This window comes from Plecotus auritus, assembly GCF_963455305.1.
Source record: "Plecotus auritus genome assembly, chromosome: 1".
NCBI lineage: Eukaryota > Metazoa > Chordata > Mammalia > Chiroptera > Vespertilionidae > Plecotus > Plecotus auritus.
In genome coordinates, this window is record NC_137770.1 from 141,062,162 (window position 1) to 141,187,913 (window position 125,752).

The following is a 125,752-nucleotide window of genomic DNA, read 5'->3' on the forward strand; positions in this document are numbered from 1 at the left end:
GTGACATTCCTATGAATGAGTGACAGTGCTGTCCACAGTGTCCTGTCCTCAACAGCCCTGCTCAGCTCCTGTAGACACATGCCTCTGGCTTCTTTTATAGAGTCAGTCCATCTCATATTTGGTCTTTCTCATTTCCTGTTGCATTCTGTGTTCCACAGCATTATTGTCTTTTCCAAAGAACCGGGCATTCTCATGATGTACTCGAAGTAGGTAGGATAACTTCGGTTTGGACATTTTGGCCTCCAGCAATGTTGCAAACCTAATTTGCTCTAGAACCCACATATTTGTCTTTCTGGTGGTTCAGGGTATCACTAGAGCTCTCCTACAACATATTTCAAATGAATCAATACTTTTCCTATATCAGCTTTCTTCACTGTCCAACTTTTGCATCCATACAAAGTAATTGGGAATACAACGGTTGGATGATCTTAGTCTTGTCTCTAATGACATCTCTCTGCTCTTGGTGACATTTTCTCATTCTTCCAGTAATCTCTCTTAACACAACTCTACTCATTTACATCTTTCTTTCTGTGCAAACTGTACCCCCCTTGCCTGAGTTCTTCTCTTTCATAGTATCTTGCTAAGAACAACAGAGAACAGCCAATCCACCACAATATTTGGAGTTTTTCCAAGCAATTCCCCCCACACAGGTGTAAACAGGAATGTGGTGGGGTGGGTTTTTTTTGTTTGTTTGTTTGTTTTTGGTAACAGTACAAGTGACAATTTTATCAAATATATTGCCATGGAATAACAAGGGTCAATGGCTTTCCAGACTGCCCAAGAATCTTTGCTATCATCTATATGCCACCCTATTCAATGACTATTAAGAGAAATTGGATCTTTCCAAGGCCCACAGAGCCTGTTAAGTCTTACCTTTCATAGGATTCTGTTCCAACGGTGTGGCTAGCGTATCATCTAAGTAAACATAAGAACCAGAGGTTGCTATTACATGCACAAGGCCCCCTATTCACCAATAGGGTTAATCAAGACCAAGTTAACTATCCAATCAAAAGTTTCTTCTAAGCAAGCAACGCAATGAAACTGAGGGGCCCAGCAGCTGTCTACTTTCCTGGCCTTTCTGAGGCCAACACAGAGGACAAACCCTCATCTTGTGCAATTCCCACACATGAGCTCTGCTGTTTTGGACTAACACAAGTTCCTTTTATCTTTATTGGCTTTCAGGAGACAGTAGAATTTTCTTCTGGATAAGCTCTTTCTACAGTTCAGCACAGCCAGCAGGCTTAGGCTTCAGGCCCGGAGCACCCTGGAGGCCATATGTGGTTTCATCTGGACAAACACTTTAAAACAAATTCCCTGGCTTTTCCACAGAATTATTGAGATGACAGGCAGCTGCCACCCACGTAGTAAGATGATGACTAGCAGTAACATGAGAGCCATATAGGGTATGGGTGATATAAACAGTGAGATTGGCAAGTAAGGCTTCAAACTGTAACGTTATCTTAGAATTTGGGTCACCATCTTTCCATAGCATTAATCTGCTATTAGTTCTTTTGTAATGCACCCAAAGCTTCTTCTTAAAAAAAAAAAATCCCTTTGACACACCCTAAAAGACACACAGTAATAAAACCTAAAAGACTTGTTTCTTCTAAATATATTTTATAAACATAAAAAGTAAAATAAAGAATGTGCCAAGATCCTAAGTTTTCACATTTTTAATTATTTCAGCATAAGCCGAACAAGTTGATGACAACTGACCCTTACGTTGTTTAAAATTAAATATAATGGAAATTTCTCAAAAAGGAAAAATATAAACCAGAGCCTTAACCAGAATAATCCTCCTTATGAAAGATGCATTATTCTATCATTGTTATAGTACTATCTCATAAGTTTATTTTATGTAATTATCTGGTATTAATTCATCATATGGTATTTGGGTGTGTTTTTTAAGAACTCAGGTATTTTTCATGGAAATTGAATGACATTATAGTGATTGTTCAGGTTGATATTATTATAAACAGTTAATAAACATATTGAGACTAATGTTCTTAAAATAGATTTTTAAACTACTTAAAACTTTTAGATTCTTTTTAATAGTTCCATCAGAATTCACATGTTCTATGTTGCTTATTCAAGTGTTTAAGAGAAACTAATTTAAAAAATTATTATGTTTGCTAACCAATATTTTTCTGGGTATCTTACCTAGTATGATTCTTGCCTATATTGAACTTCTGCTTTTCTATTAAATGTTCTTGAGATCATATTCATCTTATCTTTCTCACATACCCATATATCATTAAATCTAAGATGCCATCATAGTAAGATGTATCACTATCTCATGTACCACTAAGGAGGAAATAAAACAAACAAATTGTCATAGTGCTCTCTTATCACTAATAATTTTTATTTTAGATTTCTTTTTGACTTAGATATAAACTTCTCATGTATTCCTATGTGATGTAAAAAGATGAAGGTTAAGGTAATCCTAAAATGTCTTTACATTCAGAGCTGGACTCATCTTTATCACTTTTCTATGCAGAATCATCACTGTCCATATCTTACCATTTTCTGGACCATCAGGAGTGTGGGTGATACATTAGACACAGAGATCTCCAAAATTGTCTCTGAGATTTTATTCCCAGTTACTGACTCCTCTTCTGCATATTTTGATGATATTGGTCTTTCATCCAATGACAACCACTTCCTTCAACTAATATACTATCAAACTGGCCACTCTGTTTCCATACTTTTCTGTATATACAAAAACTTTAATTTCAGTAATTAATGGGGGTAGAATATTTTATAAGACATTTTAAATGTCTATTAAACTCAACATATGCAGAGCCAACAATGTACAAAACTCAGTTAAAGTGACAATGACCACGTTTGCTCACATGTGTATCATGTCACATCACAACTGCCACCTGGTTGATAGCCTCATTTTGGAGCTGTTCAAATGTGAAAAATGTACATCTTAAGATAGATGAAATATGGTAGTAGCTCTTCTACCAAAATATCCCTCATATTCCTTTATGCTACCTTGTCTTTTAAAACCTGGCTCAAATCCAGCTCACGTGGAAGCCCCCACGATTACTGAACCACTTGACATACCTACTATGCACCTATGCAGTGGTATGTAACTTTTGTTTTGTTCAGGTCTTTTTCAGAATAAATTCTTATGAACTAGGTTGAAAAAATCCACTCTAATACTGCTTAGCTCAGAGCTGGGGTGGTGCTCTATTGAGAAATTAGAGCAGAATAAAAAGCAGTGTGCATCAAAGTATCCAGTTTGATGGGTTATTTAAAGCAAACTTACAGTTTGATTGTTGGATATGCAAACATTTTCTCTTATATTATGGCTCTTATCCTCCCCCTCTAATACCTGCCTATTAAATCCACAGTCTACTGGATTTGATTCCCATCCGATGCTTAATTTGTGTAGCTTAGATGTTTGTGTGGCAATTTACTACTGTGATTACCCTTCCATCTAATGGGGAGAAAGTTTTGTTTCTATGGTAACTGTTTTAAAACAGTGCATACTTACTATACTTCTAAAATATGCAACCCATCCTTATGGGAGTACACATCATCTTGAAAGGATTTTTCCTCTTTCAATAAACATTCATTTTTTTCTTTTCACCTAATTTCAGAATAAAATAAAACTTTGTGAGACTTGCTAAGGAAGAGCTTCAGGAAATGAGAACCACGGATGGGCCTGGCCCCTTGCAGCTGTCATGGGAGAGCAGCAACATGGTCCTCAAGTGGCTGCTGAGAGCACACACGTGACCAGTTTCTCATGGCTGTCTTTCTCTCAGACGCTCCATTTTCCATGCCTCCTCCTCATGTTTGGTGTGTTTGGGATGTTGCTATGCAAAAAAATAATAAAACAATGGTTTTTTCCTAAGGCACTCAAGCTTAACAAATGCTATTTTAGAACGATGCAAAAAAATTCTTAGAAAAATTTTAGAATTCCTCAGGGAATGATCTATGAATGTTCATGATAAGAAATGGTAAATGTCAATAATGGCCTGAAATGTTACCACATGATAAAATTCATCCATTCCAAGGGTTTGGTGACTAGTGATATCACATAAACTGCAGTTTTAAAAAATGCTCTCATTTGCATTTTTGCAAATGAAAAGTTTTCTCCATCTTTTTCTTCAAATTCATTGACCTCTATGAGTTTTTTCTCTTTAAAAATTATATAACAATCTTATTAAAGCAAATAAATACACCAATACTACAAACTTTAGTGTTTGTTAGAAAAAGATCTATGGACTCTGTAGTTCTGTGATAGACATGCAGAAGAAGAGTTATGACACATGTTCATAATATCTTAAGCTCATAACTCCCATCCTCAGCAAACATGACATATAGACTCTAAAATGATGACTTTTCATATCTAAAAGGGCATCATGGACTTCCTTAAGAATTGAAAACACCAGTTTTGCTACTTAAAGAGAAACTGAAATGCAAGGGTTGGGAGAGTAGAGTGAGTGGTCAGACCTGATTCCATTTTTATGCCTCTGCAAGCAGCAGTCCCTGTGTACCAATGAGCCCTGAGTATGACACAGCCTTCCTATGTGATATTATGGGTCTCTAAACATCCTGCCTACCACCATCAACTTGCTACAGTGTCTGAAAAGCCACCATCAAGTCTTCTCAGGTACTACTGAGTTAGATTACCCAAATAGGTTGAAGGGCCCCAACTGAAGGAGTCAGAAGGCACATGAGGGAGTAGTGGCAGCATATGAGACTGAACAAAAGTCTTGTATGTGCAATGATACCATTCAAGGTTGATCTGGCTACAGCACCACTGTGAGACCTTGAATAACAAAGGCTATTATAAAGGACATTAGCTGCTTGAGGAGCAAGGGGGTATCAGCATCAGGAGCAAGGAGGAGGTTGGTAAAGGACATAGAAGGCTTTTCCTGTTTTCTACATTTACCTTGTTGGCTCTGCAAGGCAACTTAGTGCCATTCCAGACCTGATGGGCAGAACGCCTCAGGATGGCTAGGCTTACACTTTGTTTTCCTTGATCATCAGCTCTGGAAAAGGATTCTTTCTGGGGCAAAAAGAGAACAGTTCTTCTTCCTCTTGAGCCTGGGGAAACCCCACTCCCTATATCAGGATGAGGAGGGAGAAGGAATGGTGTAGCCCAACATCTTACTTCTTGTCTGAGTGAGGATATAGCTGATGGCCAGAAATACTGGAAGCCTGGTCTATGGTCATCTATTAAAATCATTTTTCTAAAAAGTGTGTATTGCTTTTTTTATACATGTCCTATATACATGTGAGTCATTACTATCCAAGCAAGGGGAAAAAAAGAGGGCCAGGATCATGGTGAGACTGTTAAAAAGTGTCTTATAAAATTTTTGCTCAAGGATCTAAATATAGAATTAAGCAAAGAGTAATGCAATGAAAACTACTAGGGCTTAACAGAAAGAAGAAAAAAAGAATTCATGACCTTTCACCGTAAGGATTCAGCTCATGTGGAGGGATATTCTCATTTGTAAGAGCCAAAAACTTTCATCATTTCTGAGCATGGCATCCATTAAAGGCAGACCAGGTGGTAGCAGCTGCATATAATGAAAGAAATCACATGGTTTCATTATGTAGAATAATGACACAAGAATGGGCAGTCCCAGCCAGCTGGTTCCATCTCCAGCACTTTTTCAGCATATGTGTGTGTGTGTGCACGCACTCCAGAAAAAGGACTCAGAATATCTGAATTTGTGGAGGCAGAAATTGAACCTGGTACCCTTAAAATCTAAAACCTTCTTGATCTGTTATGATGAGCAGAGCAGTGGGACTTGCTCACAGTGGAGAGTAAATCTGTTTATTAAATTAGGTTTAAAAAAACCACTTAAATTATTATATGACTTTTCAAAGCCATGAATAGCCAATAAAATGAGAAACATAGACATTGCCAATTTTCTTCTCTGTAATACTAATAATAGCACACATATATATCAGTTCTAGGCTCTATATTGTTCTACATGCTTAACTTAAACTCACTTATCCTCATAATAATTTAAAGATATAAGTATGATTATCATTCTCTTTTAGCAATAGGGAAACTGAAGCACAGAGAGGTTAGGCAATGGTCCAAGATCTCACCATTTATGATTGGTAGTGGAAGTGTTGATGTCAGGGTACTTATGCCCATAAACAAAGGCACATACTTAGGCACCTGAAGGGTAACTGCGTACACCTCAAGATTTCACTTAATTTCTAACATCTTTCTTGTACCATATTCCATCCACTTGAATGCCGGTGTATGTGGAATGGCCCATTCTAACAGAAAGCGATTGCACAGTGGAAAGGGGGCCTGGGGAACTGGGCTGGCAGCACAGGCTGCTCAGTTAATTCTGAAAAGTGTCTCAGTGGAAAGTGTTTCTGGTGTTCAGAAAAAGCCCACGGCACGGGGAGAAAGGATGGAAGGATACCAGGAGGTGTTACCATCTAATAGAAAGTCCACACTGCATTTTAAAGTTAATGGGAACATTGCACATACCACATGTAATGGGATCTCTCCTTTATTAGCCACTTTAGTATTATGACCTTTGCACATATTTCATTTTTCTTCTCTAATTACAAAGGTGGCATAGAGGCCCATATGAAATTACATGAGTCATGTTTAAAGTTTCTTTTGTTATTTTCTGGGCATATCATGGAGGTTCCAGTTCATACTCCCCTGGAGTGTGTTTGACACATTCTTCTGGAAGAAGACCGTGAATTCTTACAGGCATTCTCTATGAAGTCAGTATTAGAATACTATTGCAGACAAAACCAAGTATCACAGCCCAGCCGGCATGGCTCAGTGGTTGAGCATCCACCTATGAACCAGGAGGTCATAGTTCAATTCCTGGTCAGGGCACTCCATCCCCAGTGTGGGGCATGCAGGAGGCAACAGATCAATGATTCTCTCTCATCATTGATGTTTCTATGCACAGTGGCTCGCTCAGCCTAGCAGGAATGGCTCTGTAGAGAAGACAAGCCTAAGAAGGGACACTCACTTCCCAATCCTGCCTTAAACCCCATGAATTTAAAATAGCACTGCTCTGGGCAGGCTTAGTACATTGCTCAGTCTCATCTGAGACTCGCCTTCCTTTATATGAAATGGAAATAATATTAATAAGTCTTAGAGATCTATTAATATTATAAACTCAAATTCCTATTTTGAAGGACTAGGAGAAAATAGAAAAAAATCCAATGAGTTCATATGAAAAAGAAAGTGCGGAAACCAAATTTTGGGTTTGCTTTTGACCTAAACTTTGATATATATTTCTCTATGTTTGAAACATAACCAATATTTTTGTATGTTTGATTACGTTTCGCTATTCCAGGAAGCAGGAAAGAAAGAAAACCCACAAACTCTTCTCACATCAGTGCCTAGCCAAGGAGGCTATAGATTTACTCTCTATGGGTCTTTTAGCTCCTGGACAAACGTTTTCCTTTCTGTCTTCAAAACAGAGTAGGAAACAATTGAGGCCAGCATCAGAGCTGTTATTCTAGGAAAGTGATTCTTAACTGGGGGTGATTTTGTACCCCTCCCCCATAGGGGACATTTGGCACTTTCTGGGGATATTTTGATGACTGAATCTGGGAGTGCTACTGACTTCTAATGAATAGAAGTTAGGGATGCTGCTAAACATTGTATGCACAAAACAGCCCCACAACACTTAGCCCCAAATGTTGGTACTACTCAGGTTGAGAAACCCTGGTCTAAGACCACTTAAAATGCACAGGAGCTTGCATACTACTGGCAAAACCTTCTAAACCCCCAAACCTAGAGAATTTCAGCATGGTATTGGTGCCTAGAGATTTTCACTGAGGGACAGGGACATTTTCCCTGCATCCTCCATTAATTTTCACAAGTTCATAGTATGGGCTGCGTGAAATGGGGGATGTTTTTTAGATAATTATTTCTGCCACCTTCTTTCTCTATTTTTCTCATTGCTCAAAGCAAACTGACTTTGGAGAATTATTGCTTGTCTGCCATTTTATATCATTTTCCTGGTTTGCTTTTAAGACTAGAGTTTTTCCTTTTCATTATTATTTTACAAGAAGAAGATTTGGAAAAAAAATCTTTTTAAAATGTCTAATCTCACTAAAAATAAAAATAAAAAGCATTGGCAACCTATGTTTCAGGTTTTCTGAATTAACACAAAGAGGTTTCTGAACAACTACCAAATGACAGCTTTAGTAATCAGTCTCAATATGTATCACTTTTTAAAGTTGTCTATTTTTTAAATTTTAAACCAGTTGATTAGACAACTGCATTGAACTCAGGAAGTATGCCTAACACAAGAACTTAGAAACACAAACTAGTTTTAGGACCTAGAAAAAAAAAGTTGAAAATTAATGCAGAAAGGTCACAGGTAACCCAAATAGCCATAATGTAAAAGGTAATATAACTTGACTATCAAGGTGAAAAGGTAATGAGTACAAAGTCCAGGTATGACATTTATAATCTCAAAGACAGTCTGTCTATATCACTTAAACCTTGGCAAAATCCCCAGACCCACAGAGAAGCTTGAGTCACCCATCTCTCATTCCTTTTTGCTCTGTAAAAGGTGACCTGGATATAAATTCTGTGACTGACTGTGCTGAACCTGCTGAGAAATTTGAGAATAAAAAGGCAATAACATCAATCCTAAAGTCCAAAAGAAATAATTCCTTGGTCTTACCATACAAACTAGGTTTTTCTGGTCTCTTATTCCTTTGGATGGCCTTAATTTAAAGGTGTCTTGAAATTTCTCACCTGACTTTGTAGAATTGTTTGCTATTTCTGCTTGGTATGAAACAAAGAGAACCCAAAGGTTATTTCTCAAGCCAAGAGACAAAGTCACATAATGACAATGTTGGCCTGAGCTTCGAGTTCAGAAGCATCACGATAGTTTTGCTGAGCTAAGAAATTATGGAGAATTTGAGGTAAAGTGAGTACTAAAGAAAAAGAATTCCACTAACCACAGTAACCAAATAGCATCTAAAACGACCTATGGAAACAGAATACTGCTTCACCCAAATACCCAACATAATGCATGCAGGGACAACTTTTCACTCCAAGGCTCTCCCTGAGAGCTACTTAGAGAAACACTTAGAAAAATGTTGTGTTTTCTATTTGATCCATTTGTACTTGTTCCTTAGGTTTAAACTGTAAATATGGAGATTTTTGATGCACTTATGTTTGATATAAGTTTATTTGAAGTATATTCATTAATTTTGAAGTAAACTTTTATTGTTTTCCTTCATATTTCAAATGTTAAAAGCATTAATCAAGCTAATTTTTTTCTTTCTAGTATAAAATTAAAAAATATAAAACAATAAATTAAAAAAATAGACCTCTTAATTCAGAATTCATCACTGTTTTTACTGACAGGGACTTTTCTTATAACTTACTTTTGTTTTACTCACACACACACAGACACACATGATATAGAGAACAGGTTTTTAACACAATGAATATAATTTCATGGAAAATGATAGCTCATTTACATGAAGAAACTTGTATAAATTGTAGGTTTATTTCTTTGAAACTCTCCAACTGATCTGTTTATTAGTGCAGAAATTCTAACTGAATTCTGAATACTAAATTCCATTTTAAATTATTCTAATAACTGATAAAATGTATTGGGCACTCCTAGGTACTCAGTACTCTGAATACATGATTTTATTTAAGTCCCAGAGTAACCCTAAGAAAAAGGAACTAACATTCTCTTCATTAAACAGATGTTATAAAATAACGCAAAGAAGTTGAGAAAGTTGCCCAAGGCCAGGTGGTAGGTGGTGAAGTCTGAGTTTAAAGCCGAGTCTGCCTGACTTGGAGCCAAAAGCCTGACACAGAGCACCATAAACTTTTCATTAGTCTAGGTATTGCTTTATGGACTACCACAATAAAAGCACATTGTGTAAAGTAGTCTACAGTTAAGAATTAATCACAAATTCAAACTGACTTTCCTTATTAGTTCTAATTACCCAGCTTTTAACATATGTTAACTAATACTCTTCTCCCTCAAACCTAAAAGTGTTTTTGCAATAAAATATTATCCATGTTCAGTTAAAAATCCCATAAGAATTACTATAATTTTCCAAGAACACAGACATTATTATTGTAAGCTAAATTTAGCAATACATATATATCAAGAGTCTTAAAATATTTACACCCTCTTAGAAATTTCATTTCTGGAGAATTTATCCTCCAAAATTGTTAAAATGCATATAAATGTCTTATTACAAACATATTTATTTAGATATATTTATATAATCAAAATTTGGAAGTAATAAAAATACATTGGGGAATGATTAAATAAATAATGGCATTACCATTTAAGGTAATATTTATTTAGAGTTTATTATAAGTTGGAAAAACACTTGTGTTGTATGTTTATTTTACTTAGAGTATGAAGCAGAGAATCAAGGTATAGAAATATAGAACAAGCATTTAGGCAGAACTATGTAAGATGAACTTTCATTAATAACAAAACTGGAAGACACCAAAATAAGTTTAAAATGCCTTTAGCCCTATCTGGTTTGGCTCAGTGGGTAGAGTGTCAGTCTAGGGACCGAAGGGTCCCAGGTTCCATTCCAGTCAAGGGCATATGTCCAGGCTCGATCCCCAGTAGGGTGCGTGCCAGAGGCAGCTGAGCAATGAATCTCTCTCATCATTGATGTTTCTATATCTCTGTCCCTCTCTCTTCCTCTCTGAAATCAATAAAAATATTTAATAAAATAAAATAAATAAAATGCCTTTATGTTTTACTTCTCTTTTTCTATATTTTCCAATTTAAAAAGCAAAAACAAGTGGGACTACATCAATTAAAAAGCCGTGAACATCAAAAGAAACAATCAACAAAATGAAAAGGCAATCTATAGAATAGAAAAAAAATATTTGCAAATTATTTATTAAATAAGGGGTTAATATCCAAAGTATATAAGTAACTCAATAGCACAAAACAAATAACTCAATTAAAAAAAATGGGCAAAGAACCTGAATAGACATTTTTCCAAAGAATACATAGAAATGGCCAGTAGACGTATGAAAAGATGCTCAACATTACTAATTATCAGGGAAATGCAAATCAAAATCACAATGAGATATCACCTTATATATGTTAGCATGACTGGTATAAAAAGAGAGAGAGAGAGATAAATGTCAAAGATGTGAAGAAAAGGGAATCATTGTATACTGTTGGTGAGAATGTAAATTGATTCAGTCATCACAATAAAACAGTATGAAGTATCCTCAAAACATTAAAAGTAGAACTAATATATGATCCAGCAATTCCATTTTTGGGTAGATATTAAAGTAAACAAAATCATATTAATAAATATGTTTTAGTGTATAGATTTCAGATTTATTATAAAATAAACTAGAGGCCCAGTGCACGTGGTGGGGTCTCTCAGCCTGGCCTGCAGGGATTGGGCCGAAACAGGCTCTCTGACATCCCCTAAGAAGTCCCGGATTGCGAGAGGGCAGTTCTCAGGTGACATATCGCTGAATCAGGCTCCCTCCTCTCTGGTTCCAGGTGCATCACCCGAGACCCGCAGCTGCCAAGTCACCAGAGCTCTGCAGCTCCTGCCTTGAGCATCTGGCTCCTGGTGGTCATTGCACATCATAGCAGATCGGATGGTTAAATGGTTGGACAGTCGCTTAGGCTTTTATATATACAGATAAGTTCTGAGTTATTAGCACTGTGTAAGCAATGACCTACAACCAAGACTACTTTACTTAGCAATGTGGTCATTTAAAATTGAAGGAGAAATAGAAACCTTCCCAGACAAGAAAAAGCTAAAGGATGTATTACCAACAAACCAGTATTACAAGAAATGTTAAAGGGTCTTCTTTAAGGAAAAGAAAAAAACAGAGGAACATAGTTATAAAGAATAAAATGGTGATAAATATGTACCTATCAATAATACCTTTAAATGTAAATGGCTTAAATGCCCTAATCAAAACACATAGGGTAGCTGAATGGATAAGAAAACATGACCTACATATTTGCTATCTACAAGATGACTACCTCAGGACAAAGAAAGATACACACAGACTAAAAGTAAAAAGATGGAAAAGGATAGTTTATGCCGAAACCAGTTTGTCTCAGTGGATAGAGCGTCGGCCTGCGGACTGAAGGGTCCCAGGTTCGATTCTGGTCAAGGGCACGTACCTTGGTTGCAGGCACATCCCCAGTAGGAGGTGTGCAGGAGGCAGCTGATCGATGTTTCTCTCTCATCGATGTTTCTAACTCTCTATCCCTCTCCCTTCCTCTCTGTAAAATATCAATAAAATATATTTTAAAAAAAAGAAAGAAAAGGATAGTTTATGCAAATTGAAATTTAAAAAAAAAAGCTGGGGTAGAAATACTTATATCAGACAAAATAGACTTTAAAATAAAGGCTATACTAAGAGACAAGGAATGACACTACATAATGATACAGGGAGCAAACCAACAAGAGAATATGACCCTTGTAAACATTTATGCACCCAACATATGAGCATCTAAATATATAAAGCAAATCTTGATGGAGATAAAGGGAGAGAGCAATAGTAATGCAGTCATAATAGGGGATTTTAACAGCCCTTTGACATCAATAGATGAATAGTCTTGACAGAAAATCAACAAGGAAACCACAGTTAAGAGACACACTAGATCACATAGATTTAGTTGATATCTTCAGAGCATTTCACCCCAAAGCACCAGAATATACATTCTTTACAAGTGCTGGTAGTGGGAATGCAGATTGGTAGAGACACCATGGAATCCTCCAAAAAAATTAAAACAAAACTGCCATATGACACAGGGATTCCACTTCTGGGAATATATCCAAAGAAATGTGACACTAATTCAAAAGAATATATGCTATGATCATGGCAGTGTTGCTTACAATAGCCAAGATCTGGAAGCAGCCCAAGTGCCCTTCAGCAGATGAGTGGATAAAAAAGCTGTGGTATATTTACACAATGGAATACTATTCAGCTGTACAAAAGAAGGAAATCTTATCTTTTGCGACTGCATGGATGGACCTGGAGAGTATTATGATAAGTGAAATAAGCCAGTCATAGAAAGACAAATACCATATGATTTCACTTATATGTGGAATCTAATGAACAAAATAAACAAAATAAAAAGAGACTCATACATAGAGAAAACAAACAGCTGTCAGTGGGGTAGTAGTTGGGGGGCTGGATGAAAAAGGTGAAGGGATTAAGAAAAAAAAAAAGAGCTCATAGACACAGATAACGGTATGGTGATTACCAGAGGGAAAGGGGTTTGGGGAGAGTTAGAAGAGGGTAAGGTGGGGATAAATGGTGACAGAAGATTGACTTTGAGTAGTGAGCACACAATACAATATACGGATGATGTATTATAGAATTGTTAACTAATGTCACACAAATAAATTCAATAAAATTTTGGGGAAAAAATTTTCTGAGGGAGTAGATCTTAAGTGTTCTCATACACACACACACACACACACACACACACACACACACAAAGATAACTGTGTGATACCTATGTGGGTATGTTAATTAGCACAACTGACAATTATTTCATAATGTATAACTATATAAAGTTATGTTATACACCTTAAATATGTACAATTTTATCTATCAGTTATATATCAATAAAAGTTATAAACTGAATTGCTAAAACTTATAAAATTTGATCCTCTGTAAGGTAGGCTTGATTTCTATGAATCCTGAAGGGACAACTAAGGTAATGAGCATAGTTAAAAAGATCCCTAGTTAGAAAATGTAAAGAACTCAGATCCTTCCAGAACAAAACACAGGATTGTTAATGTGGGTGCTGCAATAGATTCCTATTGACCTGTAAGTGATAAGAGAGCTCCTTAAAAATAATCAGGAGGCCAGTGTGCCCATGCCATTGTATGGCTAGCTATACAACATCCCATCTTTGCTTCCTTCATGGGAATATTCTACATGCTGGCAGCATCCAAAAACGATTGCCTTGTCCCCTCTGATGTGGCTCAGTTTGTTGGGGCATCATCCCCTGTAACAGAGGTCATGGGTTTGATTCCTGGGTTGCGGGTTTGATCCCCAGTCAGGGTGTGCACAGGAGGCAACCAATCAATGTCTCTCATATTCATGTTTTTCTCTCTCACTTTTCTCGATCTCCCTTTCTCCCTCTCTAAAATCAATTTAAAAAAAGTAAAAAATAAATGAAAATAAAAACAATTGTGTTGGGAGCACCACACTATCATTGAGAAGGACAAAGGGAAATTGGCACAATGAGATGGCTTTCATCTATTTCTCTTGCTACCCAGAAGGCTGATTTGGTTCCTACCTGAAGAAGGAGAAAGTACAAATGGAGGTGGGTGGGAATAAGTTTCTTGTCTTCTAAGACAATATAAAGTTTCCCATCAACTTGAAGAATGGCACAAATTACAAAGTCAGGGCCTTTCAGAGGTAGAATAAGGCCTTAGCCATGTCCATTAAGTTCTTATTGCATATTTTGGAAAAGACATCAATGCACAATTTGAAAATAACGTTATATTTTAAATAGTCTTTTCAAGTGTATTTTTAAGACCATTAAAATCCCTTAATTTGAGATAACACCAAAGGTATAAATTTTAATATTTCACAATAATGCAATTTTTAAAAACCTTTGTAAACACCTCCTAAAAAGGTTTCAATGATCAAAAACGTTTGGGAAACAGTGCACTTTGCCAGTCTTCCTGAATACTGATAGTGCACATTGGCATATTAAAGGCTTCTAGAAGTTCTACAACCATGTGTGTGTGTTTAACTTATCTCGTTGTTTCTCAAACTTAATGAATCACAACATCTTCTTCAAATATAAACAAAAGTGAATCAAAACACATTTTGGGAAGTGTTGTTCTTGGTAAATTAGTGTCTAATCTCTTTTTCTTCCTTAGTCTCTTTCCCCATGTGAGAAAACTCTAGACCTCAAGACACATTTCCCCAACCTCTTTCCCAAGCTCCCCCAACCTCAACTCTAAAATAAGCCAAGAGCATGGCAATAACTCGATCAGTTTCTGGGATATTGTACATCAACTCTGATCTGAAAAGAATTCATGTACCGCTAATAAACAGCTCACTTCCCATTCCCATTGGTCTTTAGTCTCCCCCACAACACCAGCCAAAGTCCTTATCAACTAAGGAGGACCCTTGGATTTTGTTGTTATTGTTGTTGGGGTTTTTTGGTGATGTTTTGTTCTTTTGGGGTTTTTTTTTTTGTGTGTGTGTGTGTGTGTGTGTGTGTGTGTGTGTGTGTGTGTATTAAGTGGACATCTTTCCATTAGAAACTCAGCACTGGCTGAGGCTCCAATTAATTTTGCATAAGCTGCCACAGCACCATTAGATGCTAATCCGTTCATCCATAACCACAAGGTATTGTGTTAGGGTCACGTACATGACTTGTGCCTCCAGCCCTGAGGATTTATTTAGTGCTAGTTCCTGCAGCTGTGTCCCTTCAATGACTGCTTTATGGTGGCCAAGAGAGTTGAGGTTGGCTTCCAGGACTCTGAGATCTGGAGAAACACATGCACACATTATTCTTTTGCTCTGAAGCTATCCAATTCCTTTTCTGGTCAGATGGGGAGATAGTAGGATATTTCTGAAACAGCCCAGCACTCACTGTGGGTGATATTACTCACGCCTGACATTATTGCAAAAGAATAGGCTTAAATCTACCCCACAGTGCATTCTTTGGTGGAAGGTTAAATTCTAATGAAAGTGTAGTAATACAAAATATGATTCTGAATGTAGCTCCTGGCTTTATTTGTAAGAACTACTATGGAGCCATTTTTTCTTTACTCTAAAACTACACATTGGATTCAATCTGCTTCAAATAAGAGGCCAGGAAAGAGGGCTTACTATACTAATTGAATACTAATGAGGCTTTTGCTTAAGTTGCTCTGTATTACAATTATTTGCAACTAGAGTTCTTCTGTATTTAGGAGGAAAAATACCTCAAAGGTAGCAAGATTCTTACTTAGCCTGAACAATGGAAGAAAGTGTCTTCCACTTTTTCTTTTGTACTTGTAACATTTGTAAAGAGTTTTGTTCAGCACTAAAGAAAAGCAAAATATCATCATCATTATGACTGGCCTTTGTCCACAGTGGATCTCATCCAGCCTAACCAGTGATTCTGTGGCTAACAATCTGAGTCACTAAGTTTCATATGTTTATGTATTTCAACACAATTCTCAGGCTGAGAGGTTTCTTTTCTTTTAAATTTACTTTCATGTTTCAGGACTCAGAAAGAATGAAATGCCCTTCTGTATTTGGAATCTAGTGTCAGTAAGTGACTAACTCTGATCAAATAAGTGCATAGATTGAATTATGCCTTTAGTATTGGCTGAAGTCAAGGAATTACCAAACTGTCAAAAGATTAGTATATACTTCCAGGACAAACGTCTTTAGCCTGGGGGAGAATTCTGGTAAATATAAATATTTGTGTTTTCACCATGGTACTGGCACAAGATAACTTCAGAATTTAAAATGCTGGGAACTAACAACTAAAAAGGGGATAAAGAGAATGACAGAAAAATGCAATTACATTTACTTGTAAACATGTATGTCTTTATTCTTACAGCTTCTTCAAAGGAATATCAGAAGATGGCTGAGCTAAAATATCTTATGTTATGGAAAATTCCATTTATTTTAGTAATTTTCTTATTTCACTGTATCCATTCTCTTACTAGCCTCAGCTTGTCCCTGATTGGTCACCCTACACCCATCTTTAAAAGGCAATTGCTGTCATTTTCTCATCAAATGACTTTACAAACATTTGGTCAGACATTTTCACAGCATCTCAGATTAATAACACCTTACAGTTTTATAGCATTTTTGAAAGAATTCTCTTGCATGTTATCTCATGTTAATCTCATCATCATATACAATAAAACAGAAATGTATTGCCCCCTCATACAGATGAGAACATTGAGGTATATTATATTAATGTAATTGGCTTAGCCTCATTGGCTAAGGTCATATATGGATTATTACTAGAAAAATTGGAATCCTACGGAAGTTATTCCACTAGACATGTAACAACAATTTGAGATTTAAAAAGAATTTTGCCTTGATGAAAAAACCAAGATGGTGGCATAGGTAAACACCTGAACTTGCTGCCTCTCACAACCACTTCAAAACTACAACTAAAAGATAAAAAGAATTTTGCCTTGCCCGACAGGTGTGGCTCAGTGATTGAGCATCCACCTATGAACCAAGAGGTCATGGTTCGATTCCTGGGTTGTGGGCTCGATCCCCAGTAGGAAGTATGCAGGAAGCAGCCATCAATGATTCTCTCTCATCATTGATGTTTCTGTCTCTCTCCCTCTCCCTTCCTCTCTGAAAACAACAAAAATATATATTTTTTAAAAAGAATAAATCCTGAACAAATGAGTTATTATCCTTGAAAATATTATTTGTGACATCAAGTATTAATATTATTATAGTAATGCTGTTCAGCAAAATAGATACAGAGGCAAAGAAGCATTGAACAGACTGTCAAACTACAGCGGGACGGCAGGGGAGGTTGGCAGGAGGGCTGTAAGAGATCAACCGAAGGACTTGTACGCATGCATATAAGCATAACCAATGGATACAAGACACTGGGGGGGGGGCAGGTAAAGGCATGTACTGGGGGGTAGGGGAGGCCGGGGGGGAAGGTCAATGGGGAAAAAAAAAAAAGGAGACATATGTACTACTATTTGTAATACTTCAAACAATAAAAAAAACAAAGTAGGTAAGTTTAGAATTATCTTTATTCTACAGATAAGAAAGCAAAGGTTCAGAGTGACTTAGTTACTGTCCAAAGTCACACAAAAAGGTAAAGGGATTAAGCAAAAAAACAAGCAAGCAAGCAAGCAAACAAATAAACAAAACCTCTATGACAGACTATAGTATGGTGATTACCAGAGCAATGGGTGGAAGGATGAGGCGGGGTTAAAGGTGGGAGGAGAGGGTAAAGGGGGGATAAATGGTGATGGAAGGAGACTTGACTTGGGGTGATGATCACACAATACAATGCACAGATGATATGTTGTAGAACTGTACCCCTGAAAACTATATAAATTTATTAACCAATATTACCCCCAATAAATTCAATTTTTAAAAAAACAAAGTATAGAAGTGTAATTAAATTACAAAATGTTATCAACATATAAAAATATAATAAAATGAATTCAAATTTTAAAAACAATTTGTTCATTCTGTAGTCTTCATAGGAATTCCTATATGGGTCTCTATAGGACGTTCTTGAGTGTGCATTCATAAGATTCCTGTTGTCATCAAAGCAAGTTACATATTTTTCATTGTGAACCTATTGGGTTTTACATTAATTAATGGTCTTTCTAAGGAAAGAAAATTCATTCACCATTCCCCTTACATCTTCCACAGTGCCTGGACTGGACACACAGTTGTTGCTATTTGACTTCTGGAGAGCAGCTACATCTGTAACTTATTTTAAAGCCCCATGCCCCTAATCTGGCCCAATCACTCACACCAGCCTCTTATGGGCAAGTTTGATTTTGCAGGAATAAGATGCTATGAAGGCATGGCTTGTCAACCACCTGAATCACACTCACCTGAGTGTCTCAGCAATTACAGACTCCTGAATCCCACTAGCAGGTGCAGGTAGGGAGCTGGCCCGCTGAGTCTTATGAACCCTAAAGTCTGGTCATCAGAACAGTGACAGCACTTTTCATTTCTGGAAGTTTTACCACATTGGCTGTAAAGCCGGTTCCTCAGCTTGGTCTTTGCCAATGAACATAGAAGATGGTCCTTTGCCTTTGGGAAAAGAGGTGAAGGGAAAACTAAAGTGGCCCCAAACAAGGACCTCTGACAATTCTTAAAGAAAATGTTTACCTGTGCACAGTTTACCAGTTTAATGGGCGCCGGTGGACCAGCATGGTGTCTAATCGGAGCCATCCAAGGAGCTGTCTTCCTTCCACTGCGCAGGCCTTTAGGAGAGACTAAGACCAAAGGATGCTGAGCATTGCCAGGGACCACGTCTGAAGGACTATTTTTCCAACCTAGAGCGACATTAGCTGATTGATAACAATTTGCCCTCAAACCAGGCAAAATCACCATTCCTCCCTCTGCCGTGTGCCAGAACCCCAAGATAAACAAAACTGTCTTTTAGAGAGGTGGGAGTCAGAAAGCTGTATTCAGCCCAGGGCTTCACACCCATAGCAGCGCGATAAAGGGCGGGGCAGGATAGCACAGACCGGAGAATGAATACATATATAACCGGGAAAGCAGGGCTTTTGAGAAATGAACAAAGACCCTGAACATTCGGGGAAGGCTGCGGTTAGGAGTTGAATCAACGAAGATTCCTAAGAGGATTTCTCACCTGAGGAGAGTGATTGCTTTAAACTGCAACTTGAAACAATCAAAATCTAACCCTATGTTTTTACAAAAAAAAAAAAAAAAAAAAAAGGCAAAGCAGATAATTTGTAAAAATCTCTTCCTTCTCCCCCCGTCTCTCCCCTCTCCCCCGCCCTTGCTGAATGATGTAAAGGAGAGGTCCTGTTTCAAAGTCCACACCTTAACCGCGGTGCGGTCCAAGGTACAAGTAATCGCGTGGCTCTTTCAAACTTCTGGCTTGGCGGTTCGAGGATGTAGAAAACATTTCCGGAGAGTTTCCTGCACAGCCCTACTTCGATTACGTCCTAGAGCGCAGGCTCCTTCGTGTATTTATTTGGGATAAAAAGCGCATAAAACTAGCAAGGACATTGTTAGCCCGGAGCTGGGACGACAGACTTAAGGACAAGGAACCACTTTCTCTTCCTGTAAAAATCGAGCCGCTGGCAGCCTCAGCCTCGATCTCCCGAGTCTCAGAGGGGCGCGGACCAGGCGGGGTCCCGGGCTCGCAGCCCCGCGGCGACAGCGGCAGCTGCATCCAGGGACCGCCCGGGGGCCTGCGCTCCACTGGAGCGAGTGCTGCTCCGCGGCTGCTCCCCGCGCCCCACCCCGCGCTCTGGGCTCCGCACCTCCGCCCCGCCGACTCGTCTAGGGAGGAGATCGGGGAGGGGGCGCCGAGGCAGAGACGCTGGAGCCCGGCCAGGCCGCGGGTCCGCGCGCGCGCTCCGTTCCGCCAGCTGTCCCGTGCCGGGGCGGGGCGACCCCAGCCCCCACCTCCAGCGCCCACCCTGACCCCTCCCAGACCTTCCGCGCACTTCCTCCCCGCTTTTCCCGGGAGAAACATGGCCGGGAGCAGTGAAGCGGCGCCAGACCACGGGCGAGGCGTAGTGGTAAAGGCAAACTCCCGATTGATTTCGGGGCCGAGTCGCGCGCTCCTCTCCCCTCCCTTCTTGGCACCCTCCTCTTAGATTCAAGGCTTGAAGTGCGTTCGGGTAAGCTCGGGCCACGGCTTTGTTCTTCTCTCGCGGCGGGGATCGCTTCCATCCCTAAACCCGGCCCTCCACTCCCGGCTCCGGCTCCGGCTCCGGCTCCGGCTCCGGCTCCGGCTCCGGCTCCGGCTCCGGCTCCGGCTCCGGCTCCCGGCGCGCAATCTGACCAAACACTCAACATCCCGTTACCCGGTGTTCTGTGTCTCCCCGCTGTCCCCCACCCCTGGTCCCGGCCCGGAATCCGCTACTCCAGCGGTAAGCCTGTGTCGCCCCAGGTCCCCACTCCTGCCAGCCGCCAGGAGTCACCCCTGGGAGCGGGGCGTCTGTGAAGACCACCGCCGGCCACCCTTGGGGGCCTCCTTCCTTTTGTGCTTCCTCCTGAGCTCTCCAGCCCGGCCCTCTCATTTTGTTTTCCAAAAGGATACTGAGGATTCTCCAGGGCAGCTAGGAGATAAAGTAGATCAGGTGAAGTTTGAGCTTTGCAACCTGCGCTGGGACTCTCGCTGTGGGGTCTCTGCCCAAGCTCCAGGCAAGCTAGTGCCTCTGGAGCTTCAGTTACCTCCTCTGCAAAAGAGAGCCCCAGTGAGTGATCTGGAGAGTTTCTATGTGGTACTGTGCCCTGAGAAGAGGACGTGGGATGATAGGTTCCCAGACCAGAGCTTCTGTATCCCTGACAATCCCTCCAGGAGTCAACCAGAGGGCACCCCTCTTGTCAGTGTCCTAAATCAAATGAGTTCTGCCCTGTGGCCACTGGCGTCCGCCCGCGCCTCCCATGGAGAATGATTTCTGTAGGAGGCGGTGTGAGGTTTAATGTAAAACGTGGTGAGGGTGGCCGGTGGAGCCAATGTACCACATTAAGATTCTTTTTTTTTAGGAGATCACCCTGTAATTCACAAATAATCGGTGATTATGAATGGATTGCGTGAGTGAGTGGGTTGGGGAAGGAAACACCTCACGGTCAAATAGAACTAACGATTCAGGTTGAAATGTGTTGCTCCGTTTTTAATTTAACAGGAGGGTCTTACCTCTTAAAAGAGTTGCAGTTCGTTTATTTAGGCATCCACATATGTTCACTGTCCTGCTGGGTTCCAGGTGGAGTTCTAGGCTAGGGATACAGGAGAGAACACGACCAAGCCCTGTCTTCATGGAGCTTACATTCTAGAGAAAGGACACAGGCAGGCAGTATGAAAGCAAATAAATAAAGGAGATAGTTTCAGTTAGTGCAATGAGAAGGAAAGAGGAGAACAAACAGATGGTGATTGGAGGAGGCTGGGGAGCGCTGTTTTTGCTCGGGTGGTCAGGGAGGCCTCTTTTCCCTTGGCATTTGAGCCACCAAATGAAGTGTAAGCAAGAGGCAGCCATGGGAAGACTCTGAAGCAGAGTACTCAAGACAGCACATAGCAAGTGCTAAGAAATCATTACATCCTGAGAAGAAATTTTACACCCAATTTATGTTTTTAAAAATGTCACTCTGGCCCGGGTGGTGTGGCTCCGTGGTTGAGCGTCAATCCATGAACCAAAAGGTTGTGGGTTCAATTCCTGGTCAGGGCACATGCTCCGTGGTTTTGGGCTCCATCTCCTTCTCCCTTCCTCTTTCTAAAAACAAACAAACAAAAAACACATAAAAATGTCACTGTGGAAGGAGACTTGACTTGGGGTGGTGAACACACAGTACAATATACAGATGATGTAGTATAAAATTATACACCTGAAATCTATACAATTTTATTAACCAATGTCACCCCAATAAATTCAGTGAAAATTGAATTTAAATAAAGCCACCCCAGTTGCCATGGAGAAGATGGTCAGGCCTGGGGTTGGGGTGAGTGAGATGAAAATATGAAGGAGAAATAAGTTCAGTTCTGGACAGATCAAGTCTGTAGTGACTGACCATAGGGCCTACAGAGCAGGATGCATTGTAAGCAATTTTAAATTCATATTTAGAATTCAGGAGAGTGATTGAATATATTTAAAAATCATCAGCAAGTAGAAAGAGATCTGATGCTTGGAGGTGGATAGGGATGCCCAGTGAAAATAGAGAAAATTTAAAAATTACTATTACGGGTAGAAACCTGTAAGAGGCAGAGTGTCCAGGAGAAGCCAGATCAAGAGACTAAGAATGAGGAGCAAAGTAGGAGAGAACAGTAAGGGAGGTAGGTGCCCAGGGAACAGAGTTTGGAGGGGAGGGGGCAAAGAGGTCATTAAGAGTGTCAGAAAGCCAGTAGGATTAAGATGGAAAAGTGCCCATTGTAAAACCATTAGTAAAAAAGCTATTCCATCCATAGAATGGTTAAATATAGCACTACTATTTAATAATAGATACTCTTAAAAGAGAACGAGGTAAATCTGTATGACTAATAGGAAAGGTAGGTTGTTAAACTCTAAAAAGCAATGATGGAATCGTGTAAACAGCCCCATCTATTTGTGTCAAAAGAAGCCCTCTCAAAAGCAAGGTAATTTTGTGGAAGATGTAGGGAGGCAGTGAGAGGGCCTGCCTTGGTTAGAAATAATCAATGTATAATAGAGACAGTTCCTGCATGTATGTCCTTTTCTCCAGTAGAATTCAGGATAATTAGATTAACCTAAATTGGCAGGAAAGGCAAACTCAGAATAAGTTCAAGGTGCTGATGTTGGTGTGTGGGATTCTTGGAAACAGAGCTGAGGGGTTAGACCCCCTTCCTCTTTGATGGTGGAGGGGTAGCCCTGAGCCTGAAGTTGGCAGCAGCCATGGTCACTGCCTGAAGGAGAGAGTGGGTCACAAAGTGAGGGACTTAGCAGCAGAGAAGAGCAGAGATTCACTTTTTATATGTGTTTCCAAACTATTTTTCTCCCTGGGGGAAACCACTTGAAAAATAAAACAAGAAACATTCTAAGCAAAAATATATATATTAATGACTTAGAAAGAAGGTTTCCAATATACTGTATCATTAAGTGAGAAAAAGAGATTTGGATTGAGTTCTGGGGTTTGATGTTGTATAAAATGGCTCAGTTAATGTGTTTGTCACTTCCCCAGCTTGTCCGTATTTTGCATCTTCAAACAGAGAAAGACTGTGCTGAATAAACTTAGAGCATATTATCTGTGATACTGAAGCTATTTAAAGACTTCTTGTCTTGATATTTTAAAAAGCAGATTAATAACATAATTATCTGCAGTTTCCACTCCCCCAGATTTTGGACTTAACTTACAATGCCATTTGCGTGCCATATCAAGGATAACAAAGTAGATCCTTTACCTCTAGTTGTCATTTATCTCAACAATGACAACTCACTATTCTATTGGAAATAGGGCCAGTTTGGATTATAGAATAGTTTTTGAAAAATACATTTCTTCTGCTTTTACATTTACAGCTTTAACTAGGGTAATGAGAGTTCAGCAAGTAGGTTTGCGGCACTTCTTTAAGTTAAAGAAGTTGTAAGCAAACTATTGATGTTTCAGTACATCTAAGCAGTTAATATTTATTACATAAGTACGATAGACTAGATATGGATATGAGTTTTATATCCATTGTCTGTCTTATTTACTCCTCACAGTAACCACGTGAGGCAGGCATTGACTCCACTTTCCAGATGAATACACTGGGACGCAGAGGTTAAAATGCCCAAGGTCTCATTGTCTCCAGGTGTATTGTACTTGTAAGTGTATGCTCTTAACCAGTACTCCATCTGCCTCTGAGCTACGGATTACCATTACAGTTTTTATCTATAAGTTGGTTTAATTTGTCATTTTCTTATTTGGGGAGGGGGTGTCATTTATTAAGCATTTATTATACATCAGGAAATGTACTAAGACCTCTAAGAACATTATCTTTTCTATGTCTTAATCCTCACAATTACCCTGTCTATAGGTTTTATGTGTCTTATTTACAGGAAAGGAAAACTGAATCTCAGAGAAGGTAGTAATTTCTCTAACATCACAGCTTGCAAATGCTAGAGCTGAGCTCTAGAACATGAAGTGGAGAATTGTCTCTGAAATTTAGAGAGGGCAGTAAAGGATTTGCATGATGGAAAGAATGGGTTCAGATGGCTGTTAGTTAATGATGTCATCACCTGGCTCTGGGAAGTAGAGTGGTTAGTATGTGTGGTCTGGAAGAGGAGCCAGAAAGAACTATTCACGTGGATGATCTCCCTGATGCTGGTCAGGGTTCCCATCTCTCTTGACCTTGGCCTGCTAGCGGGTCTTCTGAAAGCTGCTCATGTACAGCTGGTGGTTCAGGCTCTGCCCAGCCATGATGGTGTCAATGGTTACAGCAGGCCCGAGGAGTTCTCAGGGTTGGAAGGCAGAGTTGCTCTGTGAAAATTCAGTAGTGCACCCAGCCAGTTTGCAGGTAGAGGCAGAGCAAATGTGATACTCTTCGAATATACAGATGACATACACCGTTGGCTAGGAGTCTGCCCATGGTGGATATGAATCTTCAGAGCCTTGAACAGCAGTGCTCTTTATCACAAGGAGACAACTGAAGGTTGAGGCCCGAGTTCAGGTAGTATTGGGTAATCCGTAAATGGAGACTATGTCCTTCACTCATTTAACATTTTTTAGCAGCTGCCATATTCCACATCAGTGTCCTGGGCCCTGGGAAGTCAACCATTAATAAGACAAAGTCTCTACCAGAAGCTAATATTCCAGTGGGAGGAGACAAGACAAAACACACACACACACACACACACACACGTCACATCCAGTAGGAATACATGTTATGAAGGAAAGTAAAGCTGGGTAGGAAGCAGACAAGGATGAGTGGGTAGGAGGTGGCTGCTATTTTATTTGGGTGGTCAGGGAAGGCCTGTCTGTAGAGGTGACATCTGAATGGAGACTTGAAGGAAGTGAAGGAAAAGCCATGTGGATATCTGGGGGAAGAAAAGAAAATGTCAAGTGCAAGACCCTTGAGGCGGAAACATGCTTGGCACATTCAGGGATCAGCAAGGAGGACAGTGCCTAAAGCAGTGAGGGAGGAAGAGAGGGCTTGAAGACAAGTCAGAGAGGGAAGCCATGGTGAGGACTCTGCATTGTACTCAGAGAAATGGGAAGCCTTTGAAAACAACCGCAGAAGACTGCTATGACATCATGTACATTTTTAAAGGAGCACTCCAGCTGCCATGTGGGTGGGAGTATGCGTGACAAGGTGGACGCAGAGAGGTGAGTTTGGCAGCTATGGCAATAATCCCAGGAGACATAATGGTGACACAGACAGAGGGGTAGTCCTGGTTACATTTTGAAGGAATCAATGATAAGATTGATAACTGGGTTGTATGAAGGGGATGTAAGAATGAAATTGACAACAATTCTGAGGTTTTTATCTGAGCAACTGGAAAAAGGAGTTGTCCTTTCCAGAGAGAGAAGGATAAATTTGGGGGGAACTATTACAAGTTTGGTATGGGAGCAGGTGGAGGCTGGACCATAAGTTGCCCTTCCAAAACCTGAGCAAAAGGGAATTGGTTTTAAGTCCGGAGTGAGGAGGAGAATGAAAAGCAGGAGGATGTCCCAGTATTAAATGAGGCTCAAGTGGGTTCTAAAACAGCAAAATCCAAACCAGGTGCTGGAAGGAACAGCAGTTTTCTCAAGGAGACTGAAAGGGCTCCTCTAGACAGTGGTCGGCAAACTCATTAGTCAACAGAGCCAAATATCAACAGTACAACGATTGAAATTTCTTTTAAGAGCCACTTTTTTAAACTTAAACTTCTTCTAACGCCACTTCTTCAAAATAAACTCTCCCAGGCCATGGTATTTTGTGGAAGAGCCACACTCAAGGGGCCAAAGAGCCGCATGTGGCTCGCGAGCCGCAGTTTGCCGACCACTGCTCTAGGAGAACAGATAGCTGTGAGGGGTACCGGGAGTTTGAGAAAGAAGATCAGAGGACGGGAGCAGGCATCAAGGCTTCCAGAAAGAAGGGGGTACTGACCCAAGCTTCCCCGGGAAGCTGAGCTTGGAATACAGAGACAGAGAAGAAAGACCGGGTGAAGATGTAGATGCAAGACAGACAGCTGAACAGAAGAACACAGAGCTGGGAAGGAAAACAACTCGACTGAAGACCAACCTGAGGACAGGAAGGAGATAGTTTAGGGAACTGGGCTGGAAAATTCGGAAAGGTCTGCATTATGAAAGGCCTGGAAAGCTTAAAGCTGGACAGAGAAGTCTGATGGAAGTGGGTGGGAGGAATTAGAGAACCAGAACCGGCAATGCAACCATAGTACAGTTTGAATGCATCCCAACTTTTGTGTTGCATCCTTTCCTAAAGATCTGAGAGTAAAAGTACACCTTCACCTTCATTTTCTCTCTCACCTCTTTATTGTTTTAACCATAAAACTTGCACATCCCATCCTAAGCAAGAGGAAGACTTGCTTGCAGTCTTCCCAGTGCCTGAATGGGCCAGTTTTCTGGAGCAACTGTTTCCCAATAAGACTGACTTTAGTTTCCACCATAGTACGTCCTGTAGAAATCTTTACAAGAAGAATTAGATGACTCAGAAGTTTGGGTCTACACCAGGGGTGGGCAAACTTTTTGACTCGAGGGCCACAATGGGTTCTTAAACTGGACTGGAGGGCCGGAACAAAAGCATGGATGGAGTGTTTGTGTGAACTAATATAAATTCAAAGTAAAGGAGCGGAGGGGAGAGCAAGAGAACCCTCCGCTCTTTCGGCTCTGCGGGCCAGATAGAACAGCCGAACGGGCCGGATCCGGCCCGTGGGCCGTAGTTTGCCCACGGCTGGTCTACACTAATCCCCGGAGACATGTATTTTTAATAGCTAATCTTTCTCAGGCAAATGAGGCTTATACAATGCATGGAAATGTAATAGTATATATAATACTATAGTAATATATGATATAGTGTATATATTAATATGATTACAAATATAATGTTATAGATACACATGCTATAGTCATATTGATATTTATAATTAAGGCATAAATTAAGGTATTTTATACGTGTACTCTGCGTACTTCAGTACTAGGTCTTTTATCAAGTTGAGTGAAACATTACCTTGTCTCATTGAACTTTTCATAGGTTCACAGAATATAATTTAATGCCATATTGATCATAGGACTACTTTCTGTTTTTGGTATTACTTTGTTTTTCAAATGACACTTTTTTGCTTATTTATGGTTTTAAAATAAATTTCCAATGAAAAAAAATGCCATAACCAAAATCATTTGATTTGCAGATTATGGATGATTGGCCAGGGTATGACTTGAATTTATTTACATACTCACAGCACTATTATGGAGATTTGGAACATGGCATCATTGTAGACCGGTGAGTATTACTTCCTGTGTCGGGCTTAGCCCTGTGCTGGGTGGGCTGTCTCTTGAGTGAATCATGCATACAATTTAAGACCCTGTTTCTGGATCTCTTTTATGCAGTGATAGACAGCACTTTTCAGGGCAGAGAATTTGAAATATAAACAATCTGTGCTTTACCTGAACAGTTTACCTGGACATTTGTTCAGAGGAAATACTACCCATACATAAAGTATCTATACTAATAAAAGGGTAATATGCAAATTGGTCATGACACCCTCACAGTAACGCCCAAACCGCAGGCTGTGTGGGGTGACCAGGCCATCAGGGGGGAGCAGTTAGGGGTGACCAGGCCAGCAGGGGGGCAATTGGGGGAGACCAGGCTGGCGGGGGGGGGCAGTTGGGGGCAACCAGGCCGGCAGGAGGGGGGGCAGTTGGAGGTGACCAGGATGGCAGGGGGACAGTGAGGGGTGATCAGGCAGGCAGGCAGGTGAGCGGTTAGGAGTTAGCGGTCCCAGATTGTAAGAGGGATGTCCCCGGGATTGGGCCTAAACTGGCAGTTGGACATCCCCCAACGGGTCTTAGATTGGAGAGGGTGCAGGGTGGGTACCCCTCCCATGCACGAATTTTGTGCACTGGGCCTCTAGTTACATTATAAGTAACAGTCTCAAGATAACAATGTCCTAGACCAGTGGTTGGCAAATTCATTAGTCAACAGAGCCAAATATCAGCAGTACAACGATTGAAATTTCTTTTGAGAGCCACATTTTTTAAACTTAAACTTCTTCTAACACCACTTCTTCAAAATAGACTCGCCCAGGCCATGGTATTTTATGGAAGAGCCACACTCAAGGGGCCAAAGAGCCGCATGTGGCTCGTGAGCCGCAGTTTGCCGACCACGGTCCTAGACAAACTGATGAAAATGGAACTTGGGAAAGCATTGCTTCTCACCCAGATACCCTTGCCTCACATTTATTAGGCTCTCGAGTTAACCAGGGAGAGTTAAGAGGTGATCTTTGCCTTCATAGGACATGCCCCTAAAGCCCTGGCTTTTCCTGAGAACTTGTATTTATTTTGGAGAAAATAATGTATCAGAGGTCAACCAGTCTGTGCACAATTTTATTTTTCAGCCCGTGGTAATGTTTTCGGAATAGGTATATTTGCAGCTTAAAAAGATCTGCACAGAATTCTCTCTGGAATACTATTTCTAGTTCTTTCTTATTTGTCTACATAGATATCCTCTGACTCCTTCCTAGCTGACTGGCTTTCCTAAAGTCAACATTTTCTCTCTGTTCTAAGCCCCTAAGTCACCCCTGGTTGGCCCTTGGCTTCAGAGAGACCCCTACAGTTCAGCCCACCACAAATGCCAGGATTTATGTATTGCCAGGCCCCTTTCACAAAGTGGTCTTCATGCCCAGACTGTTACATCTCCATGTACCTCTGATTTCTAAATTCATAAGCCTTCACATTTATATGGAGAGCAAGCTTCGTGGATTTACAGTGCATTCCCAGGAATCACAGATTCTTCCCAGACCCAGAAATCAGGGTGGGGAGGCACAGGGAAGGAGGAGCAAATGGAGGCTTTGGGCTCCCACTCTACCTCTTCTTAAACCATAAACTTAAACTTCTGCCCCCTCCTTTTTCATGTGTCATATTCTTCTGAGTTAAAATTTAACTTTATGAAATAGGTCCTTGGCCAAAGGAACGTTTGCAATAGTCTAGGTCTGTGGTCGGCAAACTGAGGCTCGCAAGCCACATGCGGCTCTTTGGCCCCTTGAGTGTGGCTCTCTTCCACAAAATACCACGGCCTGGGCAAGTCTATTTTGAAGAAGTGGCGTTAGAAGAAGTTTAAGTTTAAAAAATTTGGCTCTCCAAAAATATTTCAATCATTGCACTGTTGATATTTGGCTCTTTTGACTAATGAGTTTGCCGACCACTGGTCAAGGTGATAACTATTACCAGGATGTTATCTCTCTATCAACTTCTGTCTATAAGGAAACATCATTCTTTCACTCAAATTCTAAAGTTTTCCATTGGATAAGACTTGGATATTGTGTGTTTTCTCTCAAACTATAGCATATTATTTAAAAAAGGTCTAGTTTGGGGTTTCTCATGCCTAATATAGCTTTCTATGAAATTCAAGTTCTGATCTTCAGAAGGAAAAAAAGGTTTTGTGATCAAATAAACTTGGGAAATTTGCATCTCCCAAATTGCTAAATCTCCCTTTGACAATTTATATTTAAACTAGAGCCCCAGTGCACGAAATTTGTGCACTGGGGGGTGTCCCTCAGCCCAGCCTGCACCCTCTCCAATATGGGATCCCTCTCATAATCCGGAACTGCTGGTTCCCAACCGCTCTCATGCCTACCAGCCTGATCACCCCCTAACTACTCCCCTGCCAGCCTGAACAATGCCTAACTTCTCCCCTGCCAGCCCGATTGCCCCCAACTGCCCTCCCCTGCCGGCCTGGTCACCCCTTACTGCCCTCCCCTGCTGGCCTGATCACCCACAACTACCCTGCCATGCTCACCATCTTGTGGTGGCCATCTTTGACCACATGGGGGCGGCCATCTTGTGCGAGGGTATAAAGGTCAATTTGCATATTACCTCTTTATTATATAGGATATATGGAAATTATGGGCGGGGGGTAGAACCTCCTTGACTTTAACAATTAAACCAACTTTTGTTGTACTGTGGGCATCTTTATAGTTGGTCACCTCTTAATAAATCTCAGAAGAATTTGGTTGGAAATCCCGTGGTTTAAACAAATTCCTACTTTTATAACCTGAATTTTATGACTTAAATTAATTGCAACCTGATCTAGTACATGATTGAGCCCTGGTAAGGTTATCCAAAGCCATATCCCTGTACAGGAGAATCACCCAGTGAATTTTTAAAAATGTATATTTTTAAGCTTTATGTCCAGAAATTCTGGTTCACAGGTCTGGGGTGGGGCCCAAGATTGCCCATCCCCACCTTTAAAATGAATTAATTAAGATATAATTTACATACCACAGAATTTACCCACTGTGGGTAAATGATTTAATGATTTTTTAAAGCGAATTTTTAGCATTGGGCAACCATCACTAGCATCATTTTACAGTATTTTTATTTTTTTTTCAATATATTTTTATTGATTTCAGAGAGGAAGGGAAAGGAAGAGAGATAAGAGCATCAATGAGAGAGAATCATTTATCGGCTGCCTCCTGCACACCCCCTACTGGATATCAAGCCCACAATGTGGGCATGTGCCCTTGACCGGAATCAAACCCAGGACCCCTCAATCTGCAGGCCGATGCTCTACCCACTGAGCTAAACTGGCTAGGGCAATATTTCTATTATTTCAAAAAGTTTGTTTGCTCAATCTCTGCTCCTACCCTCAGCATTAGACAATCACCTAATCTGATTTCTTTCTCTCTGTATATTTGTCTTGTCTGGGCATTTCTTATAAATTAAACTATACAATATTTAATTTTGTTTCACCAGTTGATAGACATTTGGATTTCTAATTTTTTGCTATTATGAATAATGCTTCTATGAACATTCTTTGTGTGGAAATATCTTGTCATTGCTCTTGGATGGATTCCTTGGAGTAGAATTCTGAGTTTTATGGTAAATTTGAGAAACTGCCAATTATTTTCCAAATTGGATGTACCATTTTACATTTCTACCAGCAATGATGAGTTTTCCAGTTTCTCCACACACTTGCCAACATTTAGTATTGTCAGTTGTTTTAATTATAGCCAGTCTAGTGGATATATAAGGGTATCTCACTGTGGTTTTAATTTGCATTTTCCTAATGATTAGTGTGCTTGTTAGCTATTACATGTCTTCTTTGGAAAAATGTCAAAGTCTTTTGCCAACTTTTAACTTGGGTTGTTTGTCATCTTATTGAGTTAGTTGTAAAGTTCCTTATATTTTCTAGATATATTTATCAGATACTAGGAGCCCAGTGCACACATTCGTGCACCTTGAAAGGAACTGTGGGCCTCAAGGCTGCAGGGGCGGGTCATGGCCCATCCTCTGTGCCCCCACGCGGCCCCTCCTGCTGCGGCCCCCAGTCCCCTGTCTGCCGACAGCCCCACTCCCACGCGCTGACGGCACCGGCCCCACTCACACCCACTGACAGCGCGGAGCAATTGGAGCCGGCACCAGCAACGGGTACAAGTGGCAGCTGCTGCTCCAATCGCCCCTCCGGAGCAGGGGGAGGTGGAGAAGCCCTCAGGGGTGATCTGGACTGGCGGCAGCACTGCTCACACCCAATGATGGCGCTGAGTGATCGGGACCGGCACCGGGAGCCGGCAGTGGGTACTAGTGCCTGGCAGGACAGCGGTGAGCGGGAGCAAAGAATTTTCAGTAACCACCAGAGAGACTCGCCCCCATGACAGCCTTGGTCTGGTGCCCCCGCCGTGGCTGACACCCACCATGTTCCGCATGTGCCCCCGGTGGTCAGCGCACATCATAGCAACCGGTTGTTTGGTTGTTCAGTTGTTCGGTTGTTTCCCCGTTCGGTTTATTTGCATATTAGGGTTTTATATATATAGATATGATTTGCAAGTACTTTCCCTCAGTTTGTGGCTTGTCTTTTCATTTTCTTATTGACATCTTTTGAGAAGAAAGTTAGATGGAGAATTCTATAAATGTCAATTAGACCCAGTTGGTTTATGGTATTGTTCAGTTCAGCTATATCCATACTTGTTTTGTGCTTGCTGGATCTGTCGGTTACTGAGAGAGGGGTTTTTAAAGTCTCCAACTGCAATAGTGCTTCACCTATTTCTCCTTGCAGTTCTCTCAGTGTCTTAATACTGCTGTTATGATTGTTATGTCTTCTTGGAGAATTGACCTCTCTATTGTGTAATGCTCCTCTTTATTCCTGATCATTTCCTTGCTCTGAAGTCTGCTTTGCCTGAAATTAATATAACAACTCCAGCTTCCTTTTGATTAATGTTAGCATGGTATGTCTTTATCCTTTTAGTCTGTCTGTGTCTTTATGTTTTAAGTGTGTTTCTTGCAGATAACATATATTAGTGCTCGGCTTTTTATCCACTCTAACAGTCTTTGCTTTTTAATTGTTGTATATAGACCACTGACAATTAAAGTGATTATTGTTATAGTTTAATATTGATCATATATTCATATATATAACTATTTCCTATTTATTGCTTGTTCTTCTTCTCTCCCCCCCCCCCTTTTTTTTGGTCTTTCACTCTGTGAAATATATGTCCCCCACACTTTGGTCTTTGATGATGGGCAGTTCATTTTTCTTGTTTTTAAGTCTCATTTACTAGGGTTCACCCCTCTGTCTGAATAGCTTAGCCTTCAGCCTTAAATTAGTTAGCAATTGTACATAAACAGCTTGAGCCAGTAAGGCTTCCACTCTCTGCTGATGAATGTGTGTAGGGGTTGGCAAACACATTCAGATTTCCAGCCTTTTTCAAGTCTTCTTGCCTTTTACATTCCCCTGGGCTTCCTTAGGTTTCCTCTGAACATGCTTACAGGCTCCATCATCCTGGGACGTGTGGGAAGCTTAGGCCCACTCTAGACTCTGCTGTGCATACACATAGCTCTGGTCAGTTTGGGATATGCCAAGAGTTTATTGTGTAGCTCTCTCCTACAACTTCAATCTCATGGAATTCCCTATCAAATCCCAAACTGGTCTAATCAGTTAGTTGCTCAAACAGGACTGTAAATACTGGAAAATGGAGTCATTGGTCCTCCCTGTTCACATGTCAGGTAAGCTCCCTCTGTCAGTGCCCCACCCTGGTTGAACTACCTGGCTGAGCAGCAGAGTTGATGGGGAGCTAGGGAACACAATGGGGGCATTCTTGGGCAAGAATCCATAGACTTGCTCTGTTTCTACCCAGTGTTCAATGTTTTCATGAATAAATAATTCTCAGTTTGTTGTATGCCTTTGGTTGATTTCCAGAGTGAAGTGGTTGTACCAGCTTTATAGTTGCTGTTTGTGGAAAGGATATGTTGACCTCCTCATTCCATCATGCTGGAAACAAATGTCCTTTTTTAGAATATCTGGCATGCTGATGTACATTTTTTGGTTACCATATTTTGAACCTGAAACCATGGCTGACATCATATATATATATATCTGGGTGTGTGTACACACACTATATAAAACATTTATAATGGGGTAAAAAAAGATGACAGGATTAAGAAGTAAAAATTGCCAGTTATAAGAACAGTCACCGAGATATAAAAGACAACATTGGGAACATAGTCAATAATATTGTAATAACATATGTATGATGTCAGATGGATACTAGACTTATGGGGGTGATCACCTTGTAAGTTATATAAATGTCTAATCACTATGTTGTATATCTGAAAGTAATACAATATTGTATGTCAACTGTAATTTTAAAATTTTTTAATTAAAAGAATTTTTAAAAATAAAAGAGGGATAAAAATGTATATAATATATAAAATATATTATGTAATTATATATTTCAATCATTCATAATATAATGTTTTATATACATTCAGATCATTCAGCTTATTTGTTTTAAAACTAATTCTATTTGAGGTGTCAGTAGAGATGTACCTTAGATCCTGCCTCTATTCAAGGTTTTAATGTTGTATGGGTGCATGAACAATGGACTTCTAGACATGAAACAATTAGAAAAAAATACAATGAAAGTTCCAAATTAGTTATTGGGTACCAACCCAAGGTTGCATCATTGCATAAGTCCACGAGGCGTCATTCACATTGCATTCCATGGAAATGGTGCCTACTGGAATTGTACTCCGGGGCACCTTTCACATAGGTAATGTGTTATCTTTGTGAAATATAAGGCAAATGTTATTCTTTTGGTAGTTACTAAGGGTTTTTTCCTCCTGTCTCCTCTAATGTTGCAAGATGGGTGAGTCATTCTCCATTTCCTTTCTCCATGCCATAAAGTGAGCATGCTATCAGCAAATGCCATCACAGCCTCTGTGGTGATAAAATAACAACATCTATGACCTTTGACTTTATAGCTTACACCTTAATCATTTTTGTGACACAGAGGAGTAACAATGTGCTATTGATGGTGTAATTATCAGAAATATGTTTTGAACACTCTCTTTGTCAAACTTGAACAAAGCTGCTTTATCTGCAGGCTTCTGTCTCCCAAGCTCTTCTCCACATTTTCCTGCGTAATCTAATATGTATAGTACATCATGCATTTTTCTAAAAGGAACAAAAATATTCAGAAATAGTTATGATTTACATATCTTTTCATTCCTTCTTTCAGAATTGAGCGGCTGGCTAAGGATATTATTGAAGATGTAGGATGCTGTGACCTTATGATCCTGTGTGTGCTTAAAGGAGGTTACAATTTTTGTGCGGATCTTATAGAGCACCTTAAGAACATCAGTCAAAGTTCAGATAGATACGTCTCTACGAAGGTTGATTTCATCAGACTAAAAAGTTACAGGGTAAGTTATTTGTTCTATTTTCATTATATGACCTTTCGAATGAACAACTTTATAGAATAAAAGAACTAATAATGTTATGAAAATTAAGATTGTAATTCTTTTAAATTTGCAAGATACTGTAACCTGTAATTCAAATAGTATTCTTTAGGGTGGGGTGGGACTCCTGCTATCTATTTTAACCTATATGGAAAAATGCTTCAGGAATGATTCATGTTTCTTTTGTGGTTATAAAGTTGAGTGGTTATTTCCTGGTGTCCAGCTTAACAAGTGAGTGTGTTAAGAATAAGTGTTAAGAAAGTCCAGTGAACTCTGCCTTGGTTGTTACTGTTGGCCCTGGAGACTTGTGTGAGAGTGTTCAGCCCAGAGAGGAGTGTTAATACTTGAATGATTGCAGTCATGGCCTTGATGGAGAGAAGCGAAGGCTGTGGGATCAGTGAGTTACTATGTACAATGAGACAAGACCAGGGGGCCCCTTCACTAGCCTATGCTGGGCTCTCTTGGCCACCACTGAACAGAATTGAGGGATTATTCTCCGGAGATGCCATCCCCTTAGCCTTCACCTCTTCTCTCTATGATGCTACCTTTTGTGATGCTTTTCCACTCAATGCAGGTCATTAAAACTGCCTTACTATTGGGTGAAGAACTATTGGAGTCACAACCATGAGAGTATTCACATTGATTAAACTAGCTTGCACATTTTAATTCACTCTTTGAATTGGTTTTCTACTGCTATATGACAAAATCACCATGAGCCTAGTGGCTTAAAGCAACATTTATCATGTTGTTATTAGAAGTCAGGGCATTGGTTCTCTGCTCAGTCTTCCCAAAGGAAATTAGGTGTTATTCGGGGCTTTGATCTGATCTGAGGTTTGGGGTCCTTTTCCAAGATCACTGGTTTTTGGCATAATTCAGATCCTGTTTCCCCCTGACTCTTAGCTAGAGACCTCTCAGCTTCCAGAGGTCTTTACCTCTCCAAAAGCCGTGCACCGCACTGCATGAGACTCTCCTTTAAAGGGTAATCTTATTAGGGCAGGTTCACCAGGATAAACTTCCTTTTGATGAACTCAAAGTCAATTGACTAGTCCCCTAATCATGGGAGTGAACTTCCATGATATTTACAAGTCTCACCCACACTCAAGTGGAAGAGATTATATTGGGTGTGTACCGCAGGGGACCCGAATGGGGTGTGTGCATTTTAGAGTTCTGCCTACCACTCTCTGTGTCTCAGTTGCCTCAGCTATAGAGCAGCTGGAAAATTATTTCTATTTCTTAAGATACTCTGTATTTTCTTGATGACTTCTCAGGCCAGGATGAAGCTGTCTTTTGCACGCAACTTAACCCTAATTTATTAGTGTCATCTTTTTTGAAAACCTTTTCTCTCTTTGGGTTCCTTCCATCCTGAATTAAGTAGTTGTGCTTCTTTCTTATATATTTTTTTCTCATTTACTTGGCTCTGATCCTTATTATATCTTTTTCCAAGCGAACAGCTTTCTAAAAATCTTCTTAAAAATTAAAGTCGGGCTTATTGAGGTATAATTTTCATGCAAGAAAAGTCATCTCTTTTAACTTATAGTTCTGAGTTTTGTTTCGTTTTGTTTTTTAAATTCTTTATTGTTGAAAGTATCACTTATGTCTCTTTTCCCCCATCGACCTCTCCCAGTTTGACAATAGCATGGGATCATGTAAATTACCACAATCAAGATATAGAATAGTTTCTCACCACACAAAAAAATATACCCTTGTGTTCTTTGAAGTCAACCCCTTCCCTAACTCCCAGGCCCTGGCAACCACTGATATGTTTTCTGTCCCTAGAGTTTTGCTCTTTCCAGAATGTCATATAATGTAATTATATGCCATGTAGCCTTAGAAAATCTAAATCTTGGCAGAAGTCATTTGAGATTCATTCATAGTTACCTGTACCGGTAGTTCACTTCTTATTGTCAAGTGGGATTTTATTATACAGATACTAGAGGCCCAGTGCACAAAAATCCTTCCTGCACCCTCTTGCAGTCTGGGAGCCCTGACATCAGTTGGACATCCTTAGCACTGCTGTGGAGGTGGGAGAGGCTCTCACCACTGCTGCTGTGCTCTCCAGCCATGAGCCCTGCTTTTGGTTGAGCAGCACTCCCCCTGTGGGAGCACTCCTGCATTGAGCGTCTGCCCCCTGGTGGTCAGTGTGCGTCATAGTGACCGGCCGTTCCGCAATTCAGTCGATTTGCATATTATCCTTTTATGATATAGGACTAGAGGCCTGTTGCAGGAAGATTCCTGCAATAGGGCTTCCTGTGGCAGTCTGCTTCCCTCCCTTCTCCCCCGCCCCGCCTGCTTCCCTCCCTTCTCCCCTGCCCCGCCTGCTTCCCTCCCTTCTCCGCAGCCCCACTTGCTTGCTTCTCCTCACCTTCGCTCGCTCCCTTCTGCAACGCTTGGCTTCCTTCTACACTGTCTTCACTCTTCAGTCTACTCCTGGATATGCAAATTAACCACCATCTTGGTTGGGTTAATTTGCGTACTCGCTCCTGATTGGCTGGTGGGCGTGGCTTGTGGGTGTAGTGGAGGTATGGTCAATTTGCATATTACTCTTTTATTAGATAGGATACCATAGCTTTTAAATCCAGTCATCAGCTAAAGTATATTTAGTTTATTTTCTTTTCAGGATCATTATGAATAAAGCAGCTATAAATATTCACACACAGGTTTTTGTGTGCACTTATGTCTTAGATTCTCTTGAGATTGCTAGGTCATACAGTTAGTGTATAAATAAATTGCCAAACGCTTTTCAGAGATTGAATAATTTTGTATTCCCACCTGCAGTATATGAGATTTCCAGTTCTTCCACATTTCAGCAGCACTTGGTATGGCCAGTTTTTCTTTATTTTCTTTTATCTTACCCATTCCAATATGTGATGGTTCCTCATATGACTTCACATGGTGATTTACATGACCTCATACGATATGTGGTGATTTATATAACCTCATCCTATTTGCCTATTTGATATTCATATAGCTCCTTTAATGAAGTGTTTATTCAAATATCTTGCTCATTTTAAAATTTGGGTTTCTTTCTTATTGTTGAATTTTGACATATATATATATATATATATATATATATATATATATATATATATATATCCACAGATCCTTTATTAGATAAAGGAATATAATTTTAAATTATTTTGAATAATTTTTCCAGGCAGTGGATGGATTTTTAATTTTTCTAACAGGGCTTTTTATTCAAAGATCATACTTTAAACTTTTTTATAAACTCCAGTTACCAGTTATCGATTTTTTCTCTTGTGGATCATGCTTTTTTGTACCTAAGTAACTTTTGCCTAATTCAAAGATGTTCTCTGTTGTCTTTGAGAAGCTTCATACTCTTAGATTTAAAACTATGTGTATGGTTCATATTGTGTTAATTAGTATGATACAGGTCAAAGTTCTTATTTATTTTTTTACAAGTGAATATCCAGTTATTCCAGAATCATTTGACAATCAATTGACTGTATATATGTAAGTCTATTTCTGACCAATCTATCCAGTTCCATTCATATATGTGCTTATCCTAGATTACTGTAGCTGTATAATATGTCTGAAAATCAGGTAGCATATATCCTCCCAACCTTATTCTTTCTCATAACTGTTTTAGTTATTCTGCTTCTTTGCTTTTTCTATGTAAAATTTCAAATCATGTTGTTCATTTCTACAAAATAACCTGTATTTGGACCTATAGATTAATTTGGAGAGAATTAAAATCTTAACACTATTTAGTTTTCCAATCCATGGACAGGGTATATTTTCTAACTTATTAAAGTCTTATTTAATATCAGTTGTTTTTTAGTTTTCCAGACTCAGATCTCAGACATATTTCTTTCTTTTTTTTTTTTTAAATATATTTTATTGATATTTCCCAGAGAGGAAGGGAGAGGGACAGAGAGCCAGAAACATCGATGAGAGAGAAACATCGATCAGCTGCCTCCTGCACACCCTCCACTGAGGATGTGCCCGCAACCAAGGTACATGCCCTTGACCAGAATCGAACCCTGGACCTTTCAGTCCACAGGCCGACGCTCTATCCACTGAGCCGAACCGGTTTCGGCTCAGACATATTTCTTAAGCTTACAACTAAATATCTAATGTTTTTGCTTCTATTATATTTGGTAAGTTTTTCTTTGAATTTTAATTCCCCAGTGTTTATTACTAGTATATTAGAAATACTATTGATTTTGCATATTAAAAATTGACTTTTCAAAACTCTTATTAGTTCTAATAGGTTCTTTTTATATATTATTTTGAATTTTCTGTAAAGACAATAATTTCTCTTCTCTGAATAGAGTTGATTTTATTTTTCTTTTCCAATTTTTTAAATTTATTTTTTATTGAATTTTTTGGGATAACATTGGTTAATAAGATTATATAAGTTTCAGGTATACAATTCTACAATACATCATCTATATATTGTATTGTGTTCACCACCCAAAATCAAGTCACCTCTGTCACCATTCTTCCCCACTTTATCCTCTTCTAACTTCCCCTCTTCCCTCTGGTAATCACTATACTGTTGTCTGTGTCCATGAGTCTTTCTTTTTTTCTTTTCTCAATTCCTTCACCCTTCTCACTCGGCCCATAACCCCTACCCCTCTGACAGCTGTCATTCTGTTCTCTGTATCCATGAGTCTGTCTCCTCCACTTTGTTACTTTATTTTGTTCATTAGATTCCACATATAAGTGAAACCATATGGTGCTTGTCTTTCTCTGACTGGTTTATCACTTAGCATAATACTCTTCAGGTTCATCCATGCTGTCACAAAAGGTAAGATTTCCTTCTTTTTTATGTCTGGTAGTATTCCATTGTGTAAATATACAACAGCTTTTTTATTCACTTATCTACTGATGGGCATTTGGGCTGCTTCCAAATCTTGGCTATTGTAAATAACACTGCAATGAACATAAGGGTACATGTATCTTTCCAATCAGTGTTTTCAGTTTCTTCAGAAGTGGAATTGCTGGATATTAAAACATCCATTTTTAATTTTTTGAGGTAACTCCATACTGCTTTCCACAGTGGCTGCACCAATTTGCATTCACACCAACAGTGCACTAGGGTTCCCTTTTCTCCGTATCCTTGAAATCACTTGTTTGTTGATTTATTGATGATAGCCATTCTGACAGGTGTGAGGTGATAGCTCTTTGTGGTTTTAATTTGCATTTTCCTGATTAGTGATGGTTTGTACCATATTGTTTTGATTATGATGGCTTTGTAGTATAGTTTGATATCAGGTAGCATGATTCCTCCAACTTTGTTCTTCTTTCTCAAGATTGCTGTGGCTATTCAGGGTCTTTTGTGGTTCCACATAAATTTTTGAAGTATTTGTTTAGTTCTCTGGTATACGCCATTGGTATCTTGATAACAATTGTGTTGAATCTATAGATTGCTTTGGATAGTATGGACATTTTAATGATGTTAATTCTTTCTATCCATGAACATGGTATATGCTTCCATTATTTGTATCTTCTTCAATTTTTTTCCTCAGTGTCTTATAATTTTCCAACAGATCTTTTACATCCTTGGTTAAATTTATTTCTAGGTATTTTTGAAGCAATTTTAAATGGGATTGCATTCTTAGTGTTCCTTTCTGATAGTTTATTATTGTTGTATAAAAATGCAACTGATTTCTGGATATTTAGTTTGTATCCTGCTACTTTACTGAATTCATTTATCACCTCTAGTAGTTTTTTTGTGGAGTCTTTAGGATACTCTATATACAATATCATATCATCTGCAAATAATGACAGTTTTACTTCTTCCTTTCCAATTTGAATGCCTTTTATATCTTCTTCTTGTCTGATTGCTGTGGCTAGAACTTCCAGTATTATGTTGAATAAGAGGGGTGAAAGCATCATACATCCCTGTCTTATTCTCAATCTTAAGGGGAAGATTGCTTTTAGTTTTGCCCATTAAGTATGATGTTGGCTGTGGGTTTGCCATATATGGCCTTTATTATGTTGAGGTATGTTCCCTCTATTCCCACTATGCTGAGAGTTTTTTTTTTTTTTATCATAAATGGGTGCTAGATTTTATCAAATGCTTTTACTGCATCTATTAATATGTTCATGTGGTTTTTATCCTTCATTTCGTGTCTGTGGTTTATCATATTTATTGATTTCAGATGTTGTACCAACCTTGCATTCCTAAAATAAATCCCACTTGGTCATGGTGATGATCTTTTTAATGTATTGCTGGATGTGGTTTGCTAATATTTTGTTAATAATTTTAGCATCTATGTTCATCAATGATATTGACCTATAATTTTATTTATTTGTCATGTCTTTATCTGGTTTTGTAATTAGGATAATGCTAGCCTCATAAAATGAGCTTGGGAGTCTTCCCTCCTCTTGAATTTTTGGAATAGTTTGAGAAGGATAGGTATTAGTTCTTTTTTGAATGTTTAGAAAAATTCACCTGTGAAGGCATCAAGTCCAGGACTTTTGTTAGTTGGAGTTTTGGGGGTGTTTTTTTTTTGTTGTTGTTACTGTTTCAGTTTTTCTAGTTGTAATCTGTCTATTCAGATTCTCTGATTTTTCCTGATTTCGTTTTGGAAGATTGTATATTTCTAGGAATTTATCCATTTCTTCAGATTGTCCAATTTCTTGGCATATATTTATTCATAATATTTTCTTTTATATATATATATATATATATATATATATATATATATATATATATATTTTATTGATTTTTTTACAGAGAGGAAGGGAGAGGGATAGAGAGTTAGAAACATCGATGAGAGAGAAACATCGATCAGCTGCCTCCTGCACACCTCCTACTGGGGATGTGCCCGCAACCAAGGTACATGCCCTTGACCGAATCAAACCTGGGACTCTTCAGTCCGCAGGCCAATGCTTTATCCACTGAGCCAAACCGGTTAGGGCTCATAATATTTTCTTACAATCCTTTGTATTTCTTTGCTATCAGTTATTACTTATTTTTCATTTTAATCTACATTAATAAAAGAGAAATGTGCAAATTGACCATCACTTTGCAATGCCCACCAGCCAATCAGGAGTGAGTATGCAAATTAACCCAACAAAGATGGCAGCGGCCCCGCCCCCCAGCTGCTCTCGGCCTCTGGGCAGCGCATGCATGCAGGCGCAGAGCGGCCGGGCGGGGCAGGACGCCTGCTATGAGGGGGCGGGGAGGCGGAGGGAGCTACAGGAGCCGTGCTCCTGCTGGAACGAAGACTTAAGGCTCTGGCCAGAGTGAAGACAGAGGCAGCGGCCAGAGTGAAGGCCTGGGTCCCGGGTGCCGGAGGAAAACCAGTGCTGGCAGCCAGGGGAAGGAAAGCCTATTGCACAAATCTTCGTGCAACAGGCCTCTAGTTTTATATAGTTGAGTCTTCTCTCTTTTTTTTTTTTTTTTGACAAATGTGGTTAAAGGTTTGTCAATCTGGTTTATCATTTCAAAGAACTAGCTCTTGGTTTCATTGGTCTTTTGTATTGTTTATTTTATACTTTATTTCATTTATTTATGCTCTGATCTTTATTATTTCCTTCCTTATACTCACTTTGGGCTTTGTTTGTTGTTCTTTTTCAATTTCTTTTAAGTGTAAACTTAGATTGTTTATTTGATATTTTTCTTGTTTTTTGAGGTAGTCATTTTAGGACTGCTTTAACTGTGCCCATAAATTTTGAGGTTGTTGTGTTCTTATTTTCATTTCTTTCAAGGTATCTTTTGCTTTCTTCCTAAATCTCATTATTAATCCACTCATTCTTTAGTAACATGTTATTTAGCTTACATGTCTTTGTGTGTTTTTTAGGTTTTTTTTCTTCTGATTGATTTCTGCTTTCATACCATTATGGGCAGAAAAGATGCTTGATATGTTTCAGTCTTCTTACATTTATTGAGAGGTTTTGTGTCCTAACATGTGGTCTATACCAGGAACTATTCCACATGCACTTGAAAAGAATGTATATTATGCTGCTTTGGAGTGAAGTACTGTGAAGATATATCAATTAAATCCATCTGATCTAGTGTGTCATTTAAGACCAACATTTTTTTGTTGACTTTCTGTCCATTGTTTGTCAATAATGTCTTAAAATACCCAACTATGATTGTGTTACTTTCAATCTCTCTCTTTATGTCATCAAGATTTGCTTTACATATTCAGGTGCTCCTACGTTGGTGTATAAATATTCACAAGGGTTATATTCTCTTCTTGGATTGTTCCCTATATCATTATGTGGTGTCCTTCTTTGCCTCTTATTATAGCTTTGTTTTAAAGTCTATTTTGTCAGATATAAGTATTGCTAACCTAGCAACAAGACCCAATACGTACTGTCTACAAGAGACCCAATTCAGAATGAAAGATACATGCAGACAAAAAGCAAAGGGATGGAAAAAGATCTTTCATGAAAATAAACATCACCAAATAAGGGGAACAGGATTAGGTTATTTTCTTCTGAGGGTGCTTGGTGCTCCTGCATACCTCCAAACCTATTCATAGGGAGCAGACATCTCAGCAGAAAAAATGGCCACTAAAATGTCTTTTTCTTCCTTCAGAAATTCTGAAGGGCAATCAGGCCTCTGGGTAGTGTTATGGGTTCTGGTCAAAAGCATTGGGTAGTTTTATTCTCTCCTACCCTTCTGCTTTATGATTCTTTCTAAATTTATTTTTTGAGGAAAAGAAAGATGAAAGTTCAGTTTACTCAGAAGCAAAGTTTCTCTTGTTGCAGCCATCAGCATTACAAGCTCTTTCCCCAGGACGGTCTCATTGTTTGATGCCCTTCACTGTTTACTAAAGGACCTTACTGAGGGATGGATGGCTCCAAACATCTCAGGGCTTTAGGTCATTTGACTTGTCTTTTTGTCAAATTTCCCATAAAGCATGACTTGAATTTGCATGAATGATAGCAATCTAGACGAAGATTATTTAGAAATTAGCATTAGGCTAAATCACTGGAGAACGTGGCCAACTTACTCCTGATCCTTAATGAAATGAAGGCACTGGCAACCTGAGCTACTTAACATTTTGAGTTTCATCCCTTTTCCTTTTTTTCCTTCTGTCTTTCCACTAATGTCTATTCAGCACTTGCTAGATGAATTTAGTATCTCATATAATCCTGACTGCAAGCCTTGCATGGTATCTCTCATCTCTTCTTTTATTGATGAAGAAAAGGAGACTCAGAGGGGATAATTAGCTCACCTAATGTCACACAGCAGTAAGTAGTAGAGGTGGCATCAGAGCCTACCCATCAGTCTCTCAAGCTTGTGCCCTTTGCAGCACATCAGTATTTCCCACAGGATTTTCTAAGGTTTCTCCACAAAATGTTACTGTTTCATAAGATATTAATATGTTTATAAATGGAGGATTTAATATTTAAACCAAAGGTCAACTCCAGAACCCAAGACTGAGGCCACTAACAGAGATGTGTGGATCTGTCGAGATGTAGTAGGCTAAAAGGATGAGAATTTCACCAAATAAATCAGCATCATTTTTTCCTGAGCTTCATTTTGATATTTACTGTACTCAGTTAAGCCAGTTCCCATAATTTCTGGAAGAATGGCAATATCTGTAAATAGACAATTAACTGCTCATTTTTCTGAAATTTTATATGTTGTATTAGTAAACTGTGAGGAATTACCTTCCAAGAAAATAAATAACAAATATTGACAAATATTCCTGTAAGTTATGCAAAACTAGTACTTTCTCTTCATCTTTCTCCTCTACACCATGGAAGTTTTCTAAAGATATGAATCCTGATGACACTTGCTGCCCCTCTGGATTCACTTCAAGCTTCCCCTCTTAGGAAGACAAATCCAGAAGAATTGCACAGGAACCTTGAAGCCAAGCTCTTCACCAATGCCTGAGGATCTAAAAACCTGAATCAAAAAGAAATAGGTATTCAACTGCCCTTTGAGCTCTCCACTTTAGTGTGTTTTTAGAAAGCTCTATCAGGAAAGGGGTGGGAGGCCTTTTGGAATATCTATTCTAAGGGGCTTTGGAGCAGAGAGCGAAGAGGGTTTGAGAAGTTGGTGGGGAGTAGGTATCAGCACGTGAATTTTCAGCCAACTTTTTGTATGTGGATGTATTATTTGCCAACTTTTTTCCCTTTATTTTTTTATGATTTGTTCTCATATTTATTCTGGATATGGATTTGTCTTTTTTTTATTATTTAATAGATCTTTATTGTTCATATTATTACAATTGTTCCTCTTTTTTCCCCCATGGCTCCCCTCCACCCGGTTCCCACCCCACCCTCTGCCCTTACCCCCCCACACTGTCCTCATCCATAGGTGTACAATTGTTGTCCAGTCTCTTCCCGCACCCCCCACACCCCTTTCCCCCCAAGAATTGTCAGTCCACTCCCTTTCTATGCCACTGATTCTATTATATTCACCAGTTTATTCTGTTCATCAGATTTTTTATTCACTTGATTTTTAAATTCACTTGTTGATAAATATGTATTTGTTGTTCATAATTTTTATCTTTACTTTTTCTTCTTCCTCTTCTTAAAGAATACCTTTCAACATTTCATATAATACTGGTTTGGTGGTGATGAACCTCTTTAGCTTTTTCTTATCTGTGAAGCTCTTTATCTGACCTTCAATTCTGAATGATAGCTTTGCTGGGTAGAGTAATCTTGGTTGTAGGTTCTTGCTATTTATCACTTTGAATATTTCTTGCCACTCCCTTCTGGCCTGCATAGTTTCTGTTGAGAAATCAGCTGACAGTCGTATGGGTGCTCCCTTGTAGGTAACTAACTGTTTTTCTCTTGCTGCTTTTAATATTCTCTCTTTGTCTTTTGCTCTTGGCATTTTAATTATGATGTGTCTTGGTGTGGTCCTCTTTGGATTCCTTTTGTTTGGGGTTCTGTGTGCTTCCTGGACTTGTAAGTCTATTTCTTTCACCGGGTGGGGGAAGTTTTCTGTCATTATTTCTTCAAACAGGTTTTCAGTATCTTGCTCTCTCTCTTCTTCTGGCACCCCCATAATTCTGATGTTGGTACGCTTGAAGTTGTCCCAGAGGCTCCTTACACTATCTTCATTTTTTGGATTCTTTTTTCTTTTTGCTTTTCTGGTTGAATGGTTTTTGCTTCTTTATATTTCAAATCTTTGACTTGATTCTTGAGGTCCTCTAGTCTGCTATTAGATCTCTGTATAATATTTTTTATTTCAGTCAGTGTATGCTTAATTTGTAGTTGGTCCTTTTTCATATCCTCGAGGGTCTCGCTAAATTTATCGGCCTTTTCTAGAAAATTCTTGAAAAACCTTATAACCGTGGTTTTGAACTCTATATCCAGTCGTTTGCTTTCCTCCGTTTCTTTCATTTGTGATCTGTTTCTTTGTCTCCACATTTTGGCTGCTTCCCTGAGTTGATAGAGTGGCTTTGTGTGCTAGGTGTCCTATATGGCCCAGTGGCTCAGCCTCCCCAGTTACCTGAGGTGGACACTCTTGGTGCACCCCTTTGTGGGCTGTGTGCACAGCCTTGTTGTAGTTAAGCCTTGATTGTTGTTGGTATCACTGGGAGGAATTGACCTCCAGGCCAATTGGCTGTGAGGATCAGCTATGTCTACGCTGGGAGAACTTCTGTGCTGGAGACACCCTTATGGGAGAAGACTTGCAAAAGCCTCTGTGCTCAGCTTGGATGGGGCAGAGTCTCAGGGTGGAGCAGACAGCATTGGTTTCCCGTCAGCCCTGCCCTTATAGGCCCCTGTGTCTCAGTGTCCCATGGTAATCGCTGCAAGCACCTCTGAGAGAAAGCCGCCCTCGAGTTCCGCCCACTGCCAGACAGTCCAGTTTCTCCCCAAGTGAATCTGGGTCCCCAGAGTCTCGCCCAGAACTGGAGTTCAGTGCAGTCAGGAGCTTTTGTCTCCCTCCCGATTGAGAAAGCCAGCCACGTACTCAGTTGCCAGTCCTCTCCGCGCGCGTGCGTCTCAGTACCTCTGTCTCCTGCAGCTCCTCTGAGTCTCAGTGTGCTTTTCTCTTTCCTTCTAGTTGTAGAATTTCCACTCAGCCAGCCTTCCTGTGGTTCTGGATGATGTCTGTTTTGTCTTTTAGTTGTAGTTTTGAAATTGTTGTGCAAGGCAGCAGTTTAGGTGTTTACCTATGCTGCCATCTTGGTTTCTCTCTCCCTTTATTTCCTTTTAAATGTCACCATAAATTAAAGGTTTATTACATACAATGCAATGTGAGGATAAAGTGCAATTCAGGGGGGCAGTACTCAGATTTCTTTGTTTTTTACCAATTTTGCTGTGAGCAAGGTAAAGTCTTCATCAAATTTGGAGGCTTTCAAAACTGAAGAGGAATTTTATTTTAAGCAGGCTGCAATGGCCTTAGATCCCTCCCCTCTGCTCTTTGAACATGCACTGCTTCGTATTAATATTTCCTGCGTGTTGGCAGCACTGAGAGAATGCTTCTGGAAATAAAATACAATCCAAAATGTGGCTGCAGTAGACTGAGACTTGCCATGCTGGGGATGTGGGCCACTAGGGAAGCTGGCATCTTCATTAAAAAGGCTCATTAGAGCTAAGGGTTGGCCACAAAACTAATCCCTGGAGGGAAGAGAAAAGCTAACACACTTTCTCTCATTTCCACAGTTCAGAACAAAGGGTCCAAGTCAGTCCTCAATGATCTGTGCTCGCGAGGAATGGGGACAGGATAGATAAGCCAGACCCAGCATCCTTAGTTCCAGTGAGTAGTTTTCACTTTGCCCTATGACAGGCCTCTCACTAAACTTCTTTCATGTAGTAAAGGGCCCCCTTTACTTTTTTGAGAGAGGAAGTCCACCGTTAGCAGAATACCAGCTTGGGCATAGGATGAGGAAAAGGACTCCAATTTAAATCTTTGGAAAGGGGCAGGTGGAAAAGAGAGGTTCCCTGTTATTTGGAGTGCTGGATGGGTCCAAGGCAAGTATATATTTGTTATATGTATATAAAATATCTATGCATTTTATTAATGTACATTTTGTACTCATATTTCGTTGTCTATAAAGATGCTTATTGAAGGGTTTTGTCTTTCTTTATGAAAAGCAAAGTAAGAGAATAATGCAGAAGTAATTATTAAATTATAGAGGCAATCAGATTTTCAGAGATCACTTGAAGGTAGAGCTGTGCTTAACTCAGTAATTGCCATGAGCTAGGCTTGAGTTTGGGGTAAGGAACATGACCCAGCCTGGAGAGAGGCATATTGAGGAATGCACTCTGTGGCAGGTGTAGCAGGTACCTGAGAGATGGGGTGAAACACCACAGCCTTTAGAGCTCCAAAAACTAGGCTGGTAGTATCAGCAAGCTTGTGTTCTACCATTGGTTCAACTGCTAATAAAATATAATATCCACTGAGTGCTTATGTTATGGCCAACTATTATCTTATATGCTCTTTATGTATCAACTCATTATACTTTCCCAAGACTCTTATGAAGTTGGTGCTACTTAATACCCCTTTTCACGGGTGCGGACATAAAGGCCAGAGAGGTTAGTTGGAGCCTCAAGAACACATGGCTGGGAAGTGGAGAGGTCAGTTACACGCCCAAACTAGAGCTTTTAACCACAACACCATGGCTGCCTGTTGGAGCTATGGATAAGAAAATGGACCTCAATGCATAGGAGGTGGACAAGCAGGAGGAAGGAGCTTCATAATTTTTTAGGAGTGCTGGGTGAGTTTTCAGGAAGGGGCGTGGGCATAGAAGACAGGACAAGGCATAAACCCAGCCCACACGAAGGGCTGTGGATCTTGAAAACAAGGCAGAATGCCAAAGCCAACAGGAGAGGCAAATACAGTCATGAGGCATTCGGCTCCATTGCCTGCCCAACAACCAGTTCCGAGTTCTAGTCGCATCTAACATTGGGCTTGTTCTGAGAGATTCACTGAGATTGAGCTAGTAGATGAGGTGGGGGCTGGGGTCAAGTGACTTTGCTAGAAGGCTACAGAACCTGGAAGTAGGCAGGACCTGCCCACCAGAAAGTGTGTGTAGAGGAGTACTGATTCCATCAAATGCCTCAGGGTTTCAGTTGTACCTCATGTCCCTGCTTGCCCCATTTATCTTTCCGTGCATGCTCTGGACCCCTGGAACCGAAGCATGCTGCCTATATATAATAAGAATGCTCTTAGTCATTTTCCTTTATTTGTACCTGTCCTTTTCCAAAAAGGATATAATGTGGTGTTTTATTAATTGTGTCCATATAATTTCTAATTTTCAGCACAAAAATAATTGCAGGCAGCAAAAATCCTTGCCCTTACTTCACATTAGTATATTTTTAATCAACATTTTGTAACTGATATAGAATATAAAACCTAGCATCAGGGCCATAAAACACATGGACTTTATCATTTGGATTTGGAGAGGAAAAAATAGTAGGATGTAATAAAATGACTTGGGGAAAGTATTTATGGGAAATTAATCTTTTATGATGGTCATTGTGCTATAATACAGTTCAAATTTAATGTTTTTATTCTTATATTATAGTATGGGTTATTTTATGGCATGAGTTTTCCATTGTTAAATGTAATATTACTATTAACAATTTAGGTAATGTCAATATATATTAAAATGTTTGAGACTCATAACTTTCAAAGACAAGAATTACTTAACTTTCTGTTTATTAAATTGGTATTCATTTGGGAGAAATTTTGAAAATCTTTCTTTTTTTATTTGCCTAGTGTTATTTTCTCCTCAAGAACAGAAATGGAATCCAAACAGACATTGAAAAATTAGAGAATAGTACCATGAAAACAGGATGACTCTTGGTGAGAAAAAGGACACAATAATACATAAAGGGCCCCAAAGCTCACACCACAAGAGAAATGACTGGACAGAAACGCCTCAGGAAAAGGCTGGGCCGTCACAGTAGACCTGTAGTCTGATGAATCAGCAATGCCTTTGCAAAACATGTTCATCTAATACAAGACTGGGAAGTACTGGTAGGCGCGTGATATGTAGAAGCCCAGAATTACTTTTTCCTCTCTAAGTCCCTGCTGAAAGTACTGACATAAACTTTGGTGTCCTGCTAACCTCTGCATGTTGTTTTCATTGTAGACACTCTTCAAATGAGGAAAGGCACTAAATTGGAAGGGACACGCAGAAGCTGCTCCAGCTAGAATTCTGGGATGGGAGTACTTCTGATGTCCCTCAGGGCCTGTGCTTAAGAGAGCTAAGAGGTGAAATGTATTATGTTAGCTCTCCTCCTCCTATTAAGATAATTTTTAAGATAGAAATAGGTTTTTCCCTTATTCTGCTGCTTTCTGAACCGAAGTCACTCAGGAAGATACTAATTATACCTCTGTTGTTCAGTTCTTTAAATTACTTTTAACTCTTGTTGAATTGTAGGAAGGGAAATACTTAACTATAAAAGAAACATATCCTAGCCAAAACCGGTTTGGCTCAGTGGATAGAGCGTCGGCCTGCGGACTGAAGGGTCCCAGGTTCGGTTCCGGTCAGGGGCATGTAGCTTGGTTGCGGGCACATCCCCAGTGGGAGGTGTGCAGGAGGCAGCTGGTCGATGTTTCTCTCTCATCGATGTTTCTGACTATCTATCACTCTTCCTTCCTCTCTGTAAAAAATCAATAAAATATATAAAAAAAGAAACATATTCTAGCTTTATTTCTTTATTTAAAGCAAAATCCGCTCACTTTTAATGCAAATCAATTTGGACCAACAATCAGGATAAAATTTTAGATGTTTTTAGGTAGTGCTTTTTTTTTTTAGTCTTTTATTATTATTATTGATTTTTTACAGAGAGGAAGGGAGAGGGACAGAGAATTAGAAACATCAATGAGAGAGAAACAATTTTCAGCTGCCCCCTGCACACCTCCTACTGGGTACATGCCCTTGACTGAAATCGAGCCTGGGACCCTTCAGTCCGCAGGCCGACGCTCTCTCCACTGAGCCAAACTGATCAGGGCTAGGTAGTGTTTTTATAAGAATTAGAATTGTTAGTAATGTTAAATGAATGAGTATATTTTTATTTGAAAACCATTATGTAATTCAGTTTGTTTCTTTTATTGGATAAACTTAAACACATTTCAAATTGATTGATGATTTTTCTGCCAGCCTCATTGTTAGGCTAATATCTACATACAGAACACATATACTAGAATAAATTATCCCTAATATTGCTTGCACACATTCTTAAATTAAGATCTCTTTTTACTATAATAGTACTATGCATGTTTTTTTGTTACATTAGATTTATTCATATAATATAATATGATTTATAATATGAATGAATAATAGTATTCATTTATCAATTACTCTGTGAAAATGCTTTTTTAAGTGTTTTGCAAATACCAATGCCAACCACAGCCTGATGACTTAGGTAATGATAATTATCCCCATTTTACCTATAAGAAGAGTGAGCCATAGAGATTTTAAAGAGCTGTTCCAAGATTATAGAACAGGTTGAGACTGGGGCTGACATGCAAAAACGAGGCAGCCTAGGTCAAGAGCATGAAGGCCTGACAGTGTCTCCACAATGCCTCCCAGAAGAAGGGCCCTATTACTGCAGTTCACTTGGGCAAGGAACTCATTTTTCTGGGCTTTCCTTTCTTCTTTTGTAAAATGACGAATCAGCTTTCAAAATCAGTAGGGTCCCTGACATATTTGAATTTATATTACCTTTAAAATTCTGGAATATCTATATAAAAATGACAGATTGATAGCACATATTTGATTTGCATTCTCCACTAAAATGGTATTTCATATATATGTGTGAAACCTCAAATGACAAACTGAACAGGAGAGGAAATAACAGTGCCAGAGGCATGGAGGTGAGCAGGATCCAAGTGCCTGCCTGCAGTCAGAGACACCAAGGGCAAGTGAAGCAGGGCCTTGAGAGACACAGCAGATAGTGGGCTGATGTCTGGACAGACCATTGGACTTCTGGCCCCCTGACCCCACCTCCTTTGTTCGAAGATAGCTGACTGTTCTCCTCCCCTCTCAACTAGCCCTCATCCCCATCTTCCACTGTTGCAGGAAATTGAACATTTATTTTTCAGAAAAACTTAACCTAAGAGGTGCCAAAAGTGTCTATACCAAGTACAGCAGAGGCCTGGGAGAATTGAGTGAAACTTTCTATGTAAGATTCTGGGAGTATCACCCCTTCCTTAGCAGCCCAGGTTAATCCCCACCCATGAGGTTTGAGAGTGAATGTTCTTCTTTGAAGAAACTGAATGGTCCTGAAGAAAAGTCCTCCACATATGATTGCCTTTGGGAATGCCTCACTGAAAAGGACAGCACTCCCAGGGAAACCTCTAGCAAATCCATCTGTCATCACTCTCTGCCCTCAGTGGATGACACATAATTCGTTCCAATTAGCTTTCTGTCTTTTAAATAGAAAAGGACAACCAAGAAAGACAGTCTCTCACATGAATGAGATAGACCACACAAAACAGAACAAAATAAAAACAAAAACCAGTTAAAGTGAACTCCAAGAAAATTGAGATAAAGCAGGGAGCAGAAGAAAACTTCACAACATTTTGTTTAATAATATTAAACATAAGGGACAAAATAGATATTATATCTCTAAAGCAAGAGTAAGACTTTATAACAAAAAAAATGAGTGAGAGGAGAAGGAAATTTCTTGGAAGTCAAAAATATGTGCACTGTCTGAGATGGTCTTGCCTGCTTATTTAACAATCATCTCTACTCCTGACCATAGCTTTTCTGCCTCCCATTGCAGAGGCTGCTGATGCCAACAACTCAATTTCCCAGCCTCCCTTGTACTTAAGATCTGGGCATTTGACACAGTACAGGGAAGTCCACTGTGCTATCTTCCCAGAGGGAATGGGAAGAAATCTCTCTTGTTTTAGCAAGATGTTGTTTTGTTGTAAAATTACCTGTGGAACTGTGGCAATTTGGGGACCATGAGAAGGCAAGTACGAGGACTCAAGTAGTTACTGAGGATGGCAGAGAGGAAAAGGAATAGGTCCTGGTCCTCGCTGGCACCACTGAGCTCAGGAGCTTACTCTAATTTATGGAGCAATGGGGAGATGTGAATATATAGCAGTCAGACCATAAAGAAAGGTCTACTATACGCAGAAAACTACAAGACACTGAAAAAAGAGGTAGAGGAAGACATAAACAGTTGGAAGAACATACCGTGTTCATGGATTGGCAGAATCAACATCATTAAAATGCCCATACTACCCAAAGCAATCTATAGATTCAATGCACTCCCCATTAAAATACCAACAACATATTTAGTGGACCTAGGATGAACTTTCCAAAAATTCATCTGGAATAAAAAAAGACCCCGAATAGCTGCAGCAGTCCTGAGAAAGAAGAACAAAGTAGGTGGGATCTCAATACCAGATATCAAGCTGTATTACAAAACCACTGTTCTCAAAACAGCCGGGTACTTGCACAAGAACAGACATATAGATCAATGGAATAGAATAGAGAACCCAGAAATTGACCCAAGCCACTATGCTCAATTAATATTCAACAAAGGAGGCATGAACATACAATGGAGTCAAGACAGTCTCTTCAATAAATGGTGCTGGGAAAATTGGACAGATACATGCAAAAAAATGAAACTAGACCACCAACTTACACCATATACAAAAATAAACTCAAAATGGATAAAGGACTTAAACATAAGACGGGAAACCATAAAAATACTAAAGGAATCCACAGGCAGCAAAATCTCAGACATATGCCAAAGGAATTTCTTCACTGATACTGCTCCTAGGGCAGTAGAAAATAAAGAGAAAATAAACAAATGGGACTACATCAAAATAAAAAGCTTTTTCACAGCAAAAGAAACCATCAACAAAACAACAAGAAAGCCCACTGCATGGGAGAACATATTTGCCAATGTTATCTCCAATAAGGATTTAATCTCCAACATTTACAGGGAATTCATACAACTTAACAAAAGGAAGATAAACAACCCAATCAAAAAATGGGCAACGGACCTAAATAGATACTTTTTGAAAGAAGACAGAAGGAAGGCCAAGAGGCATATGAAAACATGCTCAAAGTCACTAATCATCCAAGAGATGCAAATCCAAACGACAATGAGGTACCATCTCACACCTGTCAGAATGGCTATCATCAACAAATCAACAAATGACAAGAGCTGGCGAGGATGCGGAGAAAAAGGAACCCTGGTGCACTGCTGGTGGGAATGCAGACTGGTGCAGCCACTGTGGAGAACAGTATGGAGTTTCCTCAAAAAACTAAAAATGGAACTCCCATTTGACCCAGTAATACCACTTCTAGGAATATATCCCAAGAAGCTAGAAACATTAATCAGAAAGGATATATGCACCCCTATGTTCATAGCAGCACAATTTACAATAGCTAAGATTTGGAAACGGCCTAAGTGCCCATCAGCAGATGAGTGGATTAAAAAAACTGTGGTACATCTACACAATGGAATACTACGCTGCGGTAAAAAAGGAGTTCTTACCATTTGCAACAGCATGGATGGAACTAGAGAGCATTATGCTAAGTGAAATAAGCCAGTCAGAGAAAGACAAATATCACATGATCTCACTCATTTATGGAATATAATGAACAACATAAACTGATGAACAAAAATAGATCCAGAGACAGAGAAACATCGATCAGACCATTATACCTCAGAGGGAATATAGCGGAGGGTGGGGGTAAGGAGGAGAGATCAACAAAAGGACTTGTATGCATGCATATAAGCCTAACCAGTGGACACAGACAACAGGGGATGAGGGCATGAGTGGTGGTGTGGGGGGGTGGGGGTAATGGGGGAATAAGGACACACATGTAACACCTTAATCAATAAAGAAATTTTTTTTAAAAAGAAAGGTCTAAAGTTTAGGTGGAGGAGACATGAAGACTTTTCAGGAAATAGGAGATGATGATATTGGGCGTTCTATGAGCACAAATTGCCATCGTGCTGTCATTTCAACAGTTATACTATGGGTCAGGCTCTGATCTAGGTGCTAGTGAGACAGCAGTGAACAAAACAAATTCCTTGCCATTCTGGAGCTTACATTCTAGATAACACAGACAGGAAATTTAAAATAAAACAAAAACAAGAAATATGAAATGTGTTGAATAATGAAAAATAGTGTAGAGAAAAATAAAGTTAGGTCAAAGAGATAAGGTAGGCTAAAGGGGGTTGTAGGTACAGTGGTCAGGGAAGGTGGTATCTAATTGGGAGTTGTTTGAAGCAGAGATTTGAAAGTGACAGAGGAGAAAACCATGGAGACAAGGAAAGTGAGTTCCAGGCAGAGGAAACAGTAAGTACAGTGGCCTTTAAGTGAGAATGTGCTTGGTACACCTGAAGATAAGCAAATCAGGCCAGAGAAGAGTAAATGAGGGGAGATTAACAGCAGATATAGTCAGAGCAGTAATAGAAAATGGAACCATGTTAAACCTGGAAGGCAATTGTGTGGACTTTGCCTTTTACTCTGAAGAAGTGGGAAGACTTTGTTGGGCTTTGTAGAGAGTGACACGATCTTGCTAAAGTTTAAAAAAACAAGTCTGTCTGCTATGTTGAGAATGGAATGAACAGGGTAAAGGTTGCAGGAGGGTCATTTGGAAGGTCATAGCTGTAATCACAGTAGGAGATAATAGCTTGAGCCAGGACAGTTACAGAGCAGGTGGTGAGAAGTATTTGGATTCTGTATGTGTATTAGAGCAAAGCCAGAACCATTAGCCAGATTTGCTAATACATTTGATGTCAAGAATGACTCCAAGGCTTTGAGCCTGAGCAAAAAAGTAGGAACTGAGTTGCCATTTACTGAAATGAGGAAGAGTGCGAAAAGAGGAGGTTTGGAAGGGGAAACCAGAGTGTATATTTAACTTTATAAGAAACTTTATATAAGTTTGGTTTTACAGTATATTTCCTCTTGAACATCCAAGATGAACAGGCAGTTGCATAGACAAATCTGGAGTTCAAGGAAAAGGTTAAGGATGGAGATATTACAGCAGATCCTCAAATAACATCACTTTGTTATAATGTTAATGAGATAAGAAAAAAAAGAACCTATTTCTGGCCAGAGCCACTGTCTGTGTGGAATTTCCAAGTTCTCTCCATGTCTGTGTGGATTTTCTCCTTGTTCTCCGTTTCCTCCCACATCCCAGAGATGTGCAGTTAGGTGAATTGTCGTGTATAAATTATCCCAGTCTGAGTGAGTGTGTGTGTGTGTGTGTGTGTGCGCGTGTGTGCGCGCGTGCCCTGTGATGGAAGGGTGTCCTGTCCAGAGTTAGGGCAGCACCCTGAGCTGCCAGGATAGATTCTGGCCACCTGTGACCTGAATGGGAATAAGATGATTGGAAAATAATTAGCTTACTTGTTTTTATTAATCTTTCTTAAATGTATGTAGAGCTCACATTTATTTCAATGTTAAATATTAGAAGTGTTTGGGGTTTTTATTGATTTTTGCGACAAAAATAATGCCATGGGAATTTAACTATAGCTTATATCAATTAGTCTATGGTAAAACTGGTATACATAATTTTGCGTAAAATTGCCATTTCCAAGAACCTATCAAGGATGTTAAGTGATAGAAAGTGGAGTGCAACATTGAAAATGACTCCTTGCTGGGAATGCAGACAGTATTGAGTTACCTCAAAAAGTAAAAATTGAACTGCCTTATGACCCAACAATTCCACTTCTGGGAATTTATCTGAAAAGAAACAAACACCAAAACACGAATTCAAAAGAATATATGCTGCTCTACGTTCATTGAAGCATTATTTACAATTGCCAAGCTTTGGAAACAGCCCAAGTGCCCATCAGTAGATGAGTGCTACAATTTCACAAAGGAATACTATTCAGCCATAAAAAAAGGAAATCTTACCTTTTGCGACAGCATGGGTGGACCTGGAGAATATTATGCTAAGGGAAATAAGCCAACCAGAGAAAGACAAATACCATATGATTTTACTTATATCTGGAATTTAAGCTAACAAAACAAAACAAAACAAAAATTGAAACATACTCATAGCTGTCAGAGGGGAGAGAGTAGAGGTATTGGGCGAAAAAGGTGAAGGGATTAAGCAAAATAAATAAATAAATAACACCTAAGAGACAGACAACAATATGGTCATTACCAGAGGGAAATGGGGGTGGGAGAGCCAGGAGAGGGTAAAGGGGAGATAAATGATGTTGGAAAGAGACATGACTTGGGGTAGGGAACACACAATACAATATACATGATGTGTTATAGAATTGTACACCTGAAACCTATATAATTTTATTAACCAATGAAACCCCAATAAATTCAATAAAGAAAATGACTCCTTGCCCGGGAGGTATGTTCAATTCTAACAGTGCCTATGGAAGCCAAATGTGGGATGGGGTCATTAAAAGGAAAATGAGAAGCTCTGGTTATACCATTTCAGTTGAATGGGTATGTTCTTCGCAGCTGGCATTTATTTGGAAGCATGATAAAGGAACTCTGTGATCCATTTCCCTGTCCAAGTTTCAGAGGTCTTTGAAAAGGCAACATAATAAAAAAAAATTTGGAAGCCATAAGCACAAACTTTACATCAGGTACAAATTCCAACATTATATACTAATTTTGATACTAAGTAAATGAACCGTTTTAAATCTTAATGTTTTCCTCTGTAATATAAGGCTAAGCATGCCTATCTCATGAGAAGATTTTATGAGTCATAAATTAGAAGACATATGGAAGGCCCCTAGTACAGAACTATGTAAATAGATGATCAGTAAATACACTGAGTGGCCAGATTATTATGATCTCTGCACGCATAATAACCTGGCCACTCAGTGTAAATCCTATATAATAAAAGGCTAATATGTAAATTGTCTCCTCGACCAGGAGTTTGACCAGCAGGCAGGCCAGCCAACCACCCATGTCCCCTCCCCCTGGCCAGGCTGGCCGGACCCCACCCATGCATGAATTCATGCACTGGGCCTCTAACATAGAGGCCCAGTGCATGAAATTTGTGCACGGGAGGTCGGGGGGTCCTCTCAGCCCAGCCTGCACCCTCTCCAATCCGGGACCCCTCGCAGGATGTCCGACTGCCGGTTCAGGCCCCCCTGCCAGCCTGGTCGCCCGCAACTGCCCCCCCCCCCCCCGCTGGCCTGGTTGCCCCTAACTGCCCCCCCCACCCCCCGGCCAACCTGGTCGCCCCACCCAGCCTACTGTTCGGTCGTCCATCTGGTTGTTTAGGTCATGACAGCCCTTGGCTTTTTATATATTAGGATATACACTGAATGGCCAGATTATTATGCGTTCAGAGATCATAATAATCTGACCACTCAGTATATAACTACTACTATTATCATTATTATTAGATCCTTGTTAGGCCTGAGGTAGAGGACACTCACTGTGATGTGGCAAAGATGAAATATTTCTTGACAAGAACAAAATCTTTAAAAGGCATTTATTATGGCCTCGACCTTATAAGAAGCAGAGCAGGGCTCAAGACCTTTTTCCTTGATATATTCCAAAACAAATTTCACTGACTTCTCTTCAACTCTGCTCTTAAACCAGATCATAGCATGTGTAAGGCTAAGATAATACCACCCCCCTCAGATGCTGAGTGCAGAGAAGAGAACACCTTGCTGCCTAAGAATGCTGCCAGGACAAGAAGTTCACCTTGGTGAGGCACTGCATGGCCCTCAGCTCTTCTCATCCTGTGTTTTTGTTCCAACCCTTATGTATTTTTACTTTAGAACGCTATGTATACAAGGGTGTTGGTTTTGTTCTCACTGGCTCACAAAATAGAAAGCAGATAGCAAATGCCTAAGGAATAATTTTTGGAAAGCACACCATGACTTTCTTTTTATTTTCACAGTAACTCAGACCACTATTTCCATTGGAATATTTCTAATGGAAATAGTCACATTCTTCACACTTGAATAAATTATTTGGAAATTTGGCAAATGGGTTCTATGTCCTAAAACAATGTTTACTTGTAGCTATTATGAACTTTATTTTCTTATTTGAATATATAATTTTGAGTCCTGGGTCTGTGATTTATTTTTTCTAGCTGACCTGACTATGAAACTTTAGGCATGAAGCACTTTAACCAAGAGATTTATAAGCCAATGTTAATTTTGGATTTCATTATGTATTACAGTTTGTGGTCATTCAGTTTATCAACATGAAAAAAAATTCCAACAAAATGGATATTCCCATAAGTCAAGTAATTGCCCCAGAGGGAAAATAAAATTGTATTAGCTCCCAAATTTAAAAAATCCCCTGACCCTATTTAAAAATAACCATGGACATACTCTTGCTTCACATGTAACTCAAAGGTTGGTTTGTGCGTCTCGAATGCACAGTTGCCATGTTTCCTGACCCTCACTTATCTGCATTCTACTTCCTGTATTGGAGGTAAGTAGAGTCTGAAAATTGCTTTAAAAACATTGCCCTCGTGGCCTTACCCTTATTAGCATCTAACTATAATCTGAATGAAAACACATCCTAAGAGGAGCATTGAAAATCATTTAGGGTCACTTCTGCCAGAAATAATAGTTCCTAAACCCTCAAAGTAGATGTATTAGCCTGTCGAATCTAACCTCTCTTTGTTATGAAGATTGTACCAGAATTTTACTTAACCAATTCTCTGAGCATAAAGAATTGTCAGTTTGGGCCTGAAATATGTTAACATATTTGGAGACATGAGAATAAGCATGTCATTGATACCACCCAACAGAGAACTTTATGACCATTAAAAACTGCATAATGAATAGTCTCATAAACCTAACATGTACACATGATTTACTTAAAGGGTCAAGCAAAAAGGAACAGGAAGATTGGCATTATTCCCTGACAGCATTACATCCCCATCTCTTTGCTAATCTACTTTTGAACCAATAAAAGGAAGCCAGCCATAGTGTTACCCCTTTTCAGCTTAGAGTTTACCTGGTGGCTCTGCCATGGAAGCTGAGCAGCCCTGGAAAAGTTGTGTTTTCTCCATAAAATGGCTGAAATTTAATACCAAATGGTATTAGAACTCCTAGATGCCATACTTGAAATGTTTATATTTGATTTAGTAAAAATATTTTATACTGAATTATAAAATCTGAGTTCAAAATATGTAAATGGCATTTTCTCTGTTTTTACTATTACTGTCTATAGTTTTTTATTTAGTAAAAGGAAGCCTTTTGAAGATATTGAGTAGAAAAGTGACATCTGATTTATGGTTTAAGAGGATCGCTTAGGATGCTGTGTTTGGAACAGAATGGAGGGGCAGGGGCAGAACCGTGGAGACCAGTTCAGAGGTCACTGTAGTAACTCCAGTGAGAGGGAATGGAGCAGTGTGGCAGTTGTGGAGGTGTTGAGGAGTGTCAGATTCTGAGTACATTTTAAGGCAGAATCAGAGTATCAGGAGGAAAATGTGAATGGAAACAGAATGAGAATTGGGACTTAGCCACCAATTCAAAAAAAATCTTTGTAAAACACATACATATACTAAAGATCTTGTATTTAGGCATAAAGAATTCTTATAACCCATTAATAAGTTATTCATAATAACTCAAACTAGAAATGATCCAAATGTCTATGAAATGGTGAAGGGATAATCAAACTGGGATACATCCATGAAAATACTACTCAGCAATAAAAATGAATAAATTACTTATAAGGAATAATACAACAACATGGATGAATTTCAAATGCATTATGCTAAGTAAGAGCCAAGCTCGAAAAAGTTCATACTATATAATTCCACATAACTGAAATTCTAGAAAAAAAACAAAGCTATCATAACAGAAAACAGATCAATGTTTGTTAGAAGCTATAGGCAGAGGGGAAGGTGTTAGAAGTATTCTATATCATGATTGTAGAGATGGATACATGACTGTCTATATTTGTCAAAATTCATTGAACTATCAGGTCAAAATATCTATAATAATAAAAGCGTAAAATGCTAATTAGATCAGACGTCCTTCCAGACAACCTTCTGGATGAAGCTGCGATGGCAGGGGCCGAGGCAGAGGCGGCAGCTGCCGCAGTGGGGGCCAAGCCCCTTGCATGAATTTCGTGCATTGGGCCTCTAGTGTATATATAAATTAAAACTCAAAAGAGCTGAGTGTTTGAAAAGTGGTTTTAAATATTACTGCTTTTTTTTTTGAGGATATAACAATAAATGCACAACTATACAGCGCATAAGAAATCCTGAAGAAAAAAACACTTAACCCTCCAGGCATATCCATAGTTCTTTAGTAATTTTTAATATCTGAAAAGTCAGGTCTAATAACTCTTTTTGTAAATTGTATTGAATCTTAATTGTCTCAGTTCAGTTTTTATTTAATGGAAGCCAATGGTGATTCATTTTGTAAAGTGTTCTTTTCCAGTGAAATAAATGGGATTGAATTATTTTGTAGTATTGTATTCTTGAATACAATTTTTTTAAAGCTGGATGTACCTATAATTACATATTACTGAGGGGAGAAAAATGGTTGTTCTCATACTGACAACCAGAAATTCTAGGTTTTTATTTAATTCACATCTACCAAGCATTTATTATGGTATTTACTGTGATCATACATTGTATTTTTATGTACGTTATCTTAATCTTCCACAGCCTTTGAAATAGGTATTATTATACACAGAATGAGAGAAAAATCTTTGAGTTGTCAAATGACTTCCTTATCGTCTCCTAGCTTGTAACTGGTAAAACCAGAATTAAATCTTAGGTATTCTGGCTTTATGCTCTTTCCTCAACCACAGCTGCCTTATTCCCCTGGTAAGCTGTGAAGATAATAGTTGTCCTTAGTTTGCTAAATCCCCAGCTCTACCATTGTTCAGCTCATTGGACAAATGTATGCATTTTATTGGAGTACTAGAGGCCCAGTGCACGAAATTTGTGCATGACGGGCAGGGTCCCCTCAGCCCAGCTTGCACCCTCTCTAATTGGGAACCCTCGAGGGATGTCCGACTGCCGATTTAGGCCCAATTCCGGGAATCGGGCCTAAACCAGCAGTCGGACATCCCTCTCACAATCCGGGACTGCTGGCTCCTAACGGCTCACCAGCCTGCCTGCCTGTCCCTAACTGTCCCCTTCCCAGCCTGGTCACCCCTAACTGCCCCCTCTGCCAGCCTGATTGCCCCCCCTGCCAGCCTGATCACCCCTAACTGCCTCTGCCTGCCAGCCTGATTGCCCCAACTGCCTCACTCCCACCAGCCTGGTCGCCCCTTACTGCTGCCCCCTTCCAGCCTGGTCGCCCCCAACTGCCCCCCCTGCCGACTTGGTTGCCCCTGACTGCCTCCCGCTGCCAGCCTGGTTGCCCCTCACTGTCCCCCCTGCTGGCCTGGTTGCCCCCAACTGCCTTCCTCTGCTGGCCTGGTCACCCCCAACTGCCCCTGTCTGCTGGCCTGGTCGCCCCTCACTGCCCCCCCTGCTGACCTGGTTGCCCCCAACTGCCTCCCCACCAGCCCGGTTGCCCCTAATTGCCCCCCCAACCAGTCTGGTTGCCCCCAACTGCCCCCCTCTGCTGGCCTGGTCACCCCTCACTGCCCCCCTCTGCTGGCCTGGTCACCCCTCACTGCTCCCCCCCCCACCAGCCTGGTCACCCCCACTGCCCTCCCCGCCAGTCTGATCACCCCTCACTGTCCCCCCTGCTATCCTGGTCACCCCCAACTGCCTCCCCAACTTGCCCGGTTGCCCCTAACTGGCCCCCTCCTGCTGGCCCGGTCACCCCTTACTGCTCCCCTTGCCAGCCTGGTCACCCATAACTGCACCCCCTGCCGGCCTGGTCAGCCCCCGCAGCCTGCTGTTCAGTCATTTGGTCATCCCTCACTAACCCCTGCCAGCCTGGTCACCCCACACAGCCTGCTTTTCATTCATTTGGTCATCCCTCACTAACCCCCCTGCCATCCTGGTTGCCCCATGCAGCCTGCTGTTTGGTCGTCTGTCTGGTTGTTTTGGTTGTGACGGTCCATGGCTTTTTATATATTAGGATGTCTGCATGGAAACCCAGCATGTTAATAAGGTCTGGCCATGGGCACTGGGGAAGGCCCTTGCACTGCTAAGTTAGCCCCCAGTCAGATTTCATGGAGGTACTAAGGGCTGCATGGACTTTCAGTAGGAGACAAGATGAAACTGGGTAGCATTTTTTAATAATGAAGGTAAAATACAGAATGAAAGTACAATAGGTCCTCGAGTTACATCAGAGATCCATTCCTATGGCGCAACATAATGCAATTTTCACTGTAAGTCGGAACCCACCCACCTATGTCACTCACATGGAGCACATACACAGCAGTAATGAAGTGAAACAGAAAAAAAATTTAAAAGAAAGATAACAATTCCTAACCTTTACTTGTGGTAAATAAATAATAAAAAACATAAAGCACATATGTACATACATCGAAATGACGGAATTTTTTTTTTTTTAATAAATAAATGGGAGATGGCGACAACCACGAAATGATGTACGTCAAGTCCGGTGTAACCTGTGGACTGCCTATATTTGAAATCTAAATTTAGTGTCAGATATAGCCTATTAGCCTTTCACTATTAGGAAAAAAATGATAGTTTTTCTTCTACAAAACTATAAACATTAAGAATAAATACATGTAATATTTTAAATCTATCCATTCCATTGATACTTGCAGATAATCCTGCTAGACCCTGTGAATTCGGGAAAACATAAACCATACACAACCCCTGTCTGTAAAGGGCCTGTAGCTGAGTAAGGGAAACAGATGTGCAAACAAATGAATGCTGAACAGTGAGATAATGGGTAATGGATATCCTATATAATAAAGAGGTAATATGCAAATTGACCCTCACACCCTCGCACAAGATGGCTGCCCCTCCCACGTGGTCAAAGATGGCCACCACAAGATGGCCAGCAGGGGAGGGTAGTTTTGGGTGATCAGGCCAGCAAGGGAGGGCAGTTGGGGGGACCAGGCCTGCAGGGAAGGGAGGGCAGTTGGGGGGCACCAGGCCTGCAAGGGAGGGCAGTTGGGGGAAGACTAGGCCTACAGGAGAGGGCAGTTGGGGGGGGGGGGGCAGGCCTGCAGGGGAGGGCAGTTGGGGGTACCAGGCCTTCAGGGGAGGGCAGTTGGGAGGGGACCAGGCCTGCAGGAGAGGGCAGTTGGGGGCAACCAGGCCAGCAAGGGAGGGCAGTTAGGGGTGACCAGGCCAGCAGGGGAAGGCAGTTGGGGACAATCAGGCCAGCAGGGGAGCAGTTAGGCATCGATCAGGCTGGCAGGGGAGTGGTTAGGGGGTGATCAGGCTGGCAGATAGGCAAGCGGTTGGGAGCCAGCAATTCCGGATTGTTAGAGGGATGTCCCAATTTGGAGAGGGTGCAGGCTGGGCTGAGGGACACCCACCCAGTGCACGAATTTCATGCACCAGGCCTCTAGCTTTTATAATAAAGACAGCTTGCATCCCAACTACTTATTAAAGGTTCTGCAATATTATAGATATTCTTAAGGTAGGTATTCTTATCTCCATTTAAAAAATGAGATGAGCCAGGCTGATGTGGTTCAGTTGTTGAGCATCAACCTATGAACTAAGAGGTCATGGTTCAATTCCAGTCAGGGCACATGCCCAGGTTGGCTCAATCCCCAATGGAGGGAGTGCAAGAAGCAACTGATCAATGATTCTCTCTCATCATTGTTTCTATCTCTCTCTCCCTCTCCCTTCTTCTCTGAAATCAATCTATATATCTATATATCTATATATATAAAAGCGTAATATGCAAATCAACCAGATGGTGGAACAACCAGTTGGCTATGACACACAATGACCACCATGGGGCAGATGCTCAACGCAGGAGCCACCCTCAGCCCGGAGGCCCTGATCGCCCAGTCAGGGCCTGCCAGCCAATCTCTTGGTCCCTCCCTCGGGCCAGCATGCTCTGATCGCCTGATGGGGAATGGGGACCTGGGGGTGGGTGGCAGCAGCTGCGGGCAGTGCCAGGGCCCCGATCGCCCCACCAGTCACCCCACACACACAGGGCGACTGGTGGCTGTGGGGGGTGGGGCCAGCAAGCAGGTGGGAATGGCCAACCTCTCTGTCCCTCCCCTCAGCCAGCAGACTTCAATCGACCAATGGGGAACTGGGAACCAGGGGTGGGTGGCAGTGGACACAGGCGGCGCTGAGGCCCCAATTGCCCCATCAGTTGCCCCACCCACAGAGGGCAAACGGCAGCAGCGGGAGGCGGGGCCAGCTGCTGGCAGCTGGGGAAGATCAGCCCTGATCAGAGGCCAGGCCTAGGGACCCTACCCGTGCACGAATTTCATGTGCTGGGCTTCTAGTGTGTGTGTGTGTGTCTGTGTGTGTGTGTATGTGTGTGTGTGTGTGTGTGTGTGTGTGTGTGTGTGTGTGTGTGTGTGTGTGTTTTAATGAGATGACCGATGCTCAGGAAGATTAGATGCCCTATTTAAGGTTGATCATCCCAGGATGGGAATTTATGTTTAAAACAGGGACCTGTTTGCAAACTCATCCAAACCAGCGATCTTGTGTTTTTCTCAAAGTAGCTGGGATTGAAGGGGCTGTTAGGAAGAGACCTCACTCCAAGTGCTCATCTTTACCTCTGCACTCCACTTCTGTTATCAGAACCAGAGTGGAAATAGATGCAGTGAGGTACACAGCAGCACATGGAAAGTTCTAGCACTCAACCCCTCTCCAGCCTCTTCAAGCCCTGGCTATGCCAGCAGTCCTGAGGGGAAACCCAGATGCTGTATCACTTGATTGCATATTTCTTTCTGCCTGAGATTGTGAAAAACAACAAAATATGTAAAGAAACGTTGTTTAGATGTTTAAAATGTTGCCTTGAAATACACTGTGGTGGTCTTTCAACTCTTTATTCAATAAACAGTAGAAGACAAATTCAAGTAAATGCAGTTCAACAAAAAATGTATTGAGGGTCTGCTGCACCACAGTGGTGGGGATTTAGCCCTCCATGCCCTGGGCCTCTGGGGATGCTATTGTGGATGGAGCAAGTCAGTGAAACTTCATTCTAAAAGGCCCTATTCAACATTCACTCTCAATGTCTTGGATCCAATCCTAGAAAGCAGTGTTGCCCTCAAGTAAAAATTTCCCACATTTTGTGTTCAAAACACTTGGTTGCTAGAAAACCCTATTAAGAAATTTTACTGAAAATCAAACTCTCAGGGCAAAGGTCATGACATTTTGTTGCCTTTTTCCAAAATGAAATAGTCTTTTATTCTGTGTTCTCTATTTATCTGAGTCTGACTACTTTACTTTGAAATGTATTTGGTTGTAGTTTTAAAATGAAAAAGGACAGAAAGAAAACAGTCATTCCAAAGATTTATTTTTATGTTAGACATTACATTTGAAAGAATCTAACTTCTTTCATGATGTTGGTGAAGTTGCCCCAGATTTTCAGAACTCAAGTGAAATGATGTAATAACTCCAAAAATGGCCATGTTGCTCTTTTCATAGAAATGATTGTTTTCTTTGAAGAATTTGCCTTGAAAGGACTAAGTCAAATGCTTTGATCCTGTGGAAATTTTAACTCATGCAACTTTCTCAGTCTCCATTTCCTGGGTAACTTTCCATTTTTATACTTATCTACACTATTCTATTTTCTGTAATGTGTTCATGTGACATTTTTACTCAGGAAAGTAAGACATAGGATGCTTTTTAACCTAGGTGGATATAACTATAACATAACATATTCCAAAGAAATCCATCTAAGGACAGATAAATGAGCAGCAAAGCCTGGAAGAGTGCCAAGATCTGAAATCTTGCCGTTTCTCCGCTCCTTTGGCCTCATGCCTTTCAAAACCAGAGCCTGCGATGCTCAAATAGGAGCAGGCAGCTAGTAGCTCTCCAGGGCACTAAGGAAACTTACATGTGAGCTTCATAGTCCAGTTGCTCCCATGAAATGAGGTCTTGTAGCAATCTCACTTTTATTTCCTTGATAAATAAAAATGTTCCAGTTCACTGGTTTCTTAGCAGAAACGCCAAGGATATCAAATCACAAAAGACAGTCTTTTGTGTTCCTTCTGTGTGGTCTATATTCTGTCCACTTACCAGGGAGATATGATTTTCTTTGTTCCACATGGCAAGACATGTTCATTCATTTATACAAGTCATTTGCATCTGGAGTGTGTGTGTGTGTGTGTGTTATGTATTTAAATTATAACATATGTTGTGATTCTTATATTTCTTCATATTCAATATATCAGGATCCTCATAAGATGGGTGGCCCAGGCTTTTTATGACTTCAGAGAGGACCTGGCAGTCACAATCAGAACTGTAAGGAGGCATATATAAAAGTGTGGGAGCAGAAAGGGGGTCAGGAAGGCTTCCTCAGCTGAGGGCTCTCCATGGATATGAGAGGAGATGGAGAGTTTGAGGCTGATAACGCAGCATTTACAGCTGCAAGGAGCAGGAGGAAACCTGATTTGGGATGGATGGACAACCATGTGCATGGGATATGATAGGACGCAGATCTGCAGAGATGAGTCTGGTATGCCTCTGAGGCGCGTGCCCTGACACTCTGGGTCAGGAGGATGGGAAACCATGAAAGAACTGCAAACAAGGAATTGATATAATCAGCTGTGTCATCGAAAGTCATTCTGAGGGTGGTACAGACCATTATGGGCAGAAGAGACAAGGAATGGGGAGGCCAGTTAGGAGTCTATTATAATAATCCAGGCATGACATGAAGAGGATATAATAACTCTAACTTTGAAGAATTATAATCAAAATGACGTGAGATAATGACCACCACCAGTGAGCCCTCCCTCCCTCCACTCCTCATGCCAGTCATACTGAACTCCTTGTATTTCCTTAAATACACCTGTGCATTCACACTCAAGGCCACTGCACCCACTGCTCCCCAGCTTGGATGCTTGCACGCTCATTCCTTCAGACTCTTTGTAAGGATAATCTTATCAGAGATGTTATTTCTGATCACCTTATCTAAAATAGTATTCCCCATCTATTGTCCCCCTTATCCTGCTTTATTATCTGATAGAATTTATCAATTTATTTATGTATGTATTCTCTGTCTCTCTTCGTTAAAATATAAGGTCCATAAGAGTAGATACTTTGTTTTGTTCACTACAGTATCCTCAGAACTTATAAGAGTGACTAGCAATAGTAGTTGTGATATTGTGATTTATAAGAAAAAGGTATATTTATATGGTTTTTGTCCAGTATCTTGCACAGGGCTCCTAAAACCTTCGTAGTTTCCTGAAGGGTGTCTCCTGTTAACGAGGGGACTTTTGGAAAGCACATAAGGATGATGGCTGGTTATCAGTGGAGCCAACCATAGAATGATTGTTGGAACTTTCAGTCTCCTTCCACTCCCCCCACCCCAGATTTCCTGGAATGGGAAAGGCACTGGAGATTGAGTTCAATCACCAATATCCAGTAATTCAATCACCCATGCCTATGTAATGAAGCTACCATAAAAACCCAAAGGACAGGTTTCCAGAACTTCCAGGTGGTGAACCAGAATGCATCCACATCCCACCTGGCTTGGCCCAAAACTCCCACGTTCTTGTGTTCAGAACCTCATCGTATGCATCACTTCATCTTGTAACTGAACAAGTGGGTTCGGCTGCCTGCAGCAGTCAAAGCCAAACCTGTGAGACAGGTGCTTCTGAAAAGGAAAGAGGTTTTTATTCAGGTGACATGACCTGGGAGAATGGTGGACCCCTGTCTCAAAAACCATCTTCTCTTCCTGCTCAAGCTGAAGTTCTTACAGGAATCGGGAGGGGAAGGCTTTTTTTTTTTTTTCTGTCCTATTATCGTGCTAGCTTTTGGCATGCTCAGGCCCTATCCATTCATCTTTCTAGCCTTTGGCTCGCTCTGTGTAAAAATCTCAGCTTGCACCATTTAGGCTGATGGGGGAGACTCCCTGGTGCTCCCTGACTATCTATAGTATCAGGGTCATCAAGACCTGCCATCAGGAAGCCTGGAAATGCTGCATCCCTCAGTCCACCTACCGATGCTGGACATAGCACACCCCTGCCCCCACACATTCAGGGAAGCTGGTTGGTGTCCACAGGACACCCCTTGATCCTGATGTGCCTGCATCCTCTGCACAGCCCCCGTGTAGTCTGCCCCTCCAACTGACTGTCTGCAGTGCAGTCTGGCTATTGATTAATATCCTTCACTACGGCATACTTCAAAATAAACCAGTAATCTAGTGAGTAAACTGGGTTCCTGAGTTCTGTGAGCTGCTCTAGCAAATTTAATCAAGTCCATAGAGGGAGAGTGGGAACCTCTGATCTTCAGCTATAAGCACAACCTGAACTTTTGATTGGCATCTGAAGTAAGGACAGTCTTGTGGAACTGAGCCTTTAATCTGTGGAATTTGATGCTATCTCTAGGTAGCTAGTGTCAGAGTTGAGTTGAATTGTGGGACACCCTGATGGTGTCAGAGAATTGTGTGGTGTGGGGAAAGAACCCACACATAGTAATTGGTATCAGAATATTAGTGTAGTACACTATATTTTATAATGGATGACTAATGAATGTAAAGTGCCAGATATCTGAAACTTTCTTCCTTCCTTCTTTCCTTCCTTCCTTCCTTCCTTCCTTCCTTCCTTCCTTCCTCTCTCTCTCTCTCTCTCTCTCTCTCTTCCTCTCTCTCTCTCTTTCTTTCTTTCTTCCACCCACCCCATCCATCAATCCATATAGCCATTTTTTGTATCTATCCATCTATCTGTCCATGCATCTATCTATTCATTTTTATCCATCCATTTGATCAAAGCAGCTATAGTAGTAGTGATAATACTATTAGGACTGAGAATAGTAATTCATTGAATATTTACTATTCATTAAGTTATTTACATGGTCTTTCATAATATTATGAAATAGGTAATCAATAACTACTAATTCCTCTAGGTTATTAATAGGTAACTGATTGAATATAGTTGATAAAAGGAAGAGAAGAGAATTTAGGTCTCTGATGGATAATGTATCGTTACCAAGATACAGAAAGAAGAAACCATTCAGCAGGAAAGATGGCAGGGACTTTTGTACAAACTGACTTTGAAGGGCCCATGGGACACCCGTGTGGGGATTTCCAGTAGGCCATTAGGAATATGAACCTTGACATTGTAAAGATATCTTAGCAAGAGGTAAAAATAAAGCAGGGTGTTGTTAGCATACAGGTAGGAATCGTACTATGAAAGAGATTGCCTAGAGAATATGAACTTGGGTTGAAAGTGGATGATAAGATCTTGGATAATACCTACATAAGAAGTGGGCTGAGGAAGAGGGATCCACACTAGAAAGGATCAGTAGTGTAGGCAAAGACCAACTAAGGTATGGTTCTGGGGTAGGTCCCTAGAAGTTTAGATGTATTTTTAGGGTTTTTAGAAAAAAAGGCTCTAGAATATTAAGTCAGAGAGAGGGGATCCAAGAAGTGTCATAGAACATGACGAGAGCCATGGGCCTGAGTTGTTCTAAGCCTTTCATGCAGCTTACTGGCATGCCTTCACAGTTACCAGCATGCCCACCTCAAAGTCTTGCAGAAGCCCTTTGGTACCACTCACTGTTGATGTAGAGTCATGCTTGGTTGTACAGACTTCTTTGTGGAGAGATATCACAATGAAGATATATAATAGTGTGACCTGTTTTCAAAGTCGGGTAATTCACACATTCTAGTTTTTGTCAACTTCAGAAATGAAAGGAGAATCTCAGATTTGCAAATGTAGAAAAAGAAACATTTCAGATGAAAGAGAATCTCAGTGGTATATGTTTGCAGTTGAGGTATAGAGGAAACCCACTTTGTCCCCATCAGATACATTTCTTTGAAGTGAGGTACCTCTATTAAATTTCAGAATTTTCCATTTAGTAAATCAAAAGAAAGATCAAACTTTTCAATTACAGTTTAGAAAGACTAGAATAAGGCCAAGAAGAAATAAAATGGTACATTTTTCTCAGCGACCTCTTTGAAGGTGGCCCTTAGAAGAGAATGATATACTGAGAAAGAGTGGAAGAACAGTGTGGAAAGAGTATCAACCAGGAAACCATATGCTATTCCTGTCTGCCAAAACCAGCCATGTAACTTTCTAGGGTTTAGTGCTCCCCTTTGAAAAATGAAAGAGGGGGCTCCTTTTCTTATCAATATCATGAATGATTATGTTAAAATATAAGCCCCTTGAGGATTGAAATTGTGTCTATTAATTGCTTTCTATTATTTGTAACTTTTAAAAACTTTTTGTTGAAGTGTAACTACATTCAGAGAAGTGCTCAAATTGTAAGTGCACAGTTCAATGAATTTTTTACCAAGTGAATATAAATATAGTGTGTAATCATTATCAGTTAACATCAAATGGAACATTACCAACTGTTTGCTTTATCAGTTTTCAACTTATAGGGGATGCTCAATAAATAAGTTCACTTAAACTATTAAGATGATCCAATAATCTCTTCTCACAACACTCTCTATACCATGTTATTCAATTAATAGCGGAGAATTTATGCTGAAAAATCCTATATAATAAAGAGGTAATATGCAAATTAACCCTCACACCCTCACAAGATGGCTGCCTACGACCAGGCCGGCAGGGGGGTTAGTGAGGGACAACCAAACAACTGAACAAGCAGGCTGCGTGGGATGACCAGGCTGGCAGGGGGAGCAGTAAGAGGCGACCAGGCTGGCAGGGGGTCAGTTAGGGTGACCAGGCCGGGGCGGGGGGTGCAGTTGGGGGCAACCAGGCCAGCAGGAGGGGCAGTTGGGGGTGATTAGGCTGGAAGGGGGTCAGTGAGGAACAACTAGGCCGATGAAGGAGGGGAGTTGGGGGCATCCAGGCCAGCAGGCAGGTGAGCGATTGGGAGACAGTGGTCCAGGATTGTGAGAGGGATTTCTGACTGCCAGTTTAGGCCTGATTCCCAGGGATCGGGCATAAACTGGCAGTCGGACATCCCCTGAGGTGTCCCAGATTGGAGAGGGTGCAGGCTGGGCTGAGGAGACCACCCCCCATGCACAAATTTCATGCACCAGGCCTCTAGTCTTTTATAATCCACTAGAGGCCCAGTGCATGAGAATTCATGCACTGGAGGGGGGTCCCTCAGCCCGACCTGCCCCCTCTCACAGTCCGGGAGCCCTCAGGGATGGGAGGCAACCTGGCGATCGGGGAAGGTACACCCCATCACACCTCTGCTGCTGCCATTGCCGGGAGCGCGAGCCTCAGCCGGCCCTGGTTACCTGAGCATCGGGTGGCCCTGGGCGGCTGGGCAGCTGCCATCTGAGGCTTGCCTATGCCTCGGGCTGGCTCTGGGCGGCTGGGCAGCCACCATCTGAGGCTTGACTGCACCTCGGGCCGGCCCTGGGCAGCTGGGGGACTGAGGGGACTGGAGGACTCTGGAGGCAGGCACGCAGAGTGGCCAGGCCCGCCCCCAGGCCTTGCCATGTGCCTGCCGCCCCAGGACTGAGGGGACTGGGCGCCACCATCTTTGAGGGCGGGGCAGTCAATTAGCATATTCCTTCCTTATTGGCTGTGGGTGCCGCCATCTTTGAGGGCGGTGCAGTCAATTAGCATATTCCCTCTTTATTGGCTGTGGGTGCCTCCATCTTTGCGACGGCATGAGGGTCAATTAGCATATTCCCTCTTTATTAGATAGGATTATCTTTTATAGTCTTAGGAAATCAGCAGATACTTGTTTTTATTTTTTCTGTTACTATTTATCCCTTTTATGCCTTTACCCATCTCCCCCCACCTCCTTCCCCCAACTCCCCGCAATCACCACACTGTTATAGCAGATATTGTCAAAAGAATACATGAATGACTACCTAAGCCAACTATTATGGTTGAGTACCAAGACAATGAGGAAGAAAGAAATCTAACTAATCTTGCTAGACTACATTTTACTGACTTTCACTCACAATATCTATTTCCTATTACCGTGGCACTATGTGGTGAGAGAAGAAAGCTCTCTAAGTTCCAGTGTCACTCTCTCTGCTCCAAAGTGTAAAGAAAAATGTAAAAGGCTTCTATGAAGAGTCTCCTTTCTTAAGAGAGGTAGTTTGCTCAAGATTAGATTCATGAGTTCTAGATTCTAGTCCTGGTTCTGATGTGACCGCTTGAATTACTAGGTCATAGACATAAGCTGACTGGATCTGTCATCTGTGAAAGGACAGAACTGGACAGTTGCCAGGATTCACTCCTGCTCCAACATTCCAACAACACACACTTTTTCACAGTTATTGGCTACATCTAAGGATGTAGTCTGTGGCCATAGAGCTGATGGAAATAAACTGGGGCCCTGCAACGGTGAGCCCTTTGGCTGGTCCACAGCTTTAAGAGTTGGCCGGTCAATCCAACCAAAGCAGAGATTAATGCCTATCTAGAATGTGAATTGTTGCTTTGCAGAAGAGAAATTTAAACATTAAGAAAAAAATTCCTGGGCAATAATATAGCTCTGCCATCCAGGAAAATGGACAGTTTCCATGAGTAATCCATCTATTACTCAAGCCACCACTTTCTTCTTTCACCATCCTTTGCTGCATCAGAGTTTTTTCACTGACAAAAACAACTCCAGTTGTGCAGTCTCGCCTACCTAACAACCATCCACCCACTCTGTGTATAACCAGGTTATAACTCCTTTATACTTTCATAATTTGAGGTTCAACCTTCAGACCAGAAATTTTGAATACCCATTAGTGACAGGTGTCCATGAAATAATTTCCCTTTTTTAGGGGCACACACAGGAAGTAGGGTTCTTCATTTTTTAAAATGGTATTTATGCATAGATTTTATTTATATAAAATATTTATCCCAAGTCTTCATAAAAAGCACTCACCCTAGTTATTGGTTTTTTAATTCTAAAAATAAATATGTATAAAATTTAGTAAATAATTTCCATACTTGCTGGGCTTGTGTAATGTTATTTAGATTTGCTGACTTGATTTGTAGGAGAAACAAAAGATTTTTTTAACCCAATGAATGGATTTGATAAGAATATTTACAAGAATACAGGGGTATGTATCCTAAAGAGGATATATTTCTTCACCAGGTTACTCTATCACAAATTGGTTAGCACATTCTTCTCTCTGTGTCTCCTCTCAGGATTCTAGAAGGGTCTGTGGTATTGGCTTTCTGTTAATTGACAAGGGTAAGAGAGCAACTTCTCTGGAGCTGCAGAAGCTGATGGGGAAAATTCTTTTGCAAAAACACCGAGTTACTAAGGTTATGTAACAAGTCAACCATGGAGCCATGGTTCAGAGTTTCCGGCTTTTGGGTTTCCACCCCTTTCTAAACCTAGGCATGAAACGGTGTGAGAACTACACCCCCAGGGCTTGAGGGGGCTGTGGGTCAACACCACTGCCATGTTCTGTTTCTTACATCTCCTCAATATTGACTTAGGCTGTCAAAAGAATTTATATTGGAAAGAAACTCTGAAGAGGCAAATATTTAAATTCTCTCAACTCAGTAATATGAGACATGATATAAAATGAATGGTATGATTTTCAAAAGAGAGAATAGGTTGTATCAGTACATTATCTGTAGAATTCTGCTTGTTGATGGGCAGTAAGCATCTCTAGTAGATGATAATCCATGATATTCATGTCTCTATGATAAAGAAAATCCATAAAGGCAATGTTGTTGTTTAATTCAGAATACTTCCTGCAACATTGCTAGCTATTCTCTGATGAAATTAGAGCATGTAAGAACATATTTTTAATGACTATCATTTGTCATAGTCATCTGTCTCTATTGTTTTGAGATCTGGGGTTTTTAAAGACTTGTGTTGTATTTCTCTCTCACTCTCTTCTCTGTAAACTGTATGGTTCAAATATGGTATCTCTAATGATAGCATGATGGAGTCCCCTTTCTGGTTAGTTAGAAATCAGTATGTTTTAGAAATGCTCTGCTAGATTTCTGCATAATAGATACATTGTTGTTCCTTATAACCAGTTCTTACCCACTGAGTTTTGTGGAGGACATGAAGTCTCTTTTTAGTGGTGGCAGCTCATCTGTCTGATCCCACTCAGACAATGTGGCTGGAGAGAAACGTGCAGTTCCAACAGCGTAACCCCTGTCCAGTGCCCTTTACTCCAAAGAGCTTCCCAACCACAGTACTGCGAAGGAATCCCTCTTTCTGAAATAAAGTAAGACAAAGTTACTCTTTAACCTCACAAAAAGACTAGGTCCAACTATTGTGGAAAGAAAGCACTGACAAAGAAAGCACTGAAATTGTGGGAGACAAATTGAAGTGGCTCCCCTGGTCCCAGCAATTGTCCAGTGGCCCTGACTGTGTTAGTTCATCTACTCCACTCCTTCATCCACTGCCCTCCTCTCTCAGGGGGTCCAAGTTGCCCCCTCTGTCACAGCAGTTGTTAAAGGTATGTATGTGACACAAGGGAGACCGCAGTCCAGGGCGTACACATATGATCCAAGGCAGACCAATCAAGTTTTCCTTGGAAGCTTTCACGCTGCAATTTTTAGGAAAAAATCTTCTCCTATTGGGTGATGAGATTGTTGGGATGTGAGCCTACAGATGAAGTGAGAACAGAGAAAAGAGAGAGTCCTGAGGCCATCTGAGTCCCTCTATCTCACTGCCCCTCAAACTGCCCTGTGTTCTACCTTCCTACACGTGGTTGTTCAACTCTTCCTTTCGATCAGTCATTTTTCTGTTTAAATTCCTTCAAATGAAATTCTATCACTTGCACTCGAGAAATTCCTGAGCTGAGCACACATCGAAAAGAGTACTTTAGTTGTAGTTTTGAAATCGTTGTGCGAGGCAGCAGTTTAGGTGTTTACCTACGCTGCCATCTTGGATCCTCCTGCAAAACTACAACTAAAAGACAAAACATCTATCACCCAGAACCACGGGAAAGCTGGCTGAGTGGAAGTTCTACAACTAGAAGGGAAGAGAAAAGAGCATCGAGACGTGCCCAAGCGCTGAAAAGCTGAGGTATGGAGGCGCGCAATCCGGGCTGGCGGCAGGCGTTGCTTTTTTCAACCCGAAGGGAGACAAGCCCCCGATTACTCTGAAATCCAGTTTCTAGGGAGACACAGGGGACCCAAACTCCTACAGGGAGAAGCTGGACTGTCTGCCATCGGGTTGGAAAGTGAGGGTGGCTTGCTTACAGAGCTGCGCACAGGAATAATTGTTTACTGTGCTGGGGTACGGGACACGGGGACGCGGAGCCAGCTCACTGGCAGCCATCGCTGTTTGCCACGCCCTAGCCTAGTGACGCCCTGAGAACCTGCCCCGCACAACCTACAAAACCACCCAAGCTCCAAGCAGTGGCTTTAGCATATGAATGGCCTGCCTTATTGCAGCTTAACCTAGCAAACTTGCAGCCCGGGTCAGACAGCTCCAAAACCTCCAAACCCCAAGCAAAGAGGAGAAAACTTTAGTTCTCACTGTAGCGCCTGCTGGGTGGCCTCAGACAGTAGCTGACCTGCACCCCATTGGAGATCCAGAAGCCAGTGTACCTAGTGGTTAGTGTGAGATACCAGATTGCAACTCCTCATATCCATAAGTGACACATTCAAGAGTCAGACTCAGTGAGCACCAAAGCCCCACTGAAACAAGTCCTACACCATAAGCATGTCTCCAGCACAGCAGTTCTTCCATTATTGACACAGCGGGTCCTCACAGCCAATTGGCCTGGAGGTCAATTCCTCCCGGTGTACCAACAGCAATCAAGGCTTAACTACACCAAGACTTTGCACTCAGCCCACAAAGGGGTGTACCAAGAGCGTCCACCTCAGGTGATTGTGGAGGCTGAGCTACTGGCCCCTATAGGTCACCTACCACATAAAGCCACTCCATCAACACAGGGAAGCAACCAAAATGCGGAGACAAAGAAACATGTCATGAATGAAAGAAATGGAGGAAAGCAAACTACTGGACGACATAGAGTTCAGTACCACATTTATAAGGTTACTCAAGAATCTTCTAAAAACATCTGAGGAACTTAGTGAGACCTTTAAGGATCTTAATGGGAATATCAAAAAATGGAAAAGGACCAGTCAGAAATTAAGCATACACTGTCTAAAATAAAGAATATACAGAAACTCAACTGCAGATCAATGTACCCTAAGAATCAAACCAAAGATCTGAAATATGAGGAAACAAAAAACACCCAACCAGAAAAACAAAAAGAAAAAAGAATCCAAAAATATGAAGATAGTGTAAGGAGCCTCTGGGACAACTTTAAGCATACCAACATCTGAATTTTTGGGGTGCCAGAAGAAGAGAGAGAGCAAAATATTGAAAACCTATTAGAAGAAATAATGACAGAAAACTTTCCCTACCTGGTGAAAGAAATAGACTTACAAGTCCAGGAAGTGCACAGAACCCCATACAAGAGTAATCCAAAGAGGACCACACCAAGACACATCATAATTAAAATACCAAGGGCAAAAGACAAAGAGAGAATCTTGAAAGCAGCAAGAGAAAAACAAGTTAGTTACCTACAATGGAGTACCCATACGACTGTCAGCTGATTTCTCGGCAGAAACTATGCAGGCCAGAAGGAAGTGGCAAGAAATATTCAAAGTGATGAACAGCAAGAACCTACAACCCAGATTACTCTACCCAGCAAAGCTATCATTCAGAGTTGAAGGTCAGATAAAGAGCTTCACAGACAAGAAAAAGCTAAAGGAGTTCATCACCACCAAACCAGGATTACATGAAATGCTGAAGGGTATTCTTTAAGAAGAGGAAGAAGAAGAAAAAGGTAAAGATAAAAATTATGAACAACAAAATGACATCAAATACATACCTACCAACAAGTGAATCTAAAAATTAAGTTAATAAAAAATCTGAAGAACAGAATGGACTGGTGAATATAATAGAATCAGGGACATAGAAAGGGAGTGGGCTGACAGTTCTCAGGGGGAAGGGTGTGTGAGGGGTGCGGGAAGAGATTGGACAAAAATCTTACACCTATGGATGAAGACAGTGGCGGGAGGTAAGGGCATGGGGTGGGGTGGGGAATCAGGTGAAGGGGAGCTATGGGGGGAAAAAAAGAGGAACACCTGTAATAATCTGAACAATAAAGATTTATTTAAAAAGAAAAAAAAAGAAAAGAATACTTTACAATATCACTTTTAGTGGCTGGTAGCATCCTGTTATTTACAGGTTTGTTCAAATAATCCTCTATTATTGGACATTTAAATTGCTTAAAGTCTTCCTGCATCATAAATAATGTTGTGGCAAGCACTTATTCATGAAATGATGTTCATATCTCTGAATATTTCATTACACTTGCTCCTAAAACTGTGTGCACTTTGAAAGCTTCTGATACGCTATCGCCAGATTTCCTTGTCACGCAGTTGTATTTAAATGTGTATTTCCAGCAGCAGTTCACGAAGATGGCTGGGCTTTTCTCATTGTCACCAACCTCAGGATATGATCACTCAGTTTCTTTCATATGTTTCTCAATTTTACAGGCAAAAAGTGCTGCCTCATTGTTTTTCTATAGTTTGCACTTCTTGGGAAAACAGGTCATTCTTATAAAGAAGCCTTGGATGGCCATGGCGCTTAAGCGTCATGCTCATGGCACTCTTATCACCCCACCGGCCCGGCTGCTGACCGGCTCACTATCAAAGTGCTCACAGTTTCCTGCCTTCGCAGGGTTTTATCAAAACATCACGTTGCCTCATTTTCACTCAAAATACCAGCAACCTTCTTCATTCTGGGAGGAGAGGAAGATAAATCACCAAGTAAACATCCCAAGAGATGATAAGAGGCAGCAGGAACATGTTTGCTTTATTTTTAAAAAATTTTATTTTATTGTTTAAAGTATTACAAATAGTAGTACATATGTCTCCTTTTTTTTTCCATTGACCTTCCCCCAGCCTCCCCTACCCGCTGGCACATGCTTTATTTTGTTTCATTTTGTTAAGTTTAGACTTAGTGACTGAAGGGAATGGGAAAGTCCTTTACCTGCCGGGAGACTGACTCTAAGGGGGCTTTTTTCTGACTCAGATTGCTGTTGGTGTTTTTTTTTTTAACGCACTCACAACAGTTTGTCTTTTGGTATGGAGTTTGGAATGACCTTGAATTTCGCAGAGGCGCTTTTCAGGCCTCTTCCACATCATCCTTTTCCAAAGCATTTGCAATACTTGACCGCCCAGCGCTCCTCACAACAGACTGAATCACACACTGTCCGTCTTTCCTCTGTAGTGGTTCCAAACAGGGTGCATTTGCTCTCATCTTTTCCTCCCCTTCCATTAGAACAGACTCAAACTAGCATTACATTGTCAGAATTTGAATGTAGTGAACTCTGGGATTCTCATCAAGGGGCTCCGGTGAACACAGGCCATGTCTCGTAATTAAAGGCCTGAAGGAGCAACCTTCAGAGCACATACTCTTGACTTCTGTTGTCCGGGGCGGAAAGCCCTCTGTGCACATGTGGTATGAGTGTGATGTGGCCAAGAGTTCGCTGATGCCCGAGATTTCTCACAGTCAGTGCAGTAAGAGAAAGAAAGGGAGGCATGATTTTCATTTTATTTTTAGATTAGGTATGTGTTGACCTGGTTTTCAGTGGTCTGAAAAATAATGATGTGTGAATTTTTTAATGTAGTAGGGTCTATATTAATATATCATTATTATTGATGTAATAAGCTTAAAATTGCATTGATTTTCACTTTTAATTAGTTTAATTAGTAATACTTTTTGCCAACCTCAACTCTAACCCTCCTGAGTTTTAAGATTTTTTTTCACTTGTATTCCAGTATTATATCTTTTCCCCAAGTTCACTTCAGCTCTGTCCCCCACCACACACACACACACACACACACACACACACACACACACCATGTACTTAGAAAACTACTTTCTTCATTTGAATAAGAAAGTTTAGAAATTTCCAGAAGAAGAAAAAAACCTGCATGGATATAGAAATAGAATGGTTTGTCATTTAACCTTGGTACAAGTCACAACTTCCCTAGACCTCAGTTTTCACGTTCATAGCGGGAGAAGGATTGAATGTTCTCCATGGTGGCGCTCAGTTTTATAACCAGCAGATAAAACACAGGCAGCACCCAGTGCTGTAACTGGAAGATAAAACACAGGTAAACCCTTCTCTTTACTTCAGACCCGTCTGAGGAACCAGGCTCCCGGGTCTTTCTTTCACAAACTACTTGCCTTCTCTTTCTGGATTTTATCCTGATTCCCCTCTAGTTCCTCACTGACCAATGGGACCAGATGGGAGTGTTAATAACTGACATTTCCTAACGCCAATTCTGAGCCCAAGTATATATATATGTGAAGTTCAAAAGGGTGGACTAATTTGCTGTGAGGCACTAGTTCAGAAGTGGTGGAGCCTAGACTTGAACCCATTTTGTCAAGCTCCAAAGCTATAATCTTAACCACTGTGCTATACTGTTTCCCAGTAGGCTTGTGGTTTTCAAACATTTTAAGTGATATCTTCCATAAAACCTCAAAAGCGGAGCTGTGCTGGGTAGGGCAGGGAAGGAGCCCGGGTATTGCCACTTTGCCTCATCTACAAGCCAGGTTGGCCCACGGTGCTTTCACACAAGCCCGAGCTACATGCATCACCCCCAGGACTAGACAGGACCATGAAGGAGCAAAACCCACTTTGCCTCCTCTCCAGAGTCTCTGGAAGAACATCAACTAGTCACTGTCCGCAGAGCCAGAGGCCCAAGAGCATGACTCACAGCTTAAGCAGCAGTTCCAACAGCCAAAGTGCCAGCAGCTAACACTTCCTTTGAGGGCCACAGTGACATTATCAGGAGAGAAGCAGTTTCTGCATTTCCTCTGTCTTGACCCGCATCGCATTTCCAATAGACATCATAAGGTAGGAGCCTGCGGGCCTCATTTTTGAACACCCCTACCACTACCATTGCCAGGTCAATTACTATTTACTTGTATCATTTTCCTGAAGTTCAACATAATGGTTGAGAGGAGTTTGCTATGGGCAGGTCTGGCTTTCCATTCTGGCCCTGCAGAAGCCTGAGTGGGCTTAGGCCAGCCGTGGGCAAACTACGGCCCACGGGCCGGATCCGGCCCGTTCGGCTGTTCTATCCGGCCCGCGGAGCCGAAAGAGCGGAGGGTTCTCTTGCTCTCCCCTCCGCTCCTTCACCAGCAGCAGTGTTAACATGGCAACGTCGGGAAACACGGCCACAGCTCCTTCTTCTGAGTGGGCGGATTTATATCCGTCCATTCAGTAGAAGGAACAACCTCTCAATCTTCCAGAGGCTCCTTGTAATGCCCACGGACGCGTCCCCCGACATCACCCTGGGAATGCGTAGACACGTTATCGTGGTGATGTAGGGAGACACGCCCCTGGAGAGCACAGTATCAGAGCATTAGCTAAAAAGGAGACCAACAACACTGTTCCCACTGAAGTTGATGTTTTAAAGACCATAAACCTTTCAACCCAGTCTACATTGCCATCTACATCTACATCCCGGGCATAATTTGGAAGTTGCACTAAAGAAAATGTTTAGTTTACACATTTTGTTCTTTTCTATTTGTTTTAGTTTTAAATTATTTTATTATATTTAAGTTTAATTTGAAAGGCTTTTGTACATTTCCTTTGTTAGACAATTTTATTTTGCCTTTGCCATCTTCAATATAAGGTATGTTATTGTGCTATGATTCCTCCATTTTTTGAAGTTTCAAATTATAATAATTAGTGTTTACATTCTTCTTGTTAAAATGTTTGAAATGAATAAAACTATTGAAATAATAAAAAAAAAAGACCGTACCCTTTTATGTAATGATGTTTACTTTGAATTTATATTAGTTCACACAAACACTCCATCCATGCTTTTGTTCCGGCCCTCCGGTCCAGTTTAAGAACCCATTGTGGCCCTTGAGTCAAAAAGTTTGCCCACCCCTGGCTTAGGCCGTCTACTTAATTAAGATCCTATTTTTTCATCTAGAAAATAAGATCAGTAAAAACCCACCACAGTATCTATCACAGCAAAAGTTAGCTGTTAATGTTAACATTGTAAGTTAACTAAACTTATATTCTTCTAGTTATAAGAAAATGATAAGAATCAGTGTTTTCGAAAACCTTATTAATATATACGATTACCAAAAAAAAAAAAAAAAAAAAAAAAAAGCCCTAACCAGTTTGGCTCAGTGGATAGAGCATCGGCCTGCTGTGGACTGAAGGGTCCCAGGTTCAATTCTGGTCAAGGACAGGTACCTTGGTTGCGGGCACATCCCCAGTAGGGGGTGTGCAGGAGGCAGCTGATCGATGTTTCTAACTCTCTATCCCTCTCTTCCCCTCTGTAAAAAATCAATAAAATATATTTTAAAAAAAAAAAAATATATATATATATATATATATATATGTTTACCTAATTATTAAGAGATGGAGCCATGAAATTTTTTGCTTTGCTTTGTATTAGTTTCCTTCTGAATTTCATTTGATTTTTTTAATAATCACCACAATATGTCTAGTTAACATTCATCACCCCACATAGTTACAAATGTTTTTCTTCTTATTATGAGAACTTCTAAGATCTACTCTCTTAGCATTATGCAATGCACAGCATGGTGACTATAGTTAATAATAATACTGTATTCGAAAGTTGCATTTGAATTTTAAGTGAGTTCCTTTCTCAAATATGTAACACTGTGCAATCTAGGATGTGCTCCATTTTCCTGTCGATAGGATGTGTGTTGCAATGACAGATGTTAGGTGATCAGGGTGTGGATGGATCTATTATCCATGATAGCTAAGTCCCAGGGTTTTGAGAGAATGTGGAACTCCTTCTCACCTCTCTCAGCCAAATGAAATCCAAAGTTATGAAACTCAAGTCTTCTATTTGGCCGGTTTGAGAATCATTAATGCATCTTGAATGTGTCGCCATGTCTGCCAGTGGTAGCAAAATGTGCTTTTAGGTCTTTAATGCTCCAGATATAACCAATGCTGTAATAGAATCTGAAATGTCAGTTTTCTACTGAAGAATATTGCTTTTTATTGCCACTTGCCTCCTGAAATATCTCAGTCCCTTCACACTGGTGAACCAGTGTGTTTATAGTACCCACAATTTGTTATTGAATTTCAGTTGTTGAGGTAGGTGTGCTTGAAAGGCGTGTGAGCACGGAGTCATGGCTGCATCACCTAATTGGCCCCAGTAGCATTTATAATAAGTTAAATGGGAGAAGATGGGTTTATTTTGACTGTGGGAGTAAAAATAATAGTGTATAACTGATCTGAGCAGATAAGAATCAGGGGTGAACATGCAGAAGAAACAGATGGTGATGAGTAAAGAGAAACAGGCTGGAAGTTTTTCATAAGAAGTGACTTAATCAGAACACTGGTGATTTGAATTAATTTAAAAGGCCCATCTGAAAGAGGTTTCACTTGTTACTCTCTATGGTGAAAATGGGGTTGAAGATTCTGAGCAAGTTTTGAGAACTTTTGACTACAGTAAAGTATAAATTAATATAATTAAACATGTCTTTTGATTTTTTTAAAAACAGATTTAAAAAAACATGTTCAAATACTTAAATCTGGTCTGAAATACTCCTGTAAAATGGCCAATCGGCAAGCAGCGCTTTTCTATTTCCTAGGGTCAGCACCCTCTACTGAGCCCACCTGCCTGGCACCTATTGATGGACATGTGGGTCATTTCCAGCTTGGGGGCTATGACAAATAAAGCCGATATGAATGTCCAGAGCAGACCTTTGTAATAGCATATACTTTCTTCTCTCTTGGGTAAATACCTAGGAGTGAATGGCTGGACTATATGCGTATTTAACTTTCTAAGAAACTGTCCAACTGTTTTCTAAAGTGACTTTTTTTTATTCCCATCAGCAGTGTATGAATTCCCGTGTCTCACTGTGCTGTTAATTTTTACTTCCCTAATGATTAGAGCGCTTGTTTGATAATCATATGTCTTCTTTAGAAATATTTCTATTTAAGTATTTTGACAGTTTTTTGCTTTAGACCTTTTACCCTTCCCAGAATCTTACAGATTCTAATAAAAGCAGTTCAGTCCCTTAATATCAGGGCTCCAATGTAGTCAAATGAACCAGACAGGGAACAGTGTTCATATCACACTCTATTTTCTCTCTTTCCTGCTACCTCTGACTCAATCAAACTTCTTCTCCAGTCCACCCACCCTGACCCCTTACAAAGCAAAGGCCCTCCTGCTCATCAGCCAATGACAACAAATATGTGACAGGGGCAAAGAGAGAGAAGAGTAGGTATTTTATGCATTAGCCATATCTAGGTGCAAAAACAGACAGCCCTCGTGCCCTGTTCCGTAGCTGCTGGCCCTTGTTAGGCAGGTCATGTGGACACTCTGACATTCAGAGCATAGAGGTTGTCGGGTCTGGAGCCTCAATTGGATGTCTCATTGAGGAGTTTTTTGTAGATCCACTAATGAGAGTGAAAGCCACCCTCCCTGGGCTATTTGTCATTCCTTGTTGGCAGTCTAGAATAAGTTCATTACAGTAGCTTTTTACATCGAACCCTACATTTCCCACATTTAAGAAGGCAGAACCACTCTAATTCAGACACAGCTGTAGATGACTTCCGTCTCCCACTCCTCCTCCAGGCTTCCGCCAGCACAGTGGTTCAGCAGAGTCTCATTTCCTTTGGTGTCCTGGACCTTCCTTTTCACTGTGTTTATAAAACATTTATTAGAGAATAATTCATTCCTCAGGCTCATTAATGGGGTCCAGATTCTGTTTGTACAATATGGACAGACAGATGTGCAGGGCTTTGTGTTACTTTTCGATGAGCAATGCTGTTTACACAGAATTTTCCTGAGACCACCCAACTCCGTTCACATGTAGTCTTCAGCTACTTCCAAGCCCTGGGCTCCAGAGGAAAAGAAAAAATTTAGTAACTCAGAGCCCCACCCAGTTTTGAAGACATGACTTAATACTGAAGGAATTTGCAAGCATGCACTGCCAATCAACATGCCTACATCAGATAAACCATCTTTTCTTATTCTTTAAAATAGAAGATGGATCTAGAAGCATTCTACTCTGTGACCTCCTTACATATTACTCATGTTCATTAGATCCCTCAAGAAGGTTGAGCAGAGATTAAATCTAAAAAATAATAATAGTAGATGAAACATTTGATATTTGGCCCTCCTCAAGTCTTCTTCTTTCTGTATATCTCACATAAGTTGCCTTTCCCCCTAGCTCTGTATTGTGTCTAAAGATGTTGCTAATACTTTTTTACACATAAAAGTTTGCTACATTTTTCATAGTATTTGCACATATTGGCAGTTTGTTTGCTCCTCACATGAACTTTGAAAAGCAAGTAAGGCAATTAGTAGTATCTCCATTTTCCAGATAAGTCAATTACAAATCAGGCAAGTTTGCCAAGGTGTCTCAGTGAGTAATTGGTTAAGGCAATTATTATGGCTGATCATAATCATTTCTTTTTTTCTTGTATGGTCACGTTTAATCTGAAAACTTACCTATTTTTAAATTTGGTTGTTTTTGAATTACATAGACACACCTCTATAGATGTATAATAAATATGTTATATTATTACTTTGGTTTACCAAGATGTAAGGATACATCAGTGCCTAATATTTCTAAGCCCTATTTGAACTTTAGTCAGTGATTTGCATAAAAACTGTGAGCCAGGAAATAATATTCTAGATTTCTTTTATAAATACTGATCGATTTTAGTTATATCAATGACTTTCAGTTACTCATATAACCAAAATAAAGTGAAGTAGGGCTTGATAGAGTAGAAAAATCATTTCAATAAAAATTAAGACACCTGGTGTTCTGCTTGGCTCTGTCATTAATTTACTCTTGTGTCTTCTCCCTTCTCATATATGGATAATAAAAGAGGAAAATTAAGTTCAATAAACATTTATCAAGGGCCTACTGTGGGTGAAGCATTTTACATATAACATTTAATTTAAACCTCACAACAATTCTAACAGGAAAGTGTTGTTGTCCCCATTTTATAGATGAGGTGACCATTATCAGGGAATGTAAAGAAGGAGCAAGGCAGGGTCTGAGCCCCTTTCCTTAACATACCATGTTCCTTTCTGCATACAAGGCCCAGCTCAGTGCTGGGGAACCTATAATATATGCCGTAAAGTCCCCATCCTCAAGTTGATTTCAAAATAGTAGAAGTGAACAGATTCAGAAATAATGAATGGGGAATAGCCAGTATAATAAGGAAGAAGCAGATGGGGCATAAGCTGGTGCTAAACATAAAGGAAGTGCATTGGCAGAAGAGATCCGTTCTGGCTAACTGTGGTGGTGGGGTGAGCATTGGGTGACGATTTATAGTGAAAGTCAACCTTCATTTGTATATCTAAAGAAGACGATGATTTTGAGAGGCAGAGATGTGGCAGAAAGCATTCTTGGTAGAAAGAACAATCTAAGATACAAAGGTGTAAAAGGTGTTCCCTGGACTTAGCCAACAAGTTGGCATGAGTGGAACGTAGACCCTGGTGACTCTGCATGTGGCCTATGGGACCTGCCCCATCACCATCGCCTGGGAACTTGTCAGAAATGCGGGCTCTCAGGCCCCACCCAAGACAGGATCACAGTCTGCACGGTGAAGAGGAAATATAGTAGCAAGTCACACAGAAAGGTAGATTTTGATCAGACCCAAGAGAAAAGCTGTTGAACATATGGGTAGGTGGAGGCTTTGGAGCAAGACAGAAGGTTAATCTCTGTTCAACATTCCGCTCCATCACTTTCCAACTAAGAGGCCTTGAGCAAAGTTACTTAACAAAGTTACTTAAATTTGAGTGATAACAGTACTGTTACCTCATAGGATTTTTTAATGGGCTTTCTTTTCTGGAGAAACTTTAGGTTCACAGAAAAATTATCCCCACACAACCAACCACTATCAACATCCTGCACCAGAGTGGTACATGTGTCACAACTGATGAACCTACATTGACTCATCATTATCACCCAAAGTCCATGGTTTACCTTCAGGTTCACTCTTGGTATACATTTTATGGGTTTGGGCAAATGTATAATGCCCTGTATCCATCATTGCAGTCTCCTAGAGTATTTTAATGCTCTAAAGATCATCTGTGCTCTACTTATTTATCCTTTCCTCTCCCAATCCTGGCCAACCACTGATCTTTTTACTGTCTCTATAGTTTTGCCTTTTCAGAATGTCATATAGTTGGGATCATATAGTACTCAGCCTTTTCAGATTGAATTCTTCCACTCAGTAGTATGCATTTAAGGTTCCTCCATGTCCTTTCATGGTTCATAGCTCATTTCTTTTTAGCACTGACTAATATTCTGTTGTCTGAATGTATCACAGTTTATTTATCCATTTACCTACTGAAGGACATCTTGGTTTCTTCCAAGTTCTGGCAGTTATGAATGAAACTGCTATGAATATCCATGTGCAAGTTTTTGTATGGACATAAGTTTTTAATTCCTTGGGGAAATGCCAAGGAGCATGATTTCTAGATCAGACGTTCTAAAATATTGTTAGGATTCATGTAACTAATGTCCTCAGTATCATATCTGGCACTTAGTAAATGGTTCTCAAAGTCAGGCTTGCCCCTAATATTTAAGGGGCTCAGGGCAAGAGTACAAATGCAGATCTACATACCAGAGGACAAAAGAGTTAACTTTAAAGTTTAAATATTTAACTTTCAAACTTTTCAGCTTTAGTCCTGGTGGATGTGGCTCAGTTTGTTGAGTGTCACCCATGCACCAAAAGGTCACTGGTTCTATTCCTAGTCAGGGCACATGCCCATATTGCAGGCTTCCATTCCCTGCAGGGGGCATGCAGGAGACAGCCGGTCAGTGTTCTGCTCTCACATAGATGTTTCTCTCTCTTCTTCCCTCGTTTCCTCTCTCTCTAAAAATCAATAAAAATTAACACACACACACACACACACACACACACACAACAATTTGCAGCTTTGTCCATGACCAGCTCACATTTCTACCCACCTGAGCTGGAGACTGAAGGGGCCATGCTCATCCCTGCAGCTTGCAAGCCTGAGCAGAGCATGTGTCTGCTGGGCAGGGCAGAGAATATGCTGGGCCCCGAACCAGCTCCTGGGTGGTGACTGAGCCTGCCTGAATCCTGCACGGGACCAGCCCATTTAAGCTCTTCAGGGATCTGGAGCAGCTAGGTTCTTCTCCTTGCATACCTTTCCAATTCAGATGCTGCCTTCCAACTCAAACTGTACCTTCTGAGCAGAGAGGCAGGAGGGAACACAGTTATCTGGGCAGTCGGTCTCTTACTCACCTGCTTGGATGATTTAGGCCAACTTGAAAAATCTCAGCCACTCTTTGGTATCCCAAGGTAACTGTGGTTTGCTCCACCACCACTCTGCCCACCACAATTTAGCCCTGTATGGATGGGGGGCAGGGAACAAGGGCCAGGTCAGCATACATGTGCTTATTGTCTAATTCCCATTATCTCAAAGTATAGTAGAACTTTCCAGAAAACTTCCTTATAAGACCAGAAAGAAAAAAGCAAATGTCCCTGTGCTTCAGTATTTGTGATATTCAGGGCCCCTCATGCCTGGCTGTCAGATTGGTCCTGCCCATTGTGATGACAAAATTGGACTTTATTTTCAGAACATGGGCATCCCCCAAAATATTTTGAGCTGAAAAGTGACACAAGATAACAGAACTTTTTGGACCCGTATATAGTTGGGTGGGAATGAAGATAGATCCAGTCTAATGCCAAAAGGCAGTGGGTGTTCTAGAGGTTTCCCCGGCATGGGATCTGCCACCAGTTCCCTCCCTCGGCCCTTCCTGGTCACACTCCCATCCCCCAGCAATCTTAAGAAAGGTTCAGGAAATCTGGTTTAAGGTATCATTACTGTTGAACAATTTTTATTTGTTGTTGTTTTTTTTTAAGTTATAAGTCTTTCCTGCTGTTTTTTGTTTGTTTGTTTTTAAGGGAGAAAAATGTGTGGAGAAAATAGACTTTCAAGAAAAAGTCACCACTGATAAAGTGGTGGTGGTACATATTTTAAAACACAAATTGTACCGGAGTCTCCTGGGCCATTCGGATGTGTCAAGAGGCCCTGCATGTTTGTCCTTCTGATCCATATTTTAAAAAGATAATTTAAACCAAAACAAGTCCATACCAGTGTTTAAAACAGAAGGATATCCTGCTTCAAGGTGGCAAACAGAGTTCATGTAAACCAAAGTCCCTGAATCTGTTTTCAGACTGAGTTTCCTCTTTCCTGGGGTCTGTTATAACTAAATCAAAGTAAAGGCCTCTTTTATTCTCCCCCCTCCCTTTTTCTTTTTCTTTTCTTCTGTCTTTTCCCTCTCTCTTGTTTTTTTTCTGTGTGTGTATGCGCATGCGCACGTGTGTGTTTGTGTGTGTGTGTGTGTGACCTTGCATTATTCCTTCTAACCTATAGCTTCTTCATATGATTGTGGTCCCTTATTCTGACCCACATCCCTTTATCTTTCATAAGAAAAGTGCCTTTCTCTGTTGGGTGGGGATTACTCTTAGCTAACCCATACCCCTCTTAGAGACTGGGTGGAGTAGAATACCAATCACAACAGAGTAATAAATCATTATCAATAAACAGAAAGCCACATTGTCTTTGAATAAAGTCACATCATGTTTGTAAAATTAGACACACCAAAATCAGGAAGTACAGAATATATTTGTATTTTTAAATGAGCTGAGTTGTAGATACCAACATATATATATATATATATATATATATATATATATATATATATATATATATATTTCCCGGTTAAAATGCTTTTAAAATATCCTTTTCTAATTATTAAATGAATTACTGATATTAAAATGTCTTAATGCATTTTTCATATTTTTAGTGTTCAGAATTCACGTGGCTTCTTGCATTCAAGTGTTAAAAATATTGAGGAGGCTGTTTGGGAACTGAGATAATAAAATAATAATCATGAGAATAAGAAAAATATAGTTTGGGTGGCAGTCACTCAGACATAACAAAGGAAGGTTGATATTTTTTTAGTCTTCCCATCTTCTGTGTTACTCAGGTTAGCTTCATTTATGTCCTCCCACTTGAGTTTCACAGATATTTTTCATATGTGTTAGTGTATAATTTTTTTCTCTGTCTACCATTGGGCAATAAGCTTCTGAACAGCTGGAGAAAGAACTTAAAGCAAGGAAAACTAAGTGCTGCCTGAGAACACTTTGTGCCTAAAGTGGGTAGGAAAAGAAGTATTAAAAATATAGCTAACAGCTTTAGCTTGTTTGGCTCAGTAGATAGAGCATTGGGCCTCGACTGAAGGGTCCTGTGTTCGATTCCTGTCAAGGGCACATACCTAGGTTGCAGGATCAATCCCTGGCTCTGGTTGGGGTATATGCGGGTGGCAACCAATCAATGTGTCTCTCTCTCACATCGCTGTTTTCCTCTCTCTGTCTCTTCCCTCTTCCTTCCACTCTCTCTAAAAATCAATGGAAAAATATCCTTGGATGAGGATATATATATATATCTCACATGTCCTCAGATGCTTAAACATCTGACATCTCAGCAAACATTGGATGCCACAATGTGCCAGCCACAATAAGAATGAAAATAAGGCTGCTATGCTAAAGGACTTTACATTCCATTGGCAATTGGTACATTCTCAGAAAATTTCATTTGGGCATGGCCTATTGACATGCAGATATGTATAAGTGTTACTGGGGTGCAGATGAAGTCCCAGGGACTCCAGAAAAGCTTCCTAAAAGAGATGATGCCTGAACTTGGAACCAGACAACCAGTGGGTCCAGGTTGCCAGTCACTACTTGATCCAATTAAAAGCAGAGACAGGGTTGAATCATGTATGAGTGTTTATTCCAATAATGCCAGCAGTATGGGAGAGCAGCAGGTTATCCATGAAAATCTGCTCTGTGCTGCTCCCCATAAACCATATGGAGTAAAAAGACAAAGATTACATGGGGAAGTAGACAAAAGGAATAAGAATGGGTATGCAAAATAAAAATGAGTATGCAGGCATGGGGACGTAGGCAAAAGGAATAAAAATAAGTATAATGGTTACAGATTACAGGCAATGCAGGCTGGGAGTTTGCAAAGGGTGAGCGCCAAGGTTGTTAATCTTTCCATGATAATAGAAAGTTCTCGGATTAGAATCGACCACATTCCCAGGTCCCAGGGCATACTATTCCCAGCCAGATCAGAATATGCTTTCTTTAATCAGAACAAAATAATCACGGTAAACAGAAGATGATTAATATTTCTTATAACTATATCTACTCTCTACTATTCCATTTCTGCCCCTAACAAACTTAGTCTTGAAGAAGAGTAAGAATTATCCTTGTGAAGAAAGATAGAGCGTAGTGGCATGAGCTACCACAAGCTAAGACTTAGAGGATAAACAGTGTGGTATAAGCCAGGAACTCCTAGATCTCAGTGCAGCACAGTGGTGTTCATTGGCAGTGGTGAGATGTGACAAGTAATGTTTCATTAATAATATTTATCAACATTTGCAAATATTGACTTTTCCTGTAAATTAGCAACATATCTTAGCCGAGGTTCTTTTGTTTACAGGTAATACAAATCTGTTTTAAATTATTGTAAGCTAAAATGGTGGATTTACAGTATAATAAGGAATTGGGGTATCACATGATCCCCAAGGTGAAAAGGCAGCCAGACCTAGAAAAATGTCAGGATTCCAGCCTTCTATTCTCACGGTCTACCACAGGTCATCTGCCACCATCTTGTAAAGCAGTTTCAATGTTTACTCCTTGCTCTACTGACTATAAATGGCTCCATAGGATAACCAACAGGGTCTGATAAGAGATGGATGATAGGTTCACAAGTAGGTCAGAGCATTATCTTCAGGTGGCTTCTGTCTATTAAGGAAAAGGATAGAAGCAGCAAAGTGGAATATGCAAATTATGCCCATCAAATGGTCCACTTTAAAGCTTTAGACACCACAGCATGGAAACTGAAAACCCCCCAAAAGCACGCAAACAAGGTCATTTTCAACCAAGGCTATCACCACAATACAGATGGCAGTGGCAGGATATGAGTCCTCCTTAACCACATGCCTCATGGGTTGCAATCAGCCTCAGTCAACCCAACCACAGAGCACATGGCATACATATATTAGTGATGTGCTGAGTGAAGTGAACCAAGAGTACATCGCAACCAAAGTTAGAAAACTCAGGTAGTTGTGCAAGTTTCTTAAGACTAGAGAGGTAGATGGTGAGAACACAGGACCTACCTTATGTTCTGTTTATTATTACATGCCAGGCACTTTTCTAAGTGCATAATGCATATTCTTTTAGTCCTCCCAATAATACTATAAGTTGGAACTATTAATATACTCTCTTTATAGATAAGGAAAATGAAGCACTGGGAGGTGAAATGACTTTCTCAATGTCCTACAACCCATAGAAGGTGGAGCTGTGACTGGAACCCAGGTGTGAATGCAGGGGACAATAGTCTCCTTCTTCACAACTCCCCCCACATAGATTGTACGGATGAATTTCTAAACATATACAATCTCAGAAGCAAATGGATAATTAAATGAACAAGAAACCCAAAAGAAAGTCATTTCAAAGGAAGAAAACATTAACATGGTAGTTTTCAAACTTGTTTTGCTCCCACCATGTTGCTTTCAACCAAACCAATATAACAGACACCAGCGGAGCTGGTCTGTGTGAGGCACAAAAGCCACACCAGCTCTGACTGCACTGTGCCCTCCACTTTGGCCCAGGCAGGTTAAGGACTAAGGGACTCAGTTAAGAGTCATATTCTACACCAACCACTGGTTGAAAAGAAAATGGGATACTAGAGTCAATTCACCTGTCCTCATTATCTGACTTGGTATTAAGTGTTAGAGTTAAAAAAATTTTTGTCAGCAGTTTGCAACATTTTAATTGGAAGCTCTCCAGTTTGATCATTAAAATTTATTATAATAAACTGTTTTTGGTACTGTTTTGCACTCCTATCCATTTTATATAGTCTAGATAACCTTGTTAAGCACAGGAGAATAGCTGAGACCAATGATTAGGCTATAAAGGTGTGGGAGGAGCAAAGTTAAGCATCTGTGGAGGATGAGAATATTGAGAAAGCTTCTGCATGTACAGATTTTAAAGAAAGTCAGCTCTGACTTTGGAAATGAATAGCTGAGAGAGTGGTTCTTTTGTTTATTTTCTTGCCTTTTCCATTTCTGGTTCCTCAAAAGGATAGGAATTCAGGATATTTATTCTTCCTCAGATAGGTTTTTGCTAAACATTATCTAAGAAGTCCACATTCTCTGCATGAGGTATTGTTACCAGAGAATTAAACTCCCCCATCACTCATGAGAGCAAGGTTCTTGGGGTACCACTGAAATAAGAATTTTCAGACGCTCTCACGGGAGAATGAGATGTGAAAAAAGGCTTTATTTGCATGAAGTTACATTCCTCGGGTTCCAAAGTCCCATGTCCTTTGAACCAGTCCTGAAAAAGGTAAAGCTCCAGCAGGGCCAAGAGCAAGGCCAGTGTCCAAAGCTTCTGTTCCATGTTGCAGCCAGGTGTAGTTCAGCATCCAGGCTAACTAAAGTTCACTAGTCCATCATGGGAGTTCCACGTGGCGCAGCCCCCTGCAATGGGAGTTCCAAGAGGGCCCAGCACATGTGAGAAAGTAGAGAGAGTAAAAACCAATATAGCTCACTTCTTTGTTTAAAAGTTTAAACATTCAGGTTTCAAAATTGTAGTGGCTATGCCCATCCTGGCCACTAATTTGTTCCAGGTGGGACTGATGGGCAAACACCTTCCCACATCACTCAGACCTTACTGAACATATGTCTAAACTGCCTTTGTTCAGTCTCTTCCCCCACTGATCAGTGGGGAATAGACTTGGAGAGTGTTAAGTGCATATATGGCATGCCTATATTATCTAGTCTCCCCTTTCCTCCTTTCCTATTAAATAACAACCAGGTTATTATAACAGCATCAGTATCACCACATCTGCTGGGCTGTTTGGTGTGTTTTTTTGTTTGTTTTTGTTTGTTTATTTGTTTGTTTGTTTGTTTTGTACCTGGAGATGAGGTCACCTAAGCTCATATAGTTTCCAAAATATTTCTCCCAAGGATACCTAGACTCAATGTCAGAGGTTTCCTTTACTACTTAAATAAATCCACTCCTCTACCAACACTTCTACCAAGATGTTGATTTCTCCTAGCCATTTCAACTCACTTATTTACTTCATTACCACAACCAGGACCCACTTTTATGTGTTACTCTCCAAAATGTACTATGTGCTTCTTTCTTCTAGGAATTTTGGGGATATGGGTTTCACCAGAGTAATATGGAGATAAGCAATTCTAGGACTGAACTGGATTCCTTCACTTACTAGCCAACACCATTTTGGACAAGTTACTTAAACTAAAATTCCTCACCTGTAAGTTAGGTATTAAATAATACCTGTTCTGAGCTCTACTGAACCTTAGACAAATACATTCATATGCAAACTCTTTTAGGCCATAGAAAAAGATAAAGAGGAAGGTCCAAGATGGTAGAGTAGGTGGAAGCTGCACTCACCTCCTCTCATGACCACATCAAAATTAAAACTAAATTATAGAACAATCAACCTGGAAAACCATCTGAAGAGTAGCTGAACAGAGGTTCTATAACTAAGCGTATAAAGAAGAAGCCACATTGAGACTTGTAGGAGGAGCAGAGATGTGAAATAGGCAGTGGTTGAGAATCCAGAGAGATATCTCAGCTGCAAAGCTCCCCTGGAAAAAATGAGAGTTCTCAGCCCGACACTGGCTCCCCAACTCAGAGTGCTGAGAAAAGGAGCTAACATGACATCTGGCTGTGGAAATCAGTGGGGATTCTATTTACCCCTAGGGAGACAAAGGTTGCTGGAAACCCAGATGTCCTCTTAAAGAACCAACACACAACTCTCACTCACAGACACTCACCCTGGGATCCACAGCAGCTCCGGGGTCAGGGTGCCAGAGTCATACAAGAAGAGGCTAAGTTGTGTGGTTTCTAGGCAAGGGCTGGAAGGACAGCCTTCAGTCCCTGTGTTGAGTCCTCCTACCACACAGCCCATGGGAACCATCTTTCCTGGGTTAGGCACTCCCTCAACAGGCAGTAGCCTGACACTGGCTTCGCTCTAAGGTCCCACGATAAACAGCTAGTGCATGGCTGGAGATGGGGCTGTTGTCTCACTCTGCCTATAGGTGTCACCCATTCCTGTGTGGAGCCCTTCCCCCACACGACATTAGCATGGTGAGTTACACTAGCTTCATCCTGACCATGCCCTGAGGTCCTGCCCTTACCGGCTCACACACAGCCAGAGGCTCTGTCTGTGGTGGCTACTAGCCTAGGCCTGTGTTGCATTCCTTCTTTAAAAAACCTCCAGGAATTCTGGTCAAGCTCTGGAGTTCCAGAAACACAGGGAGAAACTGAGTTGTCTGGCTTCAGGGCAAGGGCCATCTTCCAACAGGGCCAGCTTTCCTAGGTTAAGCCTTCATTCCACACAGTCAAATCTGAATCTGCTTTAGCATGGTGACTCTACTAGCTCCACCATGGTGACTCCCTGAGGCCCCACCCCCACTGCAATGGTCCAGGTGGGTGGTAGCTGGCCTTGATGAAACTTTTGCTGAGTGATCTCAGGTACATCACAGCTTCCAAGTTTGAAACAGTATTAACCTGGTAAACACCACCTCCCCCCCAGCTACACACACACACACACACACACACACACACACACACACACACACCAGGTAACTCCCTGAGAACCTGCCACATGTAACTCATGTACTACCGAGGTTCCTGCAATGGTTGAGCCTAAATGGCAGGTGGCAGCAGATTTCAGGTGCCTTGGGCCTTTTGCTGACTTTCCCCAGGACCAGTACTGGTGGGAGATGGCCTCTGTTGTCAGCTTGTTGGCAGATGGCCTCCCACACACACCTAGTTCCAGTAGAAGCAGCTACAATCCATGGATCTCTTTGTACCTTCTAACAGGTAGCCCAGGGCTGGTCACTGGCAGGGTTTGACATTGGCCTGCACTGGAGTCACTCCCAAGAGGCTCCAGAACCAACACAAATGGATGATGGTTTGGGACTACACAGAACACCACCCAGTTAGTTCTACAAATGGCACACCCAAAGAGAGGTCTCAGTAAGCACCAGACCCTGATGGGGCAAATTCCACTTTGTGGGGTCAGCACCTTCAGACCAGCACATACACTGTGGTTGTGTCCAATCCTGATAGACAGCCAGCCTGAAGGTCAACCCACAGATGTGCCAACAGCATTCAAGACTCAGAGATAACAGGAGGGCACACATAAACCATACAAGGGATAATCCTAGAGCACCCAGCTAAAGTGATCAAGAAGATTGCATGACTGTACCCCACAGGACACTACATCAGGCCACCCTACCAAGACTGGAAGACATAACAGGTCTACCTAATACACATAAACAAACACAGAGAGGCAGCCAAAATGAAGAGACAAAGAAACATGCGCCCAATGAAAGAACATGAGAAATCTCCAGAAAAAGAACTAAATAGAATGGAGGCAAGCAATCTACCTGATACAGAGTTCAAACAATGGTTATAAGGATCCTCAAGGAACTTAGTCAGAACTTCAACAGCATAACAAAGGACATAGAAACCAAAGAAAAGAACCAGTGAGAAATGAATAATATACTAGAAGGAATCAACAGCATATTAAATGAAGCAGATGATCAGTTCAACAATTTGGTAGCAAAAAAATATCCAATCAGAGCAGCAGAAAAAAAAAACAATTCTTTTAAAATGAGGCTAATTTAAGTGACCTCTGGGACAACATCAAACATAACAATATTCATATCATAGGACTACCAAAAGGAGAAGAAAGAGAGTAAGGGATTGAAAACCTATTTGAAGAAATAATGACAAAACTTTCCTAACCCGGTGAAGAAAAAAGACACAAAAATTCAAGGAGCACATAGAGTCCCAAACAAGATGAACTCAAAGTAGCCCACACTATGACACATCATAATTAAAATGGCAAAGATTAATGACAAAGAGAGAATCTTAAAAGCAGCAAGAGAAAGACAATTAGTTACCTTCATACACTATCAGCTGATATCTCAATGAAACTTTGTAGGCCAGATGGAGTGGCAAGAAATTTTCAAAGTGATGAAAAGCAAGGACCTAGAACCAAGACTGCTCTACTCAGCAAAGCTATCATTTAAATATGAAGAAGAGATGAAGAGCTTCCCAGATAAGAAAATGCTAAAGGAGTTCATCACCATTAACCCAGTATTACCAGAAATGTTGAAGGGAGTTCTTTAAGAAGAAGAAGGGCGGGGGGGGGGGGGGGGGGCGTAGGGAGAAGAAACATAAATATGAACAATAAAATGCCAATAATGGCAATAATACCTACCAATAATCACTTCAAGTGTAAATGGATTAAATGCTGTAATCAAAAGACAAAGGGTAGCTGAATGGATAAGAAAGTAAGGTTGTCTACAAGAGACTCACTTCAGATCAAAAGACACACAGAGACATAAAGTAAAGGCATAGAAAATGGTATTTCATGCAAATGGAAACCAACAAAAAAGCTGGGGTAACAATACTTATATCATACAAACTAGACTAAAACAATGGCAATAATGAGACAAAGAAGTACATTACATAATGATAAAGGATTCAAGACAACAAGAGAATATAATCCTTGTAAACATTTATACACCTAAAATAGAAGCACCTAAATATGTAAAGGAAATATTGATGGACATTAAGGAGAGATTGATAGTAATACAGTCATAGTAGGGGACTTTAACACCCCCATTAATATCACTGGGTAGATCTTTCAGAGAAAAATCAATAAGGAAACAGTGGCCTTAAATAACTCATTAGACTAGATGGATTTAATTGATATTTTTAGAGCATTTCACCCCAAAGCAGCAAAATATACATTCTTTTCTAGTGCATATGGAACATTTTCCAGGATAGATCACATATTAGACTCTGCCGGGCCAGCACAGCCAAGGGTTCAGTGAGCCTGATGGGAGGTGGCGAAGGATTGAAGAAAAGACAGACAAAGAGAATAGGCTGGGGCTCAGTGGATCTCCTGTGCCTGGCTGAGGCCACAGAGAGGGATCCAGGAGCAAGCCAATGCTTTATTTTATAGCCAGAGGTAAACAAGGTAGTGGTCACCATAGTTACAATGTTCTTGTGAGTTTCACTTGTTTTGGCAGCACTTGCTGCACCTCCCACAGCCCATTAGCTACCTAGGAAGGATCTAGGGGCGTCATAAGGTCAAGCTTAATTATGCTAAGAGGGCTGTGCCCTCTAACCTGGGACTTGTTTGTGGCTTTGCCAACAGGTCAGTCTGAGGCTTAACCCTATAGCCATTCTCTACATTAGACCACAAAACAAGTCTCAATAAATTTAAGGACATTGAAGTCATATCAAGCATCTTCTCTGACCATAGTGGTATGAAATTAGAAATCAATTGCAAGAAAAAAACTGAGAATCACACAAACACATGGAGACTACATAACATGTTACTAAACAATGAGTGGGTTAACAATGAGATCAAGGAAGAAATCAAACGATACCTTGAGACAAACGAAAATGAAAACACAACAACCCCAAATCTGTAAGACACACCAAAAACAGTCTTAAGAGGGTATCTTGTAGACAGCATATAGTTGGGTCTTATTTTCTTGTCAAGAAACAAGGGAAATCCCAAACAAAGAATCTAATCTTAGACATAAAGGAACTAGAAAAAGAATAGCAAACAAAGCCCAAAGTGAGTAGAGGTAAGAAAATAACAAATATCAGAGTGGAAATAAATGAAACAGAGTCTAAAAAAAAAAAAACACCAGACACACAATACAAGAGATCAACAAAACCAAGAGCTGATTCATACAGCAAAAAAAAACCATAAATAAAATCAAAATACAACCTATTTGCCAATTATACATTCAATAAGGGGTTAATATCTAAAATTTATAAAGAACTCATTCAACTTAACACCCTCAAAACAAACAACCCAATTAAAAACAGGTAGAGGACCTGAATAGACACTTCTTAAAAGGTAATATACAGATGGCCAATAGGCCTATGAAAAGATGCTTTATATCACTAATCATCAGAGAAATGGAAATGAAAACCACAAAGAGATGTCACTTCACATCTATCAGAATGGCTATCATCAATAAATCAACAATAACAAGTGTTGGCAAGGATGTGGAAAAAGGGGAACCCTCATACACTATTGGTGGGAATGCATGTGGGTGCAGCCACTATAGAAAATAGAATGGAAGGTTCTCAAAATAATAAAAATGGAGCTGCCTTATGACCTAGCAATTCTAATTCTGGCTATATATCTGAAAAAACGCAAAACACTAATTCCAAAGAATATATTCACCCCTATGTTCATTGTAGCACTAGTGGCCTGGTGCACGAAATTTGTGCACATTAAAAGGGAATAAATTAGAGCAAATATTTTAATATTACTATTTGCCCTTTCTCTATAATAGAAGTGTCAGAGATGAAAGAAAATTATTAAAATGTATATGAAAATCTCCCTCCTGTCAGAGTCTGGGGTGTGACATGGGACCTAGAGTCAAGTCCCCTCCCACCACCTGCACGCACTTTGAAAACGCAGGAGATCCCGACTCAGCTGGCCTCACCCCCGTCAAGGCCCTCCAGGTCGGGGGCACAGCCTCAGGTCTCCCATCAAGCCCTGCCGGGCTGGGGATATAGCCTGAGGTCCCCTGTCAAGCCCCTCCAGGGATGGGGAACAGCCTGAGGTCCCCTGGCCTGGTGCTGGGGTGGGGGGCACAGCCTGAGGTCTCCTGGCTCAGCAGCCTGAGATGCCCCGTCAAGCCCCACTGGGCAAGAGGCATGGCCTAAGGTCCCCGTCAAGCCTTGCGGGACAGGGGTCACAGCCTGAGGTCCCTCGCCCTGGCCAGGTGCCATGTTGCCTCAGGTACCTTCTGTTCAGTCGTGACGTTGCAGTGTCCAAGCTAATTTGCATATTCCTCTATTATATAGATAAATTATTTGCAATAGCCAAAATATGGAATCAACCCATGTACCCTTCAACAGACCAGTAGATAGAAAAAGTAGTGGTACATACTATATACAATGGAATATTACTTAGCCATAAAAGAAATGAAATCTTACCATTTGTGGCAGCATGGATAGTATTACGCTAAGTGAAATAAATCAGACAGAGAAAGACAAATACCATATGATTTTATTTATATTTAAAAGCTAAAGAATAAAATAAATGAACAAACAAAATAGAAACAGACTTATAGTTTTGAAAAATAGACTGGTAGTTACCAGAGTGGAGGGTGTTTAGGATACTGGGTAAAAAGTTGAAGGAATTAAGAAGTACATATTGGTCCCAGCTAGTGTGGCACAGTGGTTGCGCATCAACCTATGAACCAGGAGGTCATGGTTCAATTGCTGGTCAGGGCACATGCCCAGGGTTGCAAGCTCGATTCCCAGTGGGGGTCATGTAGGAAGCAGCTGATCAATGATTCTTTCTCATCATTGATGTTTCTATCTCTCTTTCTCTCTCCCTTACTCTTTGAAATCAATAAAAACATTTTTAATAAAATAAAAATTATCACAAGGATGTTAAGTTCAGCATAGGGAATATAGTCAATAATATTACAATAACTATGTATGGTGCCAGGTTTTTACATGAATTATCAGGGGGATCACTTTGTAAATTTATACAAAACTAGAGACCCGGTGCATGAATTAGTGCACAGGTGGGGTCCCTCAGCCTGGCCAGTGATTGGGGCGATTGGGCTGTCTCACCCAGTCCCAAATGGGGCCAATCGGGCCAGCCGGGGGGGAGGAACCACGGGAGGTTGGCCAGCCGTGGAAGATTGGCCGTGGGAGCACACTGACCATCAGGGGGCAGCTCCTGCAATGAGTGTCTGCCCCCTGGTGGTCAGTTCACGTCATAGCGACTGGTCGACCAGTCATTCAGTCGATCAGTCATTCAGTTGACTGGTCATAAAGGTTGCTTAGGCTTTTATATATATAGACATATAGATAACATTGAATGTCTACTGTAATTGAAAACTGAAATTTTTTAAAAAGAAAAAAAAAAAAAAAAGAACCACCCACTTCATTATATGAGGCCAACATCATTTTGCTTTAAAACTGTAGGCCAATCTTATGAAGATAAGATGAAAATCCCAAATAAAATATTATCAAATCAAAACCAATGACATTTCAAACCAGTAGGGAAAAAAAATAAACAATTTAATAAATGGTATTCAGACAATTCACTATACACATACTTGGGAGATATAAGTTCCAGATGAATTAAAGACAAATCTAATATTTAAAACATGTTATAGAAGGTGAAGAGATTAGCCAAAGAACATATATGCATATCTATGTCCCATGGACATAGATAACAGTGTGATGGTGGCCAGAGGTGTAGAGGGCCCCCTGGGAAGGCACATGGGCATTTTTTAATTATTGTCAGCTGAACCCAGTGGCATCGGCAAAGCCATGCCCTGGGAACACGCCTTGCCAAAAAGGCAAGGGTGTTGTCAGCTTGACCTTCATTTCAGCCTGTGGTGTGGGGAAGTGGTTTTGATATCTAAATCCAGCCTAGCACCAGGAATGCTCAGGGCCTACTCAAGAATGCAAATAATCTCCTTTTGTCTTGACCTTTTTGTGAAACTTCCTGATATTTGGGATATAAAATAAACTCGCTGGATTGGCTCTGGGTCCCTATCCCTGTCTCTCCTCCATCAGAAGAGGACGGTGGTCCCACCCGGTCCCAGCTTTTTCCTTCTATCTCTGTGTCTTGTCTCTTTCTTTTATTTCTCAATCCCCAGCCGCCCCTACTCAGGAACTGGACCCACTCTCTATCTGCGCTGGACGCGGAAAGAGAGAAATACCTACACAGAGGGAAGGGGACAGAGGCTGGGTGGAGGTGGGTAAAGGGAGAGAAAAAAGAAGACACCTATAATACTATCAACAATATCTTACCTAATAATAGACAAACATGTAAATTGACCGTACCTCCGCTATGCCCATAGCCAATCAGGAGTGAGTATGCAAATTAACCTGACAAATATGGAAGGTTAATTTGCATATGCAGCATGGAGCAACGGCTGGGGCAGGACACCTGCTATGAGGGGGAGGGAGGGGAGCGGAGGGAGCTACAGGAGCAGTGCTCCAGCCGGGAGCGGAGACTTGGCAGCTCCCAGGTGGCCAGGAGCAAAGCCAGGGGAAGGAAGGCCTATTCTTGCATGAATATGATGCAACGGCCTCTAGTAAATAAATAAAAATAAACACATTATAAACTTGCACTTAAGTAAGACCTTCTGAAATAAGACTTGCTTAGCACCACACCCTACTGTGTGACTTAGAACACATTATTTAGCTTTCTGAGGTATTGTGTTGTTTTTTTAATCAATAGAATAGAAATGATAATAGAAGTATTGTGAAATACACTCTGATCTGGCAAAGTGAAAATCTCATTTGTTACATTAAACTTTGTGGTTTAATAGTTGTACTAGTACTGTATACCTCAGTCCTCTGGAGGTACTGAAATTTTATTTTTCCTGCTGCTATTAAGAACATATTTGAGCCTGGCTGGTGTGGCTCAATTGGTTGAGCATCGTCCTATACACCAGGAAGTCACTGGTTCAATTCCCAGTCAGGACACATGCCCAGGTTGCAGGCTTGATCCCTAGTAAGGAGTGTGCAAGAGGCAGCTGGTCAATGTTCCACTCTCACATCGATATTTCTTTCTCCTTTGCTATCCCTGAAATCAATAAAAACATTTTTTTAAAGAACATATTTAAGTCCAACTGGTGTGGCTTGGTGGTTGAATATTGACCTATGAACCAGGAAGTTGAGGTTCAATTCCCAGTCAGGGCACATGCAGGGTTGTGGGCTTGTCCCTACTGTGGGGCATGCAGTAGGCAGCCAATCAATGATTCTCTTTCATCACTGATGTTTCTATCTCTTTCTGCCTCTCCCTTCCTCTTGGAAATCGATATATATATATATATATATATATATATTTTTTTTTTTTAAGGAACATATTTGAGTCTAATATGCAGAAATTCTTCTTCTGTTAACTCCTATATCTTAGCACCTCTAGAAATGACAAAATTTTCTCCTTCAACATTTTTGACAAGTTCTTAACCTATTGACATGATTGCTTGCTAATATATGATTATATATGTCTGTACAAAAACAGCAAAAGATCCAGGAATTCTGGATATTCTTTTGATTTTCTCCGTTTAAGATTCATTACCACAAGAAGAAAATAATTATTTTTAATCCAACTTAATGGGTCACTTTCAAGAACTCTCTCGACTCCTTTGCAGTAAGGAGTGAATGCCTTATCAAGCAGATGTAAAAACATGTTAAAGTCATTTATTTTTCCTCTTAAACAAAAAGATAAAAAGACAAACCCTGTTTCATTGGTAAAACTATTATACTATTTATTTGCCTGATGTTTTTTTTTTTTCCCTTCCCTGATGACCATTTCTATTATAAAGTAACTCTATGTCTAGATTGAGACTCAGTTTCAGGTGACAGAATCCAATTCAAACCAACCCAAGAAAATTCCTAAGGGAATAAATTGGCTTTGGTAGGTGGAAAGTCCAGGGCTGGGTATATCTTCAGGTATGGCTGGTTTGCATGGTTAAGGCCTAGCTCCACCTGATACATATGGAATGAATTCCCCTCAGAAGGAGGCGGAGCCGTCTTGGCAGAAACAGAGAAGAAAGCACTGAACTGGCAAAAGCAGTAATTGTCCACAGCAGTAATGGGAGATGTGTCCTGGTTCCACAATGTACACATGGTGCCTACACTGTCGTCAGCTCTCTCAGGTCATTGTTTGCAGCAACTCTTGCTGGGTCATGAAGCCTGGAGGGTATTTGCTTCAGTTCTTTGGCTGAGTCTCCGTAATGAAGTTAGAAAACAACTCGCCTGCACTCGGTTTGCTGTTTTTCCCCCATGTTATGTGTTGTGATATTCATCAACAATCCATATTTTGTTTAGTGTGTGTGTCGGGGGGGGGGGGGGGGGTGTAATTAGGACAGGGTGATATACCTTACAGAAGCCTCGTGAAAGCAAATGCTCATAACCTCGTGAGATTTGAGTGAAAAGTCTTCTACAAAAGTTCTGAGTCTCATTTTCCTAGAACTGCAGAGTTCCTGAGGCCTGTCATCCATGTCTGAAGGTCTAAGCGCAGTGGTTCTTGGTACTTAGCCTGTTAGAATTGCCCTCGACATCTGCTGCGGGAAGGGACCTGCGCGTAGGGAGTGGAGGAGGCCTGTAATTGCTTTGGGAACCACAGTTTCATTGTTCCCCACTGCAGACATGTTGGCACAGTTGACAAATGCTTGGCCCACTCCTGGGACTCCCGGGGCTCCCCCCACCCTAGGAGTATGACTGTCTTCTCCCTTTCCGTCTGCCTCAGGAGAAGTTGAGACCCCTTCCAGTTTTCTGTTTCAAAATTAGGTTTGTTTGTCTTCTCTGCACTCCTTCCATTCCCTCTCTCCCCCAGTCATTAGAATGCTTTGTCTCAAGCACAGGAGCAGTGAGTGGCTATTGGTAACCATAGGCAACCAAGAACCTGTATTAGCTATTTGTGCTATCTTTGTGAGGTGCAATCTAGCCACTAGCTGGGTAGACAGAAAAATGTGCTCTACAGGTTTCCTTGTACAGTAAAATATTGTCTTCTCTGTTTTTAGAACGACCAGTTCATGGGCGAGATGCAGATGATTGGAGGTTATGATCTTTCAACACTGGCAGGAAAGGTTTGCTCATGTGACACTGCTCAGTTCGCACTGATGCCTGATGTTGTGGGGAAATCAGTGACCTTCATTTCAGGTCAGCACTTGCAACACATTTCAGACACTCTCCAGGGTTTGCTAATTCATGCAAATAGATGTGTGAACTCTTGTAATGATTTCTCCTTTATAAAACACTCCTTTATAATGCTTCCAGGACATGATGCAGACCAAATCTTTCGTCTGCGAGCTTTCTTCCAATCTTATTTCAGACAACCTCGTATTGCAAAACCCCTTGGCACTCCTTGTTCTTTCTCGTCTGCTCACCCTTTCAGGTGCCTCCTGAAAAGGAGGCTTTTCCCTTTACTTGTCTGTGTTATGTCCCTCATCTATGCCTCAGCACCCAGGCACTTCAGTAAGACGTTTAATACACGTTTGTTGAAATGTACAAAATTTGGGGAGAGAATAAAAAAGACTTTTGTGACAGCACGTTTTTCAGCCCTTTGCCCTTACCCTCTTATTAAAAAGATTTAACCCTTTAGATCATGGGGAAAACACCTTCCATTTTAACATGGAATTCCAAAACTTGCCAAGGCCTAGCAATCCAGTGAAAAAAATTGTTTGGATTCTGACATAAATGCATGCATCGAAAGCAAGAGTGTTTCATAAATCAGATGCTCTTTGCGTCAATGTGACCTGAAGTGAAAGTTTTGCTGTAAAGGAAAGAAACACAGATTTTGATTTTGGTCAGCTCTCCCTCCTGATATATCTTGTATCCATTATCTCTGAACAACTCCAGCTTTCTAAGTAAAATAGCTCAGTCTGTTGCATAAGCTTAATCTCTCCTCTTTGTGGTTGTTATTGTTATGCAATGCCCAAATGGTGGAAAGGAATACCAGTCCCATTTAATCAAAAGATGAATGATAACACTCAGGACACTCCAACACCATAAGGACTCATTACAAAACTGCTACTTCCCTTGACTCTGAAGGCAAATTGTGACATCCAAGTGTTAAATTACTATCTAGTAGTAAATTATGTTCCATAGAAATTGGAATTACTTGATGTTAACATAGCACTAGGCCATCATTTGATGTTACTACTTCAGTGTATAGAATAACATCCTAGAAAGCTAAAATACACAAAGCAATTTCTCAAAATTCATAACTTTTAACACCCCTGGAGTGGTCTTTAAATGATGTCATGTTATTTCTTTTTCTTTTAACTTACCTTTATTTTATCTTTCTGAAATCTATAATTTTATCGCTATTTGAAAATTTGCATGTGTCAGTCCGTGGTAGCTGGTAACCTGAAAGAATCATTTGTCAGGCTAGCGAAGGTTGAAGCCGACTCCTATCCTTCTTACTGCTGGCTAGTTTTCCGTCTCTCCTACCTCAGCTTCCATGATCCATAATGTATCAATGTATGTATGTGCAAGTCTATAGTAATATGTTAATGTGTGTGGAAGATCACCCAACTTAAACAGTACATTTTTATCAAATGGAGAAGTAAACATCAGAGATAAAGCTAGGTTGCAGCCTGTAATATTGTGGAAATATGTCATCAGTATTCCTGAAAGTCAAAAGCTGGCAAGTGATAGTGAACACAGCCCAATATTAAGCTACATCTATTTTATATAGTTTTTGTATGCAAATGTTAGTTCAATATGAAGCTTTGCTTTCATTTAGGAAAAGATGAGGCAAACATAATTTAAGTCATTATACCAAGCTAATATTATTACTGTACTTTTTTCTCCTACGATCTGATAGATATGTTTCTAAATAGCAACTGAATTCTAAGTTAATACACATTTTAAAAATAGACATATAACATATTAGTTTCAGATGTACAACATAATGATTCAATATTTGTATATATTGCAAAATAATCACCATAAGTCTAGGTAACATCTAATTAACATAAGACATTTTAGTACTTTGTTGTATGACATTGCCTTATAGATTTACTAGAGGCCCGGTGCACAAAATTCGTGCATGGGGGGGAGGGGTTCCCCTCAGCCCAGCCTGCACCCTCTCCAATCCGGGACCCCTTGGGGGATGTCTGACTGCCAGGATCGGGCCTAAACTGGCAGTCAGACATCCCTCTCACAATCCTGGATCCCTGGCTCCTAATCGCTCACCTGCCTGCCTGCCTACTCCCTAACTGCCCCCCCTGCTGGCCTGATCACCCCTCACTGTCTCTGCGTGCTGGCCTGATCATCCCTAACTGCCCCCCCTGCTAGCCTGGTTGCCCCTAACTGCCCCCCACTGCCGGCCAGGTCGCCCCCAACTGCCCCCTCCCTGCTGGCCTGGTCACTCCTAACTGCCCCCCCTCGCTGACCTGGTCACCCCTTACTGCCCCCCCTGCTGGCCTGGTCACCCCACACAGCCTGCTGTTCAGTCGTTTGGTTGTCCCTCACGAACCCCCCTGCCGGCCTGGTCATAGGCAGCCATCTTGTGAGGGCATAAGGGTTAATTTGCATATTACTTCTTTATTATATAGGATTATACAAATTTATTATGTACCTTGTGCTTTTATGATGGGGTCTGTCAAAGTGGCAACTCTAAGAACCCCAAATGAATGCCTCCATGAAAAAAATTGCACATGGAATTATGGTCCTTCTGTCCTTCTTCTAAAATCATGTTCTGTTTTCTTTTAGAATAATTTGCCTCTTAGGTAAGCACCGGGTAGTCCCTTCCATTAAGAGATAGAAAGGAGGTTGAGGAAAGGGTACTTTCTTACTGGGGGGTAGAGTAAGCAGAAGGGGTGATAGCGCTGTGCCTCAGTATCCCCTCCCTTAATTACTACACAGACCATCCCCATGAGAAAGTAGAGACCATGGAAGTTGAGGTAGGAGAGATAGAAAACCAGCCAGCAGTAAGGATGACAGGAGTCGGCTTCAACTTTTACTATTCTGACAATTGATTCTTTCAGGTTACCAGGTACCATTTTGCAGTATCTTTACACTTTCCATGTGTACATAGACGTACAACATATGCCAAGTAAAACCCCTTGGCCTTAGAATACACATGGTTTAATATTTCTAAGATGAATCAACATTGATTAGCCAGGTTCTCAGCTGTCACAACAATGTAAGGTTGAAGGTCCTGCAGTTCCAGGTGCCTAAGCTTGCATCAGAAGGGAATGCTGAACACGCCAGTGGAGACCACACTCTGTGCTTTGACATATACCTCGAATCTGCCTACTTCTCTCCATCTCCTTGGTAATCACCCAAGTCTAGACCCTTGCTACTCAAAGTGTGGTCTAAGGCAGGGTTCAGCAAACTTTCTGATAAGGGCCAGGTAGTAAGTACTGTATTTTAGGTTTATGGGACATAGAGTCTCTGTGGCAACTGCTTAACTCTGCAGTCATAGCATGAAAGCAGCCATAGATAACATGGAAACAAGTGACTATATTTCAATAAAATTTTATTTACAAAAATAAGCAGCAGGCCAGATTTAGCCAATGGGCAATAGTCTGCCAACCTTTGATCTAGGGCAAGCATGTCAAACTCGTGGCCCAGACAATCACACTAATAAAAGAGTAAGATGCTAATTGACCGTACCTTCACGACACCCACCAACCAATCAGGAGTGAGTATGCAAATTAACCTAACAAATATGGCGGGTTAATTTGCATACACAGGCACTGAGTGGCCGGGGCCGTGGCATGCTGCACCACCCCAGCTGCTCCGGGGCTCTGGGCAGCATGGGAAGGTGGAAAGGCGGCTCCAGGCCGGAGTGGAAAGGCGGCTCCAGGCCGGAGTGGAAAGGCGGCTCCGGCCAGAGCGAAGGCGGTGCCAGCAGCCAGGGGAAGGAAGGCTCATTCTTGCATGAATCTTTGTGCATAGGGCCTCTAGTATAACAGTATGTAAGAAACACTTTAATAAAAATGTTGTCACTTAATTTTTACAATATCCTATTACATATAATTATTAATAACAAACTACAGTGTTCGCTAATGACTGATTACTATAACCGTGTTGCATTCATTTCCCTTACACGCCTTACGCGCAGGCGCACCTTTTCTCTCCACCAATACTAGCAGCGAATATGTTAGCAGACAACTGCCACGTCATTAGTCTTGGACTGACTTGTTTGGTGTGCACAACAGGAAATATTTCACTTTCTGAGAACTAGAAAAATAGGTTTATTTGTGTCGTGCTTATTAATTTGTATAGTTATTCAGTGTCTGGAAAGTTAATGTTCAAGAAAAAAAAAACTAAATTTTATTAAAATGGTCTATTATTTTATGTTAATTATTACTTATTTATTTCAGCCCTTTGCATTCAGCATGTCTCTATCAATATAAACCTATGTTTCTATGAAAATTGAAGCTTTTGTTTATTTGCGGCCCACATAAACTTAAACCTTGTTTATTTGGCCCCTGTTAGCCTTTGAGTCTGATATGCTTGCTCTAGGGACCAGCAAGGTCAGTACCACCTGGAAGCTTATTAGAAATGTAGTATCTCAGATCCCACCCCACATCTTCTGAATTGAGTTCATTCTAACAAGAGGCTTAGATGATTCCTTTGGACATTAGGTTGTAGAAGCACTGGTCTCCTAGGACGAGGCCACCACCACCCCTCCTCTGCCACCCTTTACCATTCTCCACAAAGCATCCAAAGGGGTCTTCTTAAAATACAAATGGGATCACATCTCTTGCCTACCAAAAACCTTTCAGCAATCTCTCAACTAGGGTTACCAAACTTAACAAAAACAATGGAAAACAGGATACCAAGTTAAATTGGAATTTCAAATAAACAATGAAATACGTTTTAATATACGTATGCCCCTTGTAATATTTAGAACATACTTACACTAAAAAGTTAGTTGTTATTTATCTGAAATTCAAATTTGACTAGGTGTTCTGTATTTTATCTAGCAGCACCATGCCCAGTGCTCGAGGTTATAGTCCGAACTCCTTCTTACAGCTTGTAAAACCTGCATGATCTGGCCTTGTCTTCTTCCAATATCATCAGACACCAACCTAACCTCCTCACAATGTTCTAACCACACTGGCTAAGCTCCTTCCTGCCAAGATCTTGGACAAGCTGTGGCCTCCACCTGGAATCCATTCTCCTCCTATCCTGCAGGTCTCAGCCTAAAATCTCCTGTGTAAGGGAGGCCTTCCCTGACTCTGTCTAAATGAGCACATGCTTTCCACATAAGACTCTTTCCTTGAGCTTAAAGAAATCCAAAGAAGGAATGATTTCTTGGGAGTGTAATTATCTTAGTTAAAGGAGGATGAGGGTTTCCTTGGGACCAGAAGGTCTGGGAATAACACAGAAGAGAGAGGAAGAACACCATTGAATGAGGGCAGGGAATAGGAGAGCAGAGGACAGGCGTGGGTCAGTGTGAGTGAAGGAAATTAGAAGTATAGAAATAATAATTTTATAAAACTGAACGTGTAAATTGGATTTGGCCTATAGAATACATTGAATTTCTCAATAAAAAGTTTGAATTGCTCAGAAAAGCAAAGAGGAGCCACAAAAGTTGTTGAGCAGAGGTGACATCATGAAGCTGTGTTTTGGGAAAATAAACCTGGCAGGAGGGTAGACTTGACAGAAGGAAGGGGAGAGGCCAGACAGGAGGTGGTGTTGGTGGAGCAAACCTGAGTGAACTATTTGAGCAAGGTAGGAGTGGAAGAGAAGGAGCAGCGACAGAGTTAAATGGTTACATGAAGGCAGGAGGGTTAGAAAGGAGGTTTTCAAATTTGTTTATGAAAGAACTTCTAAAAACATGGGGAAACAGCTTACCTGTGTAATTTTCCATATTATGAGTTAGAAGCACTAAAAGCCCCATAACTGTCCCATATAACTCTTAATCCCTCTAAAGACGTGAGAGTTAAAATATTTAGAAAAGGGAGACTCTAAACAGCCCCCATGCACCTCTCTTCTTTATTTCCTTCCTTCCTTCCTTCCTTTCTTTTTCTTTTTCTTTTTCTCTTTCTTTTTTTTTTTTTTTTTTTTGAGGCAAAGAGAGAGACATTCACAAGGGAGGCTGGCTGAGTCATGATTCGAAATAGGTCATGGCTGTTGAATAAGGGAGCCCTCAATGATGGAGTTAAATGGCCTCTTCACTCACAATGTTAAAAGCATTTTACTCAGTGAGTTTAAGCTGTCTGTGCTCCGTGTTCTCTGGCTGATTTTTTTCAAAGTTGATTTAATCCTGGCACTTCATAAAATGTGTGTAAAGCAAGAAGATTTTATTCATGTTCAAGAGAAATCTCTGAAAGAGTGGAATAAAACCAAATGCATGGAAACAAGCTCAAATCTGGCAATGGGAAAACACAGATGTGCAGGTTAAGTGCAAGATTCAGGAGCTGGGCCCCATCCCCCACCCCTAAATAAGTTTCTAATCAAATGCCAGAATGAAACATTGAAACCTGCCAAAATGTCCTATTTGGCTGCCTTCACTCTTGAAATCATTCCTTTTCATTGCATCTGACTAGGCTGAGAACAATAATGGAAATGCCCACCAACTGATGTTTCTGGCAATTTTGTGAATTATCACATAAAATGAAATGCTGAACTACATTCCTTTCTCCCTGGGGTTTATCTTCACACTCGTATTCATGCTTGGCATCCCCTCTGGTTGGTGTGACCGCAGTGGCAAAACTGAGCTGCTGAAGATTAGACTGTGATATGCTAATCATTTTGTGTTTTAAAAGACTAACCTATTTAAGAAAACCATTTAGGTTTGTATAATTCTTTCCTTCTTCTTTTCCTCTTCTTCAGTAAGCTCGCTGTGATTCACTTCGATTAGGATCATACAATAAGCAGGGAAAGAACACACTTCAGAGATTCCCCATAGAATTTTGTCAGTGGCCCTCAGGCTGCAGATTTTACTGGCTTTCTGGGAGGAAGTGAGGAAGGTGCAATGAGACGACTAAGACAGAAACTGGCGAACATCTCAGGTTCAGTGATCAGAGTTATCAGATTGCAAATGTTTAGGAGGCACAATGTGTTCTGATGAAATTTCTGAGGCTGCCCACTAAAATATATATATATATATATATATATATATTTTAGAAGATTTCTTAGTGCCAAATTAAAAAACAGTAAATATTAAGTATAACTTAATTAAAGAGGACTTGTACATCATCAAGGAAAAAAATGGAGGGGGTGTATCAAAAGTATAGCAAACTAGAGAAAGTAAAAGAAATTAGGTCAGAATTGTTGATCTGTTCCACAGGCATTTCTTGAGCAGCTACTATATACCTGTCTCCATGTTATACGTTGATAGTATAAAGATGAGTTAGTCTTCGTCCTTTATCTTGTAAAGTTAATCTTGGTACATGAAAATGTAAAGAGATTAATTCTTTTAGAAACGGGTGAAAATGCTTCCAAATTGGGATAGTTGCTTTCTTTCTCCTCTTGGGCTACTTTTTGTTTTGAAACCAGAGAACCTATGGTCCGGGCTGCCAGTCACAACTTGAGCCAATTAAACAGAGACAGAGTTGAATCATATATGAGCATTTATTCCAATACTGCCGGCAGTATGGGAGAGCAGCAGGTCACCCACGAAAATCTGCTCTGCCCCCCACCCCCCATAAGCCAGCTGCTTAGATGGGATACAGACAAAGATTACATGGGGAAGTAGGAAAAAAGAATAAGAATGGGTATAATGGTTACAGATGATAGGCCATGTGGGCAATGTGGGCTGGGGGTTTGCAAAGGGCAGGGGGCATCGGGGACTCCGTTGTTGCCTTTCTGCAACAAAATTGGTTGTTAATCTTTCCATGATGATAGGCAGCTCCCAGATGAGGAGGATGGACTGCATTTCCAGGTGAGCTCCCGGGTCCCGTGTACAATTCCCAGCCAGGTTTGAATGTGCTTTCTTTAATCAGAACAAAACAATCATGGGTAACAGAGCACGATTAATATTTCTTATTAGTATTTCTTATAACTAATAGCTAGTCCCCAATATTCTAATTCTACCCCTAACAATTTCACATGACAGAGTCACGTTTCCAAAAGCATGAAAGGCATTGCTTTGGTTAGAGGTGAACTTTCCATGTAACACATGTCCCACTGAAAAATCCAGGCAGTGGCATATATTACTAATGAAGAATTTGAAAACATAGTATGATGTTCTGTAAATGAAAGTAAATATATATGTAATACTGTTCTGTATAACTCATTAACTAACTCTAGATACCCGCATAGTTTCCTTTTAATAGCAGCCAGTGTGTCCATACCAGCATTCCCTGCCCATCATTCATAAGCCCACTAAATGATTGTACTTTCTAATACTGTACAATGCTGTACATAACAGAAAGGTCTTCGTATTGTTACAGATATTAACAACACATTCTTTAATCCTCCAGAACCCTCTGAGAAATATAGTTAAACTAACCAATGTTTTCCTCACAATAATTGTTCAAAGAAAGAAAAGCTTGCTTTAAAAAATAATGGAGGGTTATTTCAGGATAAGACACTGGAAGATAATAATAAAAAAAAAAAATATGAATTCCAAGAAAAAAAGTAAACAGCTCTAAGAGGAAATCTAATTATAGGACACTACTTGACTCTTTATTGGGGAAAATGTAAGCAGCACAAGAAGATAGAGTCATAATAAAGTAACTGCATTAGGGGACAGGGAAAGGAAGTGAGTTAGTGTGAAAGAACTAAATTCTCATCTATTGTGCAATACAGCAAATAGATGATATCAAAAATTATTAAATTGAGAAACAGAAGTTCAGAAAAAGAGAGATATTTTAAATTAAAAGAGAATTACAAATCCAGGGCATGATCTTAGATTGACAAACCAACTACAAAGGCTACTTTAAGGGCAACTGGGGAAATTTAAATATGTACTAACTTTTATATGATAATAGAAATTGTCATTTTTCTTAGATGTGATAATATTTAGCTATGCATAATAAAGAATATCATGATAACTTTAATATATTTTAAAATACATAAACATTTTAAAATACTTTAAAAAGGCACACATCAACATTTTAAAAATCAACTTTTCTATTTGATTTTGAACATCACCTTGATTTCAAAATGTGTTTAAGTAATTTTGACAATATATCTCTGGATTAGTACACAGCCACCGCTATATCCTATAGTTGAAGCTAATCTTTTCTAAGATGACTCTTGCTTTGCAAGATTCTGAACCTTCACAAAACAAATTTAATTACTTTCAGTGCACTTTACTTAATTAGGCAAGAATTCAGACAAACATATTTTAGAAAGGTTTTTCATTATCAGATAAAAACTAAAAGAGACTGTAAACTAGGAAATTAAATTGACCAAATATTCTCCAAGTATTCCAATTGGTTAATAGGCATGGTTGGTAAGTCTCGATCAAACTAAAAATTCACATCCTAACTAACTGTTATGGGTTAATGGTTAAGAGGAGAGCAAATGTGTGGAGAATACCAAGGGGATTCCTATGTCAGTAAGATTCTTAGGGTAGAGAGGACACTGGGAACGTGACCTACTTTAAAAATTGACAAAATAATCTTACATTTTAGTGATAAAATTACGATTTTTAACATGGGTTTAACAAATAAAATACTAGACCTGAGAGAAAAACACTTCTAGAAAGAATTTCACCTAAAAATGCATTTGACACACAAAGTAATACGGTGCGAATTTAACAGACTTTTTAGTTGGTTGGTTAACATTTGTATCACTTAAATCTCTTTTCCAGTACTATAAGGAAGATACCTAAGGTGTGAGGCTTGATCCAATTTTTAAACTATTATATGAATAATTGGGATAAATGAAAGATCATTTAAAGAAAGAAACCAATACACTAAGGGAATATTCACACCACTTAGTTAATTGGAATGGCATAATAGCACAGTCATATTTTAATTTGGTGGGACAGTGTTGACATGTAACTACTAATCCACTTAATTGGTTGATTTTAACTCATCAATAAGTATAATTAATTATTATCCCTTCATTCAACAAATAATTATTTAGCATATATATACAGGTATATGTGCTGGGGACTAAGAATACAGTAACAAACAAGATAAATATGATTCCCACTCTCATGGACTTTATACTCTAGTGGGAAAGACAGGTCAAAAAAGAAATTTAAATGAAATATAACCAGTGTTCTCAGGGGAGAAGTCAATGAATGACTTGAAAGCACATAGCAAGGAACCTAGTCCTGTCACTGAAAATATAAACCAGGCACCGGACAGCCCTCTCTGTATCCAACCCCTTTCCTCAGGTTGGAAATTCGAGAGTATGTGCAGCATCCCAGGGATGTTGACCATGCAGGAAAAGGGCTCTCCCAGCTGAACACATGATCCCTCTGCAGAGCACTATCTCCATTAGCACTGCAGTGTATGCTGGCTTTGTTTTCCTGGAAAATGCATGGTAAACTTTGTATCCCAAAGAATGCTTGCTGGGTGGGGCACTTGCCAGCATTATGAAGGTGGGATGACTATGGGTAGCTCTTCAGACAGGTGACAGGGTCGAAGATAAGCCTGCTCCTAACCTGAATATAAATATTGCAGCACCAAGTAATTCCAGAGAGACTATTAAAATGAATCTGGAACACCTAGATTATCTCCAAGCATTTGGGTTAGATGAATAGGGGAGGACCAAATAAGTAAATTGGAAAATTCCAACTGTAAGCAAAATGTGTGCTGATCTTGTGAGCCAGATTTTCATTAGATTGGAAAATAACTGGTGTGATTTTGTTTGTTTTTTCAGAATGTCCTCATTGTTGAGGTAAACTGACTTTTTACCCATATTTGGAAGTTGAAAGGATGAATGGTGAGTTTTAAAATATAGAGCTTGTTATCAAGTTGCCCAAGGATTTATTGAGTTCTGTGTGCATGGCTCTCCAGATTTATTGAAGAGGAGCCAACTAGAATCAGTGACTTGAAATAACTCATTTAAAAGGTTTATGTATTTAATTCCACACGTCTAAATTGATTATTGTACCCATTTGTGAAACAGACATTTTTACAAAAGAGAAAACTAACCCACAAAGCCAAATTTACTTAATATTTAAGCCAAGATTAGAACCCTCTTCACCCTTACCTCAGTGTTCTTGCTAATGACCTTGAGCAATTCTACCTTCAGCATCCGAATCACAAATTTAATCAATTTTAAAATGGCAGTCCAAAGGAAAGCTATGAATTAATTTAATTGGTTCTATTTAAAAAAGAAGGAAGAGAGGGAGGAAGAAAAGAAAGAGTGGAGGGGAGAGAGAGAGAAAGAAAGAGATAAAGGGAAGGAAGAAAAGAAAAGAAAAAAGAGAGAAAACACAGGCCCTAGGGCAGCAGTGGATTGCAAATGTTCCTGTTTCCTTCAAGAGCACACCTGTCTTATCAGCTGGCAGAGATTCAGGGGAGCTGTCTTCAAGCTTTTGTTACACAATTGCCTGTGTGTGCCATATGTATCTGCAGTTCTGGCTCAGACATAACCCATGAAGTAGACCCTCTAGCCAAACGAATTGCCCAACTCTGGCTAAATTCAGACCTCTTGTTTTGATAATCAGTTCCTGACAGCTGATTTCTGTCCCGAGGACAATAAATTGCTGCTGCCCATTCTGCTTTAATTGAGCAGCAGCTCATCAGCGGAGATGAGCCTCAGCTCACTGCAGGCTCGCACCCTCAGAATTCAAGGGCTGTCACCAGCTGCCGTCCAGACACATCTCACTTCCTAGCCATGGAGTCCCCTATTGAGTGGGGAGGGCAAGGGGGAGGTGTTTATCTATTCAGTGTATTCAGATGTACATCCCTGGTCCATGAAAATTCATGCGTCCTGTATTGTGTCACATAACCTCAGGGCCAAATCGTAGTCCTTGAATGTGCGTGAGCGAGTCCAAATGTACTGAGAGAGAGCCCCACATGCTCTCCAAAGGCTGAATTTAGCCCTTCAACCCAGCTCAGAGTTTGAGGAAATACTCACCAATGTATTTCCCCAACCCAGCTTCCAGAAAAAAGCACCGGTCCAAAAATATAGAACCAATTTTGCCTCCTACTTTGACTCCAATTGATTGAAATTCTAATTAGGATGCATTATTAATAAGGAATATAATTATCTGCCTGAATGAAAAATCTACTATGCTGCCCAAGTGCATTTGGATAAATTTGTCTGTTCTCTTTGCAAAGGATGTTGTTGGAACGGGGAGGACCATGAAAGCGCGGCTCGGCAGCATAGAAAAACACAAGCCCAACATGATTAAGGTGGCTAGGTGAGGAGGACGCACATCATTGTTTCGGTCTTTCCAAAGGAGCCCAAGAGGGATGCTGGTCCGGGATGCTGTTTTCAGAGAGTGCTGTCTGTTCCAAACCAGTGACCTTCTGCTCTGGGGTGTTACGGTTTGACCACACTATACACACAGCCCATTGAACTGCGGGCCTGAGAGAGAGAAAAGGGAAGAGCACATGCTTTGCTGTGGCTGAGCCCCTCTTGACTGTGCCTCGAGCTGTTCCCAGGAGCAGCTGGCTGGGCCCCGGGGCCAGGGCCCCCTCCCTTCCTTTATTGAGAGTCACTGACCTGGTGCCGAAGTAGCAGACACATGAGTTGGAGGGCTGTGATGATGCCCCATGTGCTCAAGGGGGGAAAAATACATATTTTAAATACTACGTATTTTAATGATATTTCATTCTATTTGCAATTCACAGAGATTTTATTTGGATCACTAAAGCTTTTTTTTGTAATGATGGTTGGTAAAGAGGACACTAGAAGTGATGGTTTTAGACTTGACTGTTAAGTCTTTTTGCTTTTTGTTTGTTAATGGGTTACCTCGAGTTGGTAGTTTGTGTGTAAGAAATTCCTATTTGTCAGCATTCTGTCTGAAGTGGAAGCTGCATAGGGTTGAAAGACCCACAAATTCCCAGCCTTGCTAGCGAAACTAGAACTCTTTACAACAAGGGGCTTACATTTCCTGCCTTGCACCGCTCACAGGAACTCAGTTGTGTGCATGGGTATTTTGATTTTTGGGTTTTCCATAGCACCTTGCCTCCAAAAAGCTCAGAGAATAGTTTCAGGTTGGGGAGGGAGACTCGGCCTCTCTGGACTGACACAGATGCACAGGATTCCTGCCATGGCCACCACAATCAGACATGGAGAGGCCGGGTAACGGTTCAGAGGCATTCTCAACCAGGCAATGCACAGTGCTGACATGCAGTGAGCCTGAATTTTAGCACACGAAGGGGCAATCCAAGACATCTCCCAACACTCTAAACAAAAGTTCAGTAAAACAAAGAATTAAGTGAACAGCACAGGGAATATAATCAATAATATTGTAATAACTTTGTATGATATCAGATGGTAACTAGAGCTATTGTGCAGACCATTTTGTAATGTATGAAAACATCAACCCATGCCCGGGTGCAGTGGCTCAGTGGTTGAGTGTCTACCTATGAACCAGGAGGTCACGGTTCAATTCCCGGTCAGGGCACATGCCCAGATTGTGGGCTTGATCCCCAGTGTGGGGTGTGCAGGTTGCAGCCAATCAATGATTCTCTCTCATCATTGATGTTTCTATCTCTCTCTCCCTCTCCCTTCCTCTCTGAAATCAATAAAAAAATATATTAAAAAAAAAACATTAAACTGCTATGTTGTACACCTCAAACTAAGATCATATTGTATGTTGACTATAATTCAATAAAAAATAAAATATAACTTCAGAGAAACAACAATAACAGAGAATTTGCAGAGCAAATATCTATAGACACTATCTTCACACTTGCCTTCAGATGTGTTCTGGAAGACTTTTCTCACCTAGGGCAGGAGGATAAACAAGCAGCTTGATTATTTATTATTCTAACACTGGAGGTGATTTTTTTTCACTTGCATAGGCAGACTTCAGCTTGATTTTTATAACTTACATTTGCTCTCAAGCCTCTGGGATAATTTGGCCACAGTTCTCATTAGCAAGCTGAACAAACATTGCAGCAAGAGAAGCATGCTCTGGATGGGTAATGTGCCAGTGCTCTCTAGCCGGTGACTCTTTATTCGAAAACACAAGTTTCATTCCTATGTGGGATGTATTAAATCTAGAAAATGTCCATTCTGGGCAAATAGACCCAATAGAGTGTTCCTGTCCAGTTACTAGTTTGGGAAATATAATCTGGATATAGTTAAAGTTGGACATGGTTAGTAAACAGAAATCTTCTAAGGAAATAATGTAAGACATTGTTCAGAAAAAGTTTTAACTGAAAGACATTCACTTCAGACATCCAGGTAATTACAAATTTCTGTGTCACTGATAGTAACAACATTAATAAAGTAATAACAGCAACCACTAGTAAGTGGTTATGATGTTCCCGACTCTGTTCTAAGAGCTATACACAGATTAACACATTTAATCCTCTAAGGTAGATGCTAAAGTTATGCCCACATTACAGACGAGGAAATTGAACATAACAAGATTAAATAGCTTGCCAAGGTCACATAATTGTAACTGTAGAGTCAGTATTGAACCCAGGCAGTCTGGTTTTAATCACTGCTCTTACGCTTGCAATATACCTACCTGTAAGTAACATCTACAATTGCAGGCATAAGAACAGGACTTGCACCCATTTACCAGCTAGAGATAGGTCACTCTGGCTCCCATCCTATTCAACCAAGTTTCCCTCTTATTTCATGACACTCTGAAGGTTTGGCTTTCTCAACTGGCTTTTCCCAGTCTGAGTTGCCATGCGTGTTCTAGGGTTTGCATTGCTCACTGTAAAATCACTATTATGGCTACAATCAGGTTTCCTAACGTTCTTTTAGCTAGCTCAGAATCCCTGTTTCTTCTTTCTTTCTGGATTTCTGAATCTTTGTGCTTTTTGTTCCTTTCTCTTAATTGACTCTTTCCTCTATGTCCAGTGACATCTGTTCTTCTGCTCGTCCATCTCCTCTGATTATTTTTCTCAAGAACCTAGCAGCCGTAGGCAAACTACGGCCCGCGGGCCGGATCCGGCTGTTCTATCCGGTTCTCTTGCTCTCCCCTCCGCTCCTTTACTTTGAATTTATATTAGTTCACACAAACACTCCATCCATGCTTTTGTTCCGGCCCTGCGGTCCAGTTTAAGAACCCATTGTGGCCCTCGAGTCAAAAAGTTTGCCCACCCCTGATACAGTTTGGATAATCAAATAGTGACACATAATGTAGTCCCCCAGAAAATAAGTTCCTTGCCTCTAGCAATAAGTTCCTTGCCCCTGGTTCTGTGAGCAGGAACCAGTTGGTTTCTCCATATGGAAGCATCTTTGGTCACAGGAACCAAAGCGGTGGTGGGCAGTACCATGGAGGTAACTTTCTCAGGGCTCTAAGTCCATTGGCTGCATCAAAATATCCTATATAATAAAGATGTAATATGCAAATGGTCGTTATGCCATGAAGCGTAATGACTGACCATGTAACGACCGGATCATGGATCAGCAGGAGGGTGGGGCAGTGAGCTACAAGTGGGCAGTGGAGAGCTACAGGAGGGGGTAGGGCAGCAAGCTATGAGGGGTGTGGGGGGGGGGCGCTACAGGAGGGCGGGGCAGCTGGCAGAGAGCTACTGGAGGGCAGCAGCGAGCTACTGGTGAGCTACTGGCGCACGGATTCATGCGCAGGGCTACTAGTAGTTTCATAAAAGCAGGCAAGTGTATTGCTCATCTGCAATACTGTTACAAACACAGACTCCAAAACATTGGAAGGAGCTTGAAAAATCATTGGACCATAGCACATTTATTCTGTTTCAAGGCCTCCAATAAAGAGAGCTATGGTCTTTTCCTTAAGGATCCTTTTCAATAAAAATAATCTTCCTTTCAATAAATTCTTCTTTTGCTTAACCTGAGTACCTTCTACTGCATTTAAATCCATTTACTCTTCTTCTGCCCTTAATAGAGATAAAGAGCTAATCGTTGTCATCTGCATTGTGAACTCGAAGCATTCTCTTCCTCAAGCTGAACAATTCCATTTCCTTCATATTGTCTCCCAGGTTTTGCTTCCCAGCTCTTTATCCTGCCAGGGACACTGAGTGGTGTGAGGATCACCTCTTAGTTGCAACAGCCTACACACCTACTCACATATTGCAGTATCGTAATACCTCCTGTGTGAACTGCACTTTGTGCTTTTCAGAATGTTTGCATTGGCATTATGCCATTGGATACTGCTTTGGAACAACAAGCCTACATTACTAACTCATGTATATTTCTTCCTACCTACTGGGCTGCCTGAGCCCTTTCTCAGCTCCGATACCAGGAGTACAGTCATTCTTTATTGTATCTTGGCTTGTTTGTCTTGTCTTCCTGAGTACTCACTCGGGTCCAGGTCCCTGCTGGGCTCATCCTATGCATTGCTTATCACGTTTTTCACTTGCTTCTGCCTAAATGAAAAGTCCTCGCCATTGAAGTGTCAACACTAACATTTAGTGGTTTTATGCTTGTTATCTAAATTTTGATTTTTTTTCTTCTCTCTCTCTGCTCAGATGCTGGATTTGAGAGTCCAAACTTATTTGTGGTGGGTTATGCCTTAGATTACAATGAATACTTCAGAGATCTGAATGTAAGTGTTGCATGCATATTCCTACCCCCATTTTACAAGGACTTAACAGTTCCATCAATTTACCTAATTACTGAAATAGTAGTAATGGTGGCTGCCATTTATTGAGTAACTTCTTTGTCAGGAATATTCTGGGCACTTTGCATGCATAATCTCAATTCTCTCCCCCCAGTACCCGGCAAGGGAGGAATTAGGGTGATAGAAGCAATTAAGATTATCTCTTTTTAATTTCTATTTTTATTTTTTAAGAGTTCTATTTTATACTAAAGAAATAAGGAAGCCAAAAGCAGAACTATGGCTTGTTATTGATTTTTCTCCAAGTCATTGACTATGCTTACTTACCCATATAATCCTATAATAAAAGCCTAATATGCTAAGTGTCCGACTGTTCGTTCAATCGTTCAACCATCTGTTATGATGCGCACTGACCACCAGGGGGCAGACGCTCCAACCAGTAGGTTAGCTTGCTGCTGGGGTCCAGCCTATCAGGACTGGGAAAGATGGGCTGGACATCCCTGGAGCCCTCCCGTGGTCCCTCCCCATCCCTGATGGTGCACTGGTGGGGTCCCTTGGCCTGGCCTGCGCCCTCTCACAATCCAGGACCTCTCGGGGGATGTCAGAGAGCTGGTTTCAGCCCAATCCCTGCAGGCCAGGCTGAGGGACCCCACCGGTGCATGAATCCGTGCACCAGGCCCCTAGTGGTAAATATTCTATAACCTACTTTGTGTCGGAGCTTGAAATCTAGCAGGTACCAATTCGAGTGGCCTGCAGCTTGCTCATAACTATTCCCAATTTGGGGGCAGTAGTTTTATTGGCAGCAGGAACAGCAACAAGTGTTACACTGGTGGGATCACACTGGACCTGGGTTCAGCAACATCAGTACTTGAGTTGTGGCTTAGAAAGAATTTAGAACCAAGATTCAAACTATAAGAGAACATTTATTTGGAAAATCACAGAGGTATAAGAAGTAATTTATAGAAGAAATGGGCTTAGAAAACAAATTATGTAGGTAAAAGAAAGGCCCTTCGAGCTTAGAAGTGAGGAAAGTCAAGGTGACACGCTTTGGGGTTTGGGGAAGTGGAGGGGGAAACTGTGGTGTGCTCCCATGAAGGAGAGTGTGATGGGTTTTCTGTCCTAAGGATTTTAAAGGTGGAGATTTTAGGGGAAGTCCCAGGGGAAGATCTCAATAGACTATTCACAGATATTCACAGCAGCTTTTCAGGTGTGTCTTTCAGGGTCGAGGTCTCCACTGATTGATTGGCTGGCACAGGGGGTCATTAGTCAATGCAGCTAGCCCTGAGGTTGGCTTGTCTGGTTTTGTTGCTCTTCTGGGCCTGGTGCTGAAGCACAACTGAGGCCTAGATGTTATCTCTAGGGAGGAAAGGTCAGGGGTCCGAACCGCAGGAACAGCGATATGCTAGGAGAGGAAAGGTCACCCTGGGGACGAGGTCCTATGCTATAGTTGTCCTTTGCTAGGCACCCAGAACTTTGCACCCTGGTGACCTTCTGTACCTGGCCCATCGTCCTTGTTCTGCTTATGACTATCTAATTGCCTACCATAGTTTTCACATATAGACATGGACCCCTGGCTGTGTGGCCCTGACCATTACTGAATGATCTAGACATCTTACCCATAACAGACCAATCTCTCTCTCTCTCTCTCTCTCTCTCTCTCTCTCTCTTTCACCCTTGCTCCCTCCCTCTCTCTCCCCTCTCCCCTCTTTCTCATTAGAAACTTAAACCAAAATCACAGAGACCAAGGAGTTTGGGGCTTAACCAATGGACTGAGGTCTTAACCCCCGTTCCTGTCTTCCATTTCCTTCATTGCTCAGCCCTTTCTTTGCTTCTTTTAGCTACCCAGTATCTTACCAATAAATTTCCCTATTGTGCTTATGTTAGCCTGACTCCATTTCTGTTGCTTGCTACCAAAATATTCCTGACACATTTCTTACTATCAAAAAGGGTCAAATAAGAGTCCATATTATTCTTATTATGGCTGTTTCTCCATTCACCCTAGGGGCTGTAATTTTACCAGTAGGAGACTTCTATCTCCACCACAGCTAACCATACTGCTCCCTCGGCATTTCTGGTTGTTACAGACTTAGGGAGCCAAATTTAGAAAAAGGCTCAAAACTAAAATAATAAAGCATTTTTGTCAAACATTTGAATGGATTTCTTTAGATGTTACACACACACACACACACACACATACACACACACACAAATACACAAATATCTACACTAATAAAAGAGAAACATGCAAATTAACCATCACTCTGCTACACCAAGCCATGCCCACCAGCCAATCAGGAGCAAGTATGCAAATTAACCCAACCAAGATGGCGGCCGGCCACTGAGCTGGAGCAAGCAGGAGGCTTGGGTTGCCCCTGGTGATGGAGGAAGCCAAGCTTCCCACCCACCCTGGCCAGCCCTGGCTGCCTCCGCTCAAGGCTACAAAGTTTCAATTATCGAAGATAAATAAATCCTAGATACTTGCTTCCAGCCGGCCCTGGCCTCCACTCAAGGAGGCGCTGAAAAAAAAAGAAAAAGAAAAAGAAAAAAAGGAGGGGCTGGGACCTTGGGTCGCCGGGGGGTGATCAGGCCAGGATGGGATGGCAGGGGCCGTTGTGGGTAAGCAGACCAGCAGGGGGGCCAGTTGGGGGTGAGCAGGCAGTCAGTGGGGGTCAGTTGGAGGTGATCAGGACAGCGGGGGGTGGGGAGGGCCAGTTTGGAGTGAGCAGGCCAGCAGGAAGGCAGTTGGGGGTGAACAGGCCAGTGGGGAGGAAAGGTGGGGGCAAGCAGGCCAGCAGGGGGGGGCATTTGGGGGCAAGCAGGCCGGCAGCAGGGGGCAGTTGGGGGCAATTAGGCAGGCAGGCAGGCAGGTGAGCGGCTGGAGCCAGCAGTCCCAGATTGTGAGAGAGATGTCCGACTGCCGGTTTAGGCCCAATCCCTGTAAACCAGCAGTAGGACATCCTTCAAGGGGTCCCAGATTGGAGAGGGTGCAGGCTGGGCTGAGAAACAATACCCCACCCCCTCCGTGCATGAATTTCATGCACCGGGCCACTAGTCCTATATAATAAAAGCCTAATATGCAAATAGACTGAACAGCGAAACAACTGGTAGAACGACCGATTGCTATGACTCACACTGACCACCAGGGGACAGACATTCAATACAGGAGCTGCCCCAGCCAAGGCAGGTACGAGTGGGGGGGGCCCAGATCGCCCCGCCAGTCGCCCCACAGAGGGAGGCAACTGGTGGTGGCAGCGGAGGGTGGGGCCGGTGAGCAGCCAGCACCAGGCCAGCCTAGGTGGGTGCCAGCGGGGGCCACCCAATCGCCCCGCCCATCGCCCCACAGATCAGCCCTGATCACCAGCCAGGCCTAGGGACCCTACCCATGCACGAATTTCATGCATCAGGCCTGCAGTATTTAAATAAACAGTAACCAATACAGGATGATGGTCTTTATTATTGCATAACATTGTCTGTGCCTCATATTTTGTTAAGAAACTGATGCATTATTAAATTCTTTATTGATTCAGCACATATGTGTGATCAATGAACACGGCAAAGAAAAGTATGGAGTCTAAAGAAGTAAATTCTCTCCAGATAACATCATACTTACAACTACATTCAGGAAGCCACCATGTAAAGTTTGTCTCCCCAGGCGTCTTCACTCAGCAGGGTAGAAAAGAAAAAAATGTTTTAATGACAGAGCTTTCTTTTCTGAGATTATAACATAAAGAGTATCAAAAGTTCTTAAGGAAAAGAAAGCAATGTTTTTATTTGACTTGTTCCAAATTAAACACTCCGCCTTATGACTCATGACTTCTACCTTCACACTCCTGAGCTACACCTTCTTTTGTTTTCATTCATACGGTCATTGTGCTCGAATACTTTACCCCCACCTAGTTACTCAAATATTTCTTACTTAACTTTTTAAAAAATATATGCTATTTCTTTGTAATATTTTGCAGTCTTAAGAACCTGGGAGCCTTTTAAGTTAAGCTCTGAGCCCATATACTGGAAATGCAACTAGATTCCCATACTTTAAAAAAAGGGCAATTTAATATAAATTTCTGTTTGCACTTTTCTGACAGGCCGTTATTATCTGCTTTGACAAAGCCTTTCTGAGCCACAGCATACAATGAATGTTAATGATGTTATGAAATGAGTCTTGCTCAGTGCTCTTGATTGGAGCTTCCGGAATGTGATAACGGTATGTCATGGATGCATGGACGTACTCAACTGTGCTTAATACTCTGAATTTTAATTAGAAAAATACAATGGCAGCAAAGCCCCGGTTTCTAAGAGGCATCCTTTTATTCATGTGGCGACATGAGCAAATGGCAGAATTTGGAGGAGGGGCAAGCGTTTTCAATGCTCAAAACTAAGCAACAAGAAATTTTTCCTCTTACTTGCACCAAAGGGAAAAAACATTATGTGTTATCCTAAACAGGATCACAGAGGTTGAATTATTATTTTAAGTGGCCTTTTAAGACTGATCATACAATCCAAGGCATTATAGAAAAAAAAACATATTTAAGAAAGTTTTTTCTGAATAATATTTTTCCATGTTTCTTTGTTTTATGAGATGTTTTATAATTTATGGGGATTTTAATTGAAAATAAACTTGAGTGCCCATAGAGCTGTTTTTTCCTCACTTCCTAAAAGGAGCGAATACAAAATAAACAACTAAGCAGCCTTTGTGTGGTTCTGAACTGTGTGCGGCATATTATTATCAGGTTCTAGCTTCCTGTAAATTAGTAAAGAATAAGAACCTATGTTATGTTTCATGACTGCTTACTGCTTTACTTCCACCTTCATATCTTTATATACTTTCA

The 125,752-nt window shown here is 40.9% G+C and overlaps 1 protein-coding gene across 1 annotated transcript; it reads left to right on the forward strand.

Moving 5' to 3' along the window:
- Window positions 1–20,167: 20,167 nt before the first annotated feature.
- Window positions 20,168–121,143, forward strand: PRTFDC1 (phosphoribosyl transferase domain containing 1). Its single transcript, XM_080688228.1, has 8 exons — window positions 20,168–20,304; window positions 27,460–27,551; window positions 34,783–34,966; window positions 104,398–104,463; window positions 115,127–115,144; window positions 116,536–116,618; window positions 117,113–117,135; window positions 120,835–121,143. Exons 2-8 carry the CDS (start codon window positions 27,463–27,465, stop codon window positions 121,014–121,016), a joined length of 645 nt encoding a protein of 214 aa, XP_080544354.1. The 5' UTR covers window positions 20,168–20,304; window positions 27,460–27,462; the 3' UTR covers window positions 121,017–121,143.
- Window positions 121,144–125,752: the final 4,609 nt, after the last annotated feature.

Excerpts from the sequence above, each read along its gene's own strand:
- PRTFDC1 (XM_080688228.1), top strand. The coding sequence starts at position 27,463 with ATGGATGATTGGCCAGGGTATGACTTGAATTTATTTACATACTCACAG. Across the intron at positions 27,552-34,782 it reads CATGGCATCATTGTAGACCG|AATTGAGCGGCTGGCTAAGG; the intron begins GTGAGTATTACT and ends TCCTTCTTTCAG. Across the intron at positions 34,967-104,397 it reads TCAGACTAAAAAGTTACAGG|AACGACCAGTTCATGGGCGA; the intron begins GTAAGTTATTTG and ends CTCTGTTTTTAG.